Raw genomic sequence first — 144179 nt, forward strand, 5'->3', positions numbered from 1 at the left:
CTTCTGCCCAATCTAGCACTCTCCCCCGTAGTAGTCCCACGATGTAATTGATTTTGGACTGATCAGAGGAGAATGTGACAGGACGCTGGCAACAAAACACCACACGTTTATTTGTCTGAGCTAACGTTACTAACATTAAGTTAATCAACATTGCAAATAATGACCTAATACATCCATGACAATGACAATAAGTAAGCAAACTGCTTGAAACACTGGAATATTAACGTTAGCTTTTATTGGTCCACAGCTATACTAGCTAGCGTTAACTTAGCTAAATAGCAGTCTTAATACCACTCTAAAAAACAATGACTTCATGACTTGAAAACAGTGAGGAGCTTAATAATTCAAAACAGAGACAAATGTTTTGAAAAACCCTTTCTGCTGTGTCAAAGACTAATGACAGCAATGGGTTCTATAATAAATTCAAGTAGGTTACATCACTTTGACTTTATTTACTTTGACATCGGGTGTTCCACCACGCCCAGCTGTTCTGGTAACGTTAGCTTGGTTACATTTGTAGAGAAGATGTGGAGGCGGGATATAATGTTACAGTACTGATACTCAAACTACGATTCTGACACAATCCTTTCCATAGTGAAACAATGAAAATGGTCATTTCCAAATAAGGAACAACCAAAAACCATGGTTTTATTAAAAAGTCACTGTTAAAAGTAATAGTTCAAGTCCAGGCCAAACTGCACGTGCATGTATGTTGTTCTTACACACCCACTGTTGGAAGGTCAGACTGCCAAAACTGAATTACATTAAAATAATTACTTGTTGTTTAGTCATTGCAACTGGGGTTTTAAAACAATTAGGCTTACAATTTGATGCTGCATGATATGGTAAAAAAAAAAAAAAATACGACAGATTACGATTGTGATATTATTTGAGATAGTGGGAATCATTTTTGCATCACAATTTTCATTTTCACTGAAAAAACTAGTGAAATCATGATGATGTGACACTTGTTGGGGTCTGCACCAAGCAAACATGTTTTCGTTCATCTGGAGAACAAGATTTAGGTCAGGGCTTCTCTGCAGCACTACAGTACTTCATTATCCTTCATTAAGGATGTTTTGTCACACATTTTACTTTCATCAAAAATTTGTAGCTTCTGCTTTGGATATTGCACTTGGCCATATTGCAATTTCGATAATATTTTGATTAATTGTGCTTTGAAAAGCTCCCACCAAAGACACAGAACACATTATACAGCTGTTTTCACAGGGCGAATACTACTGTGATGAATAAACTGAACTTGATGTGTTAAATCACTCCCGACTATACTAGTTAAAAGACATCGTCGACACCATGATACAGTCTTGTGTGTACTGTGAAACACAGATTTGAATATGAGGTATAGTGTGAGGTGCTACTGAATACGCACATACATATAACACAGTTATATCAATCATTTAACTATTTATTTATATTGAGATGACAATGATGAGAATACTACTCATTATAGAAAATACTCTCAATGTATTGCTTACATAACTTCTTATTAGTATTGCTGATTTTCACTTTGATTACTGTTATTGGTATTTGGCAGAAAAACACTATTCATTTATTTTGTTACCAGTGCTGACAAAGGCATACAAAATAAAAAGTGGTGGATGTATTTCTGAGATGAACACATTTAGAGAACATTAAATGTAATTCATGTGCATACTACACCATAGAAGATCTACATCTCTACTATGAGTATACAGTGTTTATACTACAACAATATCCACAACAATTGACATAGATAAAAAGAGTAACACTATCTTAAAAAGAACCTGAATAAAAAATAACATCATTATCTTTTGGTCTTGCAGAAAACCATTGATGATTAAATAAGGAGTACTAATGTCATATAATGTTACAAAGACTCTCAGCTCTCCCACTGTGGGGCATGTGATGTCCCTATTTACCTATACTAATACCTATAAAAATACACTCACATTTAAGTGTCTGCACTTTAAATTCACTTGAACCCAAGGCACAGTGTGTAAAGATCTCAAATATTATATTCTTCTGAAATCAAAACATCTTGGAATTTTCTTTTTAATCATAAAGATGTACAGCACCTTACTCTTTTATGATGCTAATGGTCATAATGTTTGAACACTGAGACAAACATAGCATGCCTGAACAAATTCTTCATTAATGTAGCATTAAGCAATTTCTCCCTCTAGGGGTCACAATTTGACTCAAAAACATTTAGTACTACATCAACTTTCACCAAATTTGTGTTGGCTATCATGTAGGCACGCACCTGCATGATGTTACTCAAACATTTAACAGAAACAGAACATAAGCATCCCATTAAAGTCCTCTTTTTTTTGCTACTTGTATTTAAGTACAATACTCATTTCAGCCCTGGTATAGTCCGCTAACGCCTCAAAAGTATCTGGGTCCCTTTGGCTTGCTAGATATTTCACCCATATCACTTTGTTTAATTCAGCTCTCTGTCATAGAATGGCTGTTCAAGTATATAAGAGAGGGTTGTTGGCTAAAAGCAGCAGACTCAGGCATTGATCCTCAATGGGATCAACAGCATGAGTAACCCTTTCCCACTACATGGTGATTCAAGTGTTAACATGAAAATATTGTTTAATGGACTTTTATGCTATCAGTCCTGACAACCATCAGTCTGACTGCCAGCTTGACATCATCGGAGGACTCAATTCAGCAGCCTGAGGAGGAAGTTGCTGGCAATGACTCCAGCGACGAGGATGCCGACCATGAGCAGCAATGTGAAGCCACGCCGTAAAACCAGCTGTTTTATTGACAGAACATCTCCCACTGTAGTGGTAGTGGATTTATTCTGGCCTGGAATATGAACCTCCTGGTATGTGTGGTCCTCCTCAGCACCCTCACAATTGGATGCAGTAGTACTGACCTGAGCCTGGTTGTGATTCGATTCTGGAGGTTTGAGGGTGAACCTTTAGTATTATACAAAATACTGTCACATGAGGATGTTTCACTTAGTACGTCAGAGCTTACCTGTATTTTCCATCCCGACCATCTCTTTTTCTTCTCTGATCTGGACTCCTGCTCTCACAAGAGCCTGATCAGGGACATTAAAACAGTTGTAAACAGCAGGTTTTTAACTTCAAATACATCTCAAGACAAAGTAAAAAGAAGCATTTTGATTTGTCAAGGGATAAAGGTACACACCTCTTCAGCAGCCTTGTTCCAATCGAGTTTGCACACAAATGTGACGAAGAAAATGGACTGCATTAAAACACAAATGGTAAGTCCTGTCCATAGTCCTTTTACAGAAGATGAGAGAAGAGATTTAATGGCTTTGCTAAATGTTAGTTGACAAGCAGGAGATAAGACTACATACAGTACTAATTGCAGAACTGTACATTAATGGTCTGCTCTTACCAACAATGCCCATATTTGCTGCAAACATCAGGGTCACACCAATAGGAAAGCCAATGAAGTAGTATCCCACCAGATTACACAGAGCACCAATCAACTGTTTTCCTGCTCCTCTGAGAACACCTCCAGCCACACCCTGTCAATATCAAACAGAGATTTGGTCGAATCACATACTGTATGTGTCAATACTGGGTCTGAAATCCTGATTACTTACATGAAATAGTTTCTCACCGCAACGGCATCACCAAGATGCATGAAACAAAATATGATCATGACGTCAGCAACCCTCTGTAAAATGTCTCTAAAAAACATGCAGATAGAGATTCTTGATGGACACTAAAACATGTTTAAGGAATTATGAGTTCTTTAGTGAGGTAACTATACAAAAATATCTCCAGCTAATTGATAAATACAATGAATACTGCATGTAAACAAGACCTTTCCACTCATGATGAAATAAGAAGCGTATACTATGACATTACCTAACATGGGAAAAACTGGGAAAACATGTGATCAGCTAATGTAATAATTTGAAATGAATTAGGTTTGATTAGGTTGACTGAAACTGAACAATCTGCAAAAGACTCCCAAAAATGGGATGAACAGCTGTCCTAGCAGTGTTTAATGTGGCATCACCAATAAGGAGCTCAGTTTTTGTGAGTCAGCATGAAGATGATGACCTTAGTTAATGTATAACAGTCTGGGCAGCAAACTGCAACTAAGGATACACAAAATAACTGAATAATTCTGTCAGTGCAAGAAAGTGAAGGATATTGTGTGAAAGACTTTACTCACTGCTCTAATGTGAAAATGTATCCAATTACATTTCTGGCAATGCTGAGACTGGCTCCAACAAAACATGCAATTATGACTGCCGTGGGAAAAAGAAACAAAAAACAGTTGTTAATAAATTGAACACAAAAAGTTTGTACTGAACAATTTACATATCAAATTCACCAGGGAAGAAGTGAACGCAATAAATCTTTTTATTTAATTATTTTATAATATTTAGAATGGGTGTTTCAATTGTAAGAAGTAGTTTGTAGCTCAAAACTGTGGATTATACATCCAAACTGAGGACGTTTTGGCTGTAATAATTCATTTTAAATATCACACGTGATTATTGATGCCGCCATTTGTGGGTTAAATTTTCTCAGATTCAATGTTCAAAAAGTTCAATTCAATTCCTTCTTCAGGCCATGCTTTGAATTACATGACAATCATAATCATTGAAATGAACATTCAGATCGAACATCAGTACAAACAAAATGTATTCCTTAGGTTTTGAGAAAAGTCCAGACGACACAGAGCTGCTATCTGACAGGTGACATTTACAGCAGGAGTGGTGATATGGCCCAGAAAACAGCAGCAGAACATAATGACACAGACAACTGTATCACCTGTTTTACTGATGCTGTCTGGCTTTTCAACAGATAGCACCAGTTCACTTTATTAACACTGCATTTTCAGATGATTGGCATGCAGTTTGTTTCAATGCCTGTTTTCATGTGCGTCATGTGGTCTGTGTTGCTGTTAAGAGGATTTTGTGTTGATGAGACACTTATTCTTATTACAAATGGCCAGTAAATTACTACTACCGCTCAGCCCAAGTGAAAAGGCGTTTCAGGCTTTCTTACATGCACAAATGATGGGGACTTTGCAAGACAGCTTGGCCTGCTCTGTGTTTCCTGCACCAAGAGCATTCCCAACCCGCACACTGGCAGCAGCAGAGAACCCTAATGGGAACTATGGGAAAAAATAGATGAGTCATTAATTTAAGTATAATTTCATCAGAGTAATGGCCAACATATAAGCAAAGGGTTAACATTTACGATGAATACATAATTGATAGTAGGAAAAACATTTAGAGGAGTTACCATGTAAGCTACAATCGCCAGCTCATATGCTATGGACTGAGCTCCCAGCTCCGCCTCACTAATCACACCGGCCAGGAATCCTCCCACTTCAAATATCCACCACTCCAGACAAAGCATAAGCATACTGGGGATGGCCAGCTGGACGAAGGGACCCCACTCCTGCAGACAGTCCAGTGACCAACCTGTGGGTCATAGGTCTGCACATTAAGCTGTAGTAGGTCTTTTCATTTTTCATTTCATGTTAGAGCTAACTCCTGTGAGCAGCTGGTTAAGCTCACTGAGTAAAATCACAATACAAAAAAGGACGGACATATGCTGATGTGGTATTGATGCTTGACAAAATCTATCTGTATGAGTTTATTATTTAAAATAATTCAAATACTGCAGGTGTATTTTAGAAGTCATAAAGTGAGCTTAAAGTTTAACAGAGCCCAGTTCGCAAGTCAGAATTACTGACCTGCTGGCAAATTATTGCTAGCCTTCTGACAAATTTGAACTTAAAAGTAAATCCTTACTCGGGCGAGCTGCGTCACCACTGTAACCTCTCCTCTTCACTACATTACACAGTTATAGAGTTAACATAACTAATTTAATCAAACATTACACTCTGGAATGTTCACAATGGACAACCAATTAAGAAGTTGTGAAAGACCAGAGATCTGAATGATGAAAGAGGATGAAATTACTGGATAGAAGACGAGAATTAATGCAGTCAACCCCATAAGAACACATTTTAATCAATTTCCTGTCGTGGTCAATAAAAATGAGAAAACAACTGACCTCCCCATGTGGCCTTATGCAGACCCCTACAGCAGATGTAAACATATAAGACCACAGCCAGCAAATACTGTGAGCTAGCATTGGCTGCTGCAGATCCACTTTAAGAAACAAAAACAGCAGATTTTAGAGCACAGAGGAAAAGAAGACACAGAAGAACGCACTTGTTTGTGACAGCTGTTCATGGTTATGAAACTAAGCTTCATATAAATTTTGTGCTGTTCAGATGGTAATTCAGATTCTTATAAAAGAGGTTACTGAATAATAACACACTGAGTGACAAGAAAACAGATGCTAATGTCATACAACACAACAATCCAGTGATAAACACATCATGTGTGGAACTGACAAATAATAATAAATGCTGAATTGGATAATTTTTTGACTGAATTTGTAAGGCATTGTTACACTGGATTGGTATAGTCTTATTATCAGGCCAGATTGATTGACAAACATTACCAAAAAACATGTTTGGGTATCTCCTGTAGTGTAATGTAGCTTGCATATTTAATACACCTCAACTTACTTAAATTCAGTGACATAACATGTTAATGCGTATAAGCAGAAATAAATACACATCTCATTGTTTCTCCTGATATAATTGAATGTTATAATATACTAATAATGAGTAAGCTCTACTACAAAATAATGACGATATAAAAACTCACGCAATGCCCAAATCCAGACGGTAGAGGAAGATGTAGTTGATGATTGCGTTGAAGACATTTCCAATCGCTCCAGTTATAACCTGAGGCCATATAATTCCCTGTAAACCACAGTACAACCAGGTATCAATATTCATTTTAATAACTATGGTCCAGCCATTAACTGACATAAGTGGGTTTGCATTGCTGTACCTGATTTTGAAGATACCTCTGTTGCAGCTGGTACATAAAAGCAGCCTGAAGAAGGAAATAGAAAATTGAGTCAGTGTCATTTTGGCATTCTGTAGGCAAAAAAAAAATCTTCTCTGAAATCTGTGTGTATTGTATCATTATCTTCATACACAGTAATTAGAATGCACCAAACTCACTGGCAGAGCAGGCATGAAGATCTTCACATACAGCTGGGAGAGACTTCATGCAGAAAGACAACAAGCAAATATGCATGTGAAACTGTGGGATTGAAACATATTATTCTACATATAATGGACATATAAAAGATGAGGTTATGAGTCATTAGATTCATCATCTGATGACAATGTTGGGTCTGGATCTTAATCAGTGCATGAATCTAACTAAACATGTCTTATATGTCCGATAAACTGTAAACTACTCAGTCTTATAAAAAACTAAATACATTGCAAACATTTTGTTGTCATCAAAAGATGCATAGGTATTAAGCCCTGCAGACAGACACACTTAGCAACTAGCTGGTAAACATAGTGGAGCATTTTGCAGCTAAAGAGACATATCTTTCCCTCAGGAGTTGTTGGAGACCAAACTACAACTAAATGGAGAGTGAATATTGGATTTACATTCATCGGGTGGCCAGAAACACAACATTAAATGAATGCTATTGTTGCTCCGTATCTGCTGGAAATAAGCAGATATTTGCTAATAAGTTTGCCATATCTACACTTAAAAAGTGACAGTGTTGTGTTTACGGCTTTTTTCTGCTGCCCCCATGTGACCACAAAATTAAGTTAATTTAGGTTTAATCTAGAGGTGCACTCAAATTACTAGATTAATTTGCAGAAATGAACAGCGCTGAAGTTATTGCATTCATTCCAGTTCTAAATTTCTAAAAGTGTCAACAGTTTGTCAGTCGAGATGAGGCCACACGTCCAGTAGTGTCACTTGATGAGATGTATGTTGTTTTGGGGATTGTTAATGACTGACCTGGCGACCTCTGGGCTCTGTTTGACAGCAAGTAGGAGGGGTTCAGTGTTGATGAGGACAGCCCAGCAGGGGAAACAGGCCAGCAGCAGAATCAGAATCCCCCTCTGGAGAATCACACCCACACGCTTCAAGTTACCGCTCCCATACGTCTGCATGAAACAGGTAGACACATACTCAAATAAGCAGAGTTGGAAAACACCAAATCACACCAATAACCAAGGGTATGACTGGTCAAAGAAAACTAACTTGATACAAAAGCACATTGTTGAGTTGTTTTAAAGGAGACCCCAGGACAACCTGGGAACCCAGCAGTAGCGGTTGTGTTTGTGTTGGTTAGATGAATACAGCGAGAGAACAACCTCTGGTGAGGACATTACCTGAGATATGAGGGTATCGCATGTTAACGACAAACCAGTGCCAATGGAAATACCAGTGACATTAACCACCTGCAATAACAAACAAAACAAAAACATCATTCCGGGAAAAAGATAGAGCATTCAAACACCAGTACTGGCAGGCTGGGAGACCAGTCCAAACACAGATAGGGCTCGAGCAAGTATCCTCACCGCAATTGATAATGACACTCCTGCAAGTTCAGTTTTTCCCAGGTGACCACAGAACACAGTGCTGACGAAACTGATCATAAAGACCATCAACTGGGAAATGACCTGGAGTACAAAAACAAACATATACCTTTGCTCATTTTCTTGTTTATACAAATGCCAGATACATTCATACGAAAATAAATATAAACATGAAGAAAAATTCTAGAACATCGAGTAAAGACCTAATAGATATCATTAGCCTTACTGTAAAAAAATATAGCAAATATATAAGGGAACATGTGTTGTTGTGGCTCTCGGCATCTTTAGAAATGATTTTAAAAGATGTGTAACAAATGCATATTCCAAATAACCAACTAAATACCAGTGGTTGCAGAAATTAGGTGTTCAGTTGAATTCAACAATGTAATTATCTATAGGGCCTAACTAAAAATATAATCATAAGAGCAAGTCCATACATCTCATCACATTTTGAAACAAAAGCAGGAAAACAAGTGAGCCCCAGACCCTCAAGGGGCCCGAAGGCTCCAGGTTTACAGTGTTATGTTTGTGGTACTTTGCTTATTGCTAATTTGTTTTGACAAAACTGTATGCAGCAGTATATGCACAATATAAACTGATCTAAGGTGAGGCTTGCATTATTACATAGTCTTGAGGCCCCCTATCTGGTAGAGGGGCCCTGAGTTTAAATCTAGTTTATTTCAGTTTATCTATACTTACATAGCACATACTGTATTCCTTAATAAATGTGTGCTTCATAAAGTTATAACGAACTAATTGCAAATACATACACAATGCAGAGAGAGTGAGAGAAACGTGGTCACCTTCAAACAACATTTAAGTTAAAAGAAAGCACTTAGAAATCAGTTGAGTCAGGGCCCAAACACTGACCAAATACATACGAGGTACGATACACGAGGACTGCATTGTATACGCATACATACATGCATACTGTACATAAACAGTACACAGAGGACACTAGACGTGGACACGCTGTGGTGTGTCTAAACTCAGTCTTACCACTGGTCCCGCTAGCTTGAAAAGTTGTACGACCTCATTCCGGTAGACCGGCGGGATGAAGCCCCCCATGCTCTTCAGGCAAGAGTCACAGCCTTTACCGGAGCCCTGAACCGAAGAAGCCGCTTCAATTGATTTTAAATCTTCATTCACTCCGTCAGTATATTTAATTGGCGTTTTTCCCGAACCGTCCATGACAGAACAAACTATGGTGTTCTCAACAGACAGACCAGAGTAATTTCTGTTACTGTTACCCCTTGACAGCGACAATGTCAAATGAGGTTAGTACGTCTAACTACGTCTTTGGTAAGCTGCGCAGACGTGAGGAGCGGTTGGTGAATACGCACGTTCTTCAGTTTTCTTCGAAGCCAAGCACCTCGTGCAGCAGTTTTGGGGCGTCACTTTCACTGGGTAGACCTAACGGTGCATTCAAGTACACATTATGAGGTTCAGTTTACTTAGACCGAGTGCAATACATACATCCAGTTATATACTCTGTGCAGTGTATAATGACATGAAGCCAGTGGGGGAATGTAACTAGCTACTACAGTGCATTTACTTAAGTACTAAACAATTTTGAGGTACTTGTAATTTACTTGAGTGTTACCATTTTATGCTTACATTTTGGAGGCAAATATTGTACTTTTTACTCTACTTAATAGCTTTATTTACTAGTTAGTATTGCTACTTTTTCTTAAGTAAAAGATCTGAATACTTCTTCCACCACTGCATATGGCTCCAGTTATACATACAGTGGTGTGAAAAAGTGTTTGCCCTGTTCCTGATTTCTTTTTTTTTGCATGTTTGTCACACTTAAATGTTTCAGATCATCAAACAAATTTAAATATTAGTCAAAGATAACACAAGTAAACACAAAATGAAGTTTTTAAATGAAGGTTGTTATTATTAAGGGAAAACAAAATCCAAACCTACATGGCCCTGTGTGAAATAGTGATTGCCCCCTAAAACTAATAACTGGTTGGGCCACCCTTAGCAGCAACAACTGCAATCAAGCGTTTGCGATAACTTACAATGAGTCTTTTACAGCGCTGTGGAGGAATTTTGGCCCACTCATCTTTGCAGAATTGTTGTAATTCAGCCACATTGGAGGGTTTTTGAGCATTGACTGCCTTTTTAAGGTCATGCCGCAGCATCTCAATAGGATTAATTTAACTCATTCAGAGACCCACAACAACATCCAAAGGACTGCAGGCCTCACTTGCCTCAGTTAAGGTCAGTGTTCATGACTCCACCATAAGAAAGACACATTAAGGCTCGTTTCATTTTTGCCAGAAAACATCTTGATGATTCCCAAGACTTTTGGGAAAATACTCTGTGGACTGACGAGACAAAAGTTGAACTTTTTGGAAGGTGTGTGTCCCATTACATCTGATGTAAAAGTAACACCGCATTTCAGGAAAAGATCGTACCAACAGTAAAATATGGTGGTGGTAGTGTGATGGTCTGGGGCTGTTTTTTTTGCCCAGTTCATTGTGTTTACTTGTGTTATCTTTGACTAATATTTAAATTTGTTTGATGATCTGAAACATTTAAGTGTGACAAACATGCAAAAAAATAAGAAATCAGGAAGGGGGCAAACACTTTTTCACACCACTGTATGTGCCTGTGTCTGCCTCCTGTGCTGCAGCAGCATGTGTGTGTCTCTTATGTACTACTACAAATGAATATCCCTTAGCCCTTGTTTTAAATATCAATGCCATTTGTAAATATTCTTAAAATAACTCAGGGGTGTTTATAAAGCTGATAAAGATGATTAGTTAAGCTAGGTTTATTTTCAGGAAATTAGTCAGGTTTAAATAGGTTTAACAAAGCTTATCATGGAAACTCATCCAGACTATCCCGGCCCCAGTTAGGCTAGATTTCAAGTTTAGCTTCACTTGAGCTTTTATCAGTGAAATCAGCTTATATTTACAGCTGTAGGGTGAACATAATAAGTCAGAACACATTGCATGTCAAATAATCACAGTTTGACATACACACACACTGCAGTTATTTGCGAATAAAAATGTGAAGCTCAGACATGAAAGCATCTGCAGTATCACAGTCAAACTATGTGCTTCCAAATGCACTGAAAATGATTTGCTTTTAGGTTACTGTTAAATGCTGTAGACCCATGGCTGTAACTGTGACAGTCATTTTAACCATTTGTTCTCACTTTAAATGTCATGTGAAGAAAATCCAAGAAAATTAAAAAAGACATCCAAAAATACTTTCATTGAAAAGGACAATACAGACACCAATCTGAATGTATTTCAACAATATTTCCACCACATGGAGACTGTTATGTCACTTGTACAGGCTATGGAGCATAATCCAACTGACAGACCTTAAACTGCTAGAACATGCAAATTACAATACATAACCTGTCTAGGGTTCTTCCTAGGTGACACTTCAGTGTCTTGCATCTTGCACATGTAGATTAATTTTTAACAGTCATGATACAGAGAAAAGGGACTCACACTCACACTGGACATGAACCAAAGATGACAAGAAGATACAAGGAAGGCACGTACACAGACTGAGCCAACAGGGGAGTTAAATGGCACAGAGGTCATCTCTACTTGTGTCAAAGTCTGAGCTGACCTCTGGGGGGGCAACATGCTGTCAAGGTTTTGGATTTGTTTATGGCAGTGGTTTTATCTTGTTTTGTACAATATTTCATCCTTTGCATTATGTGTATATTATGTGCTACTCTCTGGCCTATGAATGTTGCAGTGTTCTCTTTACATCTTTATTGGGAGGTGATGAGATCTGCACTTGATGTCATGATCCGATTAGCTGATTTTAGATGGCTTTACGGAACAACTTAAACATGTTTATTAGGCTCATTCAAGCCAGGCTTCCCCCAGTAAGCCTGGATTTTCTGAGCCTTCTTTTTGAAACACCTCTCTATTTAGCTAAAAATGTTTTGGCAGTGTCACTTACACAGTTACACACACTGACACCTAAAAGCTGCCCAGTATAACCCCAAATTAATCATTACAGAAGCAACTGATTATCAACTGATTGCTTAAAGGAACATTATCTTTGTCATCATACACACGATAATTACACATGATAATTCAAAGTGCTTTTCATTAGACATCAAGAATAAAACAGTATAAATATAAAAAACAAAAAAAGAGAAGAGCAGGGAGATTTTAGATCAAATCAGATCTAAAAACAGATAAAGTTGAATTAAAAGCAACAGCAAACATGTGTTTTTCATTTTGATTTATTTAATAACAAGGTGTAAAGCTAAAAGCAGCTTGTCCATGTTTGTATTAAAATCTGAAATCAATCAGTTGACCAGTGTGTCTTGAGGTGACTTTTGAAATTTAAGTCTGGATCCATGACTGCACCAAGATTTCTGATTTAAGTTTTAGTTGTCAGTGACATGGATTAAGATGAGCACTGACTTTTAGTCCTTCTTCTTAGGGACCAAAAACTATTATTTCAACACAGATAAGTACATTTGAGATCCGAATAATTATGATTATTATATTGTTGCTGTTGAGTTAAAACTAACATGTACACATCAAATAAAAGTGGAACCCTGAGGAACGCCATACATGCCAGTCTGATTTGTGCTGATTTGAAGTACAAGGTGAATTTCTACACTACATATTCACTTAGCATCTGAAGAATAAAATCATCAGACATGAAAAATGTTAATCCTAAAATTGAAACATCTTTGAATTCACATTCTAACTCCACTTATAGCCATATTCATCTTTTTACATGCCCAATACCTGTGCTACTGAACTCATATGCATAAAGATGTACAGCACCTAACTATTAATGCTCACTGTGGTTTTTCAAATATAGCACTGGAATATTAAAGGGGGAACTCCACTGATTTTACACATCAAAATCTGTTTACAGGTCTTGGGGAGTACCACTGCACCTGTGAAAAAAGTTGTATACTGTAAAGGCTTTTGTGGCTCCAGAGGGAGCTGCATGAAATCTGATAAACTGTCTCAAGTGGCCAAGTCAGTGCCAGTTGGGTCTGAAGACTACAAGTTTGAAAATGAAAACATTCTGGGGGTGTCGAGTTAGAAAGATGTGATCTTACCAGAGCTATGTAGCCTCATCTGTGCTTGAGGCTAGCGGCCCGAATCTCCGAACGAACTCTCCGTGGTTGACTTGCATTGTGGGTAATGTGAAAATCAATATGATGAGCAGCACTTTTAGGATGAGTCATTGGAACAGTTTCACCAGCAAGTTCCTGGTTACAATTCCATGACGATCATGATTAGCAATGTGAGGCCACGCCGCAAAACCTGCTGCTTTACTGACAGAACAACTCCCATTGTAGTGGTAGTGGACTGTAGTGGACTGTGGCCTGACTCATGCACGTCCAGGTCTGCATCATCCTGCGCAGCACTCACAGAGCTGGATGGAGTAGTACAGACCTGGGCCTGGTTCTGACTCGAGTCTAGAGGTTTGAAGCAGTGTTTGAGAAGGAACGTACAGTATTAACACAAAACTGCCACACAAGACTCATAGCAGGGATGTTTCATTTAATTACACAAAGAGTAGAAAGTGAGGGCGGTGCCTGTACTCACCTGTGTGTTCCAAATCAACCATCTCTTTTTCTTCTGGGATCTGGACTCCTGCTCTCACAAGAGCCTGATCAGAGACATTCAGAACAGTTGTTGATAGTGTTTTAACTTCAGATACATCTAAAGACAAAGTGATGTAGCTACCCACCTCTTCAGCAGCCTTTTTCCAATTAAGTTTGCACAAAAATTGTGATAAAAACAATCGCCTACAGTGACACACAAATGGTCAGTCCTGTCCATAGTCCTTCACAAAAATGGGAGAAACGTTTTAATGGCTGAATGTTAGTTGACAAGTAGGAGGCACAAGACATGGTAATGCACATTAGTAGTTTGGTCTTACCTACAATCCCCATGTTTGCTGCAAACATCAGGGACAAACCAATGGGGAAGCCAATGAAGTCGAACCGCACCAGATTACGCAGAGCACCAATCAACTGTTTTCCTGCTCGTCTGAGAACACCTGCAGCCGCACCCTGTCGATATTAAACAAAGATCTGATCGAATCACATATTATGTCAATATGTCTAAAAGCCTTTATGGATTACATGCATGGAAAAGTTAATTGTGCATTGTTTCTCAGTGTTAAATTCAGCATCACCAATAATGAACTGAGTCAAAGAGTATACTTAACTGCTCTGAGGTGAAAGTATCCAATGACATTTCTGGTGATGCTGAGACTGGCTCCAAAAAAAACATTGATGAGTGTGTTGGAACAAAGGAACAAAACAGCACTTGTTGTTAGAACAATTTCTTAGAACAGTTTATATGTTGAAATTGCAAAGAGAAACTGAACACAAGAGCCTGTGTTTTCAGTTACTGTATTTCTGTTTATAGTGTTTTTTTGTGTTGATGTTGATACTTGGTCTAATGTATCGAATATATTCTTAACACAATATAGTAGTAACATAGTAATAATATCACTACTACGACTACTGGCCCAAGTGAAATGTGTTCTCATTTCTTTAATGACTTTCTGTAGTTGTAATGCAGGCAACATGTACTATATAAAATGGTTCTTACATGCGCAAATGATGGGGACTTTGCAAGACAGCTTGGCCTGCTGTGTTTCCTGCACCAAGAGCATTCCCAACTCATACACTGGCAGCAGCAGAGAACCCCAATGGGAACTGTGTGAAATCACATGTGTCGTGTAGTACGATCTAATGATAGAACCCACAATGCAGAACACACGAGCAATAGTGAATAAAGTCACTCTTTATTGACAAGCACAAGGTGGAGGGGAAAGGGGTAAGATCTTCGGAGCGGAGTCCTCCGTGTTGTCTTCGTAGGAACCGGAAAGGTAATGGTAACCTCAGTGTGTAGACTGGTGGCAGGGAGAGGAGACGGGCCGTCAGCGTGAACACAAACACAGAGCAGGACGGTTTCCCTGGGTCTCTCCGTGGATAGGTAGATGGGAAGACACATAGTGGAGTATAAGCGAGGCAGGCAGGCAAACAGGAATCCAGGCAGGAACAAAGACGACTGTAATCACCGGCACAGAATAATCCTGTGGCAGAACAAAGACCAGGATTACACGAGATATCAAACACTCAATAGTTGGTACTTAACTTGGAAATAATCAGGAGCCGTGACGTAGTGGTTATACTAGTGTACATGGACAATCTGGCGTTGGTGTTGTGGGAGAGCCTGGTATTTAACTGTGGAGACTGATGAATGATTGAAGCCAGGTGAGCCGGTGATCAGCAGCAGGTGTGGAACCCACAGAATTAGACCAGGTGACATACACACACACATACACACGAACACATCCAAGGACACGCTGGAGGACACACAAGACACATCAAGGAGAGGAAAACAACAGAGAACACAGCGCTGGAGGAGATAAGGTGGCAAACTACCACAACATGATATAGATTATTACTGGGTTAATACATTATTTTAGGTGATATTTTAAACAAATACCTACATTAAAGGAATATTTTGGGAATTACATTTATTTGCTTTCTTGCCGACAGTTAGATGAAGAGGGACACTATCATGTCGGAATGGTAAATATGACGCTAGATCCAGCAGCCGATTAGCTTAAACACAAGGACGGCTAGCTTGTCACTGTCCAAAGGAAACAAACTCCACCTAATTAACTATTTATATCTCGTTTGTTTCATCTGTACAAAAACTGTTTAAAGTTTAAAAATGACACATTGTGGGGGGTTAGGTGCGGGACTATTTCTTGGCTGGCCGTAGTAACTTCCTGGAGTCTTGACATCATCATGAGGTTGCAAGGCAACCAGTGAAGTCTCCTTATATTTGTACATATTTACCATATAGACATGCCAGTGTTATCAATCTCTTTTGGCAAGAAAGCTGATAAGAATATTTCTCAAAATGACAAACTACTCCTTTAAGTGCCCACATATTTGTAGCAATTTATAAAAAATTAACAATCAAAACTTCTTGCTCTGTGGACCTGCAGTCAGCTAGGATTACAACAAAAAGGATGGGTCTAAAAAACACCTGCTACTGGGAGACAACAGAATATAATCTAATGCATAATAAGAAGACCAAAGAGCAGTACAAGAACTGAAAACCTATTCACCTTCTATGAGCCAAAATTTAGATTATTATTTTCGCTGGTTGCTTTTAACATTAAATTTAAGTTTTGAGTATATGGTATGAATATTTGCCCTTGGTCTTTTCATGACAGTCAAACTACTGCATGATCATTAAAATTACATGGAAGACACAAAATCCAGAATTTAAATTTGAAGGAAGAACAAAATAAGCTATTTTAAACGGCCCTGAAAACCTATTTTCTTAATCAGCTTCTTACTATCAGCAATGTGTTCCTACATGAACACAACATTTTCTGCCAAAGTTTGAACAGTTTTGGTTATTTCACATGCATTTCTGTTTTTGTCTAGTTTCTTCTTACTGGTTTGAAGTGGGTGGGGCTCAGTTGGAAAAAGCTGATGTCACATATTTCTGTGCACCAATCAGAATCTAAATCTGGGGACAGCTGGTGGGTTGTTTGCTTGTGTTGCCAGTCAAATCTGATCAAACCACACCAACAAAGTTCTGATGAATCAAATGAGCTATTTTAAATATGTATCATATGTATTACAGCCGCTATTATATTATAATCCTCACCTGATTTTGAAGATACTGCCCTTGCAGCTGGTACATAAAAGCTGCCTGTAGAAGGAAGTCAGACACAAGTGAAATTTCAACAGGGTTAAACTGGCACGGCAAAAGAGCTAATTTGAGCTTGCAAGTAATAATGAAGTAAAAATTGACAAAAACATATTTGAAATTTGTATCTGTTGAACAAAGTGATGGGTTACAGTATATGACAATATCTACCATGAGAGATTAAAGATTAGTTTCTTCTGAGGTAGGCCATTGTGGGCAATGTTGCAAATCATTGAGCAGGAGTGCCTACTGGCAATATTGAATTTAAAGGTTTTGAGCAGCTATGTGCTAAAATACCTTGATTTGTTGGGTATGTAATTCACAGCATTAATCAAATACAGAATTTCACATTTCGTTATTTCATCAACAATCTGCCTGAGTATCTGTTAACAGCTATTAACAGATACTCAGGCAGATTCCCTCCTGAGGGCAGGGCTTATGTAACTCAGATTAGCTTCTATTTCCACTTCCTGTCCAATTTTTTCACAATTGAGAATGACTTCCGGAGGGGAGCCGAAACGTCTTGATTCTGAAAACAGTGTCCAGATGACTACGACTGAAACCTTTTCTACGATAGAACACTCCTGGACGAATGAGGGACTACACCGTCTTGTTTCTCATCTGAGTTTCTTCAAAATGTACGATTGTTTTGCAATATAAATGTACATAGAAGATTGTATATATAATATTGTATAGATTGTATATCACCCACCATTAAGTGAACAGATGTCTTAGTACCTTGATGAACAGGGTTGTGAAGGAAAACAAAGTGCACCAAACTCACCGGGAGAGCAGGCATGAAGATCTTCACATACAGCTGGGAGAGACTTCATGCAGAAAGACAATGTTTATGTAAAAAAAACATGTAGAATTCAATCATAAAACTATTTATCATGGATATGAACCCATTGGTAAATAATAGAGGAATCAACATGAGCCCACTTTACTGCACAGTAGGCTAACATCACCACAAAAGATTAAGACAAGAGCCAATAACAATATAATATTGCTGTTTCTGATCTAGCTGTTATGCAATGCAAACACAGACTCCATCCTCTGCTCCACTCCGCTGCTCTGGAGACTCCACCTCTATACAAAAATACTTGACTGACCTGGCGACCTCTGGGCTCTGTTTGACAGCAAGTAGGAGGGGTTTGGTGTTGATGAGGACAGCCCAGCAGGGGAAACAGTGCCAGCAGCAGAATCAGAATCCCCCTCTGGAGAATCACACCCACACGCTTCGAGTTACCGCTCCCATACGTCTGCATGAAACAGGTAGATAAATAAGTGGAGTTAAACAACACAGATCACACTACTGAGCAAAGGTGTGAATAGGCCAAGAAAACAAACTTGATACAAAAGCTCATTGTTGAGCTGCTTTTAAGAGGAAAGAACAACCTGAGAACACTACCTGAGATATGAGTGTATCACAAGTTGATGACAAACCAGTGCCAATGGAAATACCAGTGACATTAACCACCTGCCATTAACAAAAACATTACCAATGAATACAAATTCAAAGGCAAGCTTATAGAAGGCAATAACAGCAAACAGGCTGGTATGTGTACATACATAGACAGAGCTCAAAAGCACGTCTCCTCACCGCAGCTGCTAAAGACACTCCTGCTAGTTCTGTTTTCCCCAAGAGACCTGATGATACTGATCATGGAGTCCATCAACTGGTAAATGACTTATTTACATATGTAAGAAACACCGCCACTATCCTAGCATCTGGACTTCGGATAGAAAAGTCATAATAGACTGTTGATGTGTTAACTTCGGATTAGGGATGCACTGATTGTGAAATTCTGGGCCAATACCAATGTTTAAAAAAACAACTTGGCCAATAGCCGATGTTTTTTTGTTGTTGTTTATTTTGTTTTTGTTGTTATTTATTCCCCCTTGTGTGCCAGGGAAACAAAGAAAGAAAGCTTCATTATAAAAAAATAACTGAACTGTTTTAAAGTAATTCAGCCCTTCATTACACTATCTTTGAATAAGCAAACATTCAGTCATACACATTTATGAAACAAACTTTAATTTAACCTTCTTTCACATGAAACATATTCTTTCTTTGAAAAATAACTGCTTCAAAAGCCTTTTTAGCCTGATATACAACAAATATAAATAACCAACACACAATTTAGCCGATAACAGATAATCATCAGTCACTGCCATCGGTGAATGTCATCCTATTTGCAGATAGGCCGATAGCAGCCAACAAAGCTATTCCTAAAGCTGAAGGGAATACTAGAAGTGAAAGACATCTGTAAGGACAAGAACAAACGGACTGCATGATTGTATAACATACACAGGACTCTCTGATGTAATATATATACATATGACTCTTTTGTGTACCAGGCAAATAACTGTTTGGCGTCAATACTTGATCTGTGTATGATTGTTTGGACTGCGTGATGAGAACAGTTCATTGATAATGATGATATGGAACTATAAAACATGCTATTGTTATGTCCAGACTTCAGGGACACTCTTCTCCCCGGGCCCCGATAAACAATCTAAATCTAATCTAAAGGGATTTATACGCGAAACCATGAATTAAAAGTTAAAACTAAAATAAAACTTGTGTTTCTTTGCTTAATAATACTATTATATTTATTATTATTTAACTAGGGAGAGTCGGCCAAGCCCACTTAGGAGACAGGAAGTGTATCCTTTGTGTACACACAAAGGATGTGCCATGTAAACACACACTTACCTGTATTTTCCATCCTGACCGTCTCTTTTTCTTCTTTGATCTGGACTCCTGCTCTCACAGAGACATTAAGGACAGCTGCTTTCACCTTTTTCGCTTTCAATTATATCTCAAAACAAATTAAAATTTAAAGAGAAGCATTTTTACTGTTCAAGGAGTTTAGGTACGCACCTTTTCAGAGGCCTTCATCCTATCAAGTTTTTACAAAAATGTGATAAAAAAACTGCTTCCAGTGACAAATGGTAAGTCCTGTCCATAGTCTTATTACATACATGAAAGAAGAGTTTTAATGCCTTTCCTGAACATTACTTGACAAGCAAGAGATAAGACTATATACTAATTGCAGGACTGTATATTAATGGTCTGGTCTGTTCTTTGTTGCATCCAGATGCCTTCGTGGCTGCTCTGTGAAGACTGTGCTTGTTGTTTGATTTTGGTATGGCTGTTTTTTCTTCTTTTCTGAAATTTGGATTTGACTCTACTCACAAGAGATGTCCCAGGATTGGTATCGGGATGATCCCGACATATTTTGATGGATCTGTATCGGCTAAAATAAAGCAGATCAAAATCTGATCTTTTCTCACTCTCTCACTCTACTGTGTAATGTCCACATCAGCCTGCTAGTGTTGCTGCGCTGACCCACTTACGACAGCCTTCAGTGCAAGCATTTTGCTACATATGTGAGTGACAATGAGTGTGTGAATGTGTATATATTTGTATATTTCTATATAATGACTTCATACTAAATTCATGTTTATTTTTGTATTAATTTGAATGGCCAGGATAACATATATAATAGTTACAACAATGTGAGAATGTTTTACACTATAGCAGACAGTAAACTTGAACACCAACATACTGTATGTCAAAGCAGCCACAGCAACGACACAGTCAACAACACGGAACTAATGCATGAGAACTGCAAGGAGATGAAGAGGAAGAGACAGAGCCTGGACGAGGGCGAGAGATGTGACCCACGACCACTTCATCATGGTTTATAATAGCTAATCCAGCGCAGTGAGGACGTTTCATAGAGACAAGCAGATATAACGCGGATCCTAAGTTACATTTTTGCTTGGTCTTGGTCTTGACTTGGTCTCGTTACACTCTGGCCTTGGTCATGACTTGATCTCAGTTTAGGTGGTCTTGACTACAACACTGTGACTCATACAAATACAGCACATTAGCTTTATGAGGTAGGTTCAATTGCCCATCTGTAATTCCACCTCTGGAGACGTCTCCTTTTCCTCAGTGAAACCCCTCTGGGGTCCAGTACAGTACAGAGTACAGTAACTGTTGAAACTGACAGCATCCTGTAGATTACTGTACTGCTTTCTTCTAGAGAGACCTCTTGATTTAAGAATTAGTTTTTTATTTCACTAATTACATTACCATGCATGCCTTGTGAGCAGTAGTACTATATCTGCATACTTAATGCTCAGTTCAAAGTAAAATTCAATGAAGAAAAGTACTGCGAGGTAACACAAAACATATTGTGAGGGAATGCAAAAGTAGTCTTCAAAAAAATACTTGCTGTGACCTTTAGGGGGCTCTGTATGTTTCAGACCACTACATTTCAAAGACCCTTTTATGTCACTACATTTAGGACCTAAGTGCGACTATAATTTTATATAATCTAAAACTAATTTGTGCGCAACGCTCTGTATCAAATAAAAGCAACAAGTAACTAGCTAACCTGAATAAATAAACATACACACATATCAAACACTCTGGCACAAGGCACTCTGGTGCATCAACTCAGTCTTACCGTCGGTCCCACTAGTCTGAAAAGTTGTTTCAACTAATTCCGTATGTTCAGCGGGATGAAGCCTTGAATGTATTTCAAGCAAGAGCTGCAGCCTTCACCAGAGTTGTGAACAGAAGAAGCCGTTTCATCTGCTGTCAAGGCTCCGTTCACGTATTAACTCTTGTTTTTGCAGAACTATCCATGATTGAACGCATTAAGAACTAGACTGTAAATAGTCAGCAAGGTCTAATTTAGACTACTTCAATTTCAGCAGACACAGAAATATGAAACAAGGCTGCCAAGTGTTTATGTTGATAACTAACAGAGGAGTCTGTGGAAGCCTATTTCCACCTGTGCACCTAACAACACCCAACAGTGATGTCACAGTGTACTGAGTACACTTTACATCAGTACAGCAAGGTGAGAAGATAAACCACTAGGGGTCAGCAAAAACAAGATATTCAGCTGTTGTTAAATTGCTTCTTAAAAAGTCAATATTTAGCTAAGCTATAATACCGGTTATACCCATACACAGTACATTGCCTGCATGTACAAAAACACGTGCATGTTGTGTTATGTTGGAAATCAAGCTCCTCTTTGGTGGCACCACCTTACAATAAAGTTTTGAGTTCAAATCCATCATCTATCAGTGAGTTTGTACGTTCTCCCTGTTAAACACACACAAGGTAGACACCTGTAGTCACATGATATTCATCAGCAGAGGGAAGCTGCCCAATTGACATGTAATTGTCGATGTTATGATGATATAACAAATGCTTTATTTGTTTAAAATGTTTGAATGAGCAACCAATGCTGGTGCTTTTCTGGTTAAGGCATTGATACAGTGTAAACTGCCATTGCTGTGTTTCTTAAATGTTTCTGCCCTCTAGTGGTAAAAAAAATGTAATGCAATTTAAGAAAAGTGACTCCTTCCCCTCTTCAGATTTATTCACAGCGCCAGGAGTGAAGAGAAATGAGTATTGACTGCAGTCTCACTAAAGCTGGAGAAATGTGATGTGATAGATGTTTTAATTATTTACCATGACTTAATTATGCACCACCTTGAGCGGCTTTTCCCGTGTGTGAAGCTTTGTTCTACTGGCTGAGCATTCCATTACCATATACTGGAAGAATACTACTTTTCAACATTAGAAATCTGACTTTGCTCATGTTGGACCATCCACAAAACCTTATAGGTTGCCTGTAGAGAACGGTGTAATTGCTATTTCTCTGACGTTTTTTTCAATGTCACAAATAACGCTAGAAAAAATAGGTGTGAGCACAGTGACACTCAAATTTGATATGCTAGTCTGTTTTTGGTTTTGCAATACCACTTTTTAAATATTTGCTAAAGAGCCCCCCCCCCCAAGTTCTGTCTGGAGAGTAAAGACTTGAAAAGTGATTGTAAATGAACCTGTCCTGGTGGCTGTTTAGCTGATCAAGCAAAGAAGGTAAAAGTGGATGAGCAATAAAGGAATCGTAAAAAGAAAATCTTGACATTGTTTTTAATGGTGGGAGTTTAGCATTACAAAGCAAGAGCAGACATCATCATTCAGTCATTCACAGATAAAATCCCTGATGAAACAACAATGCATTTTATGGCTTATTACAGCATGCTTTGTGAGCACAGATGATTTAAAAAAAAGTTTTCCATCACTTGTTTGGGGCAATTCTCTCATGGAGATCAAGGTAAAAGTAATTAAATTCTTATCTGCTGCAAATTGGGAATAAAATACAGGAAATTATATTCTGTTGCAACCACAGGGAACAAAACAGGACAAGTTAACAAATAAAGTGTTTCAATTGCCATTATAAATATATATAGAAACACTGTTTGCAATAAATTGTGTTCCCAGTACAGCAGTGGTAAAATTATTTCTGATAACTTTAATTTCTCCAGTGAACATGCAGCTCCAGTGTGCGTCAATCCCTTTTATTTTAAGAAACATTCCAAGTGAAAATGATGTATCCGCAATAATAAGCTTTACGTCAGTGTTGTAAATGATTTAGTGACAAATGTGTTGAGCTCAAGGAACTCCAATGAAAGGCTGTCAACCAATAATTGGGTCAGTTTGACAGATGTTCTCTCAGACCCTCCTACGCAATATGTCAATCAAAAGCTGAAAAAGCCAAAAGTGCTACATACTGCACTGCTTGGGCTCTCAGTGCCCATATTCTGTCACTGGTTTACCACTATTTGTGGTTATACTGGGAAATCTATAGTAATAATGCACTTAGTGTAAGGGACATGGTTGTCTAAGTCCTTCCTGACTGTCCCCAAAGCTTAGAGAGAGGTGTGCAGGTTTTTATGATCTTGAAAAACTTGCAGATTGCTTGAAACGTAACATTCTTAAAATTCTCATAAGACTATATAACATACCATACATATCTATTGGGGAAGTGTCACTAAGTCTCTGATAGAATGGAGACCGTTGTTCTCAATAGACATGTTAGTACTAAATGGAAAAAATAAATAAATGTATGGAAAAGACTGGTGGTTGACAGCCACATCATCATGCACTGCAGGGTACAGTGTTTCAACTGGAGGTGGAGAAAGTGTGTGTTAACAAATGAATGAGAGAAAAGCTAGCAGTTTTACATTTCCATTAATCATACCAAATGTATGTGCAACAAGACAACAAACTGAATGTGCAAAAGGCCTGTACCTCATCCAAACTGTTGTATTATAAAGTCACACAATGCACATACATTGGCATTCTGCTACTAGATTTATAAAATGGCAAACACAGCTTCAGGCTTGATTTGTGTGATTTGATCAAATCACTTCTCACTCAAGTTTTTGGTTTTGTAAACAGTAACATTCAAAGAAGTCCTCACTGACAGCCTGGAGAATGTAAAGATATATAAGCATCAGTATACTGCAGTGTTTCTTATCTTAACATGGTCAGTCAGTCAAACAAAAGGCCTGTGTATGAATGGAATCAAATACTGATTCACTGTGTATTTGAGGTTGGGTGCGTGTGTATGTGTGTGTGAAAGGCCTACTACACTCACACACCACTATTCCTCTGTCTAAAGCTATGCCTGTAAACATTTCCAAATTTCTTCCTTCCTTGTCTTTACATTCCTTGCTTGCTCACTGTAGTAACTCATTAAATAAATAAATAAATAAATAAACAGATAACAGAATACATTCAAGTACATCAGTTTCTCAATACTGGAATGCAAGCAGGTTTTGCTTTTGCAGCTAGCACCACTCTACAGTCTGGTTGTTGGCTGACTGTTTGGTTTGTGGGCTACATTACGTGCACAGCATATAGTCAGTAACCACATGCACCTCAACGATCTCAAACTTACTCTATGATGTTGAGCGTTTTTGCGATCACTTGAGCTGTCATGGAGCTCCGTGACACCAGTGTGTTTCCAAGGTAACCTCACCTCATGCTCTACTGCCCATCCTAAACATGACAGTCCCACGTCACTCTCTGTCCACATCTGCAGCACCTGTGGGCTCACTGGTGACCTCATGTGACCTCATGTGGTCATTTCAAAGACTTCAGAGGTTGTGGTCCACTCATAGTGCAGTGAGAGTGCGGAACAGCTGAGTGAGGCAGAAGACAGAGGCGGTGAGCGCAGTGCACTGTTTGGCTAACAGCTTGGTGCTCAGGTCCTGGCAGCTGCGCTTGCTGCTGGCTCGCTCCGCTGCTAGACAGAAGTCCCGGAATGAGCGGGCCACGTCTGCCAGACCTGCAACTGCCTCTGCGTTCCTCCGGTCACACCTGTCGCAACCAGAGAACCAGAGGCATATACCTGCCAACTCCACCAGGGTTCGGAAACTGTCAGCCAGGGAGTGAAGCATTTCCTCTGGGCTCTGTCCAATTCCCACCACCTTCTGGCAGCCTGACATCAGCCGCCGTGCCTCTATCTGGAGCACCCGCTTGTTCTCTGTAAAGTGGGCAGGGCAGATGTCCCTTGGGTGGCGACCTCCATGGCCTGCCACAGATCGGTCAACACTGCTACTTTCCAGAATGGAAAGGAGCTGGTCCACGTCTACGCGGAGTACTTGGAAACCTGTTGGGGGTTCTGGGTAGCGCTGCTGGCCTAGCCGACTGATGGTGTCCTTGTGCGTTTGAGACAGGAAACGGTCAGAGGCGTCAGACAGCGGTGACAGGAGAGGGCTGAGCTCAGAGGTAGAGGTGGAGAAAAGGATGGAGCGTGGGAAGGAGGGAGAGTGGGTGGAGGAGGTGGAGAGAAAGGAGGGAACAGGTGGAGAGGTCACGAGGGGAAGACCTGCTCCAGAAGTCTGAGTCACCCCGCTGCTCTGTGTGCGGCAGGAGAACTCGTAGACTGTCAGCTCGTCATCAAAGCTGTCCCCGCCAGTGAAGCAGTTGGTATAGACCGCTGGGCAACCACAAGCATCCAGTGGCATCTGCACCCCTTCCACAACTGACTCACATCCAGACGCTAGCACAGAACTGCAGCCAAACTCAGACTTCAAGGGTGAGGTAGTCCCCTCCTCGGCTGAGGTCTTTGTCTGGGATGGATCCTCACAGATGGTAAACACCCTGCAGCTTGAAGAAAGTGTTTTCAGTGAGTCTGAATTCTGCCCTGTAGGCCTACAAAGACCCATCAAAGGCCTGTCACTACTAGTCCGTCTTACTTTCTGTGACTGAATATGAAAAGGGAGTCCTGGCCCATTTAGATTCTGTGTGGTCACCACTATTGGAGAGGGGACAGAAGGTGAAGCATCTTTTATAGGGCCAGGAGTGTCCATCTTTAGGCCTAAAGTGTCTCTTTGGAGGCTGTTCACTATGGAGGCTGGAGGCGCTGTTATTGGTCCTGGCGTGTTCTTGATAGGTCCAGTGTACAAAAACTGATTTTGGTGCTGGGGTTTGGGCTCAGTCTGGACAGGCTTGGATGGAGAGCTTACTTCCTTCACCTCTGACACTGAATGAAAACTCTTCGCTGAGGTTGTTTCCACAAAAAACTCTCCATCCACCTCTGATCCTGTAACTGTTGTATCTGACTCATCTGACTCCACTGATTGTGCAGTTGTGCCCATTTCAAAGTCTATTGTTTGTGTGACATCATGAACGTCTGTAACTTTGATGGTGATCTCGACGTCATCACTACTGTTGTCCTCAGCAGGACTCTGAGCTACATTTCCAACCCCAGCTTGGTTGAGGGTTTCCTGGGAGTGCGATAAATAAAGGGGCAACTTTTGAATCTTCCCCCTAAGTGTGGAGGCAGATAAGCGACCCATAATGCTAGGCGTACAGGTCTGGAAGAGAAAGTGAGTTGGAGAAGGAGGCTCTTTGGAGGGATTGTGGATTGTGGCTATGTTAGCTTTCGCTAAACCAGAGCTAGCTAAACTATCTTTAGCTTCAGCACTTGGCATGGTGGAATCACATCTGGGTTTGTTTATTTTTTGATTCGAACAGGAAGCACTTTCATATGTAACCTCGCTTTTCAATCTAGTATCTGAATTAAATGTAGGAGATGTGACACGTGTTGCAGCTCCAAGCTTTGCAGTGATAGAGTTTATAGCACGAGTATAATCAGAGTTAACTGAATTCATTCTTGTAGGAGCTTCAGTGTTGGTAAGAGACTTAACAGTCATTTGAGACTCACCTTTACCTGCTGTAGCTGAATTAGCACTGATACTATGCTTTGTAGCTATAGTCCAGTCATCTTTCTTGTCACTTGAACTAGAATTTAAGGAATTACTCACCTCATCGTCAAAAAAAACATTGTCTGAATTGGTGCTGTCAACTTCATCACTAGTAGTCATAGTAGAACCAACAGCACTGATGGCATCATCCTCATTAACACTGGTGGTGACATCTAAATATAACTGTGCTTTGTTAGTGTGGTTTTGTTTGCTAAGAGGCATCTCCTCATAATTAGGTAAAGACATTTTGGTTGAGTTTTCTGTGTTTTCACTGCCCCCTTCTTCCCTCACCAAACAGTCACTTTGGGATTTGTGAAGAACTGGTATTGGAGGAAGAGGGGATGAGGGTGGAGGGGGTGGTGGTGAGTATGATGGAGGGTTTGACTTTTTACACACACCTTCAAGCAAATGTTCCTCTACATATGAGTTTTGCTCTAGGGCAATCAGATGGGCTCCCAAAAGGCCATTACTACCCTTTTTATTCACATCTATCAAGCAAGTAGGCAGTGTGTTGGCCTCTGGCTGCCATTCAGCACCTATGAGTGGTCTCTTAGAACTTGCTGAGTGCCCTAACACTCCTTCTTTCTTCTCTTCTTCCCCCTTACCTTCCTCTTCAGTGATTTCTGGCAAAAACATATGACTAGTGAATGGCCCATTCCCCGACACACCTGCTGTCTCCTTCTCTCCTTCCTCTTTCCCCTCACCCGTCTCATCCTGTCCCTCCCCTTCCTCCTTTCCGTCACCCCTCCGATCAGCACTCTCCTTCCCGTCTGGATCCACCCGGCAGCGGACAACGGTGATTGTAGGAGACACTGCCTTCACCAGATCTGTGACTGATTTGGATTCCATTGCGTCAGGTTCCATCTCCATTTCTTGCTTCCTGGTCCTGGAGGGGGCCTGTGGGTCTCTAGTCTGCTCATGAGACCCAAACCCACAAGAAGAGCCAGGTCCATGCGAGCGGGGTTTGGACAGGATGGGTTTTAACTCAAGCTGGGCCGGTTCCCCTTCAGAGTGAGTCAGGGAGGAGACAGTAGGACTGGGATTCTGGGTTTGTTCTGAAGGTTCAGGATCTGAACTCAGCATCTGTGCATCATTGGCTTCTGCCAAAAGGTTCTTATGAAGCCTACTAGAGAGGTCTTGCTTTGATTCTGGATCTGGCTCTGGGTATGACACCCTAGAGGTGTAATCGGTTTCCATGAAGGAACGGCGCTTACGGGATCTTTTTCTGAGTTGGTACAATGTTTCTCTGCCTCCTCCTTCCTCGTCTCCTCCTTTTCTGTCTTCTTCTGCTTTTCCATCTTTGTCTGCATCTGTCACAGAGACTCTGATGTCACTGAGACTGAGTGTGCTGACAAAGTCCAGTTTCATCTCTGTGCAAATATCTGCAAGAGAGTAAAAAAGGCTCAGCCAAACTTGTGTTAAAAACAGAGTGCATATCAAAGTTTGCTTTTTATGTTTCACAAAACAAACAAATTCCACCTGTGTTCTGTGAACAATACACAGAAGCAGGAAACAGACATACTGTAGGTAATCAAAATTAACCTCGTTTTGTATCACTCTATTTTTACTTTTGCTTGAAGGTTTACAGTATGTAAAGGTGTAAGGTGAGTGGCAACTTTTCCAAATCTTATTTTTGTCTCCCTCACTTTTACAGCTTCAGTTTGACTTAAGACAGGTAGGAAAGAAGAAAAAACTAACTAACTTCTGTAACATTTTTTAAAATTCATTTAGATAATTTGACCTCTTTGGGCCTTGAACAATTATTCAAATGAAAACATCTGGGAAGTCTAGAGAGGAAATCTCTCTCTAGTGGAACTGCTAACCACTCATCAACATGTGAAACTTGAAAAAGGGCCCCAACCAGGACACTGCTTTTTTGTAAGTGGTCATATGCCAAAAAGGTTGGGACCAACTGGTTTTAACAGTAACTGGTATCTATATCTAGCAAATAAATGTAGTGGAGTAAAACGTAAAATATTTTCCTCTGAAATGTAGTGAAGTAGAAGTAGGGGCGGCTGTGGCTTAGTGGTAGAGCAGGTTGTCCACCAATCGGAAGGTCGGTGGTTCCCCCCAGCCCACATGTCAAAGTCTCCTTTCTCTCAAGGGCTGTGCCTTCAGTGTGTGAGTTTGTGTGAATGATACGTTAGTTTCTTTGCACTGAGCCATCACTACTGATATGTAGTGTGTTCTGACCACTAAGCAGCAGTGGTCAGAAGACTAGAAAGTACAGTCCATTAACCAAGTATAAAGTAACACAAATTGGAAGTACAAGTACCTCATAATTGTAAAAAGCACAGTACTTGAGTATATATGTACTTGGTTACTTTCCGCTAAAAAATTTTGTTGGACAATTAAGTGTAATGGATGAAATGCCATATTTTTTCTAGGAGGAGAGCATGAGCTCTATAATCTGAATCTTTACAGTCATTTGACTATAGCCATCCAGCATCACTGTTACATTAGCTGTGGTCAGGAGTGTGGTCTGACCACACTTTCCTGGCAATTATGTTCCATTGCTCTATAATGGAATTTTGCATTACCTTTTTAGAGTAAAACCTTCTACCACTAGATGGCAGCAAACGCCAAATTAACAGCCTGCACTTTCATCACTCTACAGGGCTTGAAAATGACAGAAAATGCATGTGATCAGCCTCACAATGAAAACCAAATCACCTCTTGGCATTGCCCCCGAGGTTGGGTCTTCAGGTGAGGTGAAGCGATCTCTGGCATCAAAGAACTCCTCATCAGAGCTGCTGTCTCCAAAGCCAGGCGGTGGCTGAAGGATGGGGACAGGCTCCAGGTCGACTGCCTTAGCTGGATCTACCTCCACATCCACCTCCTCCCAATCTTCTCCCTCATTATGATGCAGGGGCTGGGGAAGACCACGAGCGCTGTCGGGGGTGATGTTGGAGCAGAGTTTGTAGTAGCAGCGAGCGTCGCTCTGGTTGAAGTTAAAGACAAACTCCATGTGGGAGGAGGGGGAGGACGGGGACAGAGTTAGCGGATGTTCTTTGAAACTACTGTCCCCGCTTCCGCCTTCACCTGCTCTTCTCACCAACTCATCCATTTCTTTCAACATCTTCCTCCTTCTCTTCAACTCCTCTTCTTCATCTTCATCATCCTCACTGGCCTCCGGAGGGCTCGGCAGGAAGTCCACAAGGCGGGAGAGCTCAGCGAAACACAGGGAGCTGTCATCAGAGCAGGGGTTACCTGAACAGTTTTGGATGTGGTGAAGACTCGGAGAGGGGGACACGGGTGGGAGGAGTTGGGGATCTGCTCCATCACCTGACCTCCTGCAGACCCCTTGTCCTCTGTCGTGAGCTGTGAAGTGAATAAGGGGATGGGAGTGAACTGGTGGAGGGGCGAGGAGGTGGGACTGAACATGCTTATGAGAGCAGGGATGAAGCTGAAGGGGAGCGTGAATGTGGGCATGAGTTTGTGAAGGAACACCGGAGTGGATGGAGGAAGAAGAACATGAAATTAAGTCATCTTCCTCCAAAGCATCAAGGGAGTCACTTGAGGGGCTGGTGAGGACACGAGAGTCAGAATGACAAGAATCTGATGCTTCTGATACAGATGGTTGCTCCTCTGCTGCTCGCGCCTCTTCTCCACCTCCCATTTTACCTTCTTGTTCCACTTTTTCTCGTTGTTCCCCTGAATCATTGTCTGTTATCTCAATCTGTATTTGCCGACCATCCTGCACTCTCTCTGTCTCCTCATTGTGCAGTATATTTTCATTCTTCCCCTCTCTATTCTTATCTAGCGGAGACTTTTCCTTTTCGGTATCAGCATCCTTTTCCTTTTGCTTTTTATCATCCCAAGGTTTATCTCCTCTTTCTTTGCTATCTTTATTTCTCCTTCTGTTTCTGTTTTTTCTGTTTCTTCCGTCTGGGTCTGATGAGGATCTGACACGAGGGCAGGGCTTCTCGTCATGAGACACCTGGGTGACCAGCGGTTCCATGTCCAAGTCTGAGGAGTTGTCTGAGTCGCTGCCACACCGTGACACATAACCTGTGAAGATACAACAACATTAAAACAAGACAACAGTTATTTATTATTGAGAACATACTGGCGTGTGACTGGATGTATGTGTATGGATGTATGCATAATTTTTTTGGCTGTACATTGCTGTAAATGTGTACCTTCCTCAGCAGACACTCTGTGCTTCTTGGAGTCATCTATCCAGGGAAAGATGTTTAGGTTGGGGTCAACAAACACTCGACAGTACCCTGCTATTAGGCAGGACATATCTTTGGCTGCTACTGACTCCAATAGCAATGTGATGGGCTTTGTATGAGAAAGGAGACAAGATGATATGAGATGAGACAAGGAAAGAGAGTGAATGGTAAGTTTCAGCAGTGGAAATACACTTAGCATACAGTAATCGTGTTGTGTTCAGAAGGGTCATAATAATGATGAAAAAGCAGTTCTACTTCTTTTCATGAAGTCTGCACATTGAATACATGAGGGGGTACACGAAATAATGTCAGGAAAAGAATTTTGAAGAAACCATTAAAAAGACAGCTACAATGATGGGTCATGTTAAGTTGAATGCTAATTAGCAGTATTCTTAAGCTATTAAAGAGGTCTGGCAGTTAGCAGTTTGATTTGTGAGCTTCCAGACCTCCGAAGTGGCTAAATCTCCTGTGTCCAAACTGCAGATGCATCAAAGAAACTGCAAAAATACATAACTCTGTTAAATATGTAAAGGGGCACTGTTCATCATAACAAATCATAACAAATGCTGAATACAGACAAACTGCACCAACAAAGGGTGAACAAATAATGCTAACTGGTACGCAACATAATAAAACCCGCATTTGTAGCAGTGTTTGTAATGCGGATTCAGTTACTTCAAAGTAAAAGTGCTTTTTGATGAGGTTTACAGTATTTTGTTTTCTCCCTGTATGTTAGGTGCGTGACGTGCGTGTATATTCCTGCTCTTACCTTGATGTCCTGCAGGTATATTTTGACCAGGCTGACCTTGTCGGATTCAGGCAGCAGCTCGATGCGTGTGATGCTGGTGAACTCTGTGAGGGTGGAAAGGATGCTCAGTTTGTGGTTGACCACCTGACTCACTCCATAGCGTGCCCCCACCAACAAGGTCACCATCGACTCCCTGTCCTGGAGCTGAAGGGTAGGGAAGCAGGGGAGGGGTTGTCGAACAGAAAGACGGAGGAGGAGAAATTATAGAGAATGAGAAGATTAAAACTTCAAATAACCAAATCTCAACAAAAAATAATAAATATACATATAAAGTAAACAGTCTAAATCCCTACCATCATGGTGGCACTGAAGGATTTCCCTCCAAATGACTTGAGATCACTCAGCTCCTCCAGGTAGTTTATCCGTGCCTGATCGACTGACAGGCCCTTCTGCTTGGGATCGTGCTGTGATTGGCTCTTCTTCATGTGGTAGCCGATGGCCTTCCTCAGATCTTTCTCTCGCATGTTCCTCAACAAGGTGGATGACACAAAGTTCTCTATGCCCCACGTCTTCCTGGAGCAAACACAGAAACACAGACTGAGAGGATCCGTTTAAGACTATTAGAGAGCTGAAACGGCATTTAGGGTGTGTGAATGTACAGTATATATGAACGGAATAGCATCCTCTTTACCCCAAACCATTTTTTCCCTTGGAGACTACAAAATGAATTTCAAATCTTGAAATGCATCCTTGATGCTCACCTAAAGGGCTGAGTGCTACAAGACTACAGTTGTGCTATACAACTTGTGTGGCTGTTAGGCAGGGTGCTGCTCAAAAAAAACATGTTCAGTAAATATTCATTATTGTCCCTCCAAAAAGGTAGGACCAGCCTGGAACCCCACTTTGCTCTGTGGTCTTTCCTGTAAAAACCTGTGTTAATTCTAGTTTATTTTAGTGGATATAAATATCATTTAAAATGTGTGTGTGATAATCTCACGTGATAATCTTCAAATTGGTCTTTGGTGACTGTCCACAGCTCGCTAATCTCTCCTGGATGTGCAGTGCAGCGAGTCGCAAAGCAGTGTTACACCTCATCTCTATCGCAAAGCGCTCCTGCAGTACATCATTCACCCCCTAACACACACACACACACACACACACACACACACACACATACAGTGAAAAACAGTACAAAGAGTAAAAAAAATTACATAGAAAATTCTATATCCAAATATCATTCGAGAAACAATCTTGTTTTGTACACATTTCAGGACCATCATGGTTTGAAAACTACTGGTATGTCTCATTTGCAGCATTTAGTTTTTTGCTGTTGAGTTGAGCAAAATATCCATAACAACAGGAGGTAACTTAGTTTAAAAAGTAACAAGAACTTAATGTGGAAAGGATGTAATGGCTTTCCTTCCTAATGGTGAGCCAAAAAGTCAGCACTGAGCAGAGAGTTTCTTTCACTCATGCAACATTGTGTATTTACAGTTCAGGTTTTGCTTCTTAAGTGAATCATTGTTTTCCTTATTTGAATCAAGGAAATATGGGACAGGAATAAAACTATGTTGGGATATGATGAAAACTTTGATGAAAATTTCAACTGCAACAATAACTGGTATTTTTTGGATGTGTTAAAAAAACTTTGCTTAGTAGTTTGATTCAGATTCAGAAGCCCCTCTAAGATGAGGAGACTTGTTAAGCACCCCTCTTCTGTTGATGTTGCTGGGGAGTTTGCAATTACAGATAAGCAGCTTATTACATTATTTTTCTACCCTTAACACATACAGTAATACATAAAAGTTAAGTGAGTTAAGGGGGAATGGAAAACCTATGAATTCTAATTCTAAATATCAAAACAGATGGGTGGTATGAAGAATTAACTGCTGCAGCCTGGAGTTTAGCTGTGGGTCAGAGGTTCATTGGTCTACCTGCAGATAGAGGTACTCAAAGGTAGTGGGATCCTCCTGCAGCAGCGTCTTGAGGTTTTTGGGCATGAAACAAACACGGAACAGACATCTGTAGTCATGGGCCTCTTTCTTCTGGACCACCTGAACACACACACATGCACACTTTGCTTCAAATATATATTTTTGAATGCAGGCAAAAGCTATAGTGTCACAGATTAAACTCACTTCCAAATGGAGCTGTAGTGAAGAAAAGTACATTTGAGGAGATATGTAAAATAATTGTTATGTATGTGTGTGTGTGTGTGCGTGTGTGTGTACCTGCTGTATCCTCTCCTCATCATGTAGCAGCAGTAGTTTGGTAATGCTGTGCTGCTGCTCCAGCACCAGGGAGAAGTGTTCAATACAGCTCAGAGAAAGCTTTTCCTTCAGTGTCATCACAATGTCCTGATGCACAAAGAAAATTACATCTTGAGAAACAGTATTTTATAACATGAGGAAACATAACTGCTGAGGTGAGCTGAGCTGAGGTTTATAGGTCTCAATGAAGCAAGGGAAAGTCTGAGCAGTTGGCGAATCTAGGAAAGTATAGTATATCTAATATTGAGAACTGAGAGTGAGTGAATCACATCAGTTGTAGCTTTTAAATTGGACTATAAATTTAATCCAATATTGCCTCAATTATATGGTTACATTTAAATATGAAGTTTACTGCAGGCTTGACACTACATAACATTAATTAAACATGAAAATTGGCTTCAGTTTTTGACTTGATTAAGAATCACAGAGAATACGTCCATTAAATAAGCACATCATGAACCTCAACGTCATCTCTGAACCCCCAAATCTACCCTACTATAGTTTTATGTATCCATTATAAGGAAGACATGAAGTTGGTAATAAATAGGAATGGATATCATTATGGTAGAGTGTATCATTGCATAGTACCTTGACTGTGGTGCTGGGTTCAAATTTAAAGGCCTTGGTCTGCCCGTTCTCCAGATACACTTTCAGAACGTTAGGAAGGAAGAGCAGTGAGTTGCCCTGCAAAAAAGACATGGGGTTGGGGGTCAGGGGAACTGTCAGATGAAACTGTGGGCAGTTTTACACCTGATGGATCAGGAAGATTATAAGTAACAGCCTGACAGGGAGACATGAGATAGTCAAGAAAAGAAAGTGGTTTGTGTCTCTGTGATTTAATTGGATGGGGTTTTTGCCTGTTGGAAAACATACACATACATGTTACATATGTATTTCATACACACATAAATATACTCATGCAGACAAATTTACCTAAATTGAAAAAGGTTATAAAAAAGCCTTTTGTTAATACATTTTTAGAAGCGATTTTAAAGAAGATACTGATTTTGAAAGTCTGAGTTCATCAGGTAGATTTTAGCAATATTCCTTAAATGATAAAAGTAAGATTGGATGACCTTGCTAATATGCATTTCAAAATTATGATTGGAATCAATTAACACCTGTAGATCAGTGGAATAGTGTGAAACCACTGGTAGGACTGTGTATCGATCACCTGTGTGGGCGTGCACTTGCGTCCTCGTGGGCGTGCACGAGATAAACAAAACGGGGATCCACTCATAGAAAAACAGCTCCATAGCGCTACTAGAGCTCTAAAACTCCACAGGCCAAAATGTAGCACAAACTTTAACAAGATTTCCAGATTATCGTCAATAAAGTGCGAAATAATGCGCATTTCCATCCACTATCGTTATGTTAATATTAGGACTTGGGTAATCGAGATAAACAGCTGGTGGCGCTTATTCTCCAGTCTACTGCCATTAAACCATTGCAGAAGAAGAGGGCGCAATGAGATCACGTACTTAAAAGAGCGCTAGTCAAACCTCAAACGACGGAAAACCATGTGGTAAACGTGATAGAAATATGACATTTATGTTTGTTTCATGTATTAATTCTTGTTACAGTCTCATCGCTCCACACGGATCTAATGTGTTAATCTGACGCTATTTTTAGCTTCTCCAGTGGAAGCTTCAGTGGATGTTCAAGTCACATGTGTCATCTACGTCACGATTTATTTAAGTATGTTTCCATTGCACTTTGTCACACTTTGCTTTCATCGATACACCAACTTTTCCACTTCAGACCATTTCTTCCCATCATATCCTCTGGCCTGTTTCTGTCTGCCCAGCTTGTTCACTGTGGTGAGTCATCTTTCCCTGCCTTATCCCTGTTCTCTTATCATTTTAGAAAGTGTTTTTCTGTATTGACACTGTGATATAATGCAACACTGATGTCTGTATGTTTTGAAGTACAAATGGAGAGCTTTCAAATTTTAGACAACCCCTCCCTTGTCACCCTCCTATCTTCTATTTGTCTTGTTTCCTCTCCCTTTTAATGATGGCCAACCCCCCCGCGCACCCCCACCCCCACCTCTCTTTCCTATCTCACTCTATCTCCACCTCTCTCCTTAAGCTGATGCTTATTGTCCTGTAATCACAGACATTAGGACTGGAGGATGAGGCAGATATCGATCCATGTTTTCTCTGTGATTAGTAATGGACACTGCAGCCTCTGTGGTTTTCCTCATCCAGCTAATTTCACATCCGCTGGCAGGATGGGAACTCTGACCAACCAGAGCCAGGCGCATAAGAGAAAAACTGCATACAGTATGGAATAATACCGACCAATAATAAATCATCACTCCTTGTCATTGTGCAAAGGTACATCTGGCATTAGTAAATCCAATTTTAAAGCATTGTCTGTTGTATTAAAAATTCTGATTAATCAAAATATAGGAGACCTTAAATGGGCCCTTTGGAGGTTTAGCAAAAGCTATGTTTACATTCAGTGTTACTAACCAAAACGTGTATCCTTGAGGTCTAACAAATGTGTCGAGTTCATTTCCTTCCTCAAACATTTCCAAATCCGTAGTATTTTAAATCCTGCATTGTTTACATCCATGTTTACTAGTGTTCAGTCTTCTTCTGCTCTGCCTTTGCTGCAGCATATCTTGGCGTGTTACCGCCACCTGCGGAATAGTGTGAAACCACTGGTAGGACTGTGTATCAATCACCTGTGTGGGCGTGCATTTGCATCCTTGTGGGCGTGCACGAGATAAACAAAACGGGGACCCACTCATAGGAAAACAGCTCCATAGCGCTACTAGAGCTCTAAAACTCCACAGGGAGCCTTTAACTCAGTGGGTCCCAACCCAAGCGGTCCCCATTATAATAATAGCACAAGATTTGAAGGAATAAGAGATAAAAAATATATATTTTTGTTACACAAATTAAATCTATTTTTTTCTTTTTTCTTGTGAAATATTTTATATTTTTCACTCCATCAAACCTCTAAATATATTTAAATAAAAGATTTCTTTGGTTTACTTCGTCCTCGCAAATAGACACTGCTTCATTTTAAGGGGTTACAAGCCAAAAAGGTTGGGAACTGCTGCCTTAACTGATAATAAAAGTACAAGTTAGATAGTGAAGTAGTTAGCCTTGGTAAGAAAAACAGACATTTACTAAAATATCCTTTTGACAATAGATGTGTTGGGTCCAGGATTGATGTGAGTAGTTTTTATTAGCATCTGTTAAATGTCAGACAAAAACTGACAACATCCCATGCATTTTAGACCCCATTTACATGTATGTAGATAAGGAAAAACACATGTTAATTCAAGATTTTTAGTCAGGTATACACTAATCTGTACAGTTTGCCTGCATTATAAAGAAGAAAATTTGAAAGTTGAAAAAGTTGAAAGGTCACTGAGCTCTGCCTTTTCATGCTATCTCAAGCAAGACCGGCAAAAAGGTACAGATGACCCTTTCCTCAGTAAGTAGAGACCATACAGCACTGTTGCTTCCCTTGATCTAGGACACACCATTTTTGTTGTCTGCTAGCTCCGCCCACATTATTTGCATTTTGGGATCTGATCACTATGTGGGCAGAAATGAGAAAATGAGAATGCTTATTAATAACAAGTGCAATTGCAAATCCACATGATCTGATGTATCCAGATATGCATGTAAATGGGCTCTTAATGACACCTGTGTATTGATGGATGACCTGATGGAGCCCAGTGCCCAAAAATATTACTCCAAAAGTTTGTTGTGATTGAGCGGAATTCATCTGCTATCAGTCAATACATTTTTTTTAATAAAACTTTAAAGGTGTTACCTGCCCACAGCAACATTAGGTTCATGAATGTGATGACTATCAACTGCCTCAAGGAAACACTGCCAAACAGATAATAATGAGCTAACACTGAAGAGAAGGATGGGGGATTTAAAGCTGATTTGTAAGTTATTAGCATTAATGATGCGGACTAACTGCATCCCATGTTCTCTCACTCACCTGAGAGTGTCCATTAACTTCCACCTCCTCAGCAAAGTGAACTTTCACTGGGTTGGACCTGAGCTTGGCCCTCTTCTCTGGTGTGATGAATGATGACTTAGGGCCCTGGGAGGAATACAAATTAATAAATTAGGTTGTCATTGTATTTTTTATAATTTAATCAGGTCTGAATGTGGTGCAGGTATATTTTCAGTGAAATACAGTGAAGTGGTACATATAAGGGAAATGAAAAGATTAACAACAGCCTGTTGCTTTTGTTTTGCATTTCATCCAAGCATGCATACAGACATTTAACCAAACACATTTGATGATTTAATGGGTTGATAACATATACCCAGTTATCTTTGGTTGACTTCTATGACCAGTTGTAGATTAAAACTTGCATTTAAAATCTTTGTGACAGCTTCAATATCATTACTGACATTAAAGCTATTAGACTATTCGAAAATAACTATTATATCAAACCAAAAGGACCACAAGTTTATGCAATATATTGAGGATAAACTTTGATTATTTAATTAAAAGAAGTTGAAATTGTGGAAAGTTCTATAATATTACAAGCACAGTCCAGGGACGATGTGCACACTGGATAGCATCTAATATTGCAGAAATGTAGGCAACAGGAAGTAGAATGAGAGAAGTGATTATGATATATAGATGGGTGCATCCATTTGTAAAAATGCATTAATGTAGTAATAGTAATACTAACTTCATTTTCAATACAACACAGCCATCCAAATCAATTATGGCCATTTTGCAGTTCTATCAAGGGATTTACATTTTTATTAAGCTTAAGTACAGGTGTTCAGCAACAAAGATAAGCACATTTTTGCCTTCATTACTGCAAAACCAGTTACAATTGGTGGATCGGAAGCACCAGAAGAAACTGACAAATAATCCTCCTGCTCTTATATGACTTTTGATTATAATAAATCACTTAGGCCTTATGCCTTGGTTCAGAACTCATTTGATGTTTTGTTACCATCAACAAGCATGACAATGAATATTTTGTGGGAAATGCTAATAATTCCTTAAAGCTCAATAATGATTTCTGGGAGGAGCTGTGAGCTATGAATCAGATGGTAAGGGTGCTTCCATCGGCAGAATCACTGAAGAGCAGCCATTTATTTACTGATCTACTTCACCTTAGTGCAAACACATACATCAGCTTCACAGATTGAGGTCCACAACCTACACACACACACACACACACACATACACAGATTAGGTGATCACGATAGAGTGTGTGTCTGTCTGAGTCCGTGGGGGGAGTTTCCGAGGGTGTAACATGTTGTCACTGTTAACACTGATGCATTGGTAGGACCTTGGTGACAGGACACTCGTTACCGATGACGCTCAACCCCAAGCATCACTGACATGCTGATTAATGGGTTTGTTGACAACAGTGTTTTAAAATCCCCATGTGTATAGAGACGCTGTACTAGTACTAGTATGTAAGCTGCGTACACATACCTGCCTGTGTATGTGTTTGTTTTTACAAGAGGAAACAAAGAAATGCTCTAAGTTCATCTAAAATGCTGCTGGAATTGGATGAGTCATCATCCAATTAAATATCCATCAGCGTAACTTTGTGTGTAAATGTGTGTTTCTCTGGAGTGTGTGTGGTTAGTTACATATAGCAGACTCACCAGCATCGTTCTGAGGACAGTCATTGTCAGCGGATCTTGACACTCCCTGAAAAAAAAGTAAAGGGTGGCTTGTAAGGTTGGACGTGATGTGCATAGCTTAATTTTAAACAGCATTTTGTGGTGTATGTACAATCATCATGCATGCGTGTGTGTTTGTGAATACAGCTGTCAGTGTAGACCTGATTATTTCAGCAGCTTGCTCCGGGGTCAGGTCATCGACAGCGATGTTATTGATCTTCACAAGCTGGTCGCCAGGGACGAGCCGACCATCTGCAGGACCACCTGGACACACAAAATGTCCTTGTGTTGTCATGCCTGAGGGTGTTCAATTGGCCTGCATTCATACTGCAACTGGGGTTGATGACAGCAGACAGTAGCTTGTATTCTAGTGATCTCCTTTCATCTCACACTGATGCATAATTTTTTCACACAGCTCTCCAAACCTAACCGTACCACCGCAGGGAGACCAGCAATCTAATAAATGTACATCCAATTTAGGGTATAGCAAACAACTGTATATCTCTTCGCCTCGTTTAGCATTCTACCACCTTACTCAACTCTAATACCAGTGTTTAACATCAGCGTCACCTTTCCTTTACTGTCCCTGGGTCAGCATCCAACACTAAATGGCTGCTGTCACCACTACTGATAACGTTAGGGGAAAGGTCTTCTCTCTCTCAGATGAAGAGTAAAAAAAAACTTTGTACAGTCTGCACTGTTAGAACATATGAACAACAGTTCAACAGAGTTGTGACCAAAAGTTACAGTAGATGTTGGCAATTGGAGATGATTTTTTGTACATCCTATGCTCAACAACTACTCCAAATATGTTGATAATGCTGTCCCATACTGTGCACATTTAAGTGCCAGTATAAACAGGAGGAATGATTACAGCAAGAAAAACCATCAATCTTCATTTGAGCACCTGACTATTGTTTGAAGACAGACTTGAAGAAATGTGAACCTATCCTTTAAAAGATCCCTTCTTAACGTACGCCCAGTATAAGTGATCTCAGACTGCTGAAGCCTCATACTAACTTCAGATAATCTTTGGAATATACTTTTGCACACGACGAGGACTGTTGATTTTGTCCCCTGATCACTTACATTGGGAGTGCATTAAGAAGGGGGTCTTTTAATGAACAGAAGGACTGATTATAGCAAGAAAATGCTGTTTCTATCTTCATATTGGCAGCTGACTATTTTTTAAAGACAGACTTGAATGTCAACCTATCGTTTAACTGCTCTCTGGTCAAGCTATTACAGAAATTACTGTGCAGACGGGGGCATTGAAGTAAACGGATTTAATAAAAAAATTGGAATGAGAATGGCATTGCATTAATGAAGCTGAGTTTCACAATATTAGATGGAGACATGGCAAAGGATGTTTCCAGTACTCCATGCCAACATGCTGAATATTGGGAAGATTTTATTTTATAGAGCTACTGATAGCTCTAACTCTAGGTCTCTGGGTTTGTATATTTTATTTATACAAAACTTTACAAGATACTTTATTTTCTTACTTTAAAAATCTGATTTTATTATGCATATTTTATTTATTTCTTTACAATGAATATCCTGGGAGAAGGTGTGTAATTCTATTTTTGTGCAACATCACAAAGGCATGAACAGTGTCTTTGGCCTGAGTTTCCACCATACAAATGCTGAAAGACAAGTTGTAATTCGAGGCAATGTGAAATGGCCAGTATAGCAAAAATCGTAGTTCTGGCCATACTGTAGATAGCATACATGATTTCATGTAGTTATTTGCAAAAAAATACAAATGTTGTACCTTAAAATGTGTTTAATCTATGTATATTGTGTCAAGAAAGACAATAGTTTCTCAGACACAGACATTCATCACCTCTTCCACTGCCTCCATAGACCACTCCCCACCATCGCCTTTCATATTACTATCATCAGCAGCATCCTGAGCAATTTTTTCTGTACAACATCAGGTAACCCAATACTGAGTTATTTAATTGTGCTACAAGTTATTACTCAATGTTACATTAAAAATGAACACAGCCAGTCGCAGGTGACACCGAGAACTCTGAAAATGCTTTTAAATAAAGGATTCATATTTCACTGTCAAGATGTGTCAGCACGTGCCAGAGAGACAGAGAGAGTGGAAAAATTAAGCCAAGGCTTAGTGGGGCCACTGGAGATATGAGCAACAGTGTGTGTGTGTGTGTGTGTGTGTGTGTGTGTGTGTGTGTGTGTGTGTGTGTGTGTGTGGGACAGGCAGAAGCAGATGGTGACAGAGCAGACTTGAGCCAGACAGGAGAAAGCGAGGTAATCTGCCCCCGGACCTCAGGGGGATTCAGATCCTTGTGGCTCTGCAGCTCAGCAGCAAACTGCACTTCAGAGTACAAATATAGGCAGAATATAATATACAGTATGTATTTAATGACTTGTTAATGCAATTGTTAAATGTTTAGTCTGATGTCAATAATAACATTGGGAAGCTGTATTTTTGTATTTGCAGCAGTTACAGTATTTTTTTTTGCATGCACTGGATTTCTGTTAGTTATACAGACATTTTTAAATTCAGATTTCCTTTCTGTTTTATAGTATATAAAATACAATGATTGAAACCCTGTCATTGTCATTAACTGTAGCACATTCATGGATGTAGCATCCAGCTATACTATATCAGAATCAGAATCAGAAATACTTTATTGATCCCTGAGGGGAAACTCTTTTGTTACAGCAGCTCACTATCAGTCAGTGCACACAGGGATAGAAGTTCTAAGCAATTAGAATATAATACACTATAATACAGGTAAGATAAATTAAGTACAAAGTGGATATAAGTAAAAATTAAAATAAGTGTAAAGTACAAAGTGGATTTACCGGTTTGTTGATAAGTATGTACGGTATAATAATACAATCTGATATTACAAGTAGTAAGTAATAGTGCGTGAACTGTCAAGTTAAGTGCAGCTTATTAAGATGATTATGAGATGGTGGATATTGCACAGCAGTAATAGAAGTATGAATAAATATCAATAAATAGGGAATTTTAAACTGAAAAGAGTATATTGCACAGCAGTATTAACACAGAATATTGCACAATTATTTCAAGTACTGAAGTGATGTAATGATCAATGTCCAGTTTAATGACTTAGGGTCATATAGGCTAACACTTAGAGGGACGAGTAAAAGAGTTTGATGGCCACAGGCAGGAATGACTTCCTGTGGCGCTCTGTGGTGCTTTTTGGGGGGATGAGTCTTCCATTGAAGGTACTCCTTTGTTTGACCAGCACGTCATGGAGTGGGTGGGAGACACTGTCCAAGATGGCATGTGGTTTGGCCAGCATCCTCCTCTCTGACACCACAGACAGAGAGTCCAGCTCCACCCCCACAATGTCACTGGCCTTACAGATCAGTTTGTTGAGTCTGTTAGCGTCCGCTATCCTCAGCCTGCTGCCCCAGCATGCAACAGCATACAGGATAGCACTGGCCACCACAGACTCATAAAACATCCTCAGCATTGTCCGGCAGATGTTGAAGGACCTGAGCCTGCTCAGAAAATAGAGGCGGCTCTGGCCCTTCCTGTAAAGAGCTTGTGTTCTTAGCCCAGTCCAGTTTATTGTCCATATGTACTCCCAGGTACTTGTAGTCCTCAACAATGTCCACACTGACCCCCTGGATGGAAACCAGGGTCACTGGTGCCTTGGCCCTTCGTAGGTCTACAACCAGCTCCTTAGACTTAGTCACATTGAGCTGCAAATGGTTCTGCTCACACCATGAGACAATGTTACCCACCACAGCCCTGTACTCAGACTCATCACCACCGCTGATACATCTCACCACAGCAGAGTCATCAGAAAATTTCTGAAGGTGGCAGGACTCTGTGTGGTAGCTGAAGTCTGTGGTGTAGATGGTGAAGAGGAAGGGAGAGAGGACAGTCCCCTGAGGGGCCCCAGTCTTGCTGACCACGCTGTCCGACACACAGTGCTACAGACGCATAAGCTGTGGTCTGCCAGTCAGGTAGTCAACAATCCAGGACACGAGGGGGGAATCCACCTGCATCGCTGCCAGCTTCTCACCCAGCAGGGCTGGCCAGATGGTGTTGAAAGAACTGGAGAAGTCAAAAAACATGATCCTCACCGTGGCCTCACCTTGCTGGCTTGTCCAGGTGGGTGTGGATGCGGTTCAGCAGGAAGATGATGGCATCCTCAACTCCCAGCCGGGGCTGGTAGGCGAACTGAAGGGGGGCCAGGAGGGGTCTGACCATGGGCCGCAGCTGTTCCGGCACCAGTCTCTCCAGGGTCTTCATTATGTGGGAGGTCAGTGCCACCGGTCTGTAGTCCTCGGAGCCACTGGGACACGGCGTCTTTGGCACAGGAACGAGGCAAGATGTCTTCCACAGAATAGGGACCCTTTGACTTTGACTCTGGCTCAGGTTGAAGACATGTTGAAGGACTCCACATAGCTGGGGGGCACAGGCTTTTAGCACCCCGGGGCTAACTCCATCGGTTCCTGCAGGGTGCTAAAAGCCTGTGCCCCCCAGCACTAGCAGGTGAGGCTGGGGAAAATCACATCCAGCACTTGAACAATCAGCACTGGCGCCTCCACTGCTCTTCTCCCTCTACACCAATGACTGCACCTCACGAGGCCGACCTGTTAAACTCCTAAGTTTGCAGACAACACAACAGAGTCTGCATACAGGTGGGAGGATGAACAGCTGGCCCACTAGTGCGGCCAAACAACCTGGAGCTGAACACACTCAAAACTGTAGAGATGACAGTGGACTTCAGGAGGGGTCCCCCAACACTACCCTCCATCACCATACTCAACAGGACAGTGTCTGCTGTGGAAGCCTTCAGGTTTCTGGGATCCACAATCTCCCAAGACCCAAAGTGGGTGTCCAACATCAACACAATCATCAAAAAGGTCCAGCAGAGCTGAACTTCCTGCACCTCCTCAGGAAGTTCAACCCAGGCACACTGCCAGGTGTATGCATATCCCACCTAACCTCTAATCTCACCCATCTATTGCATAACAGAAAGTACATTAGGCATTTGATTGGAAGTGGTTCTTGCTTGGGAGCCTGGGAAGATGTGCTGCCTGAGAACCTCAATTAAGGGCAAAAAAGTCGCCTCTCCTCACACACACACAACATCAGCACCACAGTACACTTCCTTTGTTAACGTGATTTTGTGCGCATACAGTATGAGCATACAGTATCAGCCTCCCTTGGAGTTTCCACTTTTTACAGTTTGTCTTGTACACTGGCCAAAGGCCTGCAGTGGTCTGGCACAGCTCCACTAATACATTTGCTGAGGAAAGACAAATGAGAGAATGGGACAAAAATGCTCTGTTCCTGAAAGAACCGAACATATTTGATTTTAACACCCTCCTACCAATTATGGTATGCTATAATTGGTAGGAGGGTGGTCCTGTCAGCCTCACTGCATGCAAATGTTGTACAGTAAAGCTCTTTACAGAAGCTTACATTTCAATACCAAAATGAATAATTAATTAATAATAATTAATAATTAAATTTAGGTAGGTTAAATAGACACCGAGTTGAATGAGAGTAGAAAACAAATACTTAATTTTCAGTCTCTACAAGCAAATGATAGATCTGATTCAATTCATTAGATTTGATTGAATTATCAAATTATATAATATGTATGCAACAATGCTTAACAGCTCTTGTTACAGTAGTATACCTGCAATACTCTCAAGTATGTCCTGCATATCTGTTAGTATGGCCCTAACCCTCCCATGGGTGGGACAGGTCATTCCAGGGCCGCTGCCATAGGGACTCACCACCTACAAAGTGAACAGTAGCAGCTGTGCACGTTGGACAAGAGACACTGACAAAGCTGACCAAAACAATGCAGACCTTGGCAATAGAAACTGGCACGTAGAATGTGATCTCCATAGGGGAAGGAGCCTGAGATTGTATTGGGGGAGATGAGAGGTACCAACCAGACATAGCTGGGCTCACCCAAACATGCAGTGTCAGCTATGAAATTAAACTCCCTGATACTGACTAGTACTGTATTTTTTCTACTCATAAGTTGTCCGGGGTGAGAAGCACTGCACAAGAGGGTGTTGGGACCACTGGCACTCCACAGATGAATTTGTTTATTTGTGGAACTTTAACTGAACTTTTTATTGTAAGACTGCATGTTCTTTTGTTCTGTAAACAAAAGAAAGCCATAGAACTCAGTTTCCCACTATCCTCCAGACTTCACATCTCTGGACTCCCCCCATGGACCCAGCTTCCAGCTATCATTGGTCAGTCTGACCTGTGACCCATGATGTCACCAGCTCAATAAAAGGGTCAGTGGCCATTGTTCTTTCTCTTTCTCCTCGCTTTAAGCCTGACATGATGGTTCGCTGAACCTTTGCGTGGTCTGCTCGGCGCAGAACCACTGACGAAAGGACAAAGTATTAGTATTACACAAGCGCCTGCCTTTGTCTTAAGATTTCTGGTTAGCTCACAACTGAGAGTAAGCAAGCTCGCTGTCTCCTCTTGGCCTCTTCACTGCAGCCGGACAGCAAAAGCTGTCCTCCAGTGTGTCCTGCTTGGAGCAGACACACAGCAGAACTGAACTCTCTCTCTGATCTAAAACAGCTCTGCCAAAGCCTGCCTAAGATCTCTGCAACAAGTTTAGTTAGCGTGAACAGCTACTACACAAAGTCTGCCAGATAATTTTAACAAACAACTAAGGAAGTTAGCGCCGAGCTAACTGTAAGGGGAACAACAGCTTCCTCCGATCTGCACAGTCGGAATACTGCACAGCAAGGACTTTTCCCGGAACCACAATTCTTCCCAACTTTGCCCATCTACAAGAGACGGATTGCCGGCTAACAGCCTACTTCAAAGCAAACTTCGTTACTGTGGGGCAGCTGTGGCTTAGTGGTAGAGAAGGGTTGTCCACCAATCGGAAGGTTGGGCTTCCCCCAGCCCACATGTCAAAGTGTCCTTGGGCAAGACACCGAACCCCAAATTACTCGTGCTGTGCCTTCAGTGTGAGTGTGTGTGAATTTCTTTGAACTGATGCAGTTAACATGCCATTAGTGGGTGAATGTGATATGTAATGTGAAGTTGAGTCGTTGGAAGACTAGAAAGGCGCTATACACGTACAGTCCATTTACCATTTCCCTCCATGGACTGGTAACGTAACTGATATTACATTACATAACTTAACAGTGTAGGCTAAGCACAGGACTGTGGAATGTATTGATTTGGTTCATTGCGTTTTATTGTTGTGATGTGCTTCCCCCTGTTAGGATTTGGTAACCACATGCTAAGTTGATGTTAGTTAATGTTATGCTTCACACAGACAGAGTCTTTGCATGCAAACTAACTCTCTTTAAACTGGGCACTATTATCCTACACCGATCACACACATACACTCCAATTTGACTTTTAACGTATCCACACTCTTTAACAAACATGGCTCAGCCGCCATTTTAAGTTCGTTCCTTTTGTTTAATGTCATATGGCTTAGCCGCCACTTTGAATTAGATTTCTTTTGTTTAACGCCATGCAGTGGCGGCCATTTTGGATCCAAGCAGCCATTCTGGATCTCACACACACACACACACACACACACACACACACACACACACACACACCCTTTGTTCTGTCAATTAGCTATCCTTTTCCCTTCTTTAAGGGTGGTGCCCCAAGGACTTTATTTATTTAAGTTATTATTTATGATTATCTTTGATAATTTTCAGATTTAGGTGATTGCACCTACACAATTTGGTGCCCCTTTAACCATTGTAAATCCCAACAAGGGTTACATATCTGTGTATAGAAGAAGCATGTATAAACACAACAAGGCTTGCACATAGTATCAGGCCACCTTGATTCAAAGTTCACTGATCAGCTTAAAGCTGGGTGAAGGAGGGGCTTGACTATCAATAACTAATTAATATATTGTCTGTGCTAGTTTAAGATTGCAGATATTATTTGTAATGTTGCTTTGCTTTTTCCCTCTTCTATGTTTACATTTCATAAATCTTGTCATACCTGGGGTGATCTCCTGCACTAGGATGGGTGACTGGGAGGACAGAGTGAGGCCATGAGAGTTGAGGCTCGGGTCCCGTTGGATCTGAACAATGAAGCGGAAGGGGTAATTCCTCTGATCAGAGCCACTGGACTCTGCTGTCTTCCCATCCACTGCAACCCGGTCTCTGGAGAGGAGCAGGCAGACATAAATAAAAAACAAGAAAAATTAATTCAGAATGACATCTTACTTTACGTATTATGTATTTGCATTAACACAGTTTGATCAGTTCTGGAGTGAACAACTTCATATTTGAGTATATTAGAAAAATAAGGACAGAAAGAATATATGCAATAGACAGAAGCAATGTATAGCATAAATGATTTGTTCTTCGATGGAAAAAGCTAATGTAGTTGGCTTGGTGGGTCACTAATGTGGACTTCCTATATATGATCTCCATATTTTCACATAGGCCCCTCCCTCAGTCAATGGACATACAGGTCGGATGAAATGGGAGAATTTAACCAATTGACAAACACAGAGTTTTACCTGCTCAGAGAGTGAGACCTGCTGCCTAAGTCTCTGGACCGTCTCAGCCATCGTCCCACCACCTGCTCCACCCGGCTGGTCCTACGGGACGGGGAGCGGCTCCTGTCCTGCACCTCCATTTACCTACCAGGGGGCAAATGTCAAATGAGTCATACATACAGTATAATTGGTTAAATGGCTCCACATTACAAAGTGTCAATGTAATGAAACATTTTGTGCATTAATCAGAATCAGAAATACTTGTAAAAGTGTAAAATACAAAGTTGATTACCAGTTGATGATAAGTATGTACGGTATAATAATACAATGTAATAATATAAGTAATAATTAATAATTATTATGAGACGGTGGATATTGCACAGCAGTAATAGAAGTATTAATAAATATCAATAAATTAAACTGAAAACAGAGTATATTGCACAGCAGTATTAAACAGAGAATATTGCACAATTATCTCAAGTATTGCAGTGATGTTAATGATCCAATGTCCAGTTTATCGACTTAAGGTCATATAGACTGACCCTTATCACTAATCCAACCAGGAAATATAAGCAAATCAAACAGGAAGCAGCAGAGCTCAGGTGCTTAAACACTTAAAAAAACCAGATTTCCCGAGCTCAAGTGTTCTGTCCATTATAAAAAAGAGAAATGAATGAGAGGAAGTGAAATTTGTGTTAATCAGTGTTTCCACAAGACTATAAAATCCAACTCCATCTGATCTTTGCAATCAGAATACAAGATGCAAATCGCAGGAGTGAAAATAACTAGCAAAATGCAATGCTTCAGAGACATAGCAGACACACACACACGCACATATTAGGCTTCGCAGTGGGACTACTGGGTGTTAGATATGGGCTGAGGCCAACAATGATGTCACTTGTGACCTCATGCAGCCTAATGGGCTCTTAGCCCGAGTTATGAGCCAATTGCTTGCATGTTGTGTTCAACCCACAGTAGACATCAATATCATTAATTTGTAATTATCAATGATGATGGTGTCTCCTCGTGTTTGCTGTGAGGCAGGTGGTCATCATAAATGATTGTTGACAGGCTGTGGTGGTTAGTGAGCTGCAAGTAATGGACATAGGTTGTCTCTGGTGTCTGTGGGGTTTAGTCAGGCTAATACAAGGACCTGTAGTTGTGAGTTAATGGGTCTTTGTGGAACCTTGCAATATTTTAGGTAATGCCATATCAGCTTACACACACACACACACACACACACACACACACACACACACACACTCGCACTCATAAAAGGCCTACAGACATTACTATTGTCCTTGAAGGGCTAGATATACTCGAAAATGGACATGGACACAGTTGAGTTTAGGGTTGCAACTAATGATTATTACCATTATCGATTGATCTTTTTGTCTATAAAATGTTGGTAATTTGTAAAAAAACATTCATCATAATTTTTCAGAGCCCAAGGTGACATATTCAAATGCTTGTTTTGTAAGGTCAACTGTCCAAAACCCAGAGATGTTCAATTTACTATCATATATGGCAAAGAAAAACATCAAATTCTTACATTTGAGAATTTGAAAACAACAAATGTTTGGCCTTTTTGCTAAAAAAATACTGAAATGATTAATTATCAAAATAGTTTAGTAGATTAACAGTAGATACATTTTTTGTCGATCGATTTTTGTCGATTTATTAATAGACTTAACATCTCTAATTGTATTTATACTACACTGGGTGTCTACACGGATGTGTTCACGTTTGTCAGTGCGTACTGGACTGTTCGTGAAGAGCCTTGCAAAAATTTGCAGATGATAAAATTTACATCATATGGCATTTTGGACCCTCGTAACCACGTGCATGTGGAAAGTCTCATTTGGGCTTCATTAGATCCATTCCATAACTAAAGTAAAAATGAACATGAACAAGCTTTTACACACCAAATATACTTGTACAAGTAAATGTGTCTTTCATGTCTTTTCATGGTAAGGATCACTCACACAAAACAATGTTTGCTCTTTAATGAGTATAGTAAGTAGTTTACTGTTGATCAGCTTTTATGGTTTTGCTCTTTAAGTAAATTCGTCAAAGGGCCCAAACATTAGCGACGAATACAAACATATGCTCTTGAATCCTTCCTCTCACTCACTACACATACACACACACACACACACACACACACACACACACACACACACACACACACACACACACACAAAACCTTCCTCCCAGTCTGATGACTGAGGCAGTCAGACAAAGACTGGGTCATTAGCCGTTACCTAATACCCCCTTCACATCATCAAAGGATGAATCCACTAGACTGCGACTGGGAAATAGATACTCAAGTACTCATGAGCGTTCATGTAGAATCGCCTCACTCTGAATGACAGATTGAAAAGAATATAAGCAGTGAATGAAGAAGTAAACAGATGAATGAGTTAATCAGTGGTCAAAAAGGTGGATGCATGAGTCCAAAAAGAATGAATGAGTGAATGGACGGATGGATGATAGGCAAATAATTGAATGAATTCATTGTTGGATGGAATGAATGAGTGAATGATCTCAGCAGGCCTGTTGTGTCCCTCGGTGAGCAGAAGGAATCTCCCCCAGATGGACGTTGCTGATGATGGGCATTAGCACCATCCATTAGAGAAAACAAGTGGGCGGGGTGAGAGGGAGAGGAGTGGAGAGGGGAGGTTAGGTATCTGAAGAAAGAACAGAAAAGCACGGTGTCCAGTGCGTGATCACGTACAGTGTGATGTGACGAGAGCAGAAAACTGAATGAAAGGAGGATAGAAAACAGAGTGTGATAGAAGGTGAGAGAGGAGGAGCGCTTAGTGATGAAAGTGGTGAGTGACAGATCCAGACAGCAATGTCTCCCAGGGGATCTTGAGTCATAAGCACATTATCCATCCATCTGTCTGTGAATACCCCTCTCCTGCTTCTCTCGCTCTCTCTCTTTCTTTTCATCCTATCACTTCCTGTTTGCCTCGTTCACAGCATCTCACTTCTCAGGTTACAGAGACACAATGCAAAAGTGTACTTTGGTTTGTTAGGGTCAGAATAATCCAACTAGCTCACCAGCATGGTGATCTCGAGTGAAATGGATACATACATACTGTACATATAAATAAATGTAAAGACCCTGAAGCTCTGAAGTAGTGGATTTCCAGAGGAGTTACTTCATTCTAAAAGTGGATAATCATGGATTACAACCAAATATATGTGCATTTCAAATGTCAAACACTGGAACAAAGCCTTCATACACACCTAATCCCCTCTAATCCCATGTTTTCCTTCCTAAGTGGTTTTGATTGACTATAATGATGAAGTACAAGCCCAGTGGTCCAGTGATCCAATCCGCAAAGCAATTCCTGTTTTGCAACCACAGCGTTCAAGATAAGATATGAAGACAGGAAATGTCTGCAGATTTTTTAAAATGCCGTAACATTAGAGGCTGCTGGGAATATTATACTGTACTTCCCTCTCACATCAAACACAAGACACATCACATTTCTCAACCTTACACTTGCACTTACTGAATATTCTTGGTGCCTCCATTGCTGACTCTTGCAATTACTTTTGGTTTCTCATTATGGACAGATGGAATTTTAAACATTTTCTACTCATGTAGTCATTCTTATCCATTTTGGATAAAAGATTGATGAGTCATGAGATAAGATTTGGAAACGAAGGCTTGTAACTGGAAGAATCCTGGGACTGACACTTAAGTTGATTTCATACCTGAAGTTCAGACCAAAGAACAAATGATACACTGTCGCCCTTTAGTTCTAGTTACTGCAGTAATTACTGCACCCTTATGCATCTATTTATCTTCTCTGGTGGTCACAAAGAGCAAACAAAGAAAAAGGTGGTTTTGAGCATTATTAGTCATTAGTCTGCAACAGCAACTGGACCTCATGTATGATGAATAATGACAGACAGTTAGAAACTATACAAAAAACAAATACAGTAATAGTGGGAGGGAGGGGATAGTTTGTGAACTAACCTAAACAAACCAGATAAAATGGGAAAACGCACCGGAGTTCAACACAACACAGTTTAGGTCTGAAAGCACCCTTAGCTCCAAACTAATGCTTCTGAGCAACACTTCCATCATTCAACTACTGCACAGTTATACTGTGCGTTAGTTTGATACTGAAGATGATAAAATTGACAAACTGCTCCCGTGGACTTTAAAGGAAGAGCCTGGCATTTTGGGAAATACACTTGTTTGTCCTTTCGCCTCGAGCTGGACAAGTAAATCTATATCAATTTCATCGCTGTGTGTCCAGTACAGACACACATGTTTATCTCAGTCAAGAGTAAAAGTAAAAGTAAAAAAAAGATTAAAGAGCTGCTGATGTGTATTGCACTTTGTTGCACAACAAAACTATGATATTCTTTATTATTCTGTGCCATAATTATCAAACATGTGTAGAAAAAAATGTCCTTGTGGTTTAATACAGTGGTTCCCAACCTTTTTGACATGAATCAGTGTCTACTACTACTAACCAGTTCAACCAGAACTTCTTCTATGCTTGGTTTGAATAGTTTTTTAAAAGCCTAAAATTATTCAGAAATACGTTGAATATCTAGTAATTTACAGGAAAATCTTGCAAGGGGTCCTGACTCCAGGTTTGAAAGCACTGGTTTAAGAAGTAGTTAAACAAGTTGAGGTACATCTTGACATTTAATCATTGACTCAACACTTCTAGAAAGCTTGGCAGCTACAGGATGTGCTGCCAGGTTCTTGCACTAGCTAATGACCTGGCTGTTGTTACTGGCAGAGTTACAACACAACGCCACTCTGGCAACCCCACTGTGGGGACAGGTGTAAGAAATAACTTCAAGTCTACTGAATCAGCTCTAAAAGTTCAATACATGTACAGGTATCTTTTTCAGTTTGATATTTTTCATCTCTTAAAATAAATTAAATGAGATACAATGTGAACACATTGTTAGCTGCTACTCTCTGCTTCCAGTATTTATAGGCTTGTTAGAGATGAAACTGATATTATTTTCTTTATCTTATGTAGAGACAACAACTTTATTTCCCTAAATACTGGATTATCCAACTGGGCAATGAGGTGTCTCCTATACATCTGTTACTTTGGCATGCTGCTCATTCATTTCCCTGGTTAAATAAAAGTTAATGAAAAAAAATCTTCCTTTTCTGTGCTGTTAGAATACCAATAACACCTACATTGCCCCTGCTTTGGTACATAATAAGTTACCAAAATACCAAACAGGTGCAGGTGAGGAGCAAAACCTGAGGTGAGGTGCAAAATTGTGAATTTACCTGATGTCTACTGTAGATGATTTTTTTTTTCTCCTATCAAATTCAATTGTGGCTGCACTGGAATTATCGCAACATGATGTCATGTAAAGGGTTTCCCCAGGAAATGGTGAGCAGAGGTGGTGAGCTCTTCCATACAGACACGAGAAGTCCGAGGCAGTCATTCATGCAAGAGAGTCATTCATGCAATTAACACAGACCTATTGAAAACATGAGTGTACTATGAGTTAACTAACTTCAACTTGATTCAGACCGGATTGGATAAAACGTGTGTCCAGCTGGGGATGACATTTTATTTTATTTTTAGTCCACCATAAATTTAATTTACAATGAGATCAATCTTTGTTACCAGATGAGCTAAATCAGACAGACTGCAACACATCTACTGTAGTCTCCTGATGAATGTGGTTACTAGATAATGATCTGAACAGTTGCCTTACTCATTACATACTGTATGTGGCCTTTGTTGTGAGAATTGTTTCCCATAATGTTATATTTCATAAGAGTGTAATAATTTCTTCTGACATTAGCAGGAGTGGTCTTTTGTTTCAGGTGAGGTGGCATGCCTCCATTATAATACGCTGCAGGAAACCCTAATGTCATCTCCCAGCAATGTGGTGTTTTTAGGATAGATGTTTCCTTTAATGCCGAGGCTGGGGATGGGCAGGGTAATGACTGCTGCAGAGAAATATACACACACTTACACGCTGACTGATGGGGCTGCAGCAGCACTTATAGATTATCCCCCACTGACCACACTTAAGCTCTCTCTTGTACATTAATTCATTCACTTTGTCATCTGTTATCCATCTATCCATATTCCTCTGTGTGTGTGTCTTTGCATTTCACGCATACTGAAAATGCTCAAAAGATTTTAAATACCTACTTTTTCTATGAAACAAACTAACCAGCTGAATTCAAAACATACATAAGTAATGCTACTCAAATAACGTCATTGATAAAAATTATTTTATCAATGACGAAACATTGCTATTGAAGGTACTGTATCTGCAAAATGTTTGCTGTCAACATATTTCATTTGTTTTCCTACAATATCCACTTGTGACAACTGACACATTTTTATGGTTATGTTTTGGCACTTGATCACAACTGAGATATGGTAAAATATTGAAAAGGCCAACACTGACTTGAAGCATGAAATAGGATGCATTACTGTTTGAATGGGACGAGACATAACACATGGGAAGCATGTCACAAATCCTGGTCTCCGGTGTCAAAGTCTTGTCTTGTGTTTTATACAACCATCCATCCACCCAGACATGCTCCCTATGACTTCTCTACAGTATATGTACATCATACTGCCTGAAGTGAAAAAATGTTGCCAGTGAACATACTCCAAGCTGTAAGTATGTTTCCCCCAACTGTATCTGCCAAAGCAAAGTAGTAGTATGTTCACATATTTTGTAGGAGGCATGGTTGAGAATTGTTTGGAACATGCATTACTTACAACATGATACACAACTTCTACATAATGCTCTGAATTCACACACACACACTAACACAGAGAGCAGGCAAATGGGATTACAGAGTGTGTTTGCAGGCTGTGACAGGGAGTTTGTGCGTCACTCCCGCTGAGCCAGATTAGACTGAGCTTCACTGCAACCTTACAGGTCTGTTTAGGGTAACAGACTGGCTAAAACTATAACACAGACATTGTCTATCTCTGGCTCACTACTCACCTCATTCTCACTGTCTCACCCTCTCCTTATCCCACACTCTCAATCTTCTAATCAGGTCATCTTTCTTTTTGTGTACACATACAAACAAAATCTGTTTCACATTTGTATTTACCGACTCAGAAAGACTGACACACACACACACCTGCTCTCTGCCCTGTGTATCAGGGCTTCATGAAGGCCCCAGTTACAGTCCCGCTCTGCTTTCTCTCCGTCCATCGTACTGCTGAAGAGGACCAGCGTGACATGTCTTCATCTCCTGAGGGCAAACATAATGTCAGAAGAGTTAAGAGAGTTATAAAGAGTTAAGGTACGCTGTGGGGTACTTGAGATTGTTGTAGTCTGAATCATTTGGCATAGCGAAAAATAGACAGATTGATGGATGGACAAGTACACAGACAGACAGACAGACAGATAGATAGACACACATAATTTAATCTAAAAGGAATGGAAAGCTATGGAGAGGGGAGTGAACAATGGAGGGTAGCTTCCCTCTTCATTCACATGTGCTAATCAAACAACTCGGTAATCATCACAAGGAGGGAGAGAAAAGAGAGTGTGAGGAAGCGAGGAGATGGAAAGGAGCAGGGATGAGAGGAGGAGGCACAGAAGAGGAAGAGGATGAACAGAGGAAGAAGAAAGAAAATGAGTAGAGGGAAAAGACAAGAACAGACAGGCCAAGCAGTGAAAAGTGGCGCAGTTTGTCATTCGAGAGGTTGACAGATAGACACACACGAGAAAGGTCGAAAAAGAGGAAATAGGAAAAAGGGGACGACAGTGTAGTGAGTCGAGGGAGGAGAGGAGGAAGACGAAGAGACAGATGAGGCGAAAAAGACAGCAGGGCTCCATCGCAGCAGGATGGGCCTGACTGGGCTGCTTGTGCTGTTTGTGGAGTCCCACTTGCCCCTGCTCTGCTCCAAACACCATGCATATTTAATGAGGCCCTTACAAAGCCATGGGAAAAGAGATGCTGGGAACTCTTCTGTGCCTCTTCTGCCTTCCCCACCACTCAAATTGTCACCCCTCAGTACTTTTCTTTTTCATAATTCCCTCCTCTGACTCTTCTCTGTTGTCTTTCCTCACTTTTCTGAATATCTCTTTTTTGATTACTCTTTACTTATTTTTTTAAGACTGGTTGTTTTCTTCCAGCTCCCCCGTGTCTTCAACTCCTCCCAAAGTACTACAGGGTGTTAAGCAAGCACACAACACTAACCTAGATCAGCATGTGGTTGCCAATGCAGTGTTTGCTTAACTTTAGTCCAGTGCATTTCAAATAGAATGACTGCTTCATCTTTTGCTAAAAACAGAGTTGGGCAGAATCAGCTGTATTCTCTCAACCATAAAGAAACAGCATGCACGTGTGCTGCCCTTCTCTTTTTCTCTCTTGTAGCCATTCACATTCAAAAACAAATTCAGGCACATGCTCTTTGCGACTGTGTATGTGTGTGTCTATGTGAGACAATGTGCTTGATTTTATGAGTGCATGTATGTTTTTATTATGTGAGTGAGTGGTTGGAGTTTGTATATGTGTGCGCGTTAGTCAAAGTGCTGCATGCATCAATAATGTATCTAGATAATGCAGCTGCTTCACTCTACCAGGAACAACTAACAGGCATACCGACGCACAGAGAAAGACAGAGAATCAGGGGGAAAGAGAGAGAGAGAAAGAGAGAGAGAGAGAGAAAGAGAGAGAGAAAACACATGAGGCAGCAGAGAGGAAAGATGAGAAAGGGAAATGTGAGGGATACAAAAATGAAGCAAGAAGGTGAGTTTATGATGGGGAGGGAAACCTAAAGAACATTAAAGAACATATATGTTACACCTTGGTGTCAAATATTATTTGGCATCAATCCTCAGTGTTTTAACCCACTTAGAGCAGGTGGTGGGATTTATGCAAGAAGCTAATTTAGGTATTGTCAGTAACTGACTTTCAAGTACTCTAAACATTCTGGCAGACATTGTCATTGTATTAAAATTATGTTGGCTGATGTGGAAATCCAATTTAGCTAGAACCCATTATTTAAAAATTGTGGGAATGTATCTGTTTACTTTATATATAAAGTAATAATTGAGATTAGATTAAAAAAAATCCATAATAAAAAAAATCCAGGTGAAAATCATTTGCGGTGTACAGCTGTACTCATATTATAGTATATTACTCATGTTGGGGGGAGTGGAGGAATCTATGCGTCTAAGGTATTGGAGAATAGCAATTTACAAATACCACTACGTTAGTTGATAACGTTTTATTATCTGTTCTGACTAACAGGAGAAATGATTTCTGCAACCTGGTAGCTAAATCTGCCCACCAAATGTTTTCAGTTTGGTCACAATATGGTTATGATTTGTTACTTTATCATTTAGAAACCCTCCTTATTGATTTTGCCTCCATCTTTATTAGCAGCACAAGCAGTAGCCATCAGCCAATGGATGCACTCACAAAGGTCAGGGCAGCTTGGGTCAAAGTTGCAAAGTTGGAACTTTTGGTGCAGTGCATACACTACATTCACAGTAACAGAGGAGGCGCATGCAAAAGCTGTTTTTCCACAGTAATATGAGTACAGCTTAACATCAACACTAAACCACTTTCTTAAAAATTTCTCTGTTCACTAAATTAAATTTCTGTTACAGAAACATTTTATGAGCTGTCCACTTCTGGATGCATGGAGACAGAAAATTTGGGTGAGAATCAGCTAAAAGTGATCTGTTAAAAACAATAAGATTTTCTAATAGCTGATTAAAGGCCCTGCACACCCACACAGGTGTTTTCAATTACCCTACTGTATCATCTGTTCACTGACCACACCCTGTTACATTTACCAACTCAGCTTTTTGTGACTGCTTCAGGATATATGATTCCCCTGGTCAAGCCTGGTCTAGAGAGTTAAGACGTTTCCCCCACTGATAACTCCCACTTGAAAGTCAACCTTTGACAACAATCTCAATATATAACACATAAACACAGGAGTTTCCTAGACAATTTAATAATATCAGAAGGTTAGGTCATGGTTGATGTTTGAAGTAGCCTTTCCAGAAAACATTTTTGGTATTTATGGAATAATACAGTACCCACAAGCCTTATCGGCTGTTGTTAAGAAGAAGATGCCAGTAGAGCCACAAAGTATAGTATCTGTTTGGCTGAAACGCACCAGTCAGGAGACACATTCCACTGCTTGGGTCTCTGTACAAGGTGTGCCATGTCTGCTCAGTATGAGGGAATGTGGGCTTCCTTATCTAGATACTCACTTGAAAATAAAGCTAGTAGTAAAATAAAGCTAACAGTAGTCAGTGTTTTTTTGTTTTGTTTTTCTTAACCTGACTTTGCTTTCTTTGGGCCTGTTAGTTTTTCTCAGATTTCATTTTTACTTGCTTTAAATCTCTAAACCCATAGTGGCTAATACAACCAAAAATGCTCTTGGGAAAGACAAAGAAGATTTGAAAGCAAATGTTAAAGTTGTATTGAAACTGTGGCAGAATATTCTTATAAAATAAATGAGAATTCATTCTACAAAACTTATAAATATACAGTATGAGTCCATGAATGGGCAAATCTGTTACGTTACATGTATTTCATTCATTTCTTTCTCCCCTCTGTTCTCCTCTTGACCTAAAAATATTACATGTTCACTCCTCAAAGGGCAGCAGATACAGGACACAATCCACTTAGCAGCTCACGTCACAGTCAGACAGACATACAAGCGCGCGCGCTCACACACACGCGCGCACACACACCTTGTAACCTAATGACCTTTTCAGGTAAATGCATTTGATCATTTATTTGACATAGGCTGTGGGTGGCTGATACTGTAAGTATGCATATGTATTTGTGCATCTCTTGCTAACAGGTGAATTACAGTACATGTAATCTACAGTTATTAGTTCTTTTAGTTATGGACAAAGTTTACAGAGATTTCTCAAGAATTTTGGTTTTATATGCGGTGCCAGACAGAATGAAAGTTTAGATGATATGTTGCGTTTCTCTCATTAGTTGATTAATTTTTCATTGTACTTCATAATGAGTGTATCGTCTCAGGGAGCAGAAGGTTGGCTTTGATTCAGAGAACACATTTATCTTTGATCTCCACTCCATCAATAAGGTAAATGGTGTTTATGGCAAATATGAAAATAGGATACGAGGTAACACTGGTGCTATCATATTTATTCATGTGTATCCAGTGTTGCAAACCCTGTTTCTATTTATTCACTTCACAAATGCTTTTGTAAACTGATTAATGGCAGCAGCTTTAGCTCATGAATCTCCAGTTAGTTCCATCCTGTTAGTGAGAAATCCATCTATTAATACTGATCAAGTGTTAACCATTAGTTAGTCTTACATATCATTACGTTTTTCTCAATGAGACAGATGCACAGCCACTGGCTTTACTGTTTAGTAGGGTAATTATTCCACTGACATGTGGGCAGTGGGATTGGGTCTGCTAACTCACCATCATTAATGAGGGCAATGTTTTTTTTACATTTGCTTACTTAATTTGTCTTCTGCCAAATACACAGCTATAGCTGGCAATGTAAAAATATAGTAAGTCATAAGTCATTTGGCTACTTTGCCAAGTTAGCTTGCTCAAACCAAGCCGAGATGAGTTTGCTAGCACTGCTTAGTCCTTCTGCCCACTGGATGTAGCTGCGGGGCATTCAGATTCCGCTGTTCAAATGTCCACTGAATGCGTTTCGGAAGCGGAGCGTCTTCAGAAGAAACATTTCCAGTATTTTTTCCAGTTGTTTTGCTGACATTCTTTTGTGTTTTACAAACATATTGAATTGAATTACAGCTCATTTTAGATCAGTGTCATAACAAATACTTGGTGGCTGTAATTTATGTGTTTTATAACTGTACTACAGCATGCCATCTTACCTTTATTTTGTATCTATATTTCCTGGATATTGTGTATTAGCAGAAGGAAAATATGTAGCATTCATTCTCTTGCTCCTTGGTCAGAGAAGTAACATAAACACACAATCATTTCATGTCATCTGCCTATAAATATGGGTATTTATAAACATTTGCAAGTGAATTTCACTCTTCAGAGAAGTGAGCTGGTTCAGCAAAATAGACTCAGCATGAAAGCGGAGTGGAGAAAAGAGCCATATGTGAGCTGCAAGTGAAAAACTTCATTCACACATCTGGTGGACATTGGCACAGTGGGTTGGAATGGCAGTGGATCGTCTCCAGTAGCTGCGATGGAGCTGGAACGCAACATAGCAGCATCTAGTGGACATTAGGGCTTAGAAATACATTATACTGTAGATACATAGCATATGAGGTGTACAGAAAGATAACTGGACAGCAACCAAATAGGTTTTACATAATTGGTCCCACCTATCTTTACACATATCTAGGGGCAGAGCTACTGTAGAAGGGGGAAAGGGAAACATTTTAACATGGCCTTGGTCAAGGAGGGGTCCCTCAGACAGACATGGTTATACAATACTGAATTACATGGTTCAGGGTGGGGTACCACACCAAGTTAGGTGGCCCAGAATTAAGAAAAGGAGGGGAGGAAAGCTGCACACATAAAAAACTTGGATTCAATCTTTTTTATTTTAAGTTCTAAAGTTCTTCAGGATCCCGAAAAAGCCAATGTGCTGAAACATTGATCTTTAAACCTTGAAATAAAAGACTGCATCTGAGTTATGGGTATACGGCTTTGCCCTTCTGTGTATTGATGTCTGTCTGCAAGCCAGCAACTCACTAGAATAGGTGTGCACTTTCCTTCAGTTCTTCATACTGTAGCTAGCCAGGAATTCCCAATAACCCCCCAGAAACATATCAGAATTTATGGAGGTAAAATCTGAAGTAAAAGAAAGTTAAGTGAATCAGTAGGCAGGTATCAGTTAATTGTCTGTCACTGTCCAATAAGGACTGATGGATAGCCTCTGATGGGCCTACTGCACTAAAAGCGCTTAAAGAACTATTTCTGCTGTTGTTGGAAAACCCTTTAATCAGGAATTTCAGATTGAAGCCAAACTGGCTGAAAGTGCTGTCTATATGGCAAAGGAGATTAAGGTTGACCTAAAACCTTTTAGACCTCATTAGGGCACATCCTCCTAACGTCTTTAGTTTCTGATTTACCATTGTGCCATAATAAGTCAGGGAACGCTGAAGTACCAGTACCAGTTTTTGCTCTCTGGGAAGACTCATTTGCCTCTAATTTTCTGACACCTTCACATCCTCAAATGTTTTGAGATGGTTTTTAAAGGGATTTACCTCTTACAATATTCCAGTTTCAAAAGTAGCCTACGTATAGCACAATTTGAAGTGTGACGTTGAGTTTTGGGGTCGAAAGTTAAATACGTCATTGTCTTTGGTTTGGAGAAAGAACTAAATTTGACTCTGCCTCTTATTTTACAATGGGGTATAAAACTTTGAGGCTCTGATGGTGAGGAGGGAGCTGAGGGAGATTTAGTTACATCAGTAAAGCTGAACAGTGTACTTGTGTCTGAGTGTATGTCTGAGCAGTTTCATGTCAAGCACCTTTTAGATGTTGGTTTTGAAAAGTGCTACACAAATTAACTTTATTATCACTATTAATAATGCAGTGCCATATGGCCTTACAAGTATCTCCAGACATCATTTGTATGTCTGTGTGTGTACTGTATATTTGTGTGCACACAGTTACGTACAAAGAGGTTGACAGACACACCCTGTGTTTTCGCTCAGTATTAAACTTGACAAATACGAAGCATCAAAAATGTAGCCAAGCCTAAAAATAACATCATAAATTAGTAAAGCCTGGGAGGGCCTTCAAAACGCAGCCTGCCTCATATTCTTCTTCTTCTGTTTCAATTCTGCACTGTGGCAGAGCTCACTTTATATTCATGTGTCTTCATGAAACACAGATACATGTATACACTGTACACACCCACGGATTCGGGCATATACAGTTGACAGGCAGATTGGAGTCAAGCCAGATACCCAGCAGTAGATTGTCTCACTTATTAGCATGTTACAATAGCATCAACACAGTAGGCTGTGTTTCAGGAGGCTGAAGCATGATGCAGCAAAATATCTGGAGCAAATCTTACTGTAAAAGGCATGTAGTAATGTGTGTTTGAGTGTGTCTGTGTGCACATAATGAGTGTTTGTGTTAGTGGTTGTGCATGTTCCTTAGTTGCAGTGATGCATTAGTAAAAACCATTTTGATTTCACACAGACTGTTTACTGTTAGTCTATTCATCAATTCTTTAGCTGTAGTTGAATATGGAAAACGACTGAGTCATTTGCTTTATAAGGAGCAAGGGGAATGCCTCAGTCTGTTTGTATAAACTGACTGAAGTGAAACATCTAGAGCATTAGAACCACCTTCCAGATACCGCCCAGTCCTTTCTACACAATCCACATCTCAGAGTGTTACTAAGATTAAAAATCCTTTTGATCAACCTGCCCCCCCTTTATGGGCACCCCTCTTTTATCATATGACTTAGGTGGATTTAAACAGGTAAAGTCGTGAATGGGTGGTAACTTTCACCTGGGTCCCCAGCTGGAGCGCCTTTGGGTGTTATTTGTTCACTGACTGTACGTTGTGCATTGCAAGTAGTAGTGAGGCTTTAATGATAAATGTTGAAATGCATAAATTGGAAAGCTAAATCTGTCAAGCTTGTCTTATTTTTTCTATTTGTTAAATGATAAAAAAAAATTCTGGCCTTTTCTTATTTATATTTCTTTTCTTTTTCTTTTTCTTTGTTTTAAACAACAAATAAATGTCTGGCATTTGTCGAGCCACAGCACTGTCATTTGCTTTGCTAGCTTGCAGCGAGGCACTGAAGGGAAACAAATCCAATTTCTATTGACAGAAATCTATTTTTAGCACTTTATGCGTGGTTGTTATTCAGTCTAGTTGGCCGTATAATAATGAGGTGTAAAGACCTTACCGAGTAGCCGGTATCTCCTCTCTAATCCCCTCCTGAGCGCAGGGCGAGCCGTCCCGACCGTCCTGGATGTGGAACAACTTCGAAAAGCGCCGCAAAAAAAGCCGCACCTTCCTCAGCCAGCGAGAAGTAAGTTAATCCATATCACCTGACGTTTAAGCAGCACGAGGAGCACGGCGCGAGATCCCTGTTAGAAAGCTGCGTTTGATAGAGTCCCAGTGCAGGTGAGCGCGCGAGACGTGGACTGGTGAGGCGCACGCGGCTTAAGCGACAATAATCTTCTTTCACTCCCTCACTCATTCAAACTCTCTCTCTCTCTCTCTCTCTCTCTCTCTCTCTCTCTCTCTCTCTCTCTCTCTCTCACACACACACACACACACACGCGCGCATGACGTTTTAATAGTGATGACTGGGGTCTCGCTTCATAAAGAGAAAACGAAACAGTGGAGACAGAGCAGTGGCGGACTCAGGCTGTTTGAGGAGCAGGGGCGAAAAAAAAATATCCTCCGGGATATAATGAAGTCATGGTGCCTTCTATAAACTTAAGAAACATACGCAAGAGCAGAACATCGGGGGGGATCTTGGTGTGGTATAAAGGAGACCTTTGCCGTCAGATCTCACCTGTTGAACAGGGTAAATCACACATTTGGTTTAGATCAGAGTCTGGGCATAACTGATGGAGACCTCTGTGCTATTTACATACCCCCAGTAGATTCTCCTTATTTTGAAGAAGACATTTTTTGAATGGACAAACAGGAATTGAACCTGATGTCGACCCACAGGGTAACAACCATGTGTTTGTTCAGTCTTCCCTGTTTACCACACCAACCATCACCCCTCGGAACAACCTTGACTCTGAAATAAACCAAAGTGGCAGGGAGGTAGTGCAGCTCTGTCAGGCCTTAGGCCTGTACATAGTTAACGGTCGGTTCAGAGACGATTATTTAGGGAGATTCACATACTCCTCAGCTCTTGGGTCTAGTGTAGTAGACTATGCAATCACTGACATGGATCAGTGCATTCACTGTCAGACAGCAATCCCCCCCTTTCAGACCACAACCAAATAAATGTGTTCTTTAAACTCTCAGGTCAAATGAGTGACACAAAAAAGGAACCCAGTAAGCTGTATAAATTAAACCCTATTTACAGATGAGCCCAAGACAGTGGAGACAAATTCACCATGGCTTTGAACTCACCTGATCTGGTGAATGACATATCAGTATAAAACCAAAATCAATATGTCCCTACCAGAGATGGTGTAAAAAAGGCTATTGATGATATCATTATGATACTTCATATGGAAGCTATTAATGCTAACCCTATAAAACAAAAACGGAAGCCTATTGAAAAGCAAAACGCTGACAAATGGTTTGATTAAGAATGCACGCTTGTTTTATTGACTTCAAGAAAGCTTTCGACTCTATTTGGCATGAAGGGCTCTGTTACAGACTTTTACATTGTGATTAAAGCAATGTATTTGGAAAATAGATGTGCTGTAAAAATTGGAGACAATCAAACTTAATCCTTCACCCAGAGAAGAGGTGTTCGTCAAGGCTGCAACTTAAGCCTGACTTTATTTCATGTGTATATAAATGAATTTGCTGTACAGCTGGATCAGTATGCTGCTCCTGGCCTCTCCCTCCTAGATAGAGAGGTGAAGTCTCTGTTTTACGCTGATGACCTTGTTCTATTGTCTCCTACTGAACAAGGACTACAGCAACAGCTGGACATATTAGAAAAGTACAGTCAGAACTGGGCCCTGGCAGTAAATATGAAGAAAACTAATCTCATGATTTTTCAAAAATACCACAGATGCCAGGAGAACAAATACCAGTTTGTTACCATTAATAATCATATCATTGAACATACCATGAGTTATACCTACCTTGGTATAACCATAACAGCATCAGGGAGTTTCAACATGGCAGTGAACACACTAAAAGAAAAAGCTCGAAGAGCTCTGAATGCAATTAAGAGAACATTTTATAATTTTCAAATTCCAATTAAAATTTGGCTTCAATTATTTGATAGTGTCATCCAGCCCATTGCGCTATATTTTAGTGAAGTATGGGGTCCACTCAGTTATCCAAAGCCCTCCAAACCCAAGAGCTAAGCCCAGAAAAGAGTCCCCTATGTCAGTTGGTGCAGAGACTAACTGCCCCCCTCAGACACACTCAGTCCAGTCTCACAACAGCAGTGCTTTCCAAACACCAATCAGAGTAAACCAAATTATAACAATGTAAAGAAACCGATTTGGAACATTGGAAAGAAGAAACTAAAAGCCAAACTAGATTAGAATGAGTAGATTAGAATGTTACCTGGCCCTAAACAGAGATTATGAATTGGCAGAATATCTCTCTACTGTAAGAGATAGAAAGCAGAGACAGATCCTAACCAAGTACAGGCTCAGTGACCACAAAGTGGCAATCGAAAAAGGAATAAACAAAAACCCCTGGCAACCAAAAGAAAACAGAATATGTGGTCACTGTTCGACATGTGAGGATGAGACAGAGATGCACTTCCTCCTACAATGTACAACAGCCAATGAAATAAGGAATTTTTAGGGAAGTTCAACTCTGTAATCTCAGATTTCAAAGAGCTAAATGAGCTCTCAAACTGAAAAATACTCCTAGGAGAAGGAGACAGGGCAGATCTTGCTGCCCAATATATATCAACATGCCAAAACCTGAGGCACACTTTCATTCACTAACACACACACACACACACACACACACACACACACACACTCTCATAAAAAAATGTTGCAGTGTATAGTTTTCACTTTTTGTATTTGTATTTTAACTGCAAGTCTACAATTTATTATTATTATTATGATTATTATTTTTATTGTTATTATCCCATCTTACTTATCTGTATATATTTTAATATCACAATTCTTCTGTTTATGTATGCATTTATTTTACACATGCTTTGGCAATGTTAACGTCTGTTTCCCATGCCAATAAAGCCCAGCTGAATTGAATTGAATTGAAATTGATAGATAGATGGACAGAGGGAGAAATAGACATATTGTTAATTGGCCTCTGTCGCCTCCTACTGGCGTCAATGTTTTCCTGCCACTCTCAGCTACCCACAGTAGGTTCAAATGTAATATAGTCGAGGCTGGAAGAGGGAAACTGCCTCGAGACCCCACACCTTCAAGGGCCCCAAAAGCCCTCGGTTTATTATTTTTGTTTGTATTTTGTTCTCATGGTGAAATAAAGTTGTGTTTCATCAAATTACCACAAACTAACTAGCATACAGAAAACCTGGGGCAGGTAGTATTCCTGTATGAGAGTGCTGGTTGGTTCCTGGGTCTCTATGCCAAAAAGGAAGCTGACATCTATAGTGTGCTGTGTTCACTATACTTGACAACAGGGGCCCAACAGCTAATTTTTGCCGCAGCCCCCCCCCCAAACATGTTGATCATTCGCGTCACTTGCATTGACTTTGTATGTAATCGCTCCACGCGAAAAATTTGCTTTGCGTTCTATGTGAACTACGGAGCCCCCTAAAGGTCATGGCGAGAATGTTTTTGAGGACTACTATTGCATTCCCTGTGTGTTTGCGTTATCTCGCAATACTTTTCTTCTTCCATTCCTTCTGAGCCATATGTCTATTTGTAATGGAAGGCAGTGTGGAGATTCTCAAGTTAATGCATTTAACATTGTTTATGGACACCTCGTTTTATGTGATGTTACCAAACTTCTGGGTAGGAGCTCTATGTATAAGGAACATCAATTCACTGCTCCACAGGTGCTCCACAGCAACAGGCCTTCTACCAAAACCTGTTTCGGCATTAAAGGCTACTTTAATTTGTTTTGTGCAAAAACGCAAAAAGCTTTCCAACTTGCGTCGGTCTGCATTCCTGATGTGTCTCTGCAGGTGGTTCAATGCTGTCTGCTCTTTCTGTGACAGAACCACAGACTCTGTTTGCAGCTTTTCAGTCGCCTTCTTGTTTGTTGCTTTTTTGACAAATACAGCACATTAGCATTATGAGGTAGATTCAACTGCACATCTGTAATTCCGCCTCTGGAGATGTCTCCTTTTCCTCAGTGAATGGAGGAAGGAATGGAAGAAGAAAAGTATTGCGAGGTAACGCAAAATCAATTACAAGGGAATGCAAAAGTAGTCCTCAAAAAAATTTAGGACCATAGTGGACAGACAGTGCATACTAGCTGTTTACCTGATCAGAAAAGTCTTGGTGAAGGTCCCTGTGCACACCAACATGCACATTATTCACTCACACTGCATTCAAATTCAGCATCTGTTACTCAAATATCCAAAGACCTTTTTGCAGAAAATGCACTGAATGTCCAAAGTTGTATGGATGGACCTCATACATGTTGGCTGCACATAAGTAAAAAAACAGAAAACAAAACAGCAAGTTCCCTTCAAGCACGCTTGACTTTTTCAGTGTTCTCTAGTGGTTTGGATTGTTTGTCCAAACTTATGGCCACTAAAAATGTGCAAAGTAAAGCAAAGTTGACAGCACTTTGTTCTGTCTTTTAATCTATTTTATTTCAGTCTACACTTCTGCCTTATTATTGTCTTGTCAGTCATCTGTGAAGCACTGACCTGTGTGAAAGATGCTATACAAATAAAGTTTTATTGATTGATTGAGTAAAAGTTAGGGGTGGGTCATGTGGGCAAGATTGCAAATCAATGAGCTGGAGTGCTTTATGACAATATTGGATATATATATTGGCATCACTGTTATGTAAGTATCATGATTTGTCAAGTAGCCTATATCATTTGCTGGAATAGCCAAAAACACATTACTATCTGGTTTTATTTATTTTCACCATCACAATAAATATTGATATCATAGTACAGTGTAAAATTATATACCATGATAAAGGATTTTATCCATATTACCTGCCCCTGCCTGTTTTTGAGGAATTTCTTTCTATTTATGGTTGTGCAGTGAATTGTGCTGACTGTGGTGTTCAGTCATTGTCTGATTACAGCAGTCCTCTCAGGGAAATGGAAATGTTAACAGGAATCAACTGCATTTTATGGTCCAAGTTGAAGTTAATAACTCAGTTTACACATCTGGCCACAAGATGTCAGTGTTGCCTCTCTCGCTCTGTGTCTCACTTTCATTCACTAACACACACACACACACACACACACACACACACACACACACACACACACACACACACACACACACACACTAGTCTCCCATGCAGCTTTAGCACTTGTCCACCCTCCATGCTGCCTTTATTAATAATATCATAACCACACAGTCCTCTTCCAGTCACTACTCGAGCCCCTTTATCCTCTCCAGGAAGCCCACACCGCCATGCACGTCTACTCTAATTTAACAGAGATTAGGAGAGGAAACCCTTTTGTTGCTCTTGTTTCGACCCCCCTGCTTTGTGGTCGGTTTGATCTCTGTCCTTGGCTGTCAGCTGGTGGACAGAACTATTTTGGTTGGGCGCGAGGGGATTTTTTTGGCCTGTTGATTGTACTGAGTCATAAGAATTGGCTCTGCTTTTCGACTAAAGGAGGAAGACGTGCTGCAGTGGGAGAAGAGGCATATTCTAGTATTAAATGAAGGCAAAGATTGTATTCTATCCACATGGCTTGTTCGAAGAAAAAAAAAAGGGGTAATAAAAACAAAACAAATTCAACACTAATCTTACAACATATAAAGAGAAAATTCGACCACAAGGGAAGGTGAGTGAAGACCAGCTTGTGCTACAGTACATAAAGAAGAAAAGACAGAGGCAAGTGTCAAAGGTCACTGTGTTCCTCATGTCTCCAGCTTTATGAAAACATATTGTTTTCCTTTCTCATTTTTTCATTGTGTGTGGCATTAATTGAGCACACCATCAAGACTGTAAACAACAAATACATGTCTCCTCTTGACGGAATGTTCCAAAGTTTCAAAGGAAAGTCCAACAAACTATTGTATTGACTACAGAACTGAGCATATACACATTCTCATTGCTTCCTTTCCCTTTTCCTCACTATATGGAGATGAAAAGATCTTTCATGTTGTTTCCTCTTGTTGCATTATTTATTGCCGTGTGGCGCTTTATTAGCTGGTTTCATCTCAGATTTCACAGGCTGTTTTTGGGGAAGCCTTTGAAATGTGTTTCTGACTCCAAACAATCCTTTTCCCCGCTTTCTCTCACTTGCTCCAGTTGCCTCCTCTCTCATGATAAAAAAACCCCCTAGATTTTCAAAGCGAACTGAGCTACCCTCTGAAGCCAAAATCCATTCAATACTGTCCTAAGGAAGGGAGATGTTGTTCTTGTTTCGTGGCTGACATGAAAGGAGAACAGAGGACCCGCTCTGTCATTAGCCTTATTAGCATCATTAGTATCAGTATAGATGAACTTCAAATGATTGGCTTGGAGTTATTTGTGTTACCATCGAAGCAACATGAGTACTATTTTCTGTTCTGTGTTGGAGACTGAATGAGGTGGGTGCGTTTTGAAGAAAGCTGACGTGTTTCAGTAATAACCACTAGATGGTGGAGCTACTCCTGATTCAAAATGAGACTGACTGGAAGTGGAGAGGAGAGGAACAAATATTAGCAAGTTATACACGTCCTCTGGAATCTTTTAATACATCTATCTACATGTTACATGTTTACCGTTCACATATTGTCAGTGCCTTTCGGTAAAAGCTCAGGTATTTTCCGAGTGAAACAAAGAAAGAGGACAAAGCCAGAAGCATCCAATTTAGCAGTACAGTAAAAGATAACTTTAACAGGCCTGCTGCAGTATGGTGGGCTCCTGTTACAAATCTGAAATGATTAGAATGGGCATAGTTGAACACTTAGGAATGGTTGTTTGATTGGTACATCTCAACTGGCTGCCACAGACCATTTGATAATGTTGTCATGGATATCATCGGTTTGGTACAGAAGACTTGGGATCGTAATGTTTGAGGTAAGCATGTGGCACGAAGGGGCCAAGAATGTGCATGTTTTCATCCCAACCCAACTTATAGCAGGAGGTTTCACTGATTAGCATGGCTTCAACCAGAAAGGAGAAGCTAATGAGGGAAGTAGTATAACGTTTTTATTAAGAATAAAAAAAAACAAAACAACAGCAGTTACCACCCATGTGTTGATCTTCTCTGATTTAGTTCAACAGTCTTAACATGTGTGTGCGCACTTTGTCCATCTTGAATCATGCAACAAAAGAAAGGTACCCTATCCTACATGTTCATAGTGAGCACTGGTCGTAAGTGTTATCCAGTTACATCAGTTAAAGACAGCAAAAATATATTGTAGATTTCACATAATAAATCATACATTTTTAAGTACATTTTCTTTATCAACTTAGATGAAAAGGGTTCTAGATGTAGATGTTATTGAAACCAAATATAACTGTCAGTTGTGTGTCTAATGAATCAATGGATTTGACAGTTTCCCTCATCAGGGAATGAATATATGCAAATATCATACTGTGCATTGCAATAAGGACAGAACAATCTGGTTAAGAGCTTAAAGCAACAGCATGACTGTAGAATCAAAGCGGCCATCACGTCGGGTGAGAGATGAGATGAAGGTAAAAGAAGAAAAAGGCGAGCAGATTTTGGATAGTATGTGAGCTGTCGGTGGTGGGGGTTGAAACCTATGCAAACTTAACGGTTCAGCGTTTAATTTTTTTCCTCCTTCTTCTTCTCACTGGGGTTCCTTGCATCTTTATCAGGAAGCTCAAACCACTCTGCAGTTGATGGGGGCTAAGCCAGCAGGTCTGATTTGGTTTGAACTCGTCTTTTATTCATTCCATCTCTCCCAGTACCCACACCCCCACAATGGCCCGGTTTCTCCTGGCAGGCCGTAATCTCTCTCCCTAATCGGCTGCAAACGTGAGGCCTTGCCATTCCCCGCAGGGTTGCGCATGGAATATGGACAAGTTTTCAGAGTGAGTGCGGAGGTACTTGGTGCAACAATGGCAGAAGTGTCGTCACTTTCAGGTTTAGGGAACTCAGCGTGCCACCTCGCCTTTAGCCTTTGGGATTTTTCAAATCTGCTGAGATGAGAAGAGGGAGCACATGCTACTCAGGAGAAGCTGAGGTCATGCTACATCATGCCTAAATGTCAGCAGACGTAATGAATCCAGAGTAACCAGCTGATCCCAGCATTCGAGACCACTTGGGTCCAGCATCAAACACACACCAGCACTTTGATTCTCTGAGGGAGTCTTCCTTAAGGTTCCCATTGCAAACCCAAGTCATAATAAACACACATAAACAGCTTTGTCTTTCATGTCAATCTTATAAAAGAGGAATAAATAAGTACAATCCACTTCCAGTGTGGGCCTTTGTGGAGAGGAAGCAGCTGGAGATGGCACTGGGCCCTGGTATTGTTTGCCAGCAGCTCCCTAATCGGACCATGGTGCCTTTCTGGCGTCTCCTGGAGAAGCGGGCAGGACACGTCACCCACATGAAAGAGACAGTTTTGAATATGAAAGTGCTGCGATGGTCACTGTGGGTCACTTTGTTGTCAGAGTTCTTTCCACACTGGATGAATGCCTCGTCACTTCTTGGTCGTTATTGTTCATGTCAGTGATTAATCTCTTCGTGGGACTAAAAGCGATCAAATTACCTTTGATAATTTCTTCAGAGTGACAGAGAACAAACAAAACTTATTGTTAAGTGAGGACGGAAACTGTGCATGGCTCCAAGGTTTATTTTGGATTAACCCCTCTTGAAAATGTACTTCTCTGTCTTCCATAACCTCTTGTATGGGACTTGCATTAGAGGATTTCTGGGCCTGAATATTGAACAATATGGTATTTTTCTCTCTCCCTTTCTCAGCTCTGAGTTGGTGTTTTCTTGCTAATTCTGTCTCTCCCTTAGATGTGGTTCAAGCTATTTACAAATCCAACTTTTGGAATGAGTGTCCAACTCCCTTTAGTCTGGGATTAGATAGAAAGAGAGAGGGATGAGGGATAGGGAGGGAGCGAGAGACGGATCATAGCACATACAGTGCTGCTGAGGACAAACTTGAAAGGATTAGGGGAAAAATACTAAATGTCTAGCAAGTAATAAAAGTGCATGTTATTTGTTGCCGGCTACAAATTGAGATCAGAGGAGCTTCAAAGGACATCTGATTAGTGCTGTGAAGTCACCAGATATACTGTCAGGGAAAAAAGTGGCCAAAGAGCCGTATGGAATATTTACCGATACACAGAGCACAGCTTGGGTTCCCAGCCAGCTGGCAGCAGATACTGAAAAGTAGACAGAGAAAGCGTAGAGGAGGCCAGCAATGATGATACAGCTAAAAGAAAGGGAGAGCTGTGTTTAATGCTAAAGCATAGAAATGCTCAGAGGGAAATAAGGTGCTCATTAGTGCAGAGTAAGGCGTTCATATTTTTCAGATGACTGTTTGGTCAAATGCTAAATCTATCATCTAATCATTGTCATCATTAATATGCAAAATGTTTTGATTGAAAAAAACAATCTTTTTGCTTGCCCTCCTTCAGAGGTTTCTGTCAGTGACCTCGTAAGAGTTCGGTGTCTTACTCAAGAACCCTTAATGCCGGAGTATGCTTTAAACGAAACAGTTTCTGTTGTCCGACCGCGTCTGAAGGCAAAAGTGTTTATACGTGTTCTCAATAGAAACCCTTGAATGAATCGTACAAATCGGATAACGTCACACACTTTTGGACAGTCTCTCCTGGAAGGCATTAGTGTTGTTCGGTTGTACAAACAAAAAGTGACATATGTCATTGTGAGAAGCATGACAAAAGAGAGATTGAATGAGAAGTCCGAATCCTGTAAAAACTTTTTCCCCTCTGCACATCTGGCCAAACGCTGCGTGAAGTGGGCAAGGTTGTCAGACTGAACGTTTCGCAATATTACAAAAATTGTCGGACGCAGCCTCCCAATTCCGACATTGCAGTGTTTGATGCCTTTTACCCTACTTTCACACTGAATGCGTATGTGCAACATTGCCCAGAGCTACGGAGAGTGGGGCTGCCAAAGAGTGCTTCAGTTGAGTCATAGTGGCATGCACTGCCCTGATTTTCCACCAGATTTTGCAGCCAAAGTTCATCTAAATTGATTTTGACCCCAAATATGCTGACCCCCATAAACACATCCAATGGCATTCCAGCACTGACAGGAGGCAACTATTTTACTATGGAGGTGCTGGTATAATTTATTCTCCTACACTACCAGGACTTAAAAAGGTAAAAACCTCAAGCATGGCAGAAAATATCAGAGGCTACTGGAATAACAGGCTAGAAAATTAACATTATCATTGTTTCCAGTCTCATCTGTAGCTCGCTAGTTAGCTTTATTGGATGGGAAATTTTCTACGTAATGTAATTAATCCTGGCCTCCACCACTTGAACAATCTGCAGGTACTTGGTGATAAAGATGGGGGTTAGGGCGAGCTTGTTTACCCTGCACCCTCCTACCAGTCTACAAGGACTGAAGCTGTACGTTACTGAAGCAGACAAAGTGACTGATGTTAGCAGACTGATGATGTGGCTGCTGTGCATACTAGCAAGGCTCGAGTTGGACACAAAGCAGTCTATTTGTGCAGCACGGCAACACATGCTGGCCTTATGTTTAGGAGACTGTCTGTCTTCAATGCACATTGTCAGACCTTTTCTCTCTCACACACAAGAAGAATGAGAGACAGACAAAGAGAGAGAGAGAGAGACCTTCATTTTCCTTTCCATCTGGTCAAGATCTAGCTGGCGTGCAGATGGATACAGTAAACCAGAGACATGGCTGTGAGAAAAACTGTTTCTTTACCATCAAACAGCTTGAGCTGGAGAAGCAGTTGAGCACCCTTGAGCACCTGATTACCTGGTTGTCACCTGAAGTCTTTCCATAGGACTTTGAACTATCTGCCACTGGTAAACATTTAAAATGCCACACAGTATCAAAAATGCAACATGGGTGGCCTTAGTAAGAACTGAACTCCTTTACTGTGGCAGTGTTTGTACCATGTACTGTATGAGAGCATGCCTATTTGTTGTCCATGGAAAACTTTGTTGGCCTTCAGCAAAACTTCAAAATGTGTATACAATTATGTTGCATAAGATTATTTGCATCAAAGAGTCCATTTGTTCATTTCTATCTGATTTATTAACCATCTGAGTAACACCAAACAAATGTGTTTAACTGCTGTTCCGAGTGCCACACAGAATACATTAGTCATCAACAGGAAGCTGATACTAATAGCTCAGAAGTTGCGGTTTGGAAGGACACATGTCGTGACAATTAACCAGGGGCTGGAGGAAGCGAGTTACTGGCAACACAATGCCCCTGACTGGCCTGATATATGCTTGCCTGATAAACACTTTGGTCGGAGGAAAACCAAGTGTCAGCCGGATATGCTTTTGAAGTCTGTTTATATTGTTTTTTTTTTTTACAGATAAAAGAGACAGGTGCCTTTGTTGTTGGAGGTTGGAGGAATGTGAGAAAAGAAGCTGCCATTTTGTGTCATTATATCCTCTTTCATACTGGTTCCCATTGAAAAAGGCACGTACAGTATTTACAGGAAAGGCAAAGCTCCATTACCTGCCAGTTTAATGTTACCTTGAGGTAGTGGAGGTTAAAAAGACTGCTGGCCTTTGATGAAATAGAGCAACACTTAAGCCCCAGAAACCCAGAGTCTTTGATCACTTAACCCGATCTTATATTTAATAGCAAGACCCAAGGAACAAGCATGGGAACGGGCTGCACCTCCTTTGATGATCTGAACCTGGTTCACATGTGCACCTCCAGCAGAGGAAACATCACAATAGTAGTATAAATCACGCATCCAAGACAGGACCGTGTGTGAATGGGTGCACCCAAATATATATACAGAATTCGATTCAGATTTTGCTCTTTCAACAACACATCTCCCCTTGTATTGAGCTATTGAAGCTTTCTTAAAGCTCAAGTAATCAACATTTTTATATTAACAATAGATCAAATTAGTGTAATGTGAAAGAGGTTGCTCGTAGCTTTTTAGCTTCTTTCAGCTTGGTTTTTGATTCACTCTCACCACTCTCATCAGCGTCACTTACAGCCGCGGCAGGCTGATGCTTTCAGTGGAAAAGCTGTAAAAATCCACTGTAAGACAAAGACAGCGTTAGCAATAAAGTTAGTTAGCATTTAGTAAATGTGTAAACAAGCAACTGTTTGCTAACATATTTTCTATATCATCTTTATAAGGTGATTTTATGTCAGTGTTGTGTTTTCAGTTGCGCAAAAATCAATTAATATAGATTTAAAGCTGTCTTATATCCCTTGGGTGGAGACAATTTCACTTATTTCCACTGCAGCTGAACTTGTTCAACATTTTGACTTGAATCAAGAATCATTTTATGGTTTGTAGTGGAGCTATTCTGTCTGGTTTCAAAATATTGAAACTTATTGCTACAAAATTCTTGAAACTGCTTTGGGAACAATTTTGATGTCTTACCACTTTTGATGGAACTTTTGGCTATTTTTATGTCACATACAAGTGTAACACTTATGGAGCACAATTTCAGAGGCTATAATACTCCCAAATTAATTAATAATTAGATTAATCAGAATTCATTCGATTGAAATGAAAGAAAATAGTCTGAATCACTTCTCACTTGAAAAAAATCAAATCCTTTTATCAGTACTTTCTTTCACACATTAACTGTTGCCCATATAAAAGTTTGTTTCTAAAGCAAACCTGCAAAAGCAATGAGAATCTGTAGTTAATTTGATCCAAGACAGCAGTTCCACACATCCAAGTGTTTTGATTTCACAATGAAATGCTGTGGCGATGCTTAGTGAGACACCCCGTCACACTCATACTACAGTATTTTATATCTATCATTAAATCATTTCTGTGAGTAATGGCTCAAAAGTGGACTGTCTCTTCAGGCATGTGCCAAAATTGCCAGATGGCCAGTCTGGGTCTGGCTGCAGCTCTGCATTTTTTCTCCTAATATATGTTACATCTGATTCACTGACACTGACCTACATGGCAGTGGGAGGAATCAAGGATAGATAACCCTTTTTTTCTTTATCCAAAACAGAAAAAACGATCTGTGGCCAAATTTAATGATGATGACAGTTTGCCTTTTATTTGAGCTGAAAAAAACAACCCGCTGTTTAAAGTGGCCTTTAATGTAACTCTTTCTGACTTGTACCATTAAATGTAACACTGAGTACAACTTGGCATAAAACTCCTTTCTTTTTCTATCTTTTTCCTGTTAGCACTGTGCTGCGTTCAGTTTGATAAACTTCCATCAAAGGGCATACACTGATCCATCTGACATCTTATATAATCTATGCTGCTCGTCATTACTGTAATTTACTTCTACTGGAGAGATCAGCTGCTACTTGCTGTCTTTATTATTCCATTGGAGTTAAATGGACTCCTAAGTGTCATGGATGGCTGTTTGGGTGGGTACTAAAGATGAAAAGGTTTGCCTTGAGCAAAGAGAAGCATACAGAGTCAGAGAGGGAGGCTGATCTTTGTATGAAACAGACTTGCCTTCTCACAGTTTTTGTTTCTTCTTCTTTTACCACAGAGCTGACTTCTAACTGCTGCAGTTGCACAACCAGCACTTTATTTTCATCTCATTCCACACACTACGTGCCATACATGTACTGAAGCTTCAACCCACATATCAGTTCCCAACAGCCAAAGTACTCGGCCTCTCTTATAAGATATATGCTTAATGCAAGTGTTGTTTTTATAGCACACTCATACTTTTAATTAAGATTATCTTTACACTTGTCTGACATTTTCACGATCAAAAGAAAAACCTTCAATATTTAGCAAGCAAATTAATTAGTGAAACAAGTACTGCAATTCGTGACTATAAGTCACAGTTACAGTTTGTTCCAATGGAAATTTAAAGCAGCTACAATCAATATTTTTATATTAACATTAGTTCAAATGATTATGTGTAATGTGAAAAGGGTTGCTCGTAGTGACAGAGCCACAGAGAATTATCACCTGACTCCACAGTTTCCCTCAGCTCTAAGGAACTTTTCAGCGTCTTTCAGCACTTTGTTTTGGTTTTCCGGCCTGCAGCTTTACTGTTTTGGTTCAGTCTCACCGCTCTCACAGCGGTGTTTTCAGCCACGTGCAGGCAGCTGTTTTTAGCAAAAAAAAGCTTTGATAAACTAACTGTATACTACATGCCAAGCACCAAACATCAGGTAGACATAATTAGCAACTAGCTGGTGAAGCATTTAGCAACCAAAGAGCCAGATATTTCCCTCAGGAGTTGGTGGAGACCAAAACAGAGCTAAAAGGAGAGTGAATACTGGCGTTACTTTTGCCAGGTTGCCAGAAACGCAAATGAATTCTAATGTAGCTCTGTATCTGCTGGAGGTGTAAATAGGGAACAGTTTGCTTACAAACTTGCCATATCAAAAGGTGATAATATGTTGGTGTTGTGTTCACAGGTTGTTTCCGCTGCCCGCTATGACTAAATAATCAGTTATAGGTTTGAATATACAAATTATGTATTTAGTTCATATTGGAAAGGTGACATAATGTACTTAAAACATTTTAATATTTTTGATATTGTGACTTAAGGTGAGGTAAGAAAAACTACAAAACCACGATCACTTGTGCAACAGATTTTTCTCTCCATTTGTTTTATTTCTCGATGTTTGCAGCAACAGTTTCAACAAGGTATAATATCAAACTCACGTTACTTTTGGGAATAAAACACAAAAATTCAGAAATTGTAGACTCTTTATTACTTTGTATTTTAAGGCAAGTCACAGCACAGTGTGGTGTGGTTTTGCAAATAGTCTCCATGCTGAACTGGACACTCTTACAAAGTGCCATTGTGGGATCTTTAAAGAGTTGCCCAACATTAAAGCGGAGGTAGTGGGAGCAGGTGGTGTGCTGGAGGAAGAGGATCTCCCTGTGGTCTCATTCAGGCCTGAGAGAGAGGACTGGGACAGGTGGTCAACCCCTTTAATGTTCCCTTGGCTTTTCATCTGTGCATGTGGCTCTAAAACAGGGCACACTGTACACTGACCAAGAACTCTTTACTGGCAGCCCTGTGATATAGTTTCTGCTGCTGTTGCTGGCCGTTTCATGTGGTTCCACCCCGCTTACGTCTGTAGTCGGAGGACTTTGTGCATGGAATGGCTACTTAATCCACCAGTGACATGTGTATTGGTTTCGGTGTTCTTGACATGAAATGTTGGTTAAGCTTTGAGAAATTCTTTGTCACCTGTCCATGACAACTGGCAGCTGACTTATAACAATTTAAGTTCCTGTTTGTTCTCAGGTTGTTCTTGGACAGGCCTAATGTTATTAGGAAAGATGAAAGAAATGTTCTCAGATCCTGGATATCAGAAACTATTCCAACAAGAACACAAAACATAAGTAGAACTCTGATAGTTAAGATGCTTCCTGAGTAGCCACAGTTTGGACATGTTTGGGTTTTTGATTTATGATACACTTCCGTTCTACTTGAGTATGACCACAGCCAAGTCAGAATTGGGAGCCATTAGGTCAATGTGTAAAAAGAGCCATTGACTCACAAATGTGAGTTGTCCTGTGTTGTGGAAACAAGCAGGTGCATTATGGGGGCCTTAAAACACAACGGTATCACTTTGCATAGGGGCTGCCCCTTGTTACTGTTTCTGCTTGATGGATTGCATCATTATCCTAACGTTGTTTTTCTGTGTGTGCTAACTGGAGGAACTGTCAATATGACCGTTTCGGGTTTCATGTTCCCAGGTCTGGAGAGCCACAAAGAGAAAGAACAGACTTTTGTTTTCGTTGGGAGTTGTTGAAGCTCATTTGTAATGGGCCCCCAGGTTTGTTTGATGTTGGCAGGGTCGAGCCATCATCCTCACGTTCAAGTAGTGATGAATTTGACAATAGTGGCAGGTTCCCAGCAGCAAATGGATCATTTCTGTTCAAATGTTTAAGGGTACACACACATTTTCACTGATGTGAAAGCACACAGTATGTCAAAATGCTTCAGACAGACCCTTAGGACTCCAATTAATAATCATTTTCATTATTGATTAAACTGATAATTATTGTCTGAGCGATTTGTTTTTACTGTATACCTATAAATTCAAACCACAGTATTTTTTGGAAGTACCATACTTTATTTACTTCAAATAACTTGAATTGGCATTTCAAATCATCCTTGTTATTTCTGCTATAACTACTAGTGTTGATGAAAACATCAATAATACCACCAAAACCTTATTTTTTTCAAGAGTAAGTGGCGTTCTTAACATCATTAGTACAATAGACCCACTTGCATCAACCCCAAACCGTACCTAACTGTGTGAACATCGGGCAGATTAATATCCTGACTTTTTGTACCAGTACGGATCAAGCTCCAAAAATACTCGATCCTACAATTCCCATAATGCAACTTAATAGAATCTTTCCTTAGATCCTTCCTGCGTGGTAAATATCCATGTCTTTTCAAGTCAGCACCCCCAGTTTGTAACGCAGGCATCCTTTCATGAATTTGTAGTCTCTAAGCTCAAAGTGCTATAACCCTGATGACATCACTATATATGACATCTTTAGGGTTATTTTCTCAGACTTGACAAAGCTCCTCCAGAGCCACAGACAACATCACATCACACAGTAACAAAATTTTGCTAAAATATTTCACTGCAAGACATCAGTTTAGAAGCCTCTGTAACCTCTTAGCTTGGCGACAGGAAGAAAACCCACAATTCAAACTCTTGAATCAGTGACTGTAGCTCCGATTCCAACTTTCCCCTTGTTTTCCATATCCTTCACACAAGGAAAGCGCTCTGGCTTTTTCATTAGTGACTGTTTGTTCATCCTTGGTAATGATCTCGTAAGGGGCTTTTTAGTAGAACATGGTGCTCTGTGATTGAATGGTTTTATGTGGAGTCAAAGCACTCAGGTTTGCACAGTGGGGCACCACTTCAGATCACTCAGCACAAATCCCCGTGGAGCTCTGGGGGAAAAAAAACCATCGATTGCTGCTCAGCCTCTCTCTCCTTTTTCCCTCTTCTACCCCCAATTTTTTCCCTCTTGCAAAATAAGCCACTTTAACCATCCCACTCCATTTCCTCTCTCCCTTCGCCTGAAACTAGTGATTAAGTGCTTAACCAGTTTATACACAAAGAGAGATGTGTTTGAAATGGAAACAAATAAATACCTGGGACTTTTGAGGTTGTGTATATTGTTTTATGAGTTGTTGTGGCAGTATTTAGTTCCAATTTACTTCATCAGTATGTAAATATAAAGGGTTGTAGGCAGTGATAATGTATAGCACTATCTAACTAAAATGGAAGGAGTCTTTGTCTTTATGTATGTCCTTTGATTTTCTCAACAACGTTCAACCTAAAACTGCAGTTCCTCGAATGGCCACTTGAGGCTGGCTCCAACCGTGAGTCAATCTCCATAAACCCCCATGTTAAAATGACCAACTTCACAGTAGAAATAAACATGTTTACAGCCTGGTACAAAACACGGATTTGGTCTCTACAGTTAATTTCCCCATTCATGATAACTGTTAGAGAGTGAATATTTATATAACTCACCCGTTTAAATTATATTAAGGCTTTAGTTATGCATAATAAAGGATGTGGCCACTTTGAGTGACAGGTGGGTGGCTTCAGCAACCAGGCTGCATTCAGCCCGCCTCAGCTCCACCCACGCTCCACGTCTTTGCCCATTTTTGGATTAGCCGGGAGCCGGCGGAGTAAGGCACTGCCAAGATGGCGTCGGCCGGAGCCACCACACTGAGCTTCATGCTGGCTCTTCAGAAACCTATGGGCGACGTCACGGAGACTATGCTCAGGACCCAAGGAAGCGCAGTGTCGAGTGTGAAGTTGTTTGGAAGAACGTTTCTCAAGAAAGCTGCAAGCAGCAATCGGCCCCGTTCCAGACAAGCCGGTTTTGAACAGGCATTGCACTGGTTTTAACAATTCAACAATTTAATGATATTCTACATAAAGCCTATTATAGATTATCAGCAAAAAACAGGATGAATATTTTGGTCAATTTTAAGATCTCATGGAAGTGTGTCATTTTCACCTGCAGGATGAATTAAGGTGTGATAATGTGTATCATAATATTTGATATATTGAATATTTTAAGCATTGCTTACAGCAGGTATTCAAATATGTTAATTATATGTCTATCATTTAATTAAATAATTTGCTTCAGTGCCACTCATTATATAAAATATTCTGGAGTCTTTTTGGCAGCAAAACTTAATTATTTGATAAATCACACTGTGGTGATCAGAAAGAATGTATAATGACAATGCAAACTGTTAAACTTCCATTCATTGATTTTTTTGGCCACTTGGGGGCAGAGCACCATAGTCCACCATTGTATTATCACCTTATAAAGTTAATATGGCTAACATGTTAGAAAAACAATTGCTTACTTACACATCCATCAGACAAAGAGCAATATTAGCATTCATTTTCTCCTTTTAGCTCTGTTTTTGGTCTCCACCAACTCCTGAAGGAAATATCTGGCTCTACAGCTGCTAAATGCTAATGCTAGTTGCTAACTTTGTCAGTCTGCCGCTAAGTGCTGGGCAGGTCGTGTACAGTGGGTTTACCAGAACTTTTTGATGAAAACAGCTGCTAGAAATTACGCTGATGAGAGCTGGTGAGAGTGTATCAAAACATTAAAGTTGCAGGTTGTAAAACCAAAACAATGACGCTAAAGCACTTCTTAGAGCTGAGGGGTACTGCGGAGTCGGGTGATAATTCCCTGTGGGTTTGTCAGTATGAGTGACCCCTTTCACATTACACATTGTCATTTCATCCATTGTTAATGCAAAAATATTGATCAGGGCAGCTTTATTAGCACATATCCTCTGTTTTTGATTTAAAACTTGCTAGCAACAGCTAATCCTAGATCTAACAACTAATGAAAAACCCTTCTTAGAGAGGGTGGTGTTTTGGAAATAAACCAATGAATCTGTGCATCTGTTGACATGTCTCATTAACAATCCCCCACAGGTTTAGATAGTATCTTCCTTGGTCTATCAGAGTGCCATCTGCAGGGCTCAGCCTGAGCCTGTGACATCACTTCCTTTCACACATGCAGGCGCTGGTGGGAAATTGTACCACAATGACATCATGTAATGGTTCCAACATGTGGTGAGACGAGTTGTATCCAACCGCCTGTGAATGCAGGAATGCAAACTGAACTTCACAACAAAGTCAGTTTCTCTGTCTACCTTAACCACCGTGGCCTTGATCCTGATTGAGCTCCCATTCATCTGGATTTAAATTTCATGTTTTGATCAGACCTTGCCTTGATATTAAGCCTTTCCAGCCTACTTTAGTAACAACGGGCCACAGGGAGATTAGAGTCCATTTCCACCTTAACTTTTAAGGTGAAACTGCACATTAATCCCCCTTTTAATGATGTCATGATGACCTCCGGTTTTGCACTCTCTGCTGTTATTATCATATTGCTCAAAGTCTTAGTCCAATAATTCAATATGACTCCTTAAACTCTTTCATCCTGCCGTAGGATCTTCACACATCTTGTATCCATCATCTGTCCCTCCCACACACGATACACTCCTCCTCTGTTCTCACGTTAATCTGCCCGTTCCTCCCTCACGCATTTCCACTCTCCTACAGCCATTCGCTCATGTCAGATCCCCCCTCTCCTTTCTTCGACATGGTACACCAGGAACCTTTGAGAACAGCCAGTTGTGTGTGCTAGCTGCATTTGTCTTGGCAGTGGCTCAGGGTTCTAATATTGCCACTTCAGATTAAGTGTACTAGATGACTGTGGAAGGGGGGGTTCCTTCTCATGAGGCTGCAGTAAAAGATCAGAGGATGTGGGAGGAGATGTCCACTAATCCATCTACTTATGATTCTTGCCGTTTTGTTACACTAACTTAAACCACCAGTCACACAAAATGACTTGTGAAAGCTATTTACTGTACGCGACACATTTTTGGTAGCATCTGTGGATAAAACAGTTTCACACGCGGGCAGTAGACTCGCTCTCACAATACGAAAATAAGAGAAAAACTAATGATAATGCAGGGAACTGTTCCAAAGCTTCCCAACTTTTTGGCCAAGTTGAACTGTTTATGAGCTGAACTCTCCCCTCTTGTAGTTGACTCACACACATGCTGTCAAAGAGGGTAATAGTTCTGCCACTTATAATGAACTTCAGAGAAAGCAACCCCAAATATGTAAGCCGGTGTTTGTGTATGTGTGGGTGTGTGTAAGCTGCTGTGCAAATGGGGTGGCCTTTGATGTAGCGCTGCTCGGATACTCTAGTTAGCCGTTCCCAGGCTGTCTGAGCATGTCCTTTTCTTTTTCAAGGGCAGGACACAGAGAGCGATAGAGACAGGAAAATGAAAGAGAAAGGCAGGCTTTCTCAGCTTTATTGTCTTTGCTTGATGCTGTGAAAAGAAAACAAGCTAAAGAGGTATAGAGCTATAATTGCTTCTGTTTGTATGTGTGTGTGTGTTTGTATTGTGCTGCGTAAAATGTGAGGGTGCATTTCTACATTCATGCACATGTGTAAATCATACCTAATGACAATGTAACCAGTCAAACATTTGTGAAAGCAATTTGCAACATTACATTTGTACAATTAAGATCCCAGGACGTTTCAATGTCTTGGCATCATTTCCATTTGGTAGTTTTCATGTTAAATGTGGATGACTAATACAGCAGCTGTTTTGGTCAATAATATCCATTATCCACGGGGTTCCTGGTATCCAGGTCCAAATTATATTCAGTCTAATAGGGTCTGATAGGATCCTGTTGTATTGCCACAGGTCGTGGGTCTATGTAGCTAATACCCAAGTGGCTTTCAGTTCTGATCATGTGGTGCATTGTAATCATCACAGGAGAAAAATGTGTGTTTTGACGTGAGACAGAGTGTGAACAGTGAAGTGCAGGGAAATATCACAAGTATTCTTACTATTTTTTACCCCAGCTGCTGGTAAACTGGTGGTGCATCACATTGTGGTCGGTGTTGGTGTTCTCTCTCTGTTAGGATCTGCTCGGGTCCACTGCATTGGCAGCGTGAAGACCTTTGAAGTCAATATTACTGATATGTCATACTTTTTGGAAGTGAACTTGGATGTAATGTTTTAATACAGCATCTAAAGCTCTTTTAATTGCCTTTGTGTATAGAATATATAAACAAACTTGCTTCGCCTTGAACAGTAATGGTGTAAGTTGCAACATTACCACCAATAAATCTTGATAAGTAACTATACCTCCTGTCTGCGGCCCAACAGGAGTCCTGTTTTTCTTGTAAAATAAAGCAGAGCTGTGAGTCTTACTGACCTACTGGTGTTATAATAATGTGTAACAGTTTTGTTAGCTGGCACAGACAGGATGTAGACAATCTGTGATGTCACCCATATGTATTTAAAGAGGCAGAAGTTAAGATTTGGATTTACAATTTGCTGCCATTGTGGTGATTACTGGAGCCAGAAAATCCAAATTAGGGCAAAGGGAGTGGAGGCATGTAAGGGCCAGGTTATGCTAGAAAATAACTGGGCGCCTAGTCCGAACATTGTCTGACCATGTCTGACGACAGAAATGTTTATAGTTGTTCAGACGGCCACACTCAAAGGCGGAGTGAAAAGCCAGCCATCATAAAGAGTGGTGAGACCCGATATTGTTTAAATATGGGGATAACAATGCACATTTTCAGACAGTCTCTCCTAGAAGACATTCATGGCGTTGCCCTCGGTTGATCACATGAAAAGTACAGAAATAGTTGTGTCAAGAATGAAAAAACAGCTGGCCAATCACGGCGTGAAGTGTGTGTGAATGTTGGATCGTCTGTTTCGGAAATTGTGAAACATATGTTTCCCCAGTGAGTTCAATACAGTCTGAGTTTTCTTGGAGTCATTAGTGGTCATTAGAGGATGCAGATTCGACTGTGGCAGTTACCACTTAATGACAACAAGGGCACACACAGACAGAAAAACTACTTTTAGTTATTAGGAAACACGGTTTCTTTTTGATACACATACGTTTCATATACACTATTTCACAGTATAGGCTGTAAAGCTGCCCCTCTATCAATACTTACTTATACTTATTTTTTTGGAATATTTTAATCATGGTGCTTTGAATCAAGATTTTGTGCAAAGCTAAGAAAACGTTGTAGATTTATGTGTACTTTGTCATATTAGTATATAGGTTTTATATTAAAAATGTTCCTTTAGGAGTCTGACTGTTCATCCTAGACATTGTCACTTTAACTAAATAATTTTTTCAACTCTATTTGACTTTATTTTATGGATGAATTAATAAAACTGGATACCGTGTTCCCCATTCATTCCAGTGAATTAATAAATTCCTTGCTGCGCACATATGCTGAAGAAGTTCTTCAGGCTTCCTCAGTTTTCCATATTTCTTTTTGTTCCACAGAGCATGTGCATTAGACTCCTCTGACTGAGCCAGCTGACTTCCTGATGACCCTCCACACACATGAAAGGCATGAAAATAATTGACTAAAACAGCACTTAGAGGCTTTTTAATTTTTGCTGGACCTAATGGCTTACATTGGGATGGTTTAAAGAGTCAATCATTTGTATATGAAAAAGAAGTAGCCTGTGAAAGTCTCTTGGGCTGCAATTCTGACTGTGGCCACTACTCCAAAATAACAGCCCAGCGCTGATCCTGGGGGCTTGCTTTATAGTCCTGTATAAATCACTTCCTTTTAGGTCAAAGGCCACATATTTTTTCCTCCTCACACCTTTCCTGCTGTCTCTCTAAAACAGCGCCTTTGGAAACATCCAAGCTGCTCCTCGTTCTCGTTTTACTGTGTGTGTGTGTGTGTTTGTGTGTGATCAACCTGCAGGTGGAGGAACATCCAGTAACCTACGGTATCTCCAGCCTTCAAAAACCCCTTCATGTTCCACCGCCAGATGTGGAGAGAAGCAGCGAGAAATTGTGGCAAAGAGCCAGAAGGAATTGTGTCAGAAAGCAGCTTTAACAGGTCATTGTGTGTTTTCACTCGCTTTTTCTCTCTGTCTGTCTTGCAATAATTTTACTATTGCTAAAACCATCAGTGCACTTCTTGCATGTGAGGAGGTGGACTGATTGATGTGAGAAGGCTCATCACCAGCCAAGTCACGTAGTTGCCAAAGATCCTTCTATCCCTTTCCAAGAGATTAATACCATATTTTACATCTATATTTTCTGTTTTGCCACACACCTGATCTTCCGATGGTCCCAGCTTGCAGTAGAATATTCTGTGACCCTGCACACATCCTCAGAAAAGAGAGGCAGGCTCTCTGACTGAATTTGCCCTCTAGGGGTGGAGAGCTGGAATGACAGCAGCTGTCACCACAGAGAAAGGAGGTGAGCATATCCACAACTTTCAAGATCTCAGATTTTTTCTCACCCTCATGCTTTTGGTTTGGGATTTCGACAAAGTCATCTCAGATCTCATCTTATCTTAGAGGCAACACATCGCGGAGATAAAAGGAACATTTATACAGCAGAAGGGCAAAGATTTGTGCACACACTCCACCATCAAGTTTAGTCAAAGACATGATAGAGCGATCCAGCCTCACAAGGGCAACACATTAAGTCTAAACGAAGGTGTTAGTTCAGCCTGAATGCTGCTGTCTATCAGTCGTTCATATTTCAAAGCTTGTAATTTTAAAGGTATGAAATGCTTCCTCCAAAGCTTTTCTGCCTGAAGGATGAAGCTCTCAGGAAGAGAGTTCCCTCAGGGATCCTCTATAGCTGTCATCTCACACACACATGCGTATATTGATGCACACACACATACACACTTCACCCATCTTTGTATGGAACATCTGCTAAACTATATTCTTCACCCCTCCACCTGAGCATGAGTAATCTTCCCTCCATTGATCCCCCATTAAGACTCCACAACTTTCCCCAGAACAGATGTCAGGCTAGCATCACATAGATTGATGTTTTTAATAAAAATGCAATAAGGAGAAAGAAGAGGAGGAGGAAGAAGGAAGAAGGAAGAAAGGACACTCTTCTCATGGAGGAAAAACCTGGAGGTAGGTGTGTTAGTGCATGTGCGTGTGTGCTTGTGTCTTACTTGGCAGCCCTTTTCACAAGTTTCGCCTCTACTGATGTGGTTGGCGAAAAACTTTTTTTAAAAGCACATTTGAAGAATCTCAGATGTTACAAGACGAAACACCCACATGTGTTTGTGTGTGTGCGTGCGTGCCAGTGAGTGAGCTCAGATTGACTTGACTCTTTCACTTCAATCGCATCTTTGTAGGTCTGCTTGTGGATCCTATAAGCAAAGCACAGGGGGAGAGGTTGCATAGCAGAGCTTCAATGGTTTCTTTGGCTGAGCCATAGGGGATCTATAGCACCAGCAACCTGACTGGCAGGCAGATGGGTAAGGATGAAGTGATAAAATGTCAGATAAGAATCTGTCAAAATTCAAAAATGCACCGGTCAATAATCCATATTTTTACCCAAGCACCTGAACAAGCACTCTGAGTTTGAGAGACAGACAGACAAAGAAAGAACAAAGAGAGGATCAACAGAGTGTAAGAAAGTGAGGGAGGAGATACTGACTTGATAGAACAGCAGACAGACAGAGATAGATAAAATAGTGTTTTGAAAGCTACATTGAGCAAAAGGACACTCATTACTTTCTAAAAGGTTATAAATCTAACACACACACACACACACGATGGTGAAACTCCCAACTCTCCAAACCTGCACGAGCCCAGCTCTTCTCTCCTCCTCCATTGCTGATGTATTTACCCGCCTGACCAATACATGTGTCGGCCCATTGATGAATTGAAAAAGATGTGCATATGAATAATAAATCTATGGCAGCTGTACATTTTTAATTGATTCTTCCCAAAGTACAAACAGCATGGAGATTGTGAGGCTTCACATGCTTCCTCCGGGAGCTGGTTTGATTTTCTTTTATCCACTAATGTATTTATTACTATTGAAGCTGGAATGAAACAGGGTGGGAAAAGGGATGTGATGAATATTTGACAAGGAGCGTTTGTGACGTGCAATATGTCAGTGAGGTTTCCTGACAGTCAGTTTTATCCTGCTAAGCTTGTTTCACTCGGGAGCTGTTCTGTTACCTCTACCTTGCTAAAGAATTTTATTTGCATTTACGTTTTATGATGGCTGGTCACTTGAGAGGCTCTATCAAGTAGATCTACTTGATGGAGTCATAATATCACCATCACCACCATTAATTTTTCTTTGTTCCTATAATTTTTCCTCTACACAGACCACCCCATATCTTGCATCACACTCCTGTCCATCAAACCCTAATCTATGAAAGCTAAATCAATAAAACCCAAGCAACTATTTGTTGTTGTTATGATGACACTGGACTCAAACTGTAATAAAATACATAAATAAAACTGAGTTAGATGTTATTCTAACTGCTAAATAATATTTAATAATTTAATAGCTCAAAAATGTATAGTCTCTATTGTAGGGCTATACTGAGTATCAAACATCTGTCATCATATTGTATGACATCATCACCTTCGAACAAAATACTCAATTTGAATAAAGTGATTCATCGGATTAAAAGAGTTAGTATTTTAAAATTAAATCAACTTTATATAATGAATATAATTTGTCAGTTTTGTCAAGATAAACACATGTAGGCAGCAGGCTAATTCAATAAGGGCAAAATAATGATGAAATAATAATTGTGGCCTTAGGCTTAAATATTGTTTTTGAAAGACTAAACACCAGCAAATATGGATTGAAGCAGAATATTTCATTAGATAAAAACATATTGTGAATTTTGGAAATGATTGTATCTATCTTTTTCCAATACATTTTGACTTTTGTACTTTACAACTCTCTGGAGTTATTGGAAATGTTTGGATCACATGTGTCAGAAACAATCCGACGCAGCTACCACTGGAATCTAATTCTACAAATAGTACTATAATTCTAACTAGAAGGGCACTAGAAGAGCACAGACCTCCACCAAGGCCAATAGTCTAGTTTTACCTTGTTCGTAACGTTCGCTATTAACAACAACTACGGACAAAGCAGGTGGAAAAATATCGCTTTTCTACTTTTTCCACAAGTTGTCGTCAACTCGTGTAAAATGTTACCTTCACTGTCTCCACTGCGGCCTCTCTGCTCTGCTGTCCGCTGTGTGTGTGTGTGTGTGTGTGTGTGTGTGTGTGTGTGTGTGTGTGTGTGTGTGTGCGTATGTAGGAGCTGAGCCCCGCCCTCGGTCAAACATGGAAACAAGGAAAGTACAGAGAAGCTAGCATGACCATAACATATTAATTCAGTTCATTTTGCCATGGATCCGCTCCAAAATTGAATGGGTTCTTCCTTGTCCCATGCTACACCCTTCCACCAAGTTTTATTGAAAATTGGGTCAGTAGTTTTTCCGTTATGCTGCTGACAGACAAACAAACGGCACCACAAAAACATAGCCTCCTTGGCGGAGGTAATGATCAAAGCCTAATCTGTATCTGCAACTGTGCAGAAATACCGGGTTTAAACAGAATGAATAGACATGCAATAAAAATAAAAGCTGCGCTGCATTCGAATGTTGATTTAGAATTCGAATGTCAACGTTATGAATGAAGCTTCCAAGCTTCAAACTATTCGGTACTGCCCTACTCTATTGACTTTGTTTCATCATAATCAAAACCAAAAGTGTGCATGCTTGAACGTGCATGCTGCCTGTTGCCGTAGCTCCGTCTCGTCGTCTTACTTTTTCCAACTTTTAGCTTTCCTTTTCCCTATTTATTGATATTTATTCATACCTCTGTTACTGCTGTGCAATATCCTCCGTCTCATTATAATCTTAATAAGCTACACTTAACTTAACAGTTCACTATTACTATGCACTATTACTTTATACCGTACTTTATACTGCATTATTATCATCAACCGGTAAACCCACTTTGTACTTCACACTTATTTTAATTTTATACTTATACCCACTTAGTACTTAATTTATTTTCTGACCTGTTATAGTGCATTATATTTTTTGCTTAGTACTTCTATTCCTGTGTGCACTGATGTGATAGAGAGCTGCGGTGACAAAAGAGTTTCCCCTCGGTATCAATAAAGTATTTCTGATTCTGATGATCCAAGGTTGAAAGTACCATAATTGATTGTTTTGCTGACAATAATTGTATGACAGTTGGTTTCAAATGGCAAATATCAAACATTCTCATATATATATAGGCTACACATTCCACATAAGAGATAATCAGGTCATAATGCTAGACCTTGACTATATCACACACACTCAAGTTTCTGTCACTGAAGACATAAAACACTGACTTTGTGTGACTGTAAATTAAGACTGTAGCTTGGAGTTAACCTCTGCCTTAATGCTGTACTGTAAGGTGTAAGTGTTGTTTTCTTCAAAATGAACAAGTCCTCCAAATTATACAACAAAATACGTTGTTTGTCCATGTCCTTGTGGGGGTGGAGCTGGACTCTCTGTCGGTGATGTCAGAGAGGAGGATGTTGGCCAAACCACATGCCATCTTGGACAGTGTCTCCCACCCACTCCATGACGTGCTGGTCAAACAAAGGAGTACCTTCAGCGAAAGACTCATCCCCCCAAAATGCACCACAGAGCGCCACAGGAAGTCATTGCTGCCTGTGGCCATCAAACTCTTTAACTCCTCCCTCTAAGTGTTAGCCTATATGACCCTAATTCACTAAACTGGACATTGGATCATTAACATCTCTGCAGTACTTTAAATAATTGTGCAATGTTGTCTGTTTAATGCTCATGTGCAAAAGAATCTGTTTTCAGTTTAAAATTCCCTATTTATTGATATTTATTGATACTTCTATTACTGCTGTGTAATATCCACCGTCTCATAGTCATCTTAATAAGCTACACTTAACTTAACAGTACTCGTTATTGCACTATTATTTATTACTTATATTATTACATTGTATTATACCGTACATACTTATCAACCTCTAAATCCACTTGGTACTTACACTTATCTTAGCTTTTATACTTATATCCACTTTGTACTTAATTTATCTTACCTGTTTTATAACGTATTATATTTTGATTTGCTGAGTACTTCTATTCCTGTATGCAGTGACATGAGAGTCAGCAGCTGTAACGAAAGAGTTTCCCCTCTGGGATCAATAAAGTATTTCTGATTCTGATTCTGATTCTAAAACAACACTGTGCCTTCCAAAACCTTTACAAATCACTGTTGAAAAATTTATCGGTTTAATGAACTCTATGGTTGAAGTTTGGTTAGGTTTAGGCACAAAAACAACTTGGTTAGGTTTAGGGAAAGATCATGGTTTGAGTTAGAATTACTTCTTCGTTAAGGTTAGGGGAGCTTGGTTGTCATTAATAAACAGCGTAATTTTCGCCAGCAGACAACTGTGGCCAAAAAAGCTCTAAAAACCCACTGTACACTACCAGCCCACCACTTAACAGCAAACAGACAAATTTAGCGACTAGCTGAAGAACACAGTGGAGCATTTAGCAGCTAAAAAGACCAAAAACATACTTACATTCATCAGGTCACATTCCAAATGAATGCTAATGTTGCTCTGTATCTGCTGGATGGGTAAATATGCAACTGTTTGTTACAAGTTTGCCATTAACTTAAAATATGAGGATAAGTCAATGTTGTGTTGTTTCTGCTGCCCCCAAGTGCCCAAGAAATCAAGAAGCCTTTGCAGGTATTAATAATAATGGCAAATGTCAGGATTGCTCTCACAGGCTTTTTGCTAGATTCATCATTTTGTACCAAAGCAAAAATGTAAAAAGGGGAGAAATGCATCGTAGTATTAGCAGATAACAGTTTTGAGTAAACACTGCAAGGCATTTTGAAAAACTCTCTTGCTTGTAGTGTTATAGTACTCAAGATCAGTCTTGTCTTCGAATCGACTGACTCTGGATTGTCTTGGTCTCAGACAAAGAGGACTCTGGATTTTATTTTAAGACCAGTCAACAGGGGTGAAAGTAGACTGGTACGGTCCGGTACTCTGTACCACTAAAAGATTCAGTGTCCATACGCAGTACTGGGTGTTGGCTCAATAACTATGACTAAGGACAACTGTACATTTTGAGACTTCACTGAAAACTACTGCTGGACAGCAACAACTATAGCAGCCACCTCCTAACACACTGAATAGCCTCGCCTTTTACCCATGCACATTTCTCTTTAAAGAAAAGCAGAGTAAAAAAAAAAAACATTTCTGTTTTCAAAATCCTTTAACACCCTTTAATGACTAGAGTTCGGGGGTAGAAAGGTCTTTGTTGTCTAGTCATTTTAGCCATTAAGTGGCCTTACACCTTTGCTGAGAGCCCTCAGCAGAACAAGTGCAGATGTCCCTTTCTTTGTCAAGAAGTCAGCAAGCTGCTCCTTAGAGTGTAGCTAAGAAAACTGCACTGTCAATGCCATCTGCAAGTGCCAAAGTCTCTCTTGCTAAAGTGCTTAGGACAACTCTCCTGATTCTCTTTGACTGCCAGCACATTGGTGAGAATCTACCCTCTTCCTCCTTCTGGAAAGTTTCCCATTGAGGAGTCACTGAACACCAACAGTTTCAGGGAGCTGTCTTTTCCCAAGTGCTGAAATCTCAAGGTCACCTCTTCTGAATTTGGTTTTCTGATAAGTTTGTTTGCACAGTACAGAGTTTGAACAGTAGTATGCTGTGTACTCAATGCCAGGATGGATATGTCACACATTATGTCAGGTCTACTCTGCTCAATATTTGGCCAATACTCAACTCAATATTTGGCCAGTCTTCAACTTTAGCACGTCAGTTTCAGTGTCTGTCAGAGGAGCCTCTCGTTGTGTGAATCTGTTGGGGTCCACAGTGATGGGTTGCAAATTCTTTATGTACATACTTTGTTGCACCTGTATCTCATCGTCCAAAGAGTGAACATCCATTCCAAAGTAGCTGTGGCTGTTGTGTTCTTCACGTCCAACTTGAAAAGCACCTTTCAAGTGAGGGATGTGTTGGGTTGTGGAGAACTTTTCTGAACCACCCCAGATGAAGTCATCCACATGACAAGCAAGGACTCCCATCACATTGCAGGAGTCATCCAGCCAGTAGAACACTGCTGGATTGACTTTTGACACAATAGCTCCCAACTGCTGCCTATTGTCTTTCACTCTATTGTACCAATAGAGTGAAGCATCTGCTAGACCATCAACACAATTCTTCAACTTCCATAGAGTTCCTGTGTTTGGAGCTTTTTGGGGAGGGCGGATGTAAACATTTCGGGTCAACTCTTTACCTTGTTGAAAAGCTGCTTTAATGTCCATTGAGTTCAGCTGCCAATTCTTTTGACATATAACAGCCATGATCATTTTTAGAGACTCAGATGTACATGTAGGTGAGTCTTTTGGGAGCTCCTGATTGTTAATTTCTTCAAAGCCTCTTGCAACTAATGTACTAAAATACTGTCACCTCGTAGAGATTTATTTCTGGCCTTCATCTTTCCCGTCTTCAAACACACCATTCTTTTCCAGTTGCTGAGTTCACCGTGTTTGGCAGTCACGAAAGCATCCTCATTCACAATAAATATGTCATCTTCATGGCAGTCAGTGCACAACTCGGCATGTTCAGCTGGAACCATTTGAAAATCGTTTACTTGTCCTAGGTCAACTAACCCTCTTGTGCCAGCAATTTCCTCAGGCTCAGTGTACTGCAAATTGTATCAGTTTTTGGGTATTCCAGTGGCCTTTCCTGCCCGGCTGAGGAATTTTCCAGTGTGTGCTTGGCCACTTCAACTATCTGTGTATGTAACTACTTGTCCAGTTTTTAGTCTAAGGCATTCACAAGTTGTAATTGAGTGTGTCTGTGATGCGTCACGTTGACTATGATTATGATGACCACACCTGAACCTTTCCATTCTGCACAATCCACCCACTTGAAGTAGGCTTTGTCCCCTGTTTCATATTGGTCATCAATGGGCCGCAGTTGGTTACGAAGGGCTCTTCGGATGCTCTCAGAGCATTCGGCTTCTGTAAATGCTCTCTTTGCAGCATGTAATGCTGTGATGTGCTGGGCTATCCAAGTACTCACACTAGTACCTTATAGAGCTGTTTGTTTGATCTTGTAAATATTTAAATAGTTCATTTGATATTTTCGGGGTGCACGGTGGCAGAGCGGCTAAAGCTCCTGCCTCCCAATAAGGAGATCGTGGGTTCGTGGGATCGATTCCCGGACCAGACCAACATCACACAATCTCTCTGGGTGGAGTCTGCATGTCCTCCCCGTGTTACCGTGGGTTCTCTCCGGGTTCTCCGGCTTCCTGTAGGTTAATTGATAACTCTAAATTGCCCGTATTGAATGAATGTGAGAGTGAATGGTTGTCTGTCCTTGTCTGTGTCTGTGTTAGCCCTGCGACGAGTTGGCCACTGTCCAGGGTGTACCCTGCACTGGGATAGGCTCCAGTCACCCGCGACCCCTAACGGGACCAAGCGGTAGAAAATGGATGGATGGATGGATTTGATATTTTCCCTTCTCTATCCCTTTGTAGATTTTGTTTCTATTTAAAAAAATTTTTTTTTTTACCTTTGTTACTTCAAATATACAATGTGCATGTAGTGAGTTTGTGATTATTTGGCCAAAGATTTCTCTATCTACCTCTATCTAAGGTGATGTCTCCTTCACTGCACTAAGCTTTATGCAAAAGAATGCGCGCATGACATCATCTGGCAACTTTTAGTGACTTTTGGAGCTAGTGCTAGCTACTTTCATAGGAAAAGAAGTGGAAACACTGAGTACCGCTCCCTCACTTGGGTGAGAGTGCTAGTGAAGTGACAGAGTGCAGAGCCTCCACTTCACTCCACTCCACATTTTAAATAGACTGCTTTGCCTGGCCATAAGCACATGGCACGTTACTTTAAGAGTGCTAATTTTGAGTTTGAAGACACAGTTGCAGATCAAATATACAACTTTTTACCTAGTCAAAACCTAGTGCTTGTGTGTTTTAAGTGTCGTGAGCTCCTCTCTCTCTGGCTCACTCATTTACTCAATCTTTCCCACACTGGGTGTTAGATACATATGTACCCCCTTTCTGTGGAAGTTTAATCAGCTTAAAGATGATTATTTGGTAAGGAAATTATCATTAAGATTTTATCTTAATGTCTCATGCAGTGTGGGACTTGGACTGGTCTGGTCATGGTCTTGACTTGGTCTTGTCCTGCCTTGGTCTTGGTCTTGACTTGGTCTAGATACACTCTGGTCTTGGTCATGCCTTGGTCTCGGTTTAGGTGGTCTTGACTACAACACTGCTTGCTCGTACTTGGCCATCAGTATCAACTTTTATCCACTAACACCCCAGTGCTGCATATACACCTATGACTGGTTTCTGAAGGATTTTACCAGTAGAAGTAGGAGTAGTACATTAAGTTAGTTATAAAAACTCACAGATGCTGTGTAACAAATCCAAATGAAACAAACAACAACAAAAATCCCTCACAGATAATGTAGAACAGTATAACAAGTATTTTGTGGGTTGATTTTTCATTTAAAGTGGCCTACACATGCTCAAAGAGGTACATATTATACCATGATGCAACACAAATGGCAGAGAGTATTTCTTCATCTGCATATTTATACAAATATTAGAGGTCACAAGGGTTAGATAGCTCCAAACATACATTTATTTGCTGCTTTTCAGTCAGGTTGTTATCTGTTAGTGATTGCTCTGCCTAATATTAATAGATATAGATTTGCCCACCGCATGTTTAACAGCTTCATTTAGCAGTTAATTGCCTCCATATTGGTGAACAGATGGTTCCTTCACTGCAGAAATCTACCTCTGGGTATCAGTGTTAATTCCAGTCAACTCAATATGTTTGTCCCCACACGGTGACACACCAGACTGATAACACTGCCAAGGTCAGACTTCACCTTCCTGTAATGATTTCAAAAAAGTCTTCCCCTCCTATCCACACTTTACTAATTACTGTCAGTCAACCCACTTATGCTGAATGAGGAACAGCTGTGGTGGTTTGTTATTTTCCATAGAACGATGGCAAAATCTGCAACACTGTTGTTTATTGTAACTGCTTATGTATTATTAAGGGTGCTCAAATTGAGTCAACTGAGAAAGAGCAGAAAAGTTGTGTTAGTATTTTGTGCTCTTAATGGAAGGTCATCCTCATAACAAGCCACCTGAATTGGGGCAGGGAAAGAGTGTTATATTTATGACTCTTGAGTGGTATCCTCGTTAAAGATGTTCAAGAGAATATTTGATTGGGAGTGGCATAGTTTGTACTAATTACAACACACCATTACGGCATAATATATAATATATTCAGCACACTGAATGCATTTGCATAACGTAGTAAAATAAAACCGGATGAACGAGAGTGCAACACTCTTAATATAATGACTATAATAATATACTATTTCTCCTATTCATACAGGCTGTAAAAGTTATACATTCCAATGAGAAAAAAAGAGACTTTTTTATCACTGATAAATTATTCTGTAATGTAATATATCACTAATTAAACCAGCGTAACACAGATGATTTCAAAAAACCTTTTTCTCATTTACCCCCATTTAGTTTTCTTTTCTGTTTACCTCTGTCTCGAGATCTGTGGAGAGTAACTGGGACATTGCTTGTGGAAGACAGATTGCTGTTGAGTTTTATTTTTTGATGCATTGAGCCCTACAAACAACATTCCATCTCCATTGTGTTGGAGTGGTGGCCTGTGTCAATGGTGGACATCTTAAAACCACTGCAAATAAAACCAGGGCCGGATTAGGGCCGGCATCAGGGCATTAATGAGCTGTGGGCCCCTACTGAAGGCCCCCCCCCCCATGCATTATGTATGTATGAGTTAGTAATTAATTTGTGGTAATTTCATTAAACCCAAATTATTTAAGGATATGTGTCATTTAAAGTTATAATCCTTAAGATTTCAGTTCTGGTTGATTTGGTGACACAGTGGTTACTGATGTTAATGCGATGTACTAGTAATAATGTAAATATGGTGTGCTTGTCATGTCATTTACGTGACATGCACATAAATTACAATGCAATGTGCAAATGTGGCTCTTGTCTTCTGAATTTCTTCCTTTATGTGAATGCATCGTTTCTGAAGAATCCCTTGTGTATGTGCACACAATTTGAATACAATGCAGGAATGGTGGACTCCGCCACTGACAATGCAAACTACTATATAGAGAGGCAACTAATAAGTGTAAATACATTTAATAAATAGTATCAAAAATTGGCTTTGATATGATGAAAATCTTAAGGATCATAACTTTAAGCAGAAGATAAACTGAAAGACTTTAAAACTATATTTTAACTCAGAGCCTACAAGATGGGACCTCAACCTTCAGGCCACTGTCTTTTGAGTTTTCATGTGATTTTAGTGCTGCATTCAGTATTACCGCAAATAATCAAATTACCACAAACACCACTCTGTGAACCTGGAGCCTTTGGGCCCGCTTAGGGTGTGGGGCAGTTGCTTACTTTGCTTCGTTGGTAATCCAGCCTTGTCTGCATGGCTACAGTAGATACCAATAAAGTTAAGTTGATTTGGGTTAACCTTGAAATTCCACAATGAAACATTTTCCTACGAGAAAGTAATGATTACAACCAGCACAGAGGACAATATGAGCAGGAAGGACAGGCCCTGGACCTGACTGATAAGAACACATGATCAATATTTTATAATTTAACACTCCTGTTAGATTTTGCTCAGTAATGTTATCATCGTTCACAGGCAATACAGGAAAATGCCATCAAAGAATGACATCTCCTTCTGCACACGTCCTTGGACTGGCGCTGAGTTTAGATAGACAAAGTCATTGTGAAAGACTTTTTTAACATTTCCACATCGATGATGAACTGACAGTCACAGCTCTAATGGATTTTCTGCCACTGGCGTTGGGAAAAAGTATGATGTGTATAAGTGTGATACAAACTGCTCAAAGGTAATTTTCTGCTGTTGGGACCGTGTATATTGACCTTGCTAGGTCTCACTTCACCCATATTTATATAAATATATATCTCATATTTATTTCTAAGGGGAAATAAATAGTGTTGCTTTCCATCTGCTCAGTTGGTTCCATAAAAAAGAGTGAGTTGTCTGATCAGTTCTTGCTGTATATTATCATGATTGAAAAGTTATAATTTCTTAAAAGTTTATAGTTTTTAATCATGTCAAGAATCAATGGGACTGCTCAAAAAGCCACTGCTCTGCTGGAGCTTGTAGCAAAGACCTCCTGCACCAGAACTCCATGGTTGCCTGGGATCCTGAACTCCAGACATGTACTGTATGTCAAACTGTTCACGTGTCCTACAGCAGCAGCAGCAGCAGCAGCAGCAGCAACAGTTCTTCAGGTCTTCAACAGTCTGTGTATTGTCAGCGAGCCGGTTACAAAACACATCAGTCTCGCAGTCAGATTGTTCCACAGATGTGGGGCTGACTGGCTTCCAGCTCCTTTGATGTGACGCTGGAGTTTCTAGATTCCACGTCTGTCTATCTGCATTGGCTGATGACGGAGGCTGCAGAGGGTATGATCTTATTTGTGGAGCTCAGCGTAAACAAGCCGGTTGCGGCGGGCCAAGTCAACCTGACATCCAAAGAACAGGAGCGTAAGCAACGTTGGGAGATGGGGCCCAGGCTTTCTGTAATCTGCCGTAATCAGTGACACTGAGATGGAATCGGTGCAGATGTGAGATGGAGGTCTTGCGCCATAAACAAAGGGTCGGGGAAAGCTGTATCTAATCTTACCACTGTGTTCTTATTTGTAACATTGTTGGGTAAACAGTTGCAGTCTCAGGAGGGCCTCAGTATCGGGCGGCATAAGTTCAAAGGCGATACAGGGGTCATGGGATGGAAGAGGCAGGAGGCAGGAGGCAGGAGGCAGGAGGGGATTTGGTTGGGACAGGGCTCTTGTTGTCCCCAGCTGTCCTGTCCATGTCTGCCTTGACCGAAGGGCAGCCCCAGGTCAGAAGGCCACTAAGAAGAAAGGAAAGAGAGAGATGAGGGGGTTCAAATGCAGGCTATAGACCGGAGGAGTCTGGAGGAGGGGTGGAGTCAGTGCAATGAGTGTGTATGTGTGTTTTGCGACAGCACACACTGTCATCCACTCCCCTCCCCTGTTCTCACACACACAGGGACAGCGTGACCAGACTTCCCTTTGGCCTCTGATATATTTATATGCTCAGAGCAGTCTCTGCTCAGAGAGGGAGACCCGCGAGATGCACCTGAGCAAATATTAACATCCTCCATAAGGAGCCTTTGATGTGCGGGGGCCAGAGCCCGGGGTCAGCACCCCTCAGCGGGCTGGGCTCGGAGCGCAGGGTCTGCAGAGTCAATAAAGGAGTGGGAAGATACTGAGAGCAGACGGGTCAGACTCTCAGCCAGACATGAAGGCTGCGCAACACATTTTGGGGTCAGGGAAATCTGCATCCAAATTATGAGAGTTATTCAAGTGAATTTATTTAGAGGTGTGATTCAGAAAGAAAAAAACACCTATAAAATACATTCAAAAGCATCAAAGCAAAGTTCAGTCAAAGTTTTTGATTGAACAGCAGAAAAACTCTTTTTTAAGGCAATGCTTAAGATTTGATTTTATTACAAAGGCCGTAGTTAGCACAGGGAATCCTGTCTCTCAACCCTCCCTGAAATACTGTCGAAAGTTCATAAAACTCAATAGCGCACAAACAAAATCCACAACTTATTTGAAAGAGGAAAAAAGATTAACTTCCAGAGACTTAAGTGTCTTCGCTGCTAAATCCCTTTTCAAACGTTAGGAAGAGACTTGAGGGAAATAAATATATAAAGTCATCCAAGAACCAGGCTAAGTGGTTTATCTCCTTTCATCTTGCCACCGCTATATGAGGACTAATCCTGCCTTGTGTCTTCAGTGCGGAGCCGGGGCCCCTCTGAACTACATTAAATAGAATAGATTAGCTCCTCCAAAAAGTCACGAGGTGGCATTTCAGAATCTGCCTTGTTTTTTGGTGCCATAGATAGTGGATGGCACGAGTCAGTATCTGTGCTGGGCTGTGTCTTTGGGTGTGTGGCTGACATCTGAACTCTCAACAGAGCGAAGGGAGTTTTTGCAGGATTGCTGATGATAAGGGGCCATTGATTGTCTTTTGGTAACCAGGTTTATTTGAAGTTTGTGAAACACTTTTTGTGCGTGTTTGTGTGAGATATGTGTTTGAGGATGGCTGTGTTTGTAGCTGTGTGAACAGGGAGTGAAAAACTGATAAAAACCCATGTAAACCATTCAGCAAATATCAACTGCAGGAGCCTTGTTCTCCATCTATTCATCACAACGTCCATTCCTACAGACGAAGAGGACAGTTTACGGCAGGAAGTGGAGTGTGGGTGTGTAATGCAATTAAATGACTCCTTCATCTTGTTTGATCTGCTTCATTTCATTTGGTCTTACTAATTTGGAAGAAAAATCAGATAAAGCGAAGCCATCATGTGTTTTCACATCAAAAGTGATGGATGACAATGTTTCCACTATGTTTCCTCTTCATCTCCTCACTCAGACTTCTGAGGACAGCAGTGATTAGATCATCTCCAGCTCTCTACACAAAGAGCTATTGTGGGGAGAAGCAGCCATAAATTGGACTTGTCAAAGCGATCTAGTTAAGGCTGGATCAAAGGCTTTACTGAATACTACTACCTCTCATTCTGAGAAGACTTGTTTATATCTGCTAATTTCTCCTCTCTCTTCCCAACCGTGTAGAAGTGTGAGTTTACGGGCAGGAGATGTCTTCAGAGACACGAAATCAGCTGAAGACGATATAATGGGAGCTAGACATTTTATCTGAGGACAAACTTGGTGTCAGTGAGGTAGCTCAAGCGATGAGTACCACAGCACATTCACTGTGTATGTTTTATGTTTGTGAAGTTGTATACCCATTTTTTACTGGTGTGTGTATATGTACATCGTATGCATGGGTTGTCTGATACAGCCAAGGAGGTGTGCGGGAGGTTCTCCACTTGCACTGAGTTGGGAGAAGTATTAAGAAGCTATGCCAGACATGCCCAAACCAAACAAGAGGAACTGAAAAGACACAGGCCGCACACAGAGGGCTCCCTAATCAAGGGAACAGGGAGAGGTGCAGATTCTGATCTCATGTCAGATCAAAGCCAAGAGCACGGACTTCAGCGCGTAAAGAAGGCTGTGACCGTTTTAGGGGAAATCATGAGGTTTTGATTTGTTGAATGATGGGCTGGGTGTTGTTTCCCATGTCTTATTGATTTGGAGGGAACATTTATTAACATGTCAAAATGCAGGCAGTCTGATGTTATTTATGGACATTCATACATCATCCTCTTACTCCATCTCTGCATGTCTGTGGTACAGCGCATAACTTCAAGGTTTGTAAGGCACAAAGCAGTCTGCATTGGAAGATAGCATTCTGTATATATGTGCATCTAGTCACAGCATGTGACAGTCATAGCAGCCTCTGCTGGAAATGTTAAAATCACGTGGGATTCTAATTTTATGGCTGTAAATTAGGAAATGAAAGCCCTGATACCACACATGTTGCAGATACATAACTGTTTTAGTGTCACAAGGACATTATTTAGCTTTGCCTTCTTTTGCAACAGTGAAAATTGTTAAAATCTCTTTTAACCACCATACCTTTGAGTAGTATGTGACCAACCCTATTTGTGTGTTTACTTAATTACATGAAACAAGCTGACAGCAGCACACATCACTTACTGGCTTCTGCTACTATGGAATAGTTAGCCCCTCACTATTAGATCTTCCCCTCCATTGATATTTTAAGACCCATCTCTTTCTCTTTTTGAAAGACATCATGAACGCATGAGTGGTTGAACTGTATTCTTATTTTTTGGACTTCTCTCCAGTATATTTTTCAATGATGATATCCAAAATGATTCATTTTCATGCTTTTTATTAATTATTTAAAACTATTTTTGTGTTTTTGCCTGATTGTAGTCTCTCTAAAGCACTTTGGACAACATTTGTTGTTTTTTAACTTGACTTTTGTTTTAGATTTTTCCCATATTTACATAACAGTCACAATAATTTATATGCAAGCACATATATACAGACACATGCAAAATCATCATCTGCATTTTTTTAAGGATACACATATTACATACATACATACGTATATATATATATATATATATACACACATATGTTGGGCAAGAACAGAGTCCTTTGGGCAAACCAAGAAGCCTGAACTCATAAAATCGGTGCCAAATCTCCAGCAGACACGAGATTTCAGTTGAATCCAAACCCTGGATTCCTACTGGACGAGCCGCCAAAGGGGCGCAGGAAATCCTGGCACTCCCGTCATGATTGCTTGGTTGCTTCAGGGGACACATCACGTGAACTTTAACTCCCTAGGTAAAGTCTTAACTCGCTGGACAAGCAACAGACTGTTTTGTGTTTGCTGAACACACTACTGTTATCTTCTATTTAACAATCCCATACCTGCAGAAGCAAGATTCAGGTTTTACCGTTTTCTTCATGGAGAGAAGGATAACCGCTTTCTTCCCACTGAAAGTCGACTGCTACTACCCTCTGCTGCCGCCTGAAGGAACAGTTTCGCCGTTGAAGCCCTTAACGAACGGTCCTCTGCCTCCTCAGTATCCTTGAAGAGCATGTCCTTCATTTTGGCCCGCCATTTTGGATCTGTGCGTGACGACCGCCCACGTGGTCACGTCCGCTGTCTTCCTCGCACACACACGCATCCACACCCCTACACACACACACACACACACACACACACACACACACACACACACACACACACACACACACATACCTTACATGCTTGCTGATTGTTTTATGCTTATTGTTTTTAGAATAAACGATAGTGGTTGTTGGCTGAAGTTATTGACTATTAATCAGTGCTAAGGTTAAATAAACTCTATTGTACCCATTGTGTGTATGTGTTGCAATAACAGCTGGTTGTGATGGTCAGTGCTCCCATTTCCCCGTCCACTATTATTAATGTAAGATAGTACTTTAATTATCAGCATTTTTAAGTGGACAGCCACCTTGAGACTGTTTTTCACGTTTGGTTATTGGTCTCAGGGTGGTGCCCCGTAATTATTAATCCATACTAATAATTTTGATAATATTAATAATTGTATTAATATTCATAAATACCTTTGATATGTTGCTAATCACCAAACCTGCCCTACCTGAATCCCAACATGTATTTACATTACACTGATTTTAAATACTTTATATATTGTTTGTTAGTTTAATAACAAGGCATTATATTCTATAAACAGATCATATATTTTGATTGCAAATCAATCTGCAAAGTAACTACAGCTGTCATATAAATGCAGTGTAGACAAAGTAAAATACTTTACACTGTACTTTAAAATACAGTGCAAAATACCCTCTGACATGTAACGGAGTTGAAGTAGTAGAATGGCAATACTAGCACAGGGCACAATACTTGAGTAAAGTACAAGTACATCAAAACTATAAATAACTAAATGTCAACTAGGTCCAGTGAATCATTATGGAAATGTATTTGCTATCTGTATGAATACAGAGTATGAATGTACTTTCTGGCAGTTCACGTTTACGAGGTGGTTGAGGAAACACGAGAGTAAAAAGTCACCTATGTTACATAGTTTTTTCTAACCATAACATAGCCTATGATTAAAACATACTTTAATACCTTGTGAAAAACAGTGACTACTATTGGAGAAAATAAGAAACGGTTTACTGATATCAGATCTCCCCATATGCATAGTGGCGATGACGAATATTTATGCGTACGGTTGAAATCTAAATGTGAAAACTTCCCTAAGGCGGCTGTAATACCATCAAAGCTCCAGTCGTGCTTTATAACACAGTATTGGGCCTTGCCTGCTGTTCTATTTTGGTGTGTGTAAACAGGGGCCAGTAGTGGACCTCTGTCTGTCAGCAGAAACACATTTGCGGGAGCATCAAATGAGGGCCAGAGCTGGAGAGCAGGCCTCCTTATTTAATAATTAATCAAGGTGCAGTTCAAGGCACACAATCTGATGAAAGCACCGTCTGTCTGGCGAAATTAAGCCCTTCTATCATTCCATTATTGTTGTTAGTTTATGCTGATCTCTCTTTCATTCCTCAGCCCTTCTCTCCCGCCCTCCCTCCCTCCATCCTTCTTGCCCCCACTCCCCCCTTCTTATCACAAGTTTGAGGTTGTCAATGTGTCAATTAAAACAGGCTGCGGCATGTTGTTTCATCGCATGGGACGTTTGATGTCTTTATATAAAAGTGCTTTGAAATCTGTTTATTTTGCCTTTGCGTTGCTCTTTCTTCAGCACTCTTCTTCTCACTGGCTGGTATTCTGTGGGTTCCTCTTATCTTTTGTGGCTGTGAATTAAAGCGTGGAGGAAAACGCAACAAAGGTATGCAAGAGGGCCGATGATGTCACATGTGGATGATGATGACTTGAAAGTAAATAATGTAAAGTGCAGAAAGCTCCTCGAGGGCACGTAGACGAGGCGGTTTAATCAGGAGACCAACGTATTCCTCATACACAAGGACCAGGTGGGGGGTCAGGTATAAACCCAAAGAAAAACAAAGAAAAATAAGCCTCAGTCATTTCAAAAATTGTTTTAAATATTCTTCAAACTCCCATTAATTTGAAATGAATCTCTCGATAATCTCACCGTCACAGAAGACTTTACTCTTGAAGAGAGACGTTAATCAAACCACGAAAGGTGAAAATTTGTCCAGGGTTGTACATAATCCAAGGTATGCTGTCATCTAAAGTATTTAACTATGCAAGCATAATATTTGTTATTATTAATATTAACAATGGGTCAAAGGACTATATTTAATGTGAAAGGTGTCGGTTGGAGTGACAAACCCGCAGAGAATTTTCACCCTTTGGTTCACTCTAAATGCTCTCATCACCCTTATTTCCAGCTACAGCAGGCAGCTTTTGTTAGTGAAAATACTCTGAGAAACTGACTTACAATGCTACCTGCCCAGCACCAAACGGAAGACAGACACAGTTAGCGACTAGCTGGTGAACATACTGTAGCATTTAGCAGTTAAAGAGCCAGATATTTCCCTCAGGAGTTGGTAGAGACTCAAAAAAAATGAATTAAATACATTTTAAATGCTTGATAAAGACTTTTCCTCAAAACTAAAAATATACTTTGTCTTATTGTCTGACCACATGTCATTTAATATCAGATCTTAAGTTAGTGTGTAAAATGTTGTCATAATTGAAACTGAAAGACCCATGTCGTAACAAACAACGGATTTTCCTTTAAAGAGAGGAGCGCTTCCATCACCACCATCCATTAACATCAGCTCCTGGCTCTGAACTTAAAAGCCTTAATCAAACTACTGTAAGTCTTTCATCGTCAGGTGTATAAACCTGCAACCTTCTGCATTCCAAAATGCTTCCCTTGTGTGTGTGCGTGTGTGTGTGTGTGTGTGTGTGCACTAGCGTGTGTTTGTTCCTGAGTCTATGCACATGCTCATTGTTCACAGTATGTATATATATCATATCCATATGCTCATACAATACATTCCTCACTACCCACACAAAGAGCTCTAAGGCATATTTGGCTCCAGCAACATAAAACACAAGCAGAACTGAACTGACAGGAACAATATGTGCAACAGTAAGTCTTTCTTCATACCTGTACAGCAGCGTCTCTTCAGCATGATACCAGATACTGCTGAAAAATGAAAGAAACACTATAACTTGACATACAGTAATCCCCCCAAAAAAACCCCAACAATAAGTGAAGAATGTCTTTATCTATCCAAATAATTAACAGTTTTAGTGCTTCAACATGTGTTGATGTGAAACCAAAGCTAAAGTGCAACGCTACTTTAAACACATACAGACGGAGACAAATGAAAGGAAAAACCCAGAAACATGGAGTGGAGAAACATCAAATGCAGATGCTTCCGTGCACCAGGGCTCACTGAATGCTTTGGTGAGGATGAAAATGTTGTGAATAAAATGCTACGGCCTTTACAGTCACCAGATCTCAACCAAGTTTCACACCTACGGAAAGTTTTGGACCAACGTGTAAGACAGTGCTCTCCACCACCATCTCCATAAGACCAAATGATATAAACTTTTATCTTCAAATCTATTTAGTGATGTCTGTGACTGTCTCTGAGGCTATATGTCATTTTGTTATGTCTGGCTGTGTTTGTTTTTCTTTCTGTCTACTGTACCTGGGTCTGTCTTGCAAAAGAGATCTTTGATCTCAATGAGATGACCTGAGTAAATAAAGGTTGTATATATAAATGAGGGAATATCTTGTGGAAGAATGGCGATCATCCCAAGAGCTTCACAGACTTGGCGAGGAGCGCTGAAGCTGTAGCTGGAGGCTCGTGGTGGCCTGACTCCATACTAAGACACTTCATGATGGTTTTTCCTTTAATTTGTCACCCATCCCATCTATACAGTACTCACAATAAGTAAAGTACTCACGCTTCATACATTTAGCGCAATGCTATTTAGGCTCTAAAAGGTTATAATTCTATGAGGTGATCTTAAAAGAACTGTTAACTGCCATATTTGGTGTGACACAGAATTGTATAATGTTTTACAGGTAATAGTTCCTTTAAATAGTTCCTTTACCTCTTGGGGGCAGTGAAACATACTGTAAACACAACATTGACATACTATGTATCACCTCTTAAAGTTGTTATGGCGACTGTGTTTCTGTCCACCTGATGAATATAAGCTTGCTTTGTTTTGGTCTCCACCAACTCCTATATAGAAAAAAAATATCTGGCTCTTTAGCTTCACCAGGTAGTTGCTAACTTTGTCTGCCATCTGGTGCTGGGCAGTGGGTTTATCTGTGCGTTTTTGCTGAAACGGCCTTCTACTAAGGCTGGAAACAAGTTTGATGAGACTGAAACAAAGAGTAAATTTGTATTGCTGCGAAACCAAAACAATTAGCTAAAGTACGTTAAAATGCTCTGTGAAACCGAGGGTAATTGCAGAGCTGGGTGATAATTCACTGTGGGTTCGTCAATATAAGCGGCATCTTTTACATTATATATACTCTTTCGATCCACTGTTAATATACAACTATTGATTAGTGCAGCTTTAAAGTATCACTGACAGGCATGGGTCCACATTATGTTAGGTAGAGAGCACTCAAATCTCAGGTAGTAAGTTTTTAACATTGTTCAAGTTGGCATGCTTGTTGTAGTATTCTGAGCAAATTAATCTATTATTCTATTACAGTTATGATGTTCTTGTAGATTCCTGTTCATAAAACCAAACCTAGATATATTTTAAAAAAAAGTTCTGCTCATTTGTTCAGTTTTATTTTAATTTCAATTCATAATGTAGATTACGTTTAGATTAAATGACTTTCAGTTTGGTTTTTTCAATTTTTACATTACATTCATGTGTGGGAGAGGAACACGGGAATGTGGGGGATTTCTTTTGAACACACAATGTGGGCCTGACCGTGTGACTGTGCTACTCCTTTTCAACTGCCCTCATGATGTTTTGTGGGAATTTGCCGAGCCAACTTTACTTTGCACAGTCATCAAAGGCCATGTTTAAAAAAGAAAATCAGATTAGATGTAAAAGGGCTTCAGAGCATGCCTGTGATCTGTGAGCAAGATTCATGATTCACAGGTGTAGGTATCAACTAAGAGGCCATGGCTGCTTATTATAGTTGGACCAAAAGCACCAGTTATTTTAAACTGTTTCTTTATTTATATTTTTAAATACTGGTTTCCATCCTTAGAAGGAAATCTGATGTGAACAGTGTTGAAAAAGTGTGAGCTGATATGTTCTAATGTCATGGTACAGTCGCTAGGTACGCGAGTAGATAATAAAGCTGATTTCATTCCACAGTTATTGGCATATAATTAGACTTCCATTTTCAAATAATGTTGTATCTGAATAACACACTGTATTATCTTTCTGTTTGCATCAGCCCATAAGGAAATACAATTACACCTCTGGGTGAAATGGTAAGATTTCCACTATGGAAATTCCCAAATGGCTTCATTACGGACAGCCCAGAGAGAATTTACATTTCACTTGAGTAGTAGTATGATGTTGTATACATTCATTCACATGAATTATATATTATCTCAGCAATGGAAGAAACAGCCTCTGAATTATGTAATTACACATATCTCACCAGACATAGTGTGTCTTTGGACTTTAAATATGAATTGATGCTCCTTGTTTCGAAATAAATCGAAATAGTCAGAATTAATTAGGATGATCAACAATATGGGTTTTTGCAATTAAATTATAAGCAATAAGACAAAAATTAAGTCCAGGAATAAAATTATTTTTGATGCAGGGAGGGGAAACTCCAAAGAGTATTTACATTAACATAATCTGACTAACCTTAAGTCAAAACACAGCATAGCATATAGTGTAAGTATTTTGCAGCAATGAACATAAACATGAATCAAAATATACAGACATTTACAGATGCATGTAACTTTTACTCTCCTATTTTATCTTGTTTTTATTTTCTTTTTAACTCATTTTACACTGCCCTATGTTGTACTGTATGTATGTAAAGCACTTTGAATTCCCTTGTTGTTGAAATGTGCTATACAAATAAACTTGCCTTGCCTTGCATGATCACAACATCACATGTGTTTTTTCGTGTGTCTTTGCCTTGCTATTAAAGAAGGCACACTGGTTAAGCCTGGGGCCCCGGGCCTTTTGTTAAGTAGAGGGGACAGTAATTAGGACGGACTTCGTCTGGGGCCAATTGTCTAATTCAGTGGTGCTGTTAACAGCCTCACTAAAGATCAAATGCAGTGCAAAAGATCAAAGCGAGCAGCGGACTGGTTTGAAAAGGGAAGCTACAGCCTAAATTAATCAGGGCTTTTATTCTCCTCAGTCAGGTGGCTGGGAAGAGACAGGTATGTGAACAGCATGAAGGCAACACCTGGTCAATGTCCAGGGGTGCAGTGTCAATTAAGCTGTAACTGAGGAGTGTGTGTGAGTGCTTCCTTGCACACCTGCTCTTTCCCTTGAATTAGGCGACCTGCACCAACCTTGATTTAAAGGATAATTTTTTTTTTTTTTTTTTTTTTTACAACTTGGGTTTTATTGTTTTTTAGTTTTGGTTCTGATTAACGTAGTGCTGGGCAATATGGCCCAAAAAATAAAATTGCGATTTTTTTTTTTCAAGCTTGGATCAGATTCACAATTTAATCAATCTTCCAATAAATTAATCAATCGAAATGCAGGCAAACTAAAATATGATTGAAACTCACATTTTTTAGGACTTCATGTGCAAGAAGTTGAGCAAGAATAATAAAATACCTGCAACAACCTGCAAGATTGTTATACATATTCAACAAATACAGTTTATCCCATACAGCTATGGACTTTCAGTGCTAGATGCCTCACTTAAGTAGACCACCATTTAACCATTCAATTCCAACCATTAAATAGACCATTAAACCGGACATCCAGTTTCATTCGTTTCAGCACAGATAGAGCAGAAAAGTCCACACACCGATTCATTCGCTCTTGCTGTTTGTGTCTGCAGACTGATGGTTAGCTAGCATTAGCTACCTGGCAGGTAGAGACTGACTGAATGGAGTAGAATCCGCAAACTGGTCCGTCAACTCCCAAGGGTTCACCTCTCGTAAAAACAGATAACACCTCGTCAACAAACACAAACCGAGAGTGCAAATCCGTGTTCAGAACCTTTTTTCAGTCTGTCCTTCTTGTAGATGTGACCGCTGAATTCACTACAAGACCCAGAGCCAGCTTACCACCTGTAGTCACAACAGTCCCGTAAACTGCAGCAGGTGTGCATGTAGCGTAACTATTCACTTAACTATTTACATGACTCACGACTGCCAATGTAGCCAGCGATCATCTAAGTTGCTTTTCAACTGAAAATAGACTTTCTGTGCATGTCGTAATAACTCGATTTTACACATTGTGCAAAACAGATTTGATTAAATTGTTATATATCGTCCAGTCCTCATTAACACTGTATTCACCAAAATAAATGCTGAGATCTGACACAACAAAGTCCGATGGGGCAAGAAACATGAATGGTCAGACAATCATACTGTACATGTTGTAAACAAGCAAACAGCCAGATGATCTAAACTCCTTGCTAAAAATTCCTCCATCGTTCGTACAGTAAGGTAAGAACAGTAGGTCAAAGTTGAACCAGGAAGTTGGTCTCTAAACTGTGATAGATGGTTACAGACAGTTTGGGTAATGATTTTAACATTCATCTTTATTTTGTCTTCCAAACAAATCTGGTTAACCTGGAGGTTTGTTTAAAACCGGTCTGACTGCTTGTGTTTCTGGCCTCGTCCGACTTTGTTCTAGTGTTTCTTTTTGCTGTGTTCCTAGATCTCAGCAATTAACTTGGTGAGCGCAATGTTTTTATTACACATAGGAAGGATGACCAAAAATAAGACCTAAGTTGTGATAAATGGGAATTATATTTTAAAGGTCCCCTAATAACATGTTTTTAACACAGCATTTTGTTGTTGACTTTTTTTTTTTGCACAAAAAAGTTCAATAAAGTAGTTTTAAAATGACATCTAATATTTCTCCCTCAATGAAAAACACAGAATCTATGAACATGCAAATAGTTTTTGTTTTACTGTTTAACTGCTGGACTGCTGGACTTGGACACAAGATGTCTCCTACTTCACTTAAAAGTCCATTCTCAGTGTATGTGCACATCACACGTAAGTGTACTATGATTAGCTTCCAAACTACTTGTGTTGTCCCAAAATCCTGCTTATATGTATTCATCTTAAACTCAGACATACATCATTCGGCTCAGTGAAGCCCCAACACCCAAGTGAAGTAACATGAGAAAAACACATTTTTGAGTAGAGGGGTACTTTAAAAATTTAAGGTATTTAAGAAATGGAATCAACTTTTTCACAAAATTTTCATTCAATTTATCTTCTAAAACCACATACTTTTCTATGTTTTTTGTGTAAGGTGTACACATTATAGGCTACTATCAAATATGAAAGAATGAAACGGGAAGACTTGTTTTCTTTCTTTCTTTACTATTTATTATTATCTCATGCTATAAGGCTTTATTGTTTGATTATGGCAACTTTATGTTTTTTTTTTAATGTTATGTGATGTCCTGAGGTTTGTGTTTTGTTTTTGCAAGCAAATTCCCATCAACTAGTATTGAAATGGCAATAAAGCATTGAGTCTTGAATCATTATTCTGTATCATTGAAATTCTAAATTTATTTCTTGTTTTTTAAACTTGCAGCTCTTTCCTTTAAGGTTACAATGTTGAGACTGAACACAGCTTCCGTCCTTAAACTAAGCACTGCTCTTAAACATTTCCCGGTGATGTCACACTTGATCGGTTCCCATAGATGATGTCAGTGTTTACTCGGTGTTTACTCGGCTCCTGCCTGAGAGATATCACACCAGGCTACCACGTGGACTTGGGCCTGATGAGTGGATTCCACAGTCACCGAGCCAGGGCCTCATTTAAGGCTAATCTGTTTGGCCGTGGAAAACAATGACGACGTCATCAGTAATTTGGCCCCTCGTGTGAAGTATGGCGAGGGGATCTGGCTTTCATCTCTGAATTCCATTACCAAATCCTTTTCACCGCACATTTTTGACTCTGTCTCTACAAAATTCCAAGAGATTCCCTCTTGGGATTTCTGAAATTCTGTTATTGCTGCAAGAATTCCAGGCTTGTGTCCCCTCGCCTCGTTGAAAACACACTTCTGTTTTCTTGAACGTTTCATGTTGCTGCAAGATGACAAACAACCTATGTGAAGTGACTAATGGCTGTAATGCATTATGAAGGCCTAAGCCCAGTGCTAAGTGGAATCAGAAGGCTGTTGGGAGGTAATTACATGCCAGCCATAGGAACACCATGGTTCCTTGGGATGCAGCCAAACCTGCTTTAGTTTTCCTGTTTGAACTGACTTAACCCCTGGCTGTAACCTGAAGGGGACATACAGTACAGTATGTGATCGATGCTAATGTTAGGCCACGTGTCTCTTTTAGTTAATATCCACAAGATTATCCTGTGGATTCTGAATTTGCTTCTCGTTTTATAGCAGATTGCCAGAACCAACAGAATGCATGAATTCTTGACCATGCACGGAGATAATGAGATCCAATGGACTTCTGCTACAAATGCCACCCAGAACCTCCTGATCTCATGTCCTCTTTTCATATCCATCACCTCCCTCCTGCTCTCTTCATGGGTGGGAGCTCCTGGAACACTGATCTGACATCAACCTCCTTCTGTCACTAACCTCAACTTTTGCATGATGAATTATAAAGCCGATGCGGGTGCAGTCGAAGTGTTTTGTGTAACTAACATCCCCTGGAGTCAGTTGGGTGTAGTGATAGATGAATGGGAGGAGGCTGCTGACAGAAGGTGCGTATTTGGTGCCACCTCCAATCTGTCTGTATGAATGGCAATTTGGTGTTAATACCCAGAGAAAGAGGGTATGTCTGCGCTACCTGCAGACACTTTGACTATGCCGCTCTGATAGCACAGAAAGATGTTTCCTAATCATTCCATGCATGTGCACACGCTCAGTCTTTATGCAGCACCGCACTCTGAGGACAAACAGATTGGGCTGAATAAATTACACCATTCACTACCCAGTCTGGGAACCTGATAAATGACGAGATAGAGCGAGCGGCGTACGGAGGAGCTGAGCTAATTAACAACTAATTAAGCATTCACAAGCTGAATCAGAATGGGATTGAGGCTGCGGTTGGTTGGAGTAGCTTGGACGGCGCTCGGGCTGCAGCTCCGTGGCTCTTGCAGTACATAGTTCAGAGCAGGAGTAGAAGGTTTGTGAGGGGCAGGATAATCATAGCTCCATAGCCCTGTGAACAACTTCAAAGTGGAGTGAGCAGCATGCAGGGTGCATATCAAGTGAACAGTGCAGAATGGGAGCTACATGGGGGTGTTGTATAGACCAGCTAAAAGCTCTCAGATAGTAGAAAGAGTTAGGTTGTTAATGTTTTCTTGCAAATGCTCTTTAATAAGCGATTGGCCTGTTGTAGAGGAAGTGTCTGCCGTGCATAAATAGTGGTTGTTCTTGTTAAACTAGCTTATACTGAAGGAAGGGTGATGCTCTACAGTGTGGGATGGCATTTGTTTTCCCTTTTTCTGCCTCTTCTTTTTACTCTTCCCCCTCTCTTTCCCTTCTGTTTCTGTTTAAGGTTTCTATTTCTTCATGCAAATGAGAGAAGCCACATTGATTTGGCCTCCAGTTTCATGTTACTATGGCAACAATATAAAAACTACAAAGTGCTTAAAGCGCAGTACTTTTATCCCTGTGTCCTCTGATCATCACAGGAAATTAGCATACCAGGAAACAGGAGAGCTCACAGAGGAAAGCAATTGTGCATTTGGAAGGCCGCGCTGGCTGCCTAAACAAAAATGGGTTTTTTTGGAAAGGACAGCGAATGAGTGGGAAAAAACACACTGAATAAAAAAGAGGAAATAATCATGAGGAGAATATATACCAGCAGTATTTGTCAGGAGAAGGTTTCATGGCATCTCATTTGCTGTTCTCACAGTTTGTATCAGTCCACACAGGAGTCTGACTGTTTACAAAGGTGAGAAACATAACTGCGATCATGGACTGAAAATAGAACATAGAAGATAGGTTAGCGTATGTTGAATGAACCTGCTTGGCCCACTGAGTCCAGCCAAACTTTAAATTAACTGAACGTAGGAGAATGTCGCCGAAATGCTGAATCAATTTGCAATCGGATTGGATTCGGCTGTGGAGATGGGACGTTTGCGAAGGAGCCAAATCAAAGAGTCTGCTCTTTTAAGTGTAACGTGGCTATTAATATCTTGCATCAGCCCTGGTGATTTTATTATTTGGGATGTAGTTGAGGGTAAATGCACATAAACGCAGTTTACCCACCTTTTTCAAATGCAACTCACCTTTTTTTTTTTTAACATTTCAGAACACTGGACAGTTTAACCAGCGGACATTTATAGTTTACCCACCTTTTATTTTACCACTACACCCATCTGTGATTTTGTCCAATTACTGTTAATATCTCAGGCTACTGTTAATATACCCCCCCACACACACGCACAACAGCGGACTAACCTAGAATTGTCTTTCCCAAACCTCCACCACCACCCCCTGTCCAGCATGTTTTCTATCCAACCCTGCTTAACCACAACTGGCTCAGATGGGATTTTATGAGCCATGCAGTTACATTCAACACAGTGTGGAACACGCAATCTCATCATGCGTCATTATTATTCATGTGAGATTGAGTAGGGCCTATACAGAAATTCTAAAATGTTTATGTTTTGGAAATTATCCTCTATTGTTACCATAATTCAGGTTAGATGGTGTAGAAATGCAGGAAATTTAACTTAAATTACTTTTTTTAATTACTCCACCCACCCGCCAATTATATATCATTCCAAGTTTGCTCCCCCATTTTAAAACATAACCAGGTGCCCATGCAAATACATGTGCATATAAAAACACAAACTAATCACATTCCGTCTCCACCTCTCTCTCTTTCATTAAAAACATAAAAAACAAACATAGGTGCACATTCTTCCTCATTTCATCATCAGCAGAGTGCTGCAGGAGAGCGAAGCAGCATGTTTCCTACTGGCAATGTGAATGAGAGCGTATCTGCCTGCATGTGTGATGTTGACTGTGTGTGTTAAGAGTGTATTTGTGTGTGAGAAAGAGGGAGGATAGAGGGGTGGACACCAGGGCCAGAGCACCAAAGGAGATTTGAAGGCCAACATCAAATGCCACATCAGCTCATTAATGCATGTAGGGGTGACCCCGACCCAGCACGGAACAACACAAACACATCAAAAAAGCCTTCCAAAGCCCCCATCTTGACCGTCATCAGACCGAGCCATAGGAAGGCTGTGAAATACGCCCACCAGCCCCACAGATTTGAATTGTTGCCTTGTTTATCATGTTTCACTGAGCCACAGAGACTGACAAAGGCTACAGATTGAGTCTGGACGCATGGCATGGGGCTGACAAAATTTGATTCACACCAACACCAGTGTGTAATGGGTGTACTTTTGCCATGCATGAGAGCAAGCCCAGACTACTTTTCTGAAAAGAAAGGAAACAAAAAAAATGTACCTTTTCTCACACTAGTATCTGAGCCATTACATTGGTCAGATATCAATATTGTTTTCCAATTTTGCCTACTGCACGAGGTGGTTAGCCACAGATGAAAAACGTTACACTGTCTCACTCACTGAATCTGTCTGCCTGAAGGCTACCCAGCATGCAATTCTGAAACAAAGACGCCTCTTTTTGATTTCTACACAGCGTGACCTTTTTTGATTGGGTGAGATTGGTTGGCATGGAAATCAATACTGCGTTGTGCATTTGATGCAGCCTTATCTCTTCTCCACACTGTCTGCAGGTAGAGGCAAGGGAGGTGTGTGTATGTGTGTTTGTGTCTGTGGGTATATGTGCACTTAGCACTAACACTCTCTCACAGCGTTTGGAACATAACAATAGTTCCTCTTCGTGAAGTAAATTACTTTTGTGTGCCAGACAAAAATGAAAGAAAAACAGTTTGAAATGAGTCTGAGGAGACTAAAACTGAAAACAAAATCTACAGGATTGTTTAGTTCAGTTTGTCTGTGGTTCTGGAAACATGCTGACACGTTCTGATATTACAATGAAATATTTTCTCCTTTATTACTCCAGCTTTAGTAGACTGTTCCAGACCTCCAAATCGCCACCAACATCTTGGATTTGTTCTGCAATTCAAATAGGTCTGATGTTGTCCCCACTGACAGCTGTTTCCAGACTGGAGAAACAATCGACCAATCAATTAAGTAGGCAGGATTAAGAGTGGGGACGTCATCTTCTTACCTAAAAGATAGCGACAATCGTGAATGAGACTGACGCAGTTGTTGTTGTAGGTCAACTTACAGTAATAACAACCCTTAAACATATTTCTTTGATCAATTTGAAAAACGTTAACTGCTGCTAGTTTCTGTATCAACTGAACATTACGTTAGTGGGACGAATATGTCATTCGCCACTGATTTGTTATGGCAAAACAAAACCAAACACCCCTCCTTCCCAAACAGAAATTGGCTAACTGGAACATGATACCAGGCTAAATAAATGAAGTGAAACAAAATGTCAATTCAGTCTGATCAGTTTTAGGCCATTTACTATACAACAGCTGGTTTCTAAACCCATCGTACTTTTGTTTTCAAAACTGTAAAAAATTAAACAAATGTATCTTCAGAAAAACCATATTCACGTTTAATCATTTTTAGAACTGCCACTACATCTGCAGACTTATTGTGTAGTGAGTTCAAATCACACAAAGTGTGACAACAAATCGGCTTTCTTTATCCTTGAAAGTGAGCGCTCATACATACAGTCTTTCATCTGAGGACAAATATAGCTTCTTAGAGTTGTATCGCTTTGTATTAAGATTCCATATGAACATTAAAAAACATCTCAGAAGACGCTCAGTACTGTAGGCAATAATAAGCTCAACCTCTCCTCTATGTTCAGTCAATTTCAGCTCAGTTGGGAGCTTTAATTGACTGAGCTCCGTTGGCTGAGCTGGGCAGCATGTGACGGAGAGCCATCAAAGGTGATCGGGTAGGACTATGTCCTTGTTGGCTGTTCTCTCTGTGGCAGCATGCTTTTTTGCTCCCAAATCCCCCAGTTACATGCCCTGCATCAGAGCGTTCACATCGGGTCAGTCCAACCACGGACAAAGCCAAAGGACCCGGAAGGAAATTGAACTTCACAGGAGCTCAACACCGAATGAATCCTAAATCCCCCAAAAGACAAAAACTTCGTAGGCTTTCTTTCTTGTTATATGTGCTCTGCCCAGAAGGTTTAAACTCAATGACAAACTTTTCTTGTGTTCAAACTGTGCCTTCAAGTGCACTGGGAATATAGAATCTTCCTAGTATGCGTTTCAGAGTCGCCATTATCTGATCCCCCCCCCGGGACATATACTAAAAACCCATTTAATCAAAAGCAATCTACAGTCTTTTAGAAGATTTTTCAAAGAAATTTCTTGAAAGGAATTCAGCAGCACATAGGCTGATGCTCATTGTTAAATTTCAAAGCTCAACTGTAATTCCATATAGTAATTTGACAGTATAATATATATCAGTTCAAGGTGTTGGGTAGTAGACATGCTTTCATGAAAGGACTCATGCAAATTAGTATCATGAAAATCTACTAAAACATCTATCTACATAACAAAACATGATACATAAGAATAAGAGCCATGTTTTGGCAAGATCCTGCCTGAATCCAGCCTACGGGGCTACTTTAACATCCTCAACACTCTTTTTGTGCATATCAATAGCCACAGTAACCAGCTGTTTCTCACTGTGCACCTCCAAAAGGCGCATCTGAAACCATTTAAATCAAAAGCAGTCACAGTTTCTACAGTGCATTATAGGCATTCCAGCATGGCCTTTCACTCCATGCTGCTAGCCTCGCTCGGCAGGGGAGCGTGGTATAAAGTGGGCACACAGCAACACAAATATGTGGCCCACTGCGCATTCCCCTCAGGACCACTAAAGGAGGGAGACACAGAGAGAGACAGACAGAGAGAGAGAGAGAGAGAGAGAGAAAGAGAGAGAGAGAGGAAAAAGGCTGAATAACCTCTGAGTTTCTTTGCTCTGGCTTCTCGGGTTAAAACCTTTTCCCCGGCTCAGATAAGAACCTTTCTTCTTCTTTGAATGCTTTGTCTTCTGGCCAGATCAGGGGGAAAAGGGAGAAGAAAGAAGAGAGCTGTCTTACTGGCACACCCCTGTGGTGGGTGCTCGTACAAAAGGAGACAGAGGGAGAGAACAATGGTTGATGCTAGTCTATGGAGGCAAGCTTCATTTACAACACTACAAGGCATTTAAACACATGTGTACAGAGATTTTAAAGCTCAGTTAAAGGATATTTTTATAGTAACACTGAATCAAATGACTCCCTGTAGTGTCAAGTGTTGCTCTTCCTGTCGAGCCCACTGTGAATCAACACAACCCTGCAGCAGCATCAAACCAAACCAGGACCAAACCACCAAACCAGAGCTAAATGGTGAGGAAATGTGGGGCTTATTTTAGGTCTATATATAATCAATTTTGTAATAATTTTCATATATTGCCAAGTCTCCTATATTCTACATCAGGACACCTTGGAGTGCATTATTGTGCTTTAACCCTGGTCACTTACCACAGGGAAAAAGAGAAGCTGTGTCTAAAGACGGATTGTTGCTATGGATATATGTATTTTAACATACCATGCACACGTATTAAAGAGGGGTTAAACTGTTGGCTGGAACTGGTTTGAGTTGTCCTGTGTAACAGACACATACCAGACAATCCAAAACTAGTATTTTCTGTAACCATGGTATGAATAGAAGATAATGTCCCACAATTCTTCTTATTAGCTTCCAGTGAAGTATCCATGTCCGTCTATAACACATCCATAGTATTTCCTAATGAGCCTGACATCTCAGTATCCATGTTTCATCAAGCAGGTCATTTGACCTCTATCTGGAGCTGGCAGGTTCAAACCATCATTGTCTTCTTTTGATGAGGAAGACCAGCAGAAAAAAACAATGCATTTAAATGAATCTCTTTCTTTGCACTTACGCGCACCAGATTTGGTTTTCTATGGATATTTTACAGCAGCCTTACCTGTTGACTGCAGCACAGCAGAACTGGTGCTGAAATGAATTTGCAACGGAGCAAATTCATAGCTGGATGAACTATGTCTATATGTCTATGTCTACTATATATTCACTGAAATCAATAATCTTCTAAGGACTATATTAAGAATTCATAAAATGATTTGAAAATCAAATATACCGTAAATCTTCAATTAATATCCCGGGTTTTTGGCTTGCTTCAATCACTGAACTCAACCTGCCTATATTTGGGACAGGCATCTAAATGGGACAGGCCTTAAATTCCTTTCACACAAAACTCTTGCTCAGCAAAGATGGGAAATATGGTAAATGATAGTGGAATGGACACATATTCAGACTATATGACCACTTAAAGCTAGGGAGTCACCACCTTTTTTTCATCTCTCTTGTTTACCATGCCGGTAAATCTGAATGAATTATACTTTGTAGCTTGTGGTTTCCGTAAAAAGAACTGAACGATTGATTTGTGGATCTAACCGATCTAACGATGTGTGGCATGGCCATATTGACAAAATTTTAAACATTTTTATTTGTATGCACGATCTAAGCAGCTTAGAACTAGCTCAACGCAGTGGGCTTAAAGAGGTTTTATACATCCAAAGAACTTCTATAAACACCAGACCTAATTGAGACCTGCGTTTATTTGTCAAAATGTGTAGTAAAAGGGACTCTGTGTTTGGGGCTCAGCTTTTAATTGAAGTTTTACGGTAGTTACCTCGAGGAACGCCATGTGGCCCCTTCAAATGGCTAACAGACATACATTAACACTGTTGGACCACACCAACACCACCAGTATACATGGGTAATGTAAAAAGCTATTGACAAATACATAGTTATGACATCATGTACCAGTGTTTTCATTTTTGGCGGATTTAACATGATTGTATGGATTACTGGTTATTGTACTGACTAGGGATGTTCCGGTCACTCCGAGTCCTTTAATATTGCCGATACTGAGCCTGATCCAATTCTAGTCTACATGAATGTTTTCTAGTGAATCCATGCATTTTGCCAACCTTACTGTCAGAACTTAAATCTATATGACGTATGTTTATTCATATTTCATGTATTTCATTTAAGTTGATCAGATGTGAAGATAACTGAGGTTGAGCTTGTTTGTTTTATAAGTGGATAAATGTGTGCTGATGTAGGTTTTGTTTTGTTTTGTGGGTCTCTTTTGTTGATGTGAGAAATGTATATGACGTAGATTGTATATATTGAGAAATCAAAATAAAATGTAAAAAGAAGTCTGAGTCAATCACTAGTGCGCCCAAATAATTTTTCATATTCACACACTAACGTAGAAAAGGTTTCAGTCGTAGTCATCTGGACACTGTTTTCAGAATTATTCTGAAAACAGTGTCCAGATGACTACGACTGAAACCTTTTCTACGTTAGAACACTCCTGGACGAATGAGGGACTACACCGTCATATTCACACACTCAAATTCTCACTTATGACATGCAGTGGAATGCTGTACCATAGAGCCTGGCTGTCATTAAGGAGAGCAGCGCTGCAGCACTAGCAGGCTGATGTGGACAACACACAGTAGAGTAAGAAAGGATTGGATTTTGATCTGCTTCATTTCAGCTTATACCGATCCTTTAAAATATGCCCAGGTTGGCCCTGCTGTCAATCTTTAGGATTGGCTTGGGGCATCTCTAGTACTGATTTTGAAGACTTTTTCATTGGGGAATCTATCTATTGGTCAATCTATACATTGTCAAAAAGTGCCTTATGTTAAATTTGTACCTTCTGGACCACATTTTCTAAACTCTTGTACCTCATACAGCATGTTCAATAATTTTAAGGAGAACATCTTCAACCTACACTGTCTTTACATAGAACATTAATGAATTCATTCAGTTCAGTTTTAGAGCCATGAAAAAAGAGATTTACCTGTCATCTGAGCACCTTCAGTTTAGAGGAAAAAAAGTGTTCCTTTGTTCCTTTAACTGACTGACAATTCTCTAATGAGAAGTTAATTTGTCAGTGGAAAATGTTGAGAAAACTATTGAACTGAACATATATTATAGAGACAAGACAGTAAAATAGTCATTGAGATAAGTGATCACAGTAGGTTCTCTATTTTTTGTGTTTGATCACAGCAAACCGAGGATTGTTGTAAGGACTGATCCAAAACGTTTATGTCATAGCCATGGAGAATACTTGATTCTGATCATTTTAATCAATGCTAAGTTGCCATGGTGTCATTACATGAGTAGTGTATATCCTTTCTGGTACCTGAGCATTGTGTGTTTAGCCGAGCACTGAAGATGAAAGAGACATGTTATCTGAGAAATGGGACAGCCGTTGACACTAAAATGAGAATGGCCACAGAGTAAGAGGTCATCCTTGCCTTTGCCCCCAAACAACTGTATTACCTCTCCAGGTCCTTTGGCCAAGCCACCAGATGACTCCAGTTGCTGCCTCCCCCAGGGGAAAGGCATCCTGTCCTCACCCGGTGGTCTGCAGTCATCTCATTTTTCATAGAACACAAGAGGCAAGAAGTATCCACAGGGATCAACAGATGCAGGGGAAAGCCACAAAATGGCTTCCTCCTGAGCTGGCCATGTGGCTTCTGCGATTGTAAACCTTCGAGCCTCAAAACATACAACACACAATGCAATACCATGTTCTCTGGCACTTCTGGTTATGCCTCAATGAAATTTACTTTCTTGAGGAATGTCTTGGTGAAAATCAGTGACTGGTGATGTGGACACAGTGACTATAAAACAGTGTGAAGGGGTGCAAGATCTGTTAATGGTGCAACTCCAAAATCCAAGCAAATGAATCAGTCTCAGTGGTTTTGATAGTGCATGTAGAAAAGTTAGATTGCTTATTCAGACAGAGGAAACTTTTTTTTTGTAAAGCAGCACAGCCGGAGAAATTATTTTGGATGGCAGCGAGAGAGAAACCTGCTGAATGCCAGAGTAAATAAGTAAATAAATCGGTGGATAATGTGAAGCAATTGTAGGGGTGTGCATAATCAGGGATTTGGAGGCTGCTCACTCTGCTGCTCATCTTCTGACTACAAAACCAGCCCCGGCCACCCCTAACCCCCACTTTCTCTCGCTCTCTCTCTCTCTCCAGCCGGTGATAATCTGTTCCAGTACACTTGCCATGAAATGAACGATGCAGGACTCGTAATGCACTGGACAGGCAAAGCCTAACAGATAACATAAGCCCCCTTCGCTGCCTCCCTCCCAACCACCCCCTCTCGCCATTACCAGCCCTCATCCCCCTTCCACTGGTATATCAAGGCCCTTCAGCTGTAAACAAGAGGAAGAAGATTTGGTTCATTACAAGGGGAGTTGTTTTCTCTCCCTGGCTCTTCATCTGATATTTAATATCTGTGGCGAGCTGTCTCGTCAACTTTATGCTTGCGTCATATTTCATCTTGGCTCTCGTGACCTTCGCTGTCAGGCGTACAATGAGAGGCGGTTGTTGTGGGTTTTGTTCTCCTCTCCTGTTTATAGTTGTGATTGTCATTTGGCTAATGTCTGCGTGCATATATACAACTGGGCCTCGAAGCAAACCCTTGCAGAGCTGACAGTAGTAGTCTGTAGTCTCATGGGGTGGAAGCAAGAAGCCTGTTTTGATGGCGATGAATATATAATTTTTGTATTATTTTTCACTTTTCTTCTTTTTTCTCTGCTGTAGCTGTCTGCCTTTTAGTCCTCTCTCTTTCCTTTAGTTCCTTTGATCTGGCTTTGGTTTGAATGTCATACCATCTGGATGAGTACACTCTGGACGAATCTCTCCACAAACGCTCAAATAAATATATATTATATAACGAATATAATTCCATATATGTGTTTTACTTTAAACCACATACATTTCACTCCCACTTACTCACGATGATAAGCAGTGCAGTCATATCTCTAACAGGAAAAACTGGCTCTAACAAAGAAGAACCGATGCTCGTTCATTTCTGCAGTGGCCTAATGTGTTAGAGTAGGTAAAATGAAAGTGGAGTTTTAACACTATGCCAAACTATTTATTGTAACACTATAATATGGGGCAAGAAACACTGATAATGAAAACACAATGCTTGTTGAATTTAATTTGCGATTAAACTGTCACCTTCATTCAATAAACAATCCAAGCCCTACAGCAGTCCATTTGGAATCTGTGTAAATGTAGATAAAAAAACTTAATGAGGGTGAGGAGCGTATTCATCTCTGTGAGTGACAATTACATTCGACTGCTGATGGGGACCTCCCTGGCAGCATGTTTGACAGCAAACAGCCCCGGCTGTGATCGATAGGCTCCCAGCCCCTGTCTTCCCAAGTGCCTTGTGGTTTTGGAGGTTCGGAAAATCCGCCACGAAGCGGGGCCCTCCCATCTTGTCTGAACCAAACATTGTCCGGGTGGCTCCTGCTCCCATGCTCCTCGCTCGCTGGAATGCCGGCACGCTGAGGATAACAGGGTTTTCTTAGATCCGACCGGGACCTCTCTAATTTGGGCATCAACTCCTGCCACTTCCCCTAACCAGAAACCATTTTAAATTGGTGGCCACGTAGGAGCTGGCATTCCCCTTTTCCTCCTTTTTTAATGGTTTGTTCACTTCTGTGGTTCTTTTTTGGTTGCTCTTTTATTTCTCTCTGTCTCCTTCCACCTCTGTCTTGGCTGAAACTAGAAAGCAAATGTATTTCCGCTCTGTATTATTGTCCATCACATTAAATTGTGGGCTTCATGTACAAACACAAAACCCAACCACCACCACCGTCAATGCCACTCCACACACACAGACACTATCAGCGACGGGCACAGCACAACAGCAGCGATGTGTTATTGCTCTCCCAGCTGTGTGTGTGTGTGTGTGTGTGTGTGTGCGAGCAGGTTGTTCCTGCCAGTGAGCGCTGAGAGAGTGACAGACCACCCACCTGCTCTGGCTCTTCCTATTGATGTCAGTTTGGCATTAGTGGGAGGGCAGTTAATGGGATTTCACTATCAGCACCTCAGTGTAGCCACCATGTCAGCTCTCCCTCCTCCGTAGCGCTATGCACAGTCAAGCAAGGTAAAACTGCTTGGCTTGGATTGCTAAAGACTGACTGTGAAAGGCATAAGAGGTTCAACACAACATAATGCAGTTTTCAAAACAGACACTGTAAAGCAAATAGTGACTCACAGGCAATGGAGGTACTGGGGGCCCTGAAATAAACCAACCTCTAAGTGAACTGTCAAGGTCACCTTATCATATCACAACCTGTAGTAATGCGTTACTTATGCGTTAAGTAACATTTTACAGTAATATATGTGATTCGTTTTTTCAGTAACGAGTAGTGTAAGGGACTACAATTAAACATTCAGTAATTACATTACAGTTATGTATCCTGACAAATAGGGGAGCTGACAATTTGCCGTCTTACTGCTGCAGTACGCGTTAGCTTGACGCAGGGTTTGGAGGTGTGGGGAAGCAGTTAGCCTCTACCAAAAGGGAAAAAATGCCTGCCGATAACTCAAAAGTTGGCTTATTTGCCAACTAGCTCCCAGTAGCATTGCCTACATTCGGTTAGTAAGCCTGCGGTTGTGGACGGAGCTTCTCTTTAGCTGCATGCTGTCAGTCACCAGGGCTAAGCTAACGTTAGGTGTCGATGGTCAGTAAATACCTCCCAACCACTGGCTGGCTGCTTATTAAACCACAACGTGTCTTATACTTCCACACCTGTTAAATAAAGAAGTGTGTGGGTGTGGAGGATTTGGAGTTGTTTAAAGGCACCTTTGAGAGAGCTGGGCTGAGTAATGAAAGTAAAGTAACGAGTAACTCATTACTTTTGTTGTTGAGTAAAGTAATGTAATTACTTTTTCAGTGAGTATGATTACAAGGACTAAATGAATACATACTTCGGCAACACTTTACTTTAAGTCCCTCTATTTAGCATTCACAAGCAGCATCTAAACATTTAAGAAATGGTTTATAACAAATTGGGGGGCGGCTGTGGCTCAGGAGGAGTCCACTGTTCACAAGGTTGGCTGTTCAATCCCCACCTCCTCCTGTCCACATGTCGAAGTGTCCTGGGACAAGACACTGAACCCCAAATTTCTCCTGATGGTTGGCCAGCACCCTGCGTGGTAGCTTGCTGCCATCGGTGTGTGAGTGTGTGCGTGACTGGGCGAAAGAGCGGCAAAAACCTTGTAAAGCGCTTTGGATAAAAGCACTATATAAATATAGCCATTTACCATTTACATTGTAATGTAGCTGTAAGATAAAGAATGACAAAATAGTAAAATACAGTTGTAATAATATAAAATATGTCTTCATAGGAGAATTGCTGACAAATACTGTACATTAAAAGCACTTTAAAATGTCCTTATAGCTGTGTACAACTACATTATAGAGTCTTATAAACTATTTATTAAATGTTTGTATACTGCTTATAAATGCCACATAGGGGGACTTAAAGTAAAGTGTTGCTCATTTTTCAAGTAACTTGCCCAACAATGCTGTTGATGCAGATCATTTCTATCCACGCTGTCTTTCTTGTCAAACTGTGGTTTAGTTGGAAGTCCTGAAACCTGTAGTCTACAATAACAGATTTTGAGCAGAGAAGGTTGGCATTATCATGTGTACAAATAGTGAAATATATCAATGTAAAGCCACCACAGGCTTTTAGTGTTTCGCTGCCACATCCACGCAATCCATAGGCTGACGTTTTGTGAATGGTGACTAATAGGTTCAAGGTGTTTAGAAGAGTGTAGGAGCTGAGTGAGCCTGGCAGAAATGAGTAGCTCATTACTGCATCTAGTCACTATTCCTTCAGCTGGCACTGTCATAACAACACTGCACTTTTAAAGCCTTGCCTCACCTTCTCTTTCTCTGTGTCTCACTTTGAGCTTTTCATTTTTCAGCCTTCTATGGGACTCTTTCAAAGTTTACAACTATTGTCTGAAAGTTCACACTTTTAGTTTGGTGGCAGCGTTGCACATTTTTTTTCTTCTTTCTTCCTTTCTTCCTTGTGTGTTGCTCCACATCAGAGATCCAGAGAGGGGCCTTTTGTGTCTGACTTTGCCCCAAAGGCAGTCGTCTTGCAAGGCAGATTAATAATTACAGAGTACACAACATCGGGGAAAACAATTTCAACATCTTTGATGTCAAACATGAGAGAAACCAAAATTACAAAGAAAAAAAGGATGACGAGGAAAGGTCTTGAAAGATGGTCTTTCTTTCTGTCTCCCTCTCTCTTGGCAGTATTTCCTGTTATTGTTGCTTTCTACTGTTTTGCAGTGCATTAAACACATTAAGGAGGACTTAAAAGAGAGAGGCGTCTGCCCCTGGAGGGCCACATTTGAGAAGTGGTATGGCAACTATTTGTTGTGACAATGTCACTGAAGATGAGAAGGAGCTATATATAATGTTTCATAGGATTTGGTCCATCTGTTTACATGTTTGGGCACATCAATAAGCTCATGAGATGTTGTTTGTTTTGTGTAGCATTAGGATAAATAGAAACCATGGCCAAATATAGGAGGACAGAGCTGTCGTGGCCCTGAGTTATGATTATGGGCTGTAATTGAAAGGTTGAGGGTGCTCTTTCCTTTGCTTCACTATGAAACTCCCTATAACTGAAAAAACCATGGATCATTGGAATGAGAATTTACTGTCTCTCCTGTCTTGTACTTTACAAAACCAATACTTTTTTTGTCTTGTATAATACAGAATGATTGGCCTTGGGCGGCCGTCCAAACGCAGATGATTACTATCCCCTTTAAATAATAATATTGAATGAATATCAACAAATCACAAACAAAGCGACCACAACCACAACTGAAATTTAACATGTTTCCTGTGAGATCCTGAAAATCCCATCTGACAAAGCCAGTCCTTCATTTGGGTTTACTGAGGTTGTGCTTCTTCCGTGTCTTGTGTAGCTGAAGCTTGTTTTGGGATTATCAACAACCAATACTCAGTGCCTGCTTCAAGATGCATCCAATAACAACAACAAAATAAATGTTATCTTTGTGTGTTCTGTGACGGGCAGTGTTGGAAAGCAGTTGTAAACTGTAGCAATGTGAGGCCATTCTTCACTGAAAGGATTTATTGCAGGACTGTTGTATTAGACTGCATTAGGTGTATCTAATAAACTGGCAACTTCGTACGTAACCATACATAGGCAACAGTTAAACCCAATTCAGATGGGGTTGGGTGGATTGGTGATTTTAATGTTACATGTTCTGGTCAGGGATTATAATCCTGTCCTACCTACCCTCATAATAATTACAGCTCCAATTACCTGTTGTTTTTTAACTTTGTTAAAACTTTGCCCATAATTATCCTGTCAATGTTCTGTCCATAGAGATGGTGACCGTGCTTTGCTATCAAATAAAAGCCATGCACGTGTGCAGCACACAAGCATACAGTATGTACAGTATAAATGCTGCCAAATATAACATTCAATTAAACATTCAATTGAAAGGATTTGCTGGGTCATCCACAGAGTGTGGGTTGCATTTCTGATCTTTATTTTTTTGTTTGTTTCAAAGTTTAAAAAATTGTGACGTAACAACTGTATTACTTAGTGATGCTACCCCAACACTGCTGGGAAATGTAGTTAAACTATATAGCAACGCTACTCGACAACCCTGGTGACAGGGCGAGTAAAATTAGCAATTGAACCCTGAGCTAAAACAATTGAGGCTTTGCCATACATACTATATTCATATACTACAAACATATGTGGGATATATTGCATATTCAGAACATGCACTCCAAATGTCATGTGATTTGAATGTGAGAGGAAGAATTGGAGAGTTGTGTGAAGATTCACACGACACTGCTAATGGCCACAGTGCTGTGGAGGTTGAATTGATATATTTTCTAATACAGAGGAAGAAGCACAGAAGCAAGAGGCACAGTATCATTTTTCGACAATATACTATATAGAATCCACAGCTTCTGACACATATTTCAAGGAGTTCGCAACCGTACACCAAATCACATTCACAGTAGTAGAAACATTAAATGGAGTTTAAGGTGAAAGAAAAGGCAGTGTTGGCATTATCTGTGTTAAACCTGCTGTATACCTCATTGCGTCTCCACTGCAGACATTCTGGATATACAGCAGTGAATTTGACAGGTGTCAGTATGGAAAGACTTCTCTTTTGCCTTAAAAACAATGCTCGGTAGTGTTACACTGTGTGCTTTAACCGTGACAACAGGAACTGAGGTGTCAAAGCTGAAACGACACAGAGGAAAAGCCACATTGTACTTGAATCTTGACAGCAAGCTACCTCTTTGACGGATGTTGGTGCGTCATCGCAGATGTATTGCTGAAAACACAAAAGTCATCTGGAGCGGCTGTGACAGTTTTGATGTGTCTTCAGTTTATTTACTGTATCTGTTTGTATTTGGGAAAAACAACAATATAAATATATTGGAACATCCTGTCATATGGAGTCCATCTGATCGCAGTCTGTGATATAGGTGAATGGGTTCATCACTGGCTTGGTGAAATTCAGTAACTGCTATATACATGCTCTGAATGTGTACTGTCAATGCCCATTCAATACATGTGATGACTGTGCAGGCCCCAGTCACACCTCCAGTTTGTTTAAAAGCATATATGAATCGTTGCTCCAGATAACAGCATTTAATTTTTACCTAACTACAAGCAAGTTAGGTTTGTTTAATGGACGGGATTTTATTAACCTCTTTCCTGAAAGGCACTTTACCTTCTCTGGAGTTTATACCAGTTAAGGACAATTGATTAAATCTTTCCATATAAGCATTAGCGCAGACAGTGTTTTTTCCTTGGGTTCGGTTTTGTGTTGTTGTTCTGTTAGAACATTTTGTCAAATGAGCACAAACTGTATTGTGGTTTCAGTTTAAGTGAGTTCCAATAGCACAAATTAGACATGACATTTTCATCTGTTATATACATGAAAACTTTACAGAGCTTTTAACATCTTTCAGCTCATTGTTGTGGTTTTTACGGCCCGCAACTTTACTGTTTTGGTTCACTCTGACTGCTCTCCTCAACCCCCTTTTCACCCCCAGCAGGCAGCTGCTTTAGCGAAAAAGCTTAGATAAACCCACTGTACACTACCTGCCCAGCACCAAACAGCAGACGGAAAAAGTTAGTGACTAGCTAGTCATCAGAAACATGACTTCATATTGCTAATGTTGCCCCATGTTTGCTAACATGTTTCCCATATCAACTTTATAAGGTGTCCAAACACTACAGCTCATTGTATGTTCAATCATTTAATTGAAATTTGGTGTCATGCTCAGGCAAATAAAACTTTAGTCAGACAAAGTTCCGCAACAGGTTATAATGTCATAATTATGCTAAAAATGATGGTATCACTTGGAGCAGAAAACTTTTGGGAACTGAACTAGTTAGCGTTATAGACAGGTAGTTGTGTACACCCATATAGCCCCCTAACCACAACCCTCTTGCTGTTTACCACAGTGGTAGTTAATACCAATGCGCTTCAGTCCTTGCATATATTTTCAGTTTACATGTGCAGTAAGCATCTGCAAGTCTTCATCTATCCAGCTGTGATCTTCTTTTCCCTCTGCAATGTTCAATCTGATCAGAAAATATCCTAAATCCACTGGACTAGGAGTTAAATTGGGTCGCTAACCTTGGTGTTAAAGACAACACTTTCTGTGATTGCTTCACTGTAAATGTCTTCCAGTGGTTTGCTGATGGAAACATCTGCAGGAAGTGTTCAAACTGAATTAACTGTATTTATCACAGTAAAACCCCTTCTTACTGTTCTGATACCTTGGCTAAGGCTTTAGAGGCTTTCGCTTTAGCAGTTCCTGAAAGTTGATCACATCTTTCAAAAATGAAGCCTTCTCTCCATTTATCTAAATAGTGAGCCATTCAGATTACTGTGACATGGAAACAGCTTAGTTGATGGAGGGACTATCAGGATAGCATTGCAGGTCATTGTGGCTGTTTCCTTTCAATTAGGATCCACACCAAGCTCTGCTACAACCTGCAAAGCTGCACCACTGAACCAATACGGACAAAGGCCCCGATTTTTTATTTTTCACCCAGTATTGATGTGGTCACTTGGTGCTTACCTGACTTTCAGGGGTACTGTTCCAACTCAACTGACTAAATTCCAAAAATAAAAGCTCAAATAAACCGCTCCAGACGTGCTTGGTGTGATGGCGCCCACAGTCACAGGGCTGACGTTAGGTAGCAGCGTTGATGGGAAGTAACTGGTTTACAGGCAGTGTGGGCAGCTGTTCACTCAGCAGGTAGGAGCCGCAGTGAAACCACATGGAGCAGGTGTGTGTGCTGGGCGGTGAGGGAGCTGATGAGCAGCAGCAGGTGGGAAAGAAGAAGTTCCAGGCCTTAACTGTGAGGGTGCAGACAGACGCAGAGAGGTCGATTTTTACATCACGACCTCTCACACCTTGACCACTTCTGTCCATTCATGGACAAATCCAGATAAGATATATTTATCCTCAATATCCTGCTGGTATTCAATCTATTCATTGAGACAAAGAACTCGGACTGTTTATGCTACACTTTGATGATAAAACACTGTATAAAACCGTAACCACTGTTAATGCAGGGGTGTACAGTCGCAGCAAATAGACTTTTTGTTCAAAATTCAAAATTTATATAAAGACACGCAGTGTGATGCAATGCAATCCTGAATATTTAATTATGAATATGTTTTTCAAACTAACTTCTAATTGAGTTTACTGGAGGGGAAAATACATTTTTACATACCCTTTCTAAAATATTGGGAAAATGTTGATAGTGTTTATTTGTTTGCTTGGGCTAAACCTGCATTTCAGAAACACTATTCAGAGACCACTTCAGTGTAAAAAGTCAAACAATGTTGAACATACGATTTTCTTCTTGGGGAATTTACAGTGTTTGACATCTTTATTTTTGTCTTGAGACGTATCTAAAAACAGAAAAGAAGAGAACAAACAGATAGAAAAAATACAAATCAAACTTAAAGGTCTCCTCCATGACATGTTTTGTGATTTTCAATATTCGTTTTCGTTATTTGTGTCTGAGATGGCTTTTCCACAAAAAAAAGTTAAATTACGTAGTTAAAAATTCTCCTTCTGCCTCACTGAAAAATCCAGAATCTATGAATATGCAAATGTTTTCTGTTTCAAAAGTTTAACCACTGGACACAAAATATCGTCTACTTCACTGAAATACCCATTCTCAGTGTATAAGAGCTGGGGGCTCTAGGTTTTCACATTACACTTGCGTCAGTTACACATTGGACCACAATTGGCCTCAAAACGAGTTGTGATGTCACAAAAACCTGCCAGTAGGATACAACAGATGAATGTGAAAACAGCTGTCTAACGTCAAACTCTGCACATACATCACTCTGCACAGTGAAGGTCAAACAAGTGAAGTAAGATTAAGCTGAGTGGAGGGGAACTTTAAAAATACAAGGTCATTTAAAAATAGACTTGTTTGCATTTTTTCTCTATATGCCATTCTACAAGCATCATCTGTTTCCAGTAAAAAAGAGCATTAGAAGGATATATATATATATATATATATATATATATATATATATATGTAAAAATTCCACTTGTGAAAGTTGACATAAACAAGTTGACTTCCAGCGGTTTGGTTGAGATAAAATGGGGGCAATGGGGAAATGTGTCAACAGTATTAGTCAAGCTGCCTCAGACTGCTCTGAAGATCAAACTGAGGCACCACTGACTGACTGCGTGCCTGACATCCACTTCCAAACACCCGCTTGCGATTGCGACATTCCTGGTTTTCCCTGTAATGGCTGACGAAGCCATTCTGCAAAAATCACAGAGGGCTCAAGGTGGGGGGAGGGCAGATGATGCCATCCAATCAGATCCATGAAAACATCGCAGGATTTATGCAGTGAACCTTTACTTTAGCCCCGGATCACGATGGTAAGGGCTAAACCGTCTCAATTCTTCTACCTCATTTCCTGAAAAAAAGTGTGAAAAAGCAGAAAACAAGAGAAGAAAAAAGACCCATGATGCTGAAACAAACAACAGGGATGCAGCTGCATTCAATTTCCTGCGGCATGCTGTTTCTATCACAAGGTCTTTTCAGATGCACCAATTGAGCCGAGGTTGGGAATGGCCATGAATCTAAACCAGTCTTTCCCTCTACACTCGGCTTAATGAGGGCTGCATGTAGGAATGTCAGTTCTCGCCCCACACCTTTTCCCCGTGGGCTTTTTCAGAATGATAAGGAGGAAACACTGTTTTCTTTAAATAATTTTCCATCCCTCGTGGTGAACTGAAATTCATACACAACTTAATCTCAATCATTAGCAAAATCATAAATAATTCTAATACTTTCTGCAATAGCTGATGATCCAGCGTGGTACCTCAGAGCCAAACCACACAACTGTGCAAAAAAGAAAGAAATTCCTGCTGACATTTCAAACGTCCCAAATCAGTTCCTTTACGCAGATCTTCCACACTACTGCAGTGATAACTACAAAAAAAAAAAGTGGGACAGTGAATTTTCCATCCTTAAGCTTTCTGAAATGATATGTTCCATCTGGTTACAAAGGGGGACTGTTTTTGTATGGCCAGATGAAATTGCAAACATCCCTGCGTAATTATTTCAAAAAGCATCCTGTTTTGAATAACATTGTGCTATGAAGGAAACTGTGCGCTGGTAAACAACAACATGCTTCTCACATGGCCCAGCTTTTCCAATTAGAGGTCTTTATATCAAGTCCAGAACCTGTTTTTCATGAAGATCATGAAGAACATGTCGTTTTGCTCTTGATGGTGAAATAGGAACATCAACAGCACAAAGAGAACAGTTGAGAGTGTTTGTGTGTATCGGATGTCCCTGGACCTCATTAGCTCGTGTCCTTATTAAGAGTCTCCTTGCTATCCCCTGGAGAAGCCTGGTGAGAGTCTTCCCATGTCATCCTCCTCATCTCTCGCTCATTTCTTTCTTCCTTGACATGCCCTTTGAACTTCCCTCAGTCTCCAGTCCCACATCAAAGCTTTGATAGAGGCTTCCACTTTCTGCTTCTCAAGGTGAAGAGCTGGCTAAAACATGAATTATGTTACTTTCTGCCCATTATTAATCATTAGACCCTTCATAATTGTGATACAGGTGTTAATAATGCTAGTTGTCCATAGACTCCACTATTCCAAAACTAAATTGAAAAAAATCTGTCAGTATCACCATTTTGTGACAGATGTAAACTAGCTCACGTTCTCATTTTAATTATGTTTTGTCCTGTCCTTGTCCATTGATAATTGGGTAGTATTCAAATGTTTTTTTTTATGGTTACCCCAATTTTCAGTTTGGGATCCTGGAGACCCTGGAGCTCCTTTAACATAAATATATATTTTTTGGAAAAACTTAACTTAAACTTAACTTAAAGAATTGCTTGTAAACATTGTTGACATATTTCAGATGTCTGCCACACACCCCAGCTGTAAAACATGGTTAAATACAATTTTCATATGCTCCCCCCCAATCTTATATAAGTCTTTTGGATTTAGTTTAATGACAGTTTGTTCAAAAGACGTCTTACAGGGTGTTAACTTCTCAGTCACTATGCAGGATAACATACTGTGTGTCCTCATGCATAGCCCAATTAACATAGAAAACATGTCCTTATTTGGTATAATAACAATGTATGTTCATTTCTGCATTTTGCCAACATCATCAAATGTGCAATAAGTCCAGTTTGTGGCAAACTGAAGGACTGCCACTTTCTACATATTGGGTTTTAATAAGGTCAGAAGAAAAGAAAAGAAGAAAAAAAAGGTTGATTTTGGAATTATTATTATTAGTTTTACACACACAGCAGTGGAGTCTGTGAGACCTCAAACAATGACGATGGAAGCAATGTCAACAAATCATAACAGTTCAGAAAGCTATCCTAATCTGTTCTTCACACTCTCTGGCTATTCTGACATGACAAGGACTTTTCTGTATAGCCACCAACAACCATTAATGCTGGACAGGGTCACAGCCAACCTTTCTACTCTTAGACTAGAAATCGTCAGATTCTCCGGGTTTAAAAACTGGTTAGATAAGACACTTTGTCATTCAAATGGAAAAGCTTTGCTCAGTTTATTCTGAAACACAGAAAAGTGACTATTAACAGGAGCTTTTTCAGCGTGGGGAAAACAAGCGCCTCATGCAACTGTGCGCCTGTGTCTGCAGTTACACTTGTGAGGCTGAAATGCCAACCTCATGTCATTGCAGCAGAAATAGGTCAAGCCAAACACACACACACGTACACACTCACATGCACACAGACAGATGAATTACTCATTCTCTTTCATGGCCTTTGTAGATAGAGGAAGCGGATGCCGATGCAAAAAGATCAAAACCCCTCTGTGCGAGAAACAAGTGTCCTCCTCCCAGCAGCCGAGCAGGAGGGAGGAAGAGTCGCTCAACAGGTTCGTGTCACTTCTCTCTAACTCTGCAGCTTTTCACCGCGTGTCCTTGGCTGCTCTGTCCTGCCAGGTATCTGTTTTTGGATCCTTTCTTTGTGGAAATGTCTGTGCTATCTGCGCATCAGTTTGAAGCTGCTTTTCCTCTTCCTGTGTCTGTGGAAAACACAATCAAAGAGAAAAATCAATGTATCCTCAAGCAATAAAAAAGTCAATAGCTTTCATAGAATCTATATTTAGTGCGGAGTGATGTAGAGGTTCTCAGTTCTGCCCGGCTGCAATTTGCAAGATAGATTTTTCCACATTCATTTATTCATCATTCATTATTTCCTGAACTCTCGCTTTCTGAATCATACATTTATTTTCCATCCAACTCAGGCATGTATATGCATAGATCTGGGTGTGTTTATGTGTAGGAGGTAGTGGTGGTGAAGGTGGTGCTGCTGATGCTAATGTGATGGTATCAATTTTCTGAGCCAATTGAGCGCTTGTACCAATTGTTATCTTAGGAATTTTCCCAGGTTCATTCTACTTTCATTATATGAGCTATATTACATCCTGGACTTATCTAATATTAGTGTCACCTAATCTTGATTAATAATCTTCTTATCATTTTGCTCTGTGGTTGAAATATATCATCCCGATGACTGTGTAATATATGCAGAAAGCAGTTCTATTGTTTGGGGGTAAATGGTTTCTTTTGAAGGAAGAACTCCCTATTAAAATCCTATCCCAAGCATTATCTCAAATGCCTGTGTGGTTAGACATGTATACAATGCAGCAGTCCCACCCGCACTGGATAAAATGCATTAACCAATCACCATCAGGAGGGAGTCCCTAGCAACAGCTGGATACCTGTTGGCCAAATAGTGCTGTTGGCATCTATTTCAAGCCGCAGATTCCTTCCTAACCATCAAAAACAGCATGTCTGACAGAATATCACGTATTCCTCACTGCACCATGAGCCTGCTACAGCCGCAGCGGAAAAAAAGAGTAAAATCATTTAGAAACTTTTAAATGAAGAAGTCCCTTTGATGGAAAGAGGTCCAGGAAGCGTAGTCCCCTTCCAAATTATACTTCAGATCTGAATCCAGTTTATAATTTCTTAGTAATAAGTGTGTCAAATTCTTGATTGAATTTCAGCCAAGTCAAGTTCAGGGCCACGTACATCTGTGCAGCTTTTTGGGCCATGCCACAGATACACACACACACACACACACACACACACCCTTATTTTTTATCATTTTTTTAGAATATTTTTTGTAACTTTAAATGGAACAGAATGAATTATATAATAATTATGAAATAAAAATATCAAGTGCGGGCTTCTTTAATTGTTCAGTATGTAACTTAGCACACTTTCCTTATCTCAAGCTTATTTTGTGCTTCACATGTGGAAAATCAACCCTATTGCCAGAATATAACATCAGTATAGTATTGGTTGATTCTACAAAACCCTGGTTTACGTTCAATGACAATGTTGTTTTTTTAAGACCAATGCCAACTCTTGCTGTCTACAATATCGGTGAATGGCAACTACAGTATAGGGAAACATCATTATAAAAACAATAAACTATGGTTTAATGGTTATATGGTTTGGCAATTAAAACACTTAAAAAGCTACATGCACATTCACCACCTTGAGCTCCACACCCTTACTGCACAATGCACCTCGCCACATATAGGGCACTCTATATCCTGCACTGGTACTGAATGTTGGCATTGTTCCTATACGGTTCTGGTTAAATTCACATGATGTGAAGAAGATAACAATTTTTCATGTAATATCAATCAACAGCATTGCACATGTGCTGAATTCATATACAGGTTCATGTAGGTTTTAGACATTAATGTTTTCACAGAAATTTCGCATTGGGCTCTTTTTGTAGATACTTTTCATTTGCTAGAGAGACAAAATCACAGTGCACTCTTTAAAAGAGAAAAGTAAAATGAAGTCAAGACACTAATAAACTTTAGTACTTCATTTGAAGGATCTTTTAACCCAAAATACAAAAAAAGAAGTCTCCATTTGCACCAATCGGTATGAGAGCCATATAGATAGTTTCAGTTTTATCTGGTGAGGTTTTGAGATCTTTAAAATCTGATAATAGCAAAATAATGATCAAGATAAGAAGATATGATGTTAAAGGGACACTAGTGTCGGCTGGGTCTGAAAACTGCAACTTTGAAACTGAAAAAAATCTGGTGGTGTGGAAAAAGTGAGCTTACCAGACCTCTGTAGCCCACTCCTCATTCCTGCTTGAGGCTGCCGGCTTGAGGCCACATTAGCTGTTACTAGCATATCCCGCCCCCGAATCTCCGAACAAGCTGTCGACAGTTGAGGTGCATTATGGGTAATGTAGACAGCAGGTTTTGAGGAAGGAAGAAGAATGCGTGCTATAAAAAACACGATATCTCTGGTTATGCTGAATCGATTTTGATACTTGTGATACTGTCCATTGTGAGTCTGACAATGTTATAGCAGTGAAATGCTAAATTGGTGGAGAACACTTGTGTGGACAAGTGTACTTTGGGGGCTCCATATAATACAATGAAGAGGATGTAAATTTCATTTGTGCGGCTCAAAACAAAATAACAAAATTTCCCAATTTCTGTAGATAATCTACAAGCCTAGCTGTCAACAGATTTTACAGGAACTACTTCCTGTTAAGCAGCACAAATTAATTCCATTCACCTCCATTATATTAGTGCAGCAGCAGAACTTTTACAAGCAGATATTTCAAAACCTGGGTCCATAAAACCAAAGCTATCTGCACAGCTGGATACCGCTGGAGGTAAGTGAAAAATATGTTTTTTTATGAACTGACCTTTTAACCTATGTTTTTAGTACAAACACTACTCCTCTAAGCCTAGCACGTTTTGTGGTCAAAACGTCAAGACTAAGTTTTAACAGCTGAATGTGCAGGCTAACCCACCCTTCGCTGCTTCAGCTTAATATAGTTCCAAGCTGCAGTCATTTGTGGTCCTTCACTGCTAATAGCGTCCTCTTAAATGAGCTCCCATTTCCTCATCTCATCTGAGCCCAGCATGACCCACAGATAGGCCCTTGTAAATTCTCCCCCCATCTGGCTCCTTTTAAGTCTATGTCAGAGTGTCCATAATCGCTCTGTCAAAATGGCATCCCGTCACCACCGCTTGTTATGAGGTAGCGCAGAGTAGGAGGCTGAGACATACCAGAGTCGGAGCAGTCTAGCGAGCCTGCCAGCCCTCTTCATGTAACATGAGGAAATAAGTTTGTGTCAGGACTATTTTGGAGTTGCTTTGAAGTCTTATTTTGCCCCCTTTGCCTCCACGGGGACAGCACAGAAAGCAAACCGGAGGCTGGGTGGTACAATGTGGAGAAATCTGCCGAAATTCCCTGATAACCCAAAAGGCAGGTCTCTCCTGATCTCGTGACTGGGTGGTCAAAGCACATAGAAATGCATCATCAGTCAGATCTGAATTGTATGTCACATACTGGACAGCCTGTTTTTGCGGCATGATTTGTATTTTTATGCCAGCTGTGGTACTCCTGTTCCTATTCTGCATGCATAAACATGTCCTTAGGACTCAGTTTTATTAACCTGAGGCCTTTATTATTCTCTTGTTTATCTATGCATTGTACTCATAATGCACTCATAATTTAAGTCAAATGTAATTCTTGTGAAGCTTAGAGTGGTGTTTTCATATATGTAGCAGTACAAGACAGACTACAGCGTATAGAAAAGACTCAAGTTCTTAGTACAAAGTTGCGATTTAGATGCATTCTCTGCTGTATTTGACTGCTGTTGGACAAGCATCTAAAAAAAACACGAGATCAAAAAAATTAAACAGACACATCACAATCCCACTACTGAAAAAGACATATTGTTATAATCATATTGTACAAATTCATAGATCAATAGTCAGCAGAGGGTCTGTCGATAAAAGCCGGGAGCGGCGGACTCTCCAGTGGAGAGAAGGGGGAGGGGAATATTCCTTAGGTGGACCAAACAATGATTTTTATTCACTTTCAGGCAAACACAAATATGTACACACACTAGAGACCACCTTAAAATTGCTTCACACATTGAGGCGTAATGCATTTAAAAGTAATAAGCCCATAAATGGCCAGTCAGCAGCACCTTGACCTTGAACACAAGTTTCTGGAAGGGGCCCATCTTGTCTCGACAACCCCATTTGATTCTATAGCATCAGCAGTAACAACACTAAGGAATTGCAGAAAAATAATGTCAACACAGCATGAATTCACACATGCGCACATGCACACACACAGCCACATGTACACACATCCATGATGGTGGATGCTTCCCACTCCCTGTTGCGTCCGGAGCGATGTTCCTGGAGTGGGGACAGCGAGAGGGCATCCCGCAGTGCTGTTTGAGCGTCCTTGCCAGCGCCAGACAACTTCACTATCCCTGCCCTAGCAGGGGGCGATAATCACATCAAGCTCTCCTGACAAGAGGCATTGAATTCAGCTCCGGTCCCCTTAAGAGTCTGGCATCCAGCAGTCTCTCCTGAACATGCTGCTGACGTTACAATGAGAAGGTTTGTGTTTTCATTTTTTCCCTCCGTGGCATTGCTCTTCTTTTTTTCCCTCTTTTTTTTTTTTTGCTGCTGCCTACGAAATGTATTTGTGAACGATTTGGGATTCTATGTCACTGTGGCGAAAATCTGAATTGGCAGATTCGAGTGTCACCGCCATTGCCCTGTGAGAAGTGTAATTGTATTGGTGCCTTCTGTTTGTCATGGTGAATTTTATACAATATCAAGCTTTTGTTAGTCTGCCCTGAGGAATATTTTTGAAAAGTTTTCATGGGAAATCGCTTCTTTATGTATGTCATTTGGAATTTCCGTAGATATATCCTACAATAGTCACCATCGAAATGGTCAAAGCACTGTCAGTGACTTTACACACAGAATAAAAGGCTATGGACTGACACTACAATGACATAGGTTTACACTCAAGCTTTAACCCATGCTTGGCGGTGGTCAGAAAAAAAAAGGATGAAATCGCTTTAAGAGGTCTGTGTACTCTCCCAAACCACGCTTGACTAATTTTTGCCGGCTTCTGGTTAGCAGTAGTATTATGATTTTTTTTTTTTTCAGTTGTCAGCCTTTGTGTTTCCGTACTTGTTCTTCCATGTAATAGTTTTGTACATGAATCTATTGACGGGTATCTCGTAGCACACTCTGCCCTTTCAAGGGTTGTGGGAGACGTTGTTTACATTTTGTGAATACCCAATACTCATTGGCTATTTTTGGAAAATGCTGTCCACTCATCAACACTTAGAATAACAAGGACTAAGCGGGACCATCCTTTTTTCTTCTGAAATCTACCAGAACAGATGAGAACCACACTGGACTGTTTTAAGCAGCTTTGTGGGCCTGCAGAGCTCCTCTGCTACCCAGGGAGCCTGGCTTCCAGCAGCTACACCCCATTCATCACCTGCTTTCAATGGCTACCACCAAGCCGCCTCCGGCTAGAAGACCAGGTAGGGTGCCGGGTGGTGCACAATGTTTGGGGGATTAGCAATCAAAGGAGTGCGGAGGCTAGGGCCCTCCGTCCCAGCCCGCCATTCACTCCTAGCAGGGGAGGAGAGCTCCAGCGGTGGCCAAGGTCAACGTCTCCAGCTCGGCAGGAGGTAACTGGGAAAGAACCCTGGGAACCAGCCGCCTGCTCTGTGCTAATCACCGGCTAGCAGGCTAGCAGCACAGCAGGTGTCTTACCCGCCAAACATTCATCTGTTTGTGCCGCTGATAGCATGGCTGACAACAAGATAATGCCTTGCTTCTACTTTCCTCTCACTTTCCCCCTCTTTTCTCTCCTTTCCATCTTTTGTTGATCTCTTTTGCTCTGTTCCAGCCTAATTCTGTGGGATTTGGTTTTCTTTCTTTGAACTAAACTGTATGCTGAGTTAGCAGAGCGATAAACTGGTACAATAGTCTTTTTAGTCTAGCATAAGTTGTCCTTAGATTTTCATGGGAAGGATGTGGGTGAGAAATGTTGGGTAAAATGACAAAGGCCATTTGAGGATAGAAAGTGAAAGTGTCTTTCTCTAAAGTTTCTGTCGAGTTACCATGGTTTCAAACAAACCTGACCAAACTCCAGTCCCCTTTGTAAAAATCTTTTTTTATAGATGCACCATGATATTACGCAGCACTGGCTAAAGACATTTGAAGGGCAAACTTTTTTGTTAGAGTTAGAAGTCCCTCTTTGTATGTGCTATCGCCATCCTGAATCTCATGTGAAGAAATAGTGATTGTGGCCATCGTTTTAAGCTGATTTGGCATCCTGTGGTGCGAGACATTGACCTGAGAAACCCTGATGGGACAGCTGGTTGTAGACTCACAGATTGTGGCAGACTGTCCCAAACATTCTCCGAGATCGCAAACTGGACAGATTAGTTTAGCCCTCTAAGACTGACAAGGAGGAAGCGCGCAGTGAGGTAACGATGATGTAAAATGAATCATTGTCGTGTTCCAGTCGGAGGCAAGAAAGCAACCATGCCCCGCCACCCCACCCTCCCACAAACACACCCCTGTTGGGATATTGGCAAATTGTCATGACGACAGGGATGTTCTCCTGATGAAGTCTCGCATAGCGCTGTCCAATCAGATCGTGGAGCTACAACCGCAGCGTGAACAGGGGAGGACGCACCTATTCCAGTTGCACAATGCTGAGAAAGGACAGGCGAAACCCTGGACCACCAACGGGAAATTGGCGATCCGGGGGAGGCTGTCAATGGGCTGCCATGGTTCGACAATACACAAACAGCGGGGGTCGTGGATACAGGGGCTGCCAGGTAGGGGGTCTCCATCATGTCTGATGCTGTTAGAGCCGTGATTCTTTGCTCCCATCAATACAAAGTATTAATACATTATTTATTTTCACTGTTGGCATGCAGTTATTGAACATCACCATTAATATGGCTTATATGGTGTTTCGGGATGTTGGTCGTAGCTATCAGACAGCTTCAGGTGCACTTTACCAAATTGTGAAATCACTCCTGCAGGTGGTTTTTACAAATGTGCAACAGCCGCAAGAACCACAACAAAAAGCAAGAGAAATTATGTGAAAAGAGGGGAAATTTCATGTAGCATTAACTTAAAGGTAATTTTGTATTCATTTCACTGCGGGATGTGGATCAGGAGTAGAAGAGGCTAATATGCAGAAACTGCAGGTAGCAAAGTGAACGAAAAACTCTCCTGGTGTTAGTTTGATTCAGGCCTTTTATTTAAAAAACCCAGGGGAGGATTTTTCTTTTCATTTTGCTGCTGGCTGACCAGGAGAAGCCGGGGCTGTTTGTAGCTCTATGAAAAGATGGAGGGCTTGGTGGGGGCGCACTCTGGTTTTTTTCCAAGCACTGCAGGTAGCCATTATGGTCATCGTCCTCTTAAGCTTATTATTTCAACCTATCGAATTGTGGCTGTCTACAATTAATATTACTTTTTTTTAATGCTTGGCTTTTCACAAGATGATTATGATTTGCATTTATTTCTTTTAGCTTTGTTTCTTTTCTTTTAGTTCATTTGAGCACTAAACCTCTTCTACCCTATTCTTACCCCTCCCTCGCTCAGCTCCAGTCCCTCTATCATGGGGTCTCTGTGGGACGCCTTTCGACAGACTGACCCCCAATAGTGGTTGTTTTTGACTCCTCAAACTTGAGAATCAAATGTAGGTTGTCAGCATGGCAAAACTACCTTTATTAGCTCCTGGCTGGATATCAGCATGTATTTCTTTTTTGAAATGTTCTCTTTAGTTGGATATTTCTGCAAATGACAGCTCCACAGTGAGATGATCAGCCAGTGGGATGGCTTTGGGGTCACTGTGTTTGTCAAAAGACTGGTGAACCACTAGTTTATGTTATTTTAAAGACCCGTTCCATTTTATAATGTCAAACTATGTTCAATACTGGGAGGACTTTGACATTTTGCATATCTGCAAAATATTGCCTATGTTGTTGTCTCATACCAGTTTATTGGTAACATAGATGACAGAGAGAAATTGAAATCTGTGGTGAGTATGGGCCTCACTGACAATGAGCACAACTGACAACATTTTTCATGCAATGATGGTTATTCTGTTGTGTATGGATATTTCAGCCACTAACAATGGGATAAAGCACGTTAGACGGTAATACTAAGTCAGTCAGTCCTGTTTTCAGCATAAAGGTGCAAAAGCCCAGTGAATTCAGAGTTGAGTCTGAAAGTTGTTTCTAGTCACAGTGATACCAGGCTTAAAGTAAGACACAGACAGTAACTTTTTCCACCAACTCAGCATTTTCAATCCAACCCAACCAAGTGAACATACTCTCACCTTACATGAAAGAATTCGATATGAGCCCTGGTAAGCCAGTTCGATATGAGATTTTGAAGCCGTTTGGTCTGAGCAGATACTGTATGTTTCAGCTTAATAACGGGAAACTGGATTTAGGCAAAGATGCCAAAAGTAGCTCATCACTGCAAGCTGATTGCTGGACTATTATGTAATTTGCGATGGCAATCAGCACGGCCCAGGGCACAGGGAAAACATGCTTTACTTGTTTAACCTTCATGCAACCCCAAGTCAACTACAATCCAAGCTAATGGCAACCAAGATAGAAATAGTGGAATCAACTGCTGATAGTAACCTTGAGAATTAACTCAGGCAGAGACTCAAAATGGTGTACCGCTTTCCTCGGATAGTCCGCCTACAGATAAGTTATTGAGTATTTGTAACACTGTAACTGTTATCTGTAGATGCTTAACAGATAATCAATAAATTATATGTGACAATTCGAGACATTTTTGTGCCTAAACCTAACCAAACCTTTATTTGTTAAACAGTTGAATTGATGAATCTCAACAAATAAGCTCTTGATATGTTACAAATACTCTATCAACTATCTGTAGGCGGACTATCCAAGTAAAGTGTAACCCAAAATAGAGTTTTATAAAGTCATAGACTTGTTTGCCAGATGCTGACAGTGTTTTTATTATTTTAATGGACTGTATATGAATTATATATGTGTTTAGGGCTTTATTATGTACTACATATATTCATCCATGATTAACATCTCCCATAAAGCACCTCAATGGGCGTGGATATCATTTGGTTCAAGAAACAGTTATTTACAAGAAACCAGTAAACCCAGTGAAAAGTTGCTTATTCATGCTCACTTCCAAGAGGGAAGGACGGGATTTTCCCATTGCTTTGAAACTACACACCACAAATGTTCTGTAGAGTCTACAGCCAGCGATGTCATATTGTTGCAGGGTGAGAGGGTTTGTAGCAGGAAAACCGCTGAAGTGAGGTGATTGCTGTTCTTGTGATGCAGATTAGTAACATTTTGGTGACTGGGGTCAGATGTGGTGAGCTCGGCACCGTCCTGTTTACTTTCTGACCTTGAGGCTTGGGAAGTTGTTAAGAGCATTGTGTTCACTGTGAATGGTGTAGTTTAAACATGAATGATGTGTTGCAAGGAAAGAACTAATGACATTTTTACATGCAGGATTGTTCCTTTCTTACAAATGTCTTTAGTGTTTAATAGATTCTTGTTTTTGTCTTTACAAGTCCCTTTTTCCAAAGATCCAAAGTGCTGTAAAAGCTGGCTTGATGAAGATGTCAAAGAAGCCACAGAGGCCCTTGGGAAACCCAACGCAACCTGCTTGGAATTTATTTATGGCATCATGTAATCAACTGCCGCTGTCGTCCAGATAAATCACAATTTGAAACATCGTAAGAAAGAGGGAAATAAGCTGATATTTCATGGGCTGAAATCAATCGCCAGAGACACATGTGTCACTAAATGTCATCTTGAGGTTGATTGGACCACCC

At 40.4% G+C, this 144179-nt stretch overlaps 2 protein-coding genes and 2 long non-coding RNA genes across 4 annotated transcripts in view; 1 reads left to right on the forward strand and 3 right to left on the reverse strand.

Annotated features, from left to right (window-relative positions):
• Positions 1–215: 215 nt before the first annotated feature.
• On the reverse strand, positions 216–9844 carry LOC122873737 (multidrug and toxin extrusion protein 1-like). Its single transcript, XM_044190860.1, has 16 exons — positions 9457–9844; positions 8440–8541; positions 8251–8319; positions 7874–8022; positions 7066–7108; positions 6890–6934; positions 6701–6798; positions 6036–6133; positions 5256–5437; positions 5016–5124; positions 4174–4249; positions 3610–3679; positions 3382–3514; positions 3169–3263; positions 2995–3058; positions 216–2913 (listed from the first exon to the last, which is right to left on the reverse strand). The coding sequence occupies exons 1-16, from the start codon at positions 9646–9648 to the stop codon at positions 2672–2674; spliced, it is 1767 nt and encodes a 588-aa protein (XP_044046795.1). The 5' UTR covers positions 9649–9844; the 3' UTR covers positions 216–2671.
• A 1902-nt stretch (positions 9845–11746) lies between these two features.
• On the reverse strand, positions 11747–14635 carry LOC122873903. The gene is made up of 5 exons (XR_006377535.1): positions 14359–14635; positions 14167–14262; positions 14022–14085; positions 13529–13891; positions 11747–13360 (listed from the first exon to the last, which is right to left on the reverse strand). It is a non-coding gene; the product is annotated as an uncharacterized LOC122873903 (long non-coding RNA).
• An 8487-nt stretch (positions 14636–23122) lies between these two features.
• On the reverse strand, positions 23123–63759 carry LOC122873640 (FERM and PDZ domain-containing protein 1). The gene is made up of 16 exons (XM_044190631.1): positions 63462–63759; positions 55720–55833; positions 48615–48737; positions 48089–48252; positions 40263–40365; positions 40084–40129; positions 38435–38539; positions 35048–35143; positions 34421–34546; positions 34124–34243; positions 33187–33323; positions 32543–32762; positions 32211–32393; positions 31406–31550; positions 29937–31274; positions 23123–28645 (listed from the first exon to the last, which is right to left on the reverse strand). Exons 3-16 carry the CDS (start codon positions 48731–48733, stop codon positions 25167–25169), a joined length of 6381 nt encoding a protein of 2126 aa, XP_044046566.1. The 5' UTR covers positions 48734–48737; positions 55720–55833; positions 63462–63759; the 3' UTR covers positions 23123–25166.
• A 76833-nt stretch (positions 63760–140592) lies between these two features.
• Positions 140593–144179, forward strand: part of LOC122873319 — a 16330-nt gene continuing 12743 nt past the window's right edge. The window contains exon 1 of the long non-coding RNA XR_006377396.1: positions 140593–141165. This is a non-coding gene — a long non-coding RNA (uncharacterized LOC122873319). The remainder of the gene's footprint in view (positions 141166–144179) is intronic.

Source organism: Siniperca chuatsi, linkage group LG3, assembly GCF_020085105.1.
Source record: "Siniperca chuatsi isolate FFG_IHB_CAS linkage group LG3, ASM2008510v1, whole genome shotgun sequence".
In the NCBI taxonomy this organism is placed as follows: Eukaryota; Metazoa; Chordata; class Actinopteri; order Centrarchiformes; family Sinipercidae; genus Siniperca; species Siniperca chuatsi.

What these genes read in the sequence shown, in the direction of transcription:
- LOC122873737 (XM_044190860.1), bottom strand. Translation starts at nt 9,648, where the DNA reads ATGGACGGTTCGGGAAAAACGCCAATTAAATATACTGACGGAGTGAAT. An exon ending in CGTCTGGATTTGGGCATTGC is followed by an intron (nt 6,134 to 6,700) that starts GTGAGTTTTTAT and finishes TGTTTCTTAAAG; the next exon opens with TGGATCTGCAGCAGCCAATG. An exon ending in TGGCGATTGTAGCTTACATG is followed by an intron (nt 5,125 to 5,255) that starts GTAACTCCTCTA and finishes TTTTTCCCATAG; the next exon opens with TTCCCATTAGGGTTCTCTGC.
- LOC122873640 (XM_044190631.1), bottom strand. Translation starts at nt 48,733, where the DNA reads ATGGAGGTGCAGGACAGGAGCCGCTCCCCGTCCCGTAGGACCAGCCGG. An exon ending in TATACCTGCAGGACATCAAG is followed by an intron (nt 31,551 to 32,210) that starts GTAAGAGCAGGA and finishes TCTCATACAAAG; the next exon opens with CCCATCACATTGCTATTGGA. An exon ending in CAGAGTGTCTGCTGAGGAAG is followed by an intron (nt 31,275 to 31,405) that starts GTACACATTTAC and finishes GTATCTTCACAG; the next exon opens with GTTATGTGTCACGGTGTGGC.